At 42.0% G+C, this 144,179-nt stretch overlaps 1 protein-coding gene across 4 annotated transcripts; it reads left to right on the forward strand.

Annotated features, from left to right (window-relative positions):
• Positions 1-23,011: 23,011 nt before the first annotated feature.
• On the forward strand, positions 23,012-106,895 carry pcdh17 (protocadherin 17). 4 transcript variants are annotated; one of them, XM_079555652.1, is made up of 5 exons: positions 23,012-23,702; positions 24,437-27,219; positions 54,481-54,539; positions 56,574-56,746; positions 104,318-106,895. In XM_079555652.1, the coding sequence occupies exons 2-5, from the start codon at positions 24,724-24,726 to the stop codon at positions 105,004-105,006; spliced, it is 3,417 nt and encodes a 1,138-aa protein (XP_079411778.1). In that variant the 5' UTR covers positions 23,012-23,702; positions 24,437-24,723; the 3' UTR covers positions 105,007-106,895. The 4 variants fall into 4 exon arrangements, with proteins under 4 accessions (XP_079411778.1, XP_079411779.1, XP_079411780.1 ...); XM_079555653.1 differs by having other exon boundaries at positions 56,577-56,746; XM_079555654.1 differs by having other exon boundaries at positions 24,437-27,009.
• The last annotated feature ends 37,284 nt before the right edge of the window (positions 106,896-144,179 follow it).

Here is a 144,179-nt window from a genome sequence, read left to right on the forward strand (position 1 = left end):
TTAAACTTTGTCTTACACTACCCTCATACATTGGACTAAATTCAGTTTGGTACAATGTAATCTGCTTTGTAACAATCTGTAATGACTTGTGCCTATGTAGTACATAGACAATGGAATGATGTGTATTAGTACTTTGGAGGTACCTTTTGACATAAAACCCCTAGCTTAAGATTAAGGTTAGGGTCCTATGTCTTGTTACATTATGTACCTCCAAACTACAAATACATATTATTCCACTGTGTATGTAACACATAGGTACAAGTTATTTCGCACTGTTACACAGCACATTACACTGTACCAAATTTGGCAAGTACAATGTATCAAGGGAAGTGTAAAATAAAGTGTTATCTAATTGACTCATAACTTAAAAATCATAACAACGCTGCCCAAGAAGTGACTTCCTGTTTCCATCAAGCACACCAAAATAAAAGCACCATCTTATTCATTAGTTCAGCATTTCATTAGTTCTGTCTTTCTACCAAACTATTAACAGACAAAACAATTAAAATGTGTGTATTTAATTACATTCTTGTAATGTTGCAAGTACCATGCTTTTATTTTTGGCGTGGATCGAAACAGGAAGTCACTTCTTATCCACAGAGTCAATTCTGTTTTCTGAACTTGGTGTTGTATTTTGTTATATTCATACATGCTTTAATACCCGTTATTCCACCATTTTATTCCGCTTATTCAGGTCCAGGTTGCGGAGGCTTCTCTGGGGAACCCCAAAGTGTTTCCAGACCGACCAAGAGTCCTCCCGATGGGACACACCCAAAACGCCCCTATGGAAGGATCCAGGAGACATTCAAAACACGCCCAAACCACCTCCACTGGCTTCTCTTGACATGCAGGAGTAGCAACTTGACTTCGAGCCTCCCTCTAGGGACGTGCCCATCGGGGGGTGTCTTCTCCTTTGGGTCATGATCGACAGTTCATGGCCATAGGTGAGAGTAGGATTTCGGTAAGTCAGCATCTCAAGAACGCTATACTAACCATCAGAGACAGCAGAAGCCATTTCTGGAAGTTAGTTTTATGTTTTATTTTTCAGAGATTAGATACTTTTGTGCTTGTCTCCTTTGTCTGGTTATGCTCACTGGCATATTTGAAGCAGATGATTGTTAAGATGGATTTGTGACTTTCTAGGGCAAAGCTTGTTAGTGCCCTGAGCCATTATACACAACACAAAGCACAGAAAGATCTTTTTAAGGAACACTTTTGTATTTTAATGAATACCTGCGCCTGAATCCATAATTGAGAGACATGGTGAAAACACGGCCAAATTCTGTAAGAAAAAAACTGAAGTTAAAAAGGCACGAGGAGAGGACAGAGATGAGAGGAGAGATAGATGGAGAGATTAAATTAGGCTTTGTAGAGGCTGCCACTAGATGGTGGTAATGTGTTTAGCTCACTACTGTGTTGCAGCATGTTCATGTTGTTTTTTTCTTGCCATTATATGCATGAATTAAACATTCATCCTTTTACAGTGTGTCTAACCCACGCAAATGCATATTAGACTAGCTAGTTATAGAGTGTGGAAGAACAAACAAAATCAATGCTTCACCACATGTTATTGAGATTACTTCTACTACTACCACAAGTGCTGTTACGGCTGCTACTACTAATAACAATAAATCACTATTATTACTACAAATTATTAATTGGTCACTTAATTCACATTCCATTAATTCTGCAGATGTATAAATAGTTTTCTTGTCTACCTGCCAAATAAATATTATACTATGCTATAATTTTGCACCGAGCATCTCTCCTGATTCGGTCAATGTTTTGTTCTGCACTGTCCCTGTTTACTAAAAGCATACCATACCACACTGATACTGAATGTACTTGTTTGCTTGTTTTTCTTCTTTACAGTGCAAGGCTGTTGTTTTTCCCACTGGGGTGAATCGTTTTCAAGTGCACGGTGGGAGAGTGGTTAGCATTAGAAAGGTAGTGATGAATTCAAACCTGTATGTGCTCACTCCAGCCTCCTCCACATCATCCAAAAGGAACATTTCTAACTTTGAATCACCCCCAGTTGTCTGTATATCAAATATGTTTGTCAGCCCCTACATCCTCTGCATCTGGCCATGAAACGCCGCCACCATAGGACCTACAGCTGGTACGCTTCAAACTAATTCATAGAAACAATGCATAATTCAATGGAGATTTCAGAAGATCGACACAGCCGCTGTATTGAATAGCAATCTTTGGCTAGATTTACCGGATATACATATATATACAAGTCTAATCCGCCAAAAAAACCTCACTTTTCTTTCCAATCGAGGTCACACTACATATCACAGGTATACATGGTGTTATAAGCTACACCTGTAGATCTGCATGTCTCCCGCTGCTGTGTACATGTAGCAATAAAGAACACAGGCCAGGTATGCACACACTTCAATGACTCCCAACGCACAAAGCCTCAGAAGCAGAAGCAGCAGCAGCAGCAACTAGCAGGTGCCAGAATGGAGTCAGGTGCTGCGCGATACACATCTGAGCCCTATAGGGACCAGGTTGGAGTCTTTGTTTTGCCGTCTTCCCTCTTTGATATCACCTGCTGGGAAGGTGCGGGGGGGGGGAGGGCAGGAGTTTGCAAGTGGAAGATGAATGAAAGGAGAGGGGAGAAAGAAAAAAAAAGAAAAAACTGCGGGAGTGAATCAAGAGGGAACGGAGAGGAGCTGAGGGTGTGCGGTGGGTGAGCTGCGTGTGGGGAGTGTTGGAAGGGTTTACCTACCTGTTTAGCTTCGGTTGACACGGGTCGCACCCCGAGAGGCTGGGTTGTTAGAGAGGGGGGAAATATGGACCGCATCTGAGTGTGATATGAAGATTGATTAATGCCAGAGTGAAAACACCGTTAACACAGGTGAAAATACATACTAACACTACAGTAGATAGATTTTATTGCAATGAATGTGCTGTTTTACAATTATGTTCTAGCACTGTGAAGCGCTTTGTGACTCTGTGTCTGTGAAAGGCGCTATACAAATAAAGTTTACTTATCATCACAAGGAAACACTTCCCCTAAAAGGGACCTTTCTAGCTGGTTTTCCCTTCTATGTACCACAAATATTTGAGTGAATTATATTTTTTACCAGGATTTTTTTTGACAGATTATTAGGAGTGTAAAACATTCTATATTAACAGTATTTTTTAATTAAATGACTTGGTTGAAAAGTGTAATATTGTCAACCCCTCTGTCCCCTCTCCTGCTTGTTGATGAGACAACATTTCACCGCAAGCATTTTCCTACCTCAGGCTTGACAGATTAACCATAACATTCCCCGAAAAAATATGAACAGTGGTGTTTCATACAGTCAGAATCCCTCTTTGGACTTGCTTTATAGAAGAACTAAGTAACTTGTTTACCTTAATGAACCTTTCCGTAGACCGTCTAGAGCACATATGTCAAAGTCAAGGCCCGCGGGCCAAATCCGGCCCGCGAGAGGGTTTTTTCTGGCCCCTGGGATTATATAATTTTATTATTAGAACTGGCCCGCAGGTCACTGCACGCCAGCAGCATCCAGGTACTTTACACGCACCAACGCACTACATTTCCCACAATGCAACGGTGGCGCTCCGAGCGGGAGGCCACTTCCTTTCATTATTCATCAGCGGGCATTAGCATCACTTCAAAAGTCAACGTTCAGATAGTCTACCCTTAAAAATGGCAAAACGGAAGGTGGACACTGAGAACTGGACTTTTCTGTGTGACATCACGACTCATCTGAATAGTAGTATATTTTTAGGTTTTCAGTCTGTTTAATGGGGATCACTAGACTATATGCGGTCATTAAATTTTTTTCAATGAACATTCGATCAGTCCGGCCCTCGGCTTGTTCCTAAATTTTTCATTTGGCCCCCCATCCATTTGACTTTGACACCCCTGGTCTAGAGGTAGTGCAAGTGTTAATGGGATGATTGCGGGGTCTTTCATCTCCCCCCTGGTGTCTCTGTCCAGAAAACCACACTTTCAACTTTCCCTGTTTCCGGGTCGGATGCCCCAATACACACTAATAGAATCACAAAGAAGAAGCTAACAGACTAGGGCAAAGCTAACTGTGGGCTAGCGCCATTTTAGCATTATTTACAGCTGAAAAAAAAAAAATCTCTCTAATCGGGTTGTGGGACAATATCCTCTCCCTTTGTCTTTTCCATCACCGTAGTATTTACTCTTATGGACAACTCATGAGTAAAAAAAAACATGCTATGACACCTGCAGTGGTGCTTGTGGCCTCTAGGGGTGTGAGTTACTTAGTTCTTAAATCCATCTATTGAAAAAATGTTTACACACTAACTACTCAATATGCTGTAGGCCTATTTCAAGATAAAACAATACAAATAATATAAAAAAAAAAAAAACACTTTAGATTATTATGTCTTGTTTCATGAGCATTGTTAGAGCATGTGCGCCTTATTTATAGCCCTGGTATGAGAGCAGATGACAGTATGAGGGATGAACGGCTCATATCACATGTATCCAGTGGAGTCTCCACAGTGACCTTCAGAGCTCCTGTCCCCTGACATGTGATCCTGTTGATTTGTGTGTATTAGATGTCTTCACTCTCATCACTTCATTTATTGTATTGCTCTTAGGCTTCATCATAATCACGTGTCAACAAATTACGGCACCCTTGATTTTAAAGCATTTATTGCTGATGTTAAGCCCCGGGGGCAAGGGATTGTGCTCATGGAATCTCTTGGTGTCCGGATGAGGAATTGCTGCTTTTTACTTCTTCATGAAAATTTCGCTCACGGGTCCACACAGGATGGTGCATGCAGGGCAGCTATTTCTTCCATGTTTTTCATTGTTTTGGGCACTTGAGGAGATTACAGAACAATCCAATTTTGTTGCATTTTTGTTGAGACAATCACATAGACAATAATCAGGCCACGCACTGTGAATTATAAATTCGTCATCGGAAGCAAATCATCTTTACAAATGTGTTTATTTGGAACACGGTAAGTAGATATCTTTTTCTATCCTGTAAAACTGAATGTGATGATTGATTGATGAATTATTATTAATAGACTTCTCCCTGATTCCCCCTGAGAGTGCGGTGTGGTGCCACCCAAACCCACTCTTATGCAGGTTTTGATGATACAATCCCAAGCTCTATTTCTTGTAAAATGGAAACTGCTCTCAGAATGTATCTTCTGACCTCTGACGGGTGACTTCAGGGGACTATCGTCTGCTGTCTCTCTGTGCGTCCCGCCCTCCATGGCTGCACAATCTGACTGCTGCCCGTTCCCCTCCCGGCAGAAGCATATCTGGATGGCGGACTGACTGCGGACCAGATGGACCCCGACGTGGATGTCTTGATCAAGCGGAGCGTTTTCCGACCACCCGCCCTGCCTGACATAAGCCGTGTGCGGGTAAGAGCATTAGGAGGCAGGGGGTCCGTCGGGACTATGGAGACACTTCAGAGTAATAAACTCATCAGGAGAGCGACAGATACACCTGTTCACTACGGGGGTGACGGACACGTAGGGCACTGAGAGAAAGAAGGGAAGCGGTTGGAGGCTATAGTGGCGCAGGCATGGAAGATGGAGATGAGAGTGATAAAGTGGAATCGGTTCAGATGCTGAGAGTCGAAATGGCTTCAGATTAGACACGCTGCGGCCTAGTTGAGTCCAAGTCCCGGTAGAGCCCAATGAGAGATCTACGGTTCAGTTCTTCAAAACGCTCAGATCTGTGACAAGCTGAAGAAGCAACAATGCCTCTGAACCAGGAGACATTTGGGTTATGGGGGAGTTTTACCAAAAAGTGGTTTTAGTCGCTTGAGGTGAAAAAATATGCATACGCTGGTGACAATCTAAGATTATGAATTATAAATAAAATACATTTAAACATTACAAAATTATTGAATTGTCTCATGCTTTACGGCACTGTGGCGCAGCGGTCAGCGCTCCTGCCTCACAGCTCGAAGGTCCCGGGTTCGATTCCCACCTGGACGGGGCCTTTCTGTGTGGAGTTTGCATTGTAGGTTAGTGGTAAAAACATGTGCAATAGGTTAATCCTCCAGCTAGGTGTTTCTGACCACCACCCTGGCTCCACATCATGGAGATGGGTCCCCGGGTGCCACATGCTGGACAGGCCCAGCAACACTGAGGATAGGGGAAGTGCAGAGAAAAAAAATATCTACAGAGATTAATAAAGTATAACTTCATTTAACTTAACTTAAAGCAATACTAAGTAACTTGTTTACCTTAATAAATCATTTCCGTAGTCCCTCTGGGGGTAATACAAGTGTTAATGAGATGATCTCCCCCCTTTCATGTATCTGGCCTGAAAACCACAATTGCAACTTGACTGCCACCGGGTCGGAGTCACCAATACACACTAATGGAATCACGAAGAAGAAGCTAACAGGCTAACAGGCAAAGCTAACTGCGGACTAGTGCCACAGTATTTACAGCCAAGTTTGAGTGAAAAAAAAATATATCTTCATTGTGTAATTGGATGTACAATATCCCTCTCTCCCTTTGTCTTCTCTGTCAGCGTAGTATTTACTCTCACGGAGGGTTAGGGTTAATAAGTAAAAAAAAAAAAACATGCTATGACACCTGCAGTGGTGCTTATGGCCTTTAGGGGCATGCACTACTTGGTACTGCCTTAACTTAACATTGATTTTGTGGTCAAAGCATAGCTGAACCATTTGTCCATTCATTCACACATCGGCACCCATTTAAATAACTGAGTGGGATGAGCAACTTGCCGAGGACACAATGTTTAGTTTTAGTTTAATTTATTTTGTTGTGAACAATAATTAAAGTGTATAAACACTTGACACAATTGACAATTGACAAACGGAAAAAAATAACGCAGTATTGTTCAAAAAGGAGTGGGAGAAGTTTAAAACGTATTAAATGTACTGGCCAAACTAAACCAAGGACTTGTTTTTCTCATCAACACTTTGATATAATTTAATTGTACTGAAGTTGAGTTTGGCATTATGCTTTGCTGGTGTTGTTTGATGATTCAGATAATACAATTTTGATGATGCAAGTGTTTCCGTCTTAGTGTTGTTTCCGTTGGACCGCTGGGGGCGCACTATAAAAGAGCCCAGTTTCACATTGCTCCCTCACTGGCCTTGTGTCAACGTCTGCATCCATTTACTTGAGGTCCATCCTCCATCTTGGCCTGGACGAGAGTGTTTCCCTGCTTTAGTGTTGCTGTGGGCCCCTTCTTTGCTGAAGCATCGCAGTAGATTGGGTTTGCAGTTCCCCAATGCTCCAGTGAGTGGATGGGTCTACTCGCGCCTCCCCCTGAAAACGTTACGCGAGGGGTAGCTCTAAAAGGTGTGTTTCCTAAGCGCGGTCTGACAGGGACTGTGTAACTTATAACAATCCATTCGTTTTCATAGGTTTCACGGTCCAGCTAACTTGGCACCAGCGCTGCCCATCGCTGTCTTATCTTTTCCTTTTCTTTTTTCTCCGAATCTGAGGTGTGTCTGTCCGGGAATTGGTCCAACAGTTGGCGAGGACTGACAGAAACTTGTTGGACTCTCTTTGCTCTGTTAAACCTGTAATCTATGGACTGAACCCACATCCTACTGTACAGCCAAGGTGGGTGAGGTGTCTTGCCCAAGAGCAGAATGACAGTCAGCACCAGCACCGACCTTTGGATCCGAGTCGAAACTCTATATGTGATTAACCAGTTTCACTTCCTAGACAGCAACGATTAAACTGAAATGAGAGAAGGACATGTACAAAAAGTCGAATGACAAATATAGCCTCTGTCCTGGGTCACCTATTTCAAAATTAGTTGGTAATTTTGAGTCATTCTAATGTGGCTTTTCATCTTAGTGAATCTCCAGAAATAATGCACTGACCCATATGATTGTACTTCCTCTGTAGAAGATCACTTTGACCCATTTTGTAGCAAAGTAGTCCACGTTCTTATTTCTGCCTTTTATTTAAACCCAGGGCAAAAATACAGGTGCATGCGTACAGTGCGGACAGATGGAACAGAGAGAGGAGTCTGGCCATATGTTATTTCTATTCTAAGCTAAAAAGCACTAATGTGTAGATGAAAAGATGTATAGAAAATGTGAATTGGTTTGAGCGAGTACTTCATGAAAATGAGAAGAGAGTTGTTTGAAATATTTCTGTTCTGTGACATGTTCTCATTTGTGTAAAGACGTCACAGATAGGCATTCAACGCATATGCCACAGTGCAATACTCAAACTTATATTTAGTAATTTATAGGCCAGTTTTACCATATAAAAGTATATGTATAAATATGGTCATTTTCACTTATATGATTTTTTACTGGCAAAAAAGCAGAAACCATTTTTATTACAAATTCTTAATTATGGTCTTCAACTGACCTAAAAAACACAATTTACTCAGTTTATAGCATCTATATGGAGGAACTAGACCTCTGTGAAACCCATTTTTAGCAATAGGCTTCATTCTATTGGTTATCATAGGCTTCAGGGACTGGACGGTTTCAGCAATTGTTCAGATGAGTTGTAACATGACCTGGACACATCTGCTGAGGAACTGCAATTTTATTTAACTTTATTTAGCTGACAAGAGATCCAGCCCATATAACATTATCCTTGTTTGTAGCGAGCATCGTAGGAGGGTGATAAGGCTGAGGAAGGCAGATCTTCAAAATGTATAATCATCTGAATCAAGTTGGAAGCATCTGACAAGTTGGAAGTGTACTGAATATATTGTCTTTACTTTGTAGCACTTTGGTCAACCTGATTGTTTTACAGTTAAATAATGTTGCAGTTTCTCTCTAGTCCACGTGTTTTCATATTAACTGACCTGAACCATTGCTGAAACCGCCGAGTCCTTGATTAGGTCAACTGAAGACCATAATAAAGAATTTGTAATATAAAATGGATTCTTAAATTTTTGATAATAAAAAATCATGTAAGTGAAAATGACCATATTTATGCATATACTTGAACATGGCAAAACGTACACTGCAGTGGGTGGCCCCTAAATGTAAAAAAAAAATGTTCTACCCCAAAAGGAACACGGATCCACATAGGGAGGTGTCTATTTGTTTTTGTTTTTTTTTAAACATTATTTGAGCCACCCAAGTGTAGTAGTTTTAGTAGTGGTAGTGTTTTTGAGTAACTTTTTGAGATAACTTAAATAATACCTGAAATAATACATCCTGGAATAGTTTCATATTGCATTGTTAATTTTGTTCTTGTGTATTATTTTGAACTATTATTTATTGACATTTGTCCATAGGTTTATGCCAGTGAACTTCATTATCAAAACATATATCCGACTTATTGAACCAACATGCTGCTATACACTTTGGAGCACCATCCAAGCATTGGCAACGCTTCATCTTAAATTTGATGTTGCGTTCATGAGATGGCGTGGAAGCAAACCGAGCACAACCGTGCCGCCTAATGCTCACAGTCATTGTGTGAGGTACATATGGAATACATCATGTCTATACTGTTGGGCTATGGCAGCCATATGTTACTCTTGATTGAGATTCATAGTTGAAATATCCGGTTTGCTGTTTCGCCTCCCCTGCGTATTGTTCACAGTGTGAGCAGATCAAGGCTCGTCCACGTGGGCCTAAGTACTGTCACAAAGCCGTGCATTTGTAAGAGCAAACATGGAGGCAAGTGAAGGCTTCATTGCTCTCATTTATGTTCCATTGAAGGACGGGGTATTCATGTGGCAAGGACACACTCCAGCTCTGCAGGTGAATAACGGTACCTAAAATCCATCACAATGCACATTTACAGACAGCTTCCCTATGAGAGGTTTGCCTGAATAAGATAAGCAAAAGGACGATACGTGTCTACTACAAATACAAAACACCAAGAAAGCCTCTTGAGTGGACTCAGGGAAAAAAAACTGTAATTGTGTATTTATCTTGTAACTGTTGACTGTTCTATTGGTACACTTTAGATACAGTGGCTATAGTGTGTCCTTGGTGAGGAAAGGACTTTATTTGGATTTCGCCTTTCACAGACATGGTTACAAAGCACTTCACATGGGACAATATACATCCACGCCATACTCGGAGGTGGTAAGCTACCTTATAGGTAGACTGACGGAAACGAGGCAGCCATTCTGCCCCCTCCTACCACCACCAATTTGAAGTGGACATTTAGAAACATGTGGTGAGCATAAGCCTTTTCATTAATCCACACTTTGAACCCGTATAAATACATTGCCTTGTGATCCATGTTGCTAAATTACCCTGAGAACTATGATCAAAAAGTCAGTTCTGTACAGATGAAAAACATCCTGAATTTCGGGATGGACAGTAGCAGATTGTTAAGTCCGTCTCATGATTGATTTCTGAACTGCTCTTTTGTTTGATCGAATAACTTTGCCGTGATATTGTGCTTTAGTGGTTAACTGATGAATTGATACCGACTGTAAAAAAAAAATTAAAAAAAATCTTGAACTAAGCAGCCAAGCAAAAACAAACACGACAACGTTAGCTCCTTGTTGGCAGGTAACGCTGTGTGCTAGTTTAGTTTAAACCGTGAACATAGTAAATCTTTGCATCAATATAAATCAGAATCCCTTTGAACAGCAGCAGCATAGACGGCACATACAGTAGCAGTTTTCCTTTGAATCCCACATCAAAATACACAAAGACAAAAGCCAACGTTTCATGCTTTTTCCTTGAGATACTTTTCTCTTATGTCAGTCCAAATTGTTCCATGCAACAAAAACACCTCGAACCTTCTGTAACGCAACAACTTCCTACACATTTCACAGCCATTGATTCAGAAAATGAAAGAGAGAAAACAGAAGATCTAGAGCATGGAAACTTGAAAGTCAGATTCACCTAAAACTGTGAAATCTGGTACATACGGCAATATTTCTAGTATGTGGCTTTATTCTCAGACCAAGATACAACTTAATGAGTAGTAGCACAAGTTAACTGAAGGAAAAACAAACACAAACCAGTGACCAGGACCAAACCTAATCTAGATCTACAGGTTATCAATTTGATAGATTTGAAAGACGTAAACCAGAAAGAAGCACAAAACCAGGACCAAATAAACCAAACTAGAACCGAACAGGTCTAAACCAGACTGAACCATGTTCACGGCTTGACCACAACTTTAACACGGACAAAATGGCCACAATTATGAACTAAAGTTGCACCTGAAAAAGCACATATGCCACCATCAGTCGCACGCTTAACACATTGCTATCAATGTGTATTTATTTAGTATGACTTAATTGCTGCTAAATTGATGTTTATGAGTTGACTACTTTGTGCAGGGGGATGCTGATTTAATAACAACTCATTTTCTAATAAGTCATAAGTGTTAATGAAACACCATCGCCTGCGAATTGTTTCCCTCTCCTTTTCGTCTCTGCAAGCTTTAGTCGGTCTAATAAACTCCTGGGTTTGTGGCTTAATAAGTGTAAACAAAGACCCAGCAGAGAAACTGGGAGAACCACAGTATATACACCAGTGGCTGCACTTTCCAACTCATCGTTAAATCTGAAGAAGAGCATTTGATAATGAAAAAAAAAAAGGGGAAAAAAAGTCAAACACTGCACTTCTTTTTTGTGTTAAACTAGTTGGAGCCGCAGAGAACAGATGGGTGACGGGCACAGTTAATGTAATTGCTGCTGATCAAGCCCTGGTGTTATGTATGTTGCTGCATCATCTGATGTTAATATTCAAAGTACTATCTTGACCCAAAAAGTGCGAGCGAAATCTCATTGTGGGCCTTTGCGGTACAGAGAGGGAGAGAGAGCACTTGAGGATAACCCTGAAAAGACACTGAAAGCAAGATTATGCACACAATAATGTCCTGTCCAAGCCTGGATGCATGTACAGGGTTTATTAACAATGTTCCTGGCGCAGTCCTTGGCCAGCGGTTCTCAAGTTGTAGTGCTTGGGCATCTTCAGGTGGGATTCAGGGTCATTTGCAATATTCCATTTTAGACATAATTCAGTCCAATTTAGAGCTTTCTAACGGCAGCATTTAAAATTTCACACGAAACCTTCTATCTGTGTTTGATTGCCTGCATCCATCACTGTATTGTCCCCAGTTTCTGTAAATAGAATTAATTTGTTGCACAATGATGATAAACGATCTTATTTCTGAGTCCAGAGCTGGATTAACAGGTAATTGTCGACATTGCTCTCGGTCTCACTCAGCTCTGACCTAAATAAAGATAAGCAGCCACTGCCTCACGACTTGAGCGCAAATGGACTCAGGGACAAAACCCTATCTTATTGACAATCTTTTAATATCAGAGAAAGCCAGGGATAATCCATAATCTCCATTCTTCAAAAAGACAATGAACTGAACTTGAGCCACTGGGCCTTGTGACAACTTCATCCAAACCAGCCATCACGTTATCACATTACTGTATGATCATTCATTTGGAGTTTCATTTTCCAACTTTTTCTTGTATCTGTGTTAAAACAAAACGTGAACAACCTTGGCCATGCACTAACTTTTTTTTTTTTTACAGTGGGAATTGGGACTTGGCTACTGCCAACCAAATGCAACTTGGCATCATGCAACCTTGTTTGTATTATTACTGCCTGTTGCCAACTGCCCAGTTTATTATTCATTTCTAAACTAGTCTGTTCATATCTAGTGATAGGTGGATGGTAGTAAGAGCCTGTTCTTTTGGCAACTTTATTATTATTATTTTTTACAGTAAGTATTCATATTATATGTTTCAGATTCAGAATACAATGACACAAAGGAAGGACAAACTGTGAGACTGCCTATCCAGCTGGTCTAAAGGAAATTCATTTTAGTGAGGCATTGTACCAAATGTTAAACTTTCGGATTTGGGATATATATTGTTAATTGCTCATTTTTGTGCTGAATTCTTGTTGTTTTACAGTCCTCATATCACTGTGAATCACCTACAGTAAATATGGGGTAGGCGCTCATAAGTTTTCTTCCTTTTAAGCATCCATATAAAAGTAAAATTTGCCCAAATAAACTAAACTGTTGTATTCCTTGTCTTGAGTGAAGCAGACCTTAGATTAGAAAACCTTTATATGTCCAACAGTGGAGAAATTGCATTAAGCAGTGAGCATTAAGTATAAGCTCTGTATGAAAAGTCAAATTCAAGATACATATTCAAGTAAATAAACATCCTGATCCAAAAAATACAATAATAATAACTATACTACGTATGAGAATGTGTATATGTACTGTACATCAACAGCAAAAGAAAATCTGAGGCAACCTGCATAAACATAGTAACCTGCATACTGTAGTATACATGAGACTATATAATAATTCAGTCCGATGAAATTAAAACAAAAACAACTTATGTTTAAGTAAACCATCGTTTCGCTCCCCATCGAGAGGGCTTCCTCATGGCAGTTGTTGGTGATGGCCGCCAGATATACAGTACTTATGCCGGTAGTGCTAAACCATGTCCGGGGCATCATCCGCACAGCTCTGTTCCAGGTGAGTTGCAGTTGGGGGGTCCTAAGCTACACCAGAACCTCTGCTTTATGTGACTCTTGCTTTCATTGTGTGAAAAGTCGGGAGACGGAGAGTGACGAGTTCCTTCGAGTGATCACAGGCAGCAGCAGCCGTGGCAGTAAGTGGGCTTTCACTGCACAGAAAATCCTGCAAAATCTCATAAACAAAACTGCTTTCTCCACTCTCTCCAGACCGCGACGAGAGAGAGAGAGACAGGCACAGATTTAGAGCGCATCATGAAGGAATTTATGTGGGAGAAACATGTAAGTCTGGTGAAAGAGGGGACAGTTTGCTCAAGGAATATGCTCTAAGTGTAAAAGGGAGATTTTCTTTGGTTATTTTGTTTTGCTGGAAAAGCTTCATGGTTAAATTTTCCAAAACTCCCCCAGAGAGGAGCATGGTTTGCAAGAAAATGATATATTATTGTAAACATCCTTTTCTCAGAAGTGACTTTACAAGAGTAGTACTTTTGGACCATTTAACATTATGCATATGAGAACGTGCTCGTGTGATTGACAGTGTTCTAGCAGTGTAGCCACATTTCCATCAGTGAATGTGACTCAGGAATAAATGAACAATGCACTCGGTATGCAAATTTATATTGCCAAATTATCATTGATGACAAATACAACATGATGTAATATGAAGCGTAGGCGTAAATTTAACCTGGGAGAACAATTTCAGCATTACCGACCTCCAGCCACTGATCCTGTCTGCGAAGGTCATATGCACGTTCACGTCAGCCTATCAGCACAGAGCCACACCTTCGTAGCAGCCAATCATCACCCTCGGTTCTGCTTTTAAGCCTCCAGCATTCATGGTTTGTTCACTTCCCAGCTGTGCTGTGACCTACCTCCACCTCCGCCTCTTCCATCTACGGCTCTCCCTGCTGCATCCTTGTCTGGTCTCCCCCACCACCAGTGTCCCGGCTCTGGGGGAAAACATCTCCAACTCTAGCCTGCCCATTTAGGGCCATGCCGCCCTTACTCTGCCTGATCCTGTCAGACCTCAGAAGCAAAGCAGGGAAGGGCCTGGCTGGTTCTTGGATGGGAGACTGTTTGGGAAAACCAGGATGCCTGGGTTAATGTAGTTAGTGAGTGAGTGGTGGTTGGAGGGGCCGATAGCTCAGACTGGTTACCTCGCTTCTGTCAGTTTATCCCAGGGCAGCTGTGGCTGCAACAGTAGCTTACCACCACCGAGTATGGTGTGAAATAATAATGACTACAACAGCTTGAGAGAAACCAAGAGAAACTTGATATTACAGGTCTGTGAAGTGCAAAACAAGTGTAAGGCAATGTTATTATTATCCATACTAAATTGAATTCATATATCTGATGTCTGGCTGCCGGGGTCTGATCACCAAAAATATACATATGTCAATACACCTTTCTAATCATCACTTTTGTCTGTTTGAGTCTATCCAGGTTGAAACATCATTAATTTATTTGAGTTTTATTTAACCTTTGTGGAAGTTGTTGTTCTTTCTCATATCGTGTCCTTCATTGCGCCACATAAACAAAGAAAAGCAAATCGGAGTGTCCAGAAATGTAAATATCTTTGTAAATATCATTAAACACTATTTATTTTTCTGAACCTTTTCTTTCTCTGAATATTTTACATCAGGACAAATGCCAAAATGCCGTCTCCTGTTTCCACCTGAAATAAAAGCCATTGCCATCTTTGTGGACTGGGAAAGAGGGTTTTTTATAGCGTTCACCAATTCCAAAAATGCTTTTCCCCGGGGCCAGTTAATTGGTCTAATGAAGAAAGCCGCTAATGCTCTTCTTTATACCAGGCAGCGCTGTGACATTTTAGTTTTGAAGGCACGAAATTTTGAAATGCATTGTGGGGGAAAAAACAACCAAAAAACAGTTGTTAAGGGATTTAAAAGGAAATAATGCTGACACGAGACACCATACTAACAACTGTAGCGTTGCCTAGAGCTGTTTATGCACTTGTCTTTTATCAGTGCAGGATTCTTTAGCGGGAATGTAGCGTCCCCTCCCAAATTTAAAACGCATAAACAAAACAAGTTTCACCATTAAATAGGTTCCAAAGAAGTTTTTTACTCGCTCTGAATATGGAATGAGGCCCGTCTCCGCCATCATGGGAGACATTTATTGAAAATGTTTTTGAGAGGCAATAACTAAAACGTCTGACATTTCTTGTGAGTCATATTTATTAAAAACATTTGCCAAGTTGTTTTAAATCCTTCAAGGCGATTCCTTTTTGGCAAACAAATCTATTTATCACTGTGAGAAGTCATGTGTACAAGTTAATGCGGCATTTATTATTGGTGTAAATTAAAATGTGACGGAGTTCTGACGTGAGGACTAATGTTTCTGAAATGTTTGGAAAGGACTGGTTGTTTCAAAGCAACATTACGGTGCTGTTTACTAATAATTTACACATAATCTTCAAAATGGCCATTACGAATATTTTGTTTTATGAAATCAAGGTGCAGCCAAAGTGCTTTGCAAGTTGTAACATAATTACATAAGTCAGATAGAGGGTCTGTTATGAGCTGCCGCCGATATGCACAACCTGCTCCTGGGCATAGGCGAACCAGGCAGCCACCTCGGGCACCAATTTGCACGTCATTATTTTTGACCCCTATGTGGTCCATGTGCAAGGTTGCCGTCCAGCTTTGAAACAGAAGGTGATATAGACTTGTGGTCTTTTGTATCGGAAACTAGAGATTTCCAGCTTTCAGAGAAGCCCTCCTCTAATAAACTTGATTTCACATGTGATCCAATTCAAAAACTACTACTAATAAAATAAAACTTGACTTTTCCATCTCCAACGTGTGTCGAAATTGTGGAATAATGAATTGCAGCCAAGAAACGAATGGGAAACCCCAGTCTTGCCCGGGCACCAACTGATTTAGGGCCAGCCCTGACAACCAGATCCACATGCCTTTGGAAGTGGAAAAAAAAAAACAAAGCAATTGGATAAAAACATGCAAATCCCCCACAAACCGGCCCCGTCAGTCCTGTATTGAACCCTGGACCTTTTGCTGTGAGGTAAGAGTCTTAATCACTGCAACATCAGCTGGCACCTAAAGACAAATCAGGACAACAGAAGCTCAGCGACCAACCAGTACTGAAAAAAATACAAACGCTCCATGTCCCATTTTCTAGTTTGTATTACCATTGTGTAATGTGATAGGCTACACCAATCAATCAGCCAAATTATATCTGATCACAAGTGCTTTGCAGAGACATTCACCCCCACCAACATCGCCGTCTAAATGTTGGCATCAAAAATAAAAGTGACAAACGAATATTAAAGGAATAGGCCACCGTTTTTACATACTGAGATATGTTCTTACCTTAGCTTTGACAAGTTCTTTAGGACCTGTCTGATCTTCACCCGTGCCTTCAGTCACGTAAACACAGCGCAGACTGCGTTAGCATTTAGCCTCTCCCCCTCTCCTCTATAGCTCCAAAACAGGTCAAGATAGAAGCTACCAAGCTCTTCCACGTTTTCCCTGTTTAAATATTGTTACGTGAAGTGTTACACTACAAAGTATAATTACACAAAATTAAACAATGTGGATTTTCTAAGCGGATAAAAGGGGGGACTATATCGTAAGGCGTAATAATACCAGGAGTAATTTGGCATCCGCACAGTAAAGTGAAGATAACTGCGCAGCAAAGTGAAGATTACTGCGCGGATTTCGAACTACTCCTGGTATTATTGCGCCTTACAATATAGTTCCCTCTTTTATCCGCTTAGAAAATCCACATTGTTTAATTTTGTGTAATTATACTTTGTAGCGTAACACTTCACGTAGCCATAATTAAATAGGGAAAACGTGGAAGAGCTTGGTAGCTTCTATCTTGACCAGTTTTGGAGCTATAGAGGAGAGGGGGAGAGGCTAAATGCTAACGCCGTCTGCGCTGTGTTTACGTGATTGAAGGCACGGGGGAAGACCAGACAGGTCCTAAAGAACTCGTCAAAGCTAAGGTAAGAACATATCTCAGTATGTAAAAACGGTGGCCTATTCCTTTAAGGTGGCCAGGTTGAAAAAATACAATGATCAATAATGGCCTCATTTTGGTTTCTCAAGGCAACCACAATGATCTCCTTCCCATGTACTTCATTCATTTCTTTCTGATGGGCCACACAGAGGCGGGCACGTCCAACCAGAACATCCCATAGACGCTCTATAGACGACCCGTGTTGAGTGGGAATATCACAATATCAAACTCAGCTCCATAACATCCGTCTTATTCACGAGAACACTTGGAGGCTGGACTTGCTTGAAGCATCATTTATAGGTGGTAAAACTTGTTCGCAGTGCGGAGATGATCTAAACACAACAGCAGAGAGGTGGCGTCACATTCCCCAAAGACAATGACTCATAATCCAAATTCAAGAGATATTTTTGGATTCTTTTCAGACTATTTCTGTATAAATCATATTCTTTTTCACACCAGAAACTACGTTCAATAAGTAGCTCCATTAGGCTAACTCAGGGCTCAAACATGCTCAGATTTAAGCCTCCATGCTCAGGTGACACCCAGGACAGTGATGTGACATTTCCCTTCATCAGTTATCAGCATCTTGACATTAGTACATCAAAGCTCCTGTTTAATAATGAGCTAACTACGCTGCTCCTGCATCGGCCGCTGTCAGGAGGAAAGGTCAGGGAGGAAAAGTCAAAGACGTGGAGACCCGTGTTTATCCAGAACAAAGTTGAAATTGCAGCTAAAAACCAAGGGCGTTTTGAAACATTGTGATGACATTAACTCCATGAAATGTGTCAGCTTACATCCTGCTGATTGTAACGCGCTATTTCTCTTTGAGTCATGATCTATAAGAGAATCCTAGAGTGTTCGTAGTGAGAAGACTGACTTTGATGTTGGCTTTGCATATTCATCTTTTGAGCCTCCAGGGATGGAGCGAGGTGATGTGAATGACATGTTGTCTATATATCACGTTCTCTGCATGCTAATAGTATAATGTATTTACTGTTATGAATTGAAAGCAAACATGCATAATCTATCCATCCTTGAGATTGAGATGAACACAGGCAGATTCTAGCATAATAAGGGACCTTGTGCAATGTGCTGTTTGGGAGCTCTATTTGTCATGATGTGATGGAAGGATTTACTGGAAATGAACTGCATGATCATATTTTAATTGTCTATTTTTTTTATTTATTTTTTAGGATCCATCCATCCATCCGGGGGCAGCAGTCTCAGCAGAGATGCCCAAACTTCCCGGGGTCTTCCACGAGGCCTTGTCCCACTAGGACATGCCTGGAACACCTCCCGTGGGAGGCGACCAGGGGGCATCCGGAACAGATGCCCGAGCCACCTCAGCTGGCTCCTTTTGAGATGAAGGAGCAGCGACTCCGAGCTCCTACCGGGTAACTGAGCTCCTCACCCGATCTCGAAGGGTGCGCCCAGCCACCCTATGAAGGAAACTAATTTCGGCCGCTTGTATTCGCGATCTTGTCCTTTCGGTCATTACCCAAATCTCATGACCATAGGTGAGGGTGGGAACGTAGATCGGTCGGTAAATCGAGAGCTTTGCCCCCCGACTCAGCTCCCTCTTCACCACGACAGACCGATACAGCGACCGCATCACTGCTGACGCCGCACCGATCCGTCTATCGATCTCACGCTCCATCCGTCCCTCACTCGTGGACTTGGATTCCCCACCGACTCGTAGAGGGTAAGCCACCTTTTTCCGGTGGAGAACCATGGCCTCAGATTGTGCTGATCCTCATCCCGGCCGCTACACACCAGAGCGTACTGAAGGTCCTGATTTGTTGAAGCCAACAGAACAACATCATCTGCAAACAGCAGAGATGAGATCCTGAGGCTCCCAAACCGGACACCCTCCGGCCCCTGGCTGCGCCTAGAAATTCTGTCCATAAAGGTCATGTACAGAACCGGTAACAAAGGGCAGCCCTGGCGGAGACCAACACGCACCGGGAACAGGTCTGACTTACTGCCGGCAATGCGAACCAAGCTCCTGCTGCGGTCATACAGGGACAGCCCTTAACAGAGGGCCCCGGACCCCATACTCCCGGAGTACCCCCCACAGGGCACCACAAGGGACACGGTCGAACGCTTTCTCCAGATCCACGAAACACATGTGGACTGGTTGGTCGAACTCCCACGAACCCTCAAGTAATAATAAAATAACTAATAAAAAGACATTCAGTTGAAAATTGGCTAAAGTGTTTCCCCATATGCTCTAGTTTCCACTATCTTAAACCAAAAACATGTATAAGGCAAGGCAAGGCAACTTTATTTATATGGCACATTTCATGTACTTGACAACTCAATGTGCCTCACAGTAACACCAAACAGAGCAAAAATAGAATAAAAAGCATTAAAAACACAATAAAAAGCATTAAAAACACAATGAAAATCAAGAAAACAAATCATTAGTTACAATTACATTAACATTTCAATCTCCATAGGCAGCAGTAAAAAGGTGTCCTTTCAGCCTGGACTTAAGAATGCTCAAGGTTGAGGCCTGTCTCAGATCCTCATTGAGGCTGTTCCAGACTTTTGCTGCATAAACCTGAAATGCAGCCTGACCATGTTTGTTATTGACTGTATAATATGGATTCTGCTCACAACATTTAATCATTTAATGTTTTTCTTCTTTATTTCGTTTTGAATCAGATGCCCGAGCCACCTCAGCTGGCTCCTTTCGCTGTGAAGGAGCAGTGACTCCACTGGGTAGCTGTGTGTTGTTGTGTGTCCATAAGGGTCATAAGATTAGACCTTATGGACACAGAACATTCCAGGACGGTGACGTCGCCTGGTACAGCACAACCGGGTCCCCACCCTGGAGCCAGGCCTGAGCGTCTGGTGGTCGGGCCTCTGCCCACAGGGCCCGGCCGGGCACAGCCCGAAAAGGACGACGTGGGCCCGCCCTCCTGTGGACCCACCACCCGCAGAGGGATCCGTAGAGGTCGGGTGCAGAGAGGACCGGGTGGCAGTCAAAGGCAGGGACCTTGACGACCTGGTCCACGTGCGCAGCTTCTGGCTTACGGGACATGGAACGTCACCTCCACGCACAGCTTGGGTTCTGGATCTCATCTCCTATTTTGTTTGTTTTTGATCAAATTTGTTTTCCACATTTGTGGTGCATGTCACTAAAACTGCATGAATGCTTTAAAAGTACATATGATTTCAACTTAAGACATAAGCTTTGCTCTTTCTTGTTCCCTTTGCCTTTCATTCTTTTATAGTGTTTGTTTGTCTAAGTTGAATGTCAATGCACACCAAAGAAAAAGAATGCTGTGTGGCCATTTGAAGTTTGATAAAACAGAATTCCAAGCATCACAAGAATCAAGATTGCACAGAAATGGCTATTATTGCATTCAGCTGACATTCAAAATGAATGTGCATGAGTTTTGTGACATTCTTCTACTTGAAATACTTGAAAGACTAAACATTGGTATTTAAACTAATATATAATTTCAAATAATAAACACTCATTTAAACACCTTTGTGTGCATAATATATATATATATATATATATATATATATATATATATATATATATATATATATATATATATATATATCTGTCATTGAAAAAACTCAAAGAATGCTTGCAAATTTCTCTTTACATAGCAGTGTTTTTCATTAACAGGTCTATTTCAGTGACACGGAAATATAAAGTCACTAGTTCTATATCAAATTTGTACAACTTTGGAATCACAAGTGCCATCTGTAGAGTACAGATACAGATCCCAAACTATTCTGACAATAATTAAAAACGGAGATTTCTGGTTTTGCAAATGAACTCTTCATATACAGTCGTATACAGTACACCATTTGGAATTTCTCACATTTCTGCCTAAATTGGTCACTAAATGTGGCTTGATCTTCATCAAAATCACAGAAATGATTAAACAGTGTCTCTTTAAACTAATACCACCCAAACATTTACATTTTATCATATTTTTATTGGCCATAACATGTAAACATTCACAGGAGAGCGTGGAATAAGTAAGTACACCGCCTGAGTCTCACTGAACTGCAGCAGTTTGGTAAAGAGGAATGATCCAAGATTCATCGTGATCGTTGTGAGCATCTAATCTGCAACGACAGAAAAGCTGTTATTCCTACAAAAGAAGGATCAGCCAGCTATTTAATACAGGGGATCACTCACTTATTCACATGCTGTTGCAATGTCTCAGGCCTTTCTTAAAAAAACAAAAAATCTATTATTATTCTATCCAGTTGTTCAGGCCCTGAGGCAACAAAACAGCCTCACACCATGATTCTCCTGCTCCATTCTTCACAGTGAGCATAGGGTTTTGATGTTGGTGTGCTGTTCCATGTTTCCTCCACACATGACGTTGTCTGTTCCTCCCACAAAATTCAACTTTGGGTTCATCAGTCCACAGTATATTTTTCCAGTAGTGCTATGGAGCATCCAAGTGCTTTTTCGCAAACCAAAGTTGAATAGTTTGGGAGGAACACACAGCGTCATGTGTGGAGGAAAAATGTAACGGCACATTAACAGCTTTACACTATCCCCACTTTGAAGTCTGTTGCAGGAGAATCATTGTGTGGGGCTGTTTTGTTGCTTCAGGACCTGGACATTAAATAGCTGGCTGACTCATCTTTTGCAGCAATATCTGCTTTTCTGTTGTTGCAGATTAGACGTTCAGAACGATCAGGATGAATCTTGGACCATTCGTCTTTACAAAACTGTTGCAGTTCAGTGAGATTCAGGCGGTGTACTTACTTATTCCTCCCTCTCCTTTGAATGTTTGCATGTTGTGGCCAATAAAAACATGATCAAATGTAAATGTTTGAGGTGTGGTGTTAGTTCAGGCAGACACTGTTTACTCATCCTTATGATTTTGATCAAGATCAGACCACATTTAGTGACCAATATAGGCAGGAATGTGAGAATTTCCAAACGGTGTACTTATTTTTTTCTTCCCACTGTATATATATATTATATACATGTACAGATATATACACGCACACACGCACACGCACACACACACGAGCACGCACGCACGCACGCACGCACACACACACACACACACACGCACACACACACACACACACACACACACACACACACACACACACACACACACACACACACACACTTTTATTGAAGTACATGGCCTATGTTTCATGAAAAGACAAAGTCAAGTAAGAAAATGGTTTTACTACAATCAAGAAAATCTATAATAATTAATAAAAAAGCACTTTCAATTTACATTGATTGTTGCAGCCATACCCAGGTGGGTAAAATAGATGACAAAGAAACTTTGGCTTTTGTAAAAATAACAATTTCCTCCGTCTCCCTGTCTTCTTGATGGATTATTTAGCCGAATTTTAAGCCTTTTGTGCCGGGCTTCCTCTGTTATAAACCGTGTCCAACGCACGATTTCCTTTATTGTAAACAACACAGACGTGCGTGATATTTGAAAAAATACAGATGCGCTACCGGTGAACTGGGGGCCACCAATCATTTGTAGTCTGTACCCAGAGCGCGTTTTGAATCCCTCCTTCTCATCCCACCTCTTCAAATCTATTGGCTGCCGGAGGAGCAGCGACAATGTTTAATGCACCATGCGGTGTCCGGAGTTCAGTCAGTGAGAGGAAGCGCTCCGTGTGCTTAGGGCTACTTTGCGTGTTGGAAATACCGAATACCCAAACTGTGCGTATTTATTCTCGCGTTATCCTTGACACCTTCAAACGGACTCGTAGCTGGACACAGACTCGTTGATGGTCACATTTTCCGCTTTTAACGCTCTTACGCTCTGTGCATGGACTTTGAAGGAAGAGGACAGTGGACAAGGACAAAATGCCACTCCGCTGGATCCTGTCTGTCTCCGCTGTTACGCACGCGTAAAAAAGCGTTGACTGCTATTTACCACTTTAGTTTGGATTAACCTTGTCTGGATTTTCACGCCTTTTTTCTTCTTCACGTCATATTCTCCGTGAACAATTTCCTTTCTGAACAGCGGTGAGTCACTGCAGGCTCAAGGCAAGCCGCTGCATCCTAATCAGACAGCGGAGAGGACTTCAGCTCATTGACATTACAGTCATACTTTTCGGGACCACTTTTTTCCCTTTCTCGCCGCGCTGCACCGTAGCCTTTCTGAGCCGTGGGAGGCTTGTGGCTTCCCCCCCCCCGTTCACCTGCGGAGAGGGATACGGGTGGTACCTCCATATAAAGTGTTTACAGGAGATGAAACTCCGCTTGAATCCACACCGGTGCTGACTGACAGCGGACACGGGTTTTCGCCACCGTTTGATGCGGTAAGTTGCATTGTTTAGCGCTTAGATTTTTCTTATTTGTGTCATTTTTTTTTTTAACAATCTTTCCAGTTTCTCATGCGTGCGGATGCAACAGCTTTTCCCCAACCGCCGCTGAATCTCACAGTGAGAGACAGAAAGGAAGGCAGAGGGGAGAATTACACGGCTGTGCTGAGATGTTGGCAGCTCATTTTCTGGATTTTTATAAGACTCATTTTAAAAAATCCGGATTATGCGGATTTGTTAATGCGTGTAAGAAGCTCATTTTATACACAGTTATTCAAATATCCAGCACAATAGGCCACCTTCTCGCGCTCTGCTGCCGTATTATTAAACTTCCCTCGTTCAAGTTGCAGTCAGCATCATGTGTGATCCGATCGTTATCCCACTCGGGTCAGGTCATTTGTGGCACTATATACGCCCGAGCAGGAAAAAAAAAAAATCAAAGTGCATTTTAGTCCTGTGTTTATCATAATGCACGTTGTAAGGCGAGTAATTATTTCCCCAATGCACCAGGCAGCGCGCAGTGTCTTCCCAAGGTTAACTAATTGACAAGCTCCCCCCCATAATTGTGGAGATGAATTACACATGAGCCGTGTATCATTTGGGCTCAGCGGTAGATCTGGTTTCTCGCTGGCAGAATGGCTAATATTGCAGATTTTTTTTATATTTGAACAAGTAAATGGCATACATTGATTAAACACAATCCTTTCCCTCCTGTGCTCTCCCCCCTGTAGGTGGTGTGAGTGAACGTTGACAATGACTATTCTGTTTGGAGACGGGATCGCGATTATTGCTCAGATGAGTCGGAGCTCTCTGCTGAATATAAATTAGGTCTTCAGCACCACAGATCGCTGGAAGAGCGAGGCGCAGCAAATACAATCCACAACGACAAATGCCAAGGCCCCGGATAATGAACAGAACTATACATATGAACTTGAGTTACGCAAAATTTGCAGGAGACATCAACAGGTCAAGCCACCAGTAAGCACAAACGGACAGTGAGAGCTTTTATAGTGTGGGGATGTATCTTTCTATTTTCTTTTTCCTCCTCCTGTGGGCTCAAGCCCTGACTTTAAAAAACTTGAATTACTCGGTCCCAGAAGAGCAGGGACCGGGAACGGTGATCGGGAACATTGCCAAAGATGCCAGGCTGGGACTGGAGCAGACGGGGCAGGGAGGACAGGGGAAGAAAGCCAACTTCAGAGTGCTGGAGAACTCTGCGCCTCATCTCATCGACGTGGACCCTCAGAGTGGACTGCTCTACACAAAGCAACGTATCGACAGAGAAACCTTGTGCAAGAGGAATCCCAAGTGCCAGCTGTCTATGGAGGTGTTCGCCAACGACAAGGAGATCTGCATGATCAAAATAGACATCCAGGACATCAACGACAACTCTCCTACTTTTCCTTCGGATCAGATTGATATTGACATTTCTGAAAACGCTGTGCCGGGGACGCGCTTTCCTCTGACCAGTGCGCACGACCCAGATGCTGGTGAGAACGGGCTGAAAACCTATCAAATAACGCGTGATGACTACAATCTCTTCTCCTTGGAGGTAAAATCCCGCGGGGACGGCACTAAATTTCCTGAATTAGTAATTCAAAGGCCACTAGACCGAGAGGAACGGAGCCATCACACGCTTATTTTGTCGGCTACGGATGGCGGGGAGTATCCCAGATCAGGTACCATGCAGATAAATGTGAAAGTGATTGACTCCAATGATAACAGCCCTGTGTTTGACCAGCCTTCATATGTGGTAGAGATCCCAGAAAATTCGACCCCTGGTAAAGTGCTGATTGATTTAAACGCTACCGACCCCGATGAGGGCAATAATGGACAAGTGGTGTATTCTTTTAGTGGCTATGCCCCAGAGAGGATCCGAGAGCTGTTCTCCATAGATTCCAGGACAGGAGTCATAAAGATACAGGGAGAGATTGACTTCGAAGAGAGTCCAGTTATTGAAATTGATGTCCAGGCAAAAGACCTTGGTCCCAATCCAATTCCGGGCCATTGTAAAGTCACCGTGAAAGTGCTGGACAGGAATGATAACTGGCCGTCTATAGGCTTTGTGTCCGTGCGGCAGGGGGCCATCAGCGAGGCAGCTCCTCCGGGTACCGTCATTGCACTGGTGAGAGTCACGGATAAAGATTCAGGCAGGAACGGGCAGCTCCAGTGTCGAGTGCTTGGCAATGTTCCCTTTAAGCTGGAAGAAAACTATGATAACTTCTACACAGTGGTGACAGACAGACCTTTGGACAGAGAGATGCAGGATGAATACAATGTAACGATTGTTGCGAAAGACAATGGCCTCCCTCCTCTGAACTCAACCAAATCTTTCACAGTAAAGATCTTAGATGAAAATGACAATGTCCCACGCTTCACAAAGTCCGTTTATCTTCTGCAAATCCCGGAGAACAACATCCCCGGAGAGTTCCTTGGTTCTGTTCTGGCCCATGACCCGGATTTAGGACAAAATGGGACTGTTTACTACAGTATTGTAAACTCTAATGTTAGTGGTGGAGATGTTAACACTTACGTCAACGTGAACGCTGCCAATGGGGCTATATACGCTGTAAGATCCTTCAACTATGAACAAATAAAATATTTTGATTTTAAGGTCCTTGCTAAAGATGCAGGGTCCCCACATCTCGAGAGCAACACTACAGTACGTATTAGTGTTTTGGATGTGAATGACAACATACCAGTCATCGTCCTGCCTGTGCTTTTGAATGATACAGCGGAGATCCACGTCCCTCGCAACGTCGGCGTTGGCTACATTGTCACTACAGTCAAAGCGGTGGATAATGACTATGGGGAGAGTGGGAGACTCACATATGAGATTTCGGATGGTAATGAGGAAAGTCTTTTTGAGATGGACCCAGTGACGGGGGAAGTGCGGACAGCCCACCCATTCTGGGAGGATGTTAGCCCAAATGTGGAGCTAATCATCCGCGTGTCGGACCATGGCAGGCCAACCCTCACTGCTGCTGCGCGGCTAATCATCAAAGCCTCCAATGGACCCCTCTCTGGTGGGGCACCACATGTTACGGACAGACAGAACTGGGACATGTCGTTGCCTCTAATTGTTACTCTCAGCATCATTTCTATAATGCTTTTAGCAGCAATGGTGACTATTGCAATCAAATGTAAGCGGGAGAATAAAGAAATTCGAACTTATAATTGTCGAATAGCAGAGTACTCACATCCTCAGCTGGGGAAGGGCAAGAAAAAGAAGATTAACAAGAACGACATCATGCTGGTGCAGAGCGAGGTGGAGGAGCGCGATGCCATGAATGTGATGAATGTGGTAAGCAGTCCTTCCTTGGCCACCTCTCCCATGTACTTTGACTACCAGACACGCCTGCCACTGAGCTCACCAAGGTCAGAGGTCATGTACCTCAAACCCACTGCCAATAACCTCAGCGTGCCCCAAGGCCACGTGGGATGCCACACCAGCTTCACAAGCCCAGTCACCAGCACAACAGACACACCTACTAACCGCATGTCTATCATACAGGTAAGAGAAATTGCACTCTTCTCCACTCTTCACTGTTTTCCCCATCACCACAAAGCCTATTTGGTCTACCTGCTGCATGTTGTGTGAAAAAAAGGAGAGAGGCAGGGAAATATATAAGGGCAGGCAGAAGCCCAGAGGCGCGGAGGCAGGGAGAGAGGAGATGGTGGTGGGAGGAGGGCATTAGAAGGATTAAACAGTCATTCTGGTTCGCTCTGACAGCCACACACAACAGTTGTGCACAAAATATGTCATGGGCCTTTTGTAATCACTTCTCCTGTCAAATTTTTCATTAGTCACTTCCTCATTTGAGATTTTTTTTTAGATAATCTTTTTGATACTGTAAGCTGGGCATTATGGCCTCAATAGGGGTTTATTTTGTTATACAAACTCTGAATAAACTGTCCCCCTATCGCGTCAAATTTCAGCTGACGCTATTTAGACTTACTATTTTCATGACCACAGCTAAATAATTATTTATTATGAACAGATGACGCACACTTCATCTGTTATTGTCCTAAAAATAGCATTGTAAAATCCATTGTAGTTGATCATTGAGGTGGGTATTCTTGCCTCATCTGTGTGTCGTTTCCACTTTTGTTCACTGCCACTCTATGTTCTGCCTCTATACTCGTGATAATGTGTTATGTTGTGCATGGAGTCTAAACTCTACGTCATTTTCATTAGTAACTTTAGATGTTTTCATATTGATGCCATCGAGTGTGAGAAAGGATATGGATCCTTTTGCCACTCGTTATTTTAAGTACGCTGCAGCCTATTTACATCCAAGCTCAGTGCAATGCATTCTGATAGTTTTTTGCCAAGAAGCTAACATTATGTCTGATTCTGAATGTTAGCAATGCCTTTCTTGTATCTTTGTTCGCATGTAAACAATGCAATGTAAAGATACACAGAGACACTGCACTTGAGCATGGCCTTTCTTATCTACAGCACATTTATGCCTGCTGCCTGCCCCCCAGCTTCCATGCCAGTGTTAATAAGATCATATGTTGCAGTCTGTAGCAGTAACTTTACCGTTGCGTTGTCCTAAATAAACCCTCCTTAATAATGGCTTTAATCCCCCGAGATTAGCAAGATTGTTCTTATTTTCGTGGCTACTTTGGACGTCTTTATTGGTGGGACTTTGGTGTGTAAGCCTGCTAACGTGATAACTTCTCTGTGTCTTTGGCCCTAAGCTCATTAAAAGTCTTGTGTCAGACGAGGATTAGAGCTTGCTTTTTAGACAGTGCTATGCGGCTGCACAGATACGAGACATTTACACCGACTCTATCTGTGTTTATGTTCTGGCCCCTAAACTTGAGTGGTTTTCCTCTTTAACAAAGGCCCTCGCTTTTACTCAAGCAGGGGCAGGATTTATCACAGCGATGCAAAATAACTGTAGCTGTTGTACGCCTTTGATAGCACTGGCTGGTTTTATTGTTGCGGCTCATCTGGTTCAGACCTGGTTTAGTCTTAAATGATTTAGTCCTGGTAGTTTAGTGACTGTTTGGCTGGTTCTGTTCTGAGTTTATCATAGTGTAGCCCCTGTCGTTTTGTGTGTGGCATTGATTGATAGAGATATGAATGATAATAGACGAGGTTTACACTTGTTTGTACACAGTTTAGTCTTTGTTAAGTGTGGGGTATAATTTTTCAAACCCACCTTTGATTCTAAGGGAAGACTCTGGCTTCTTTACTACGTCAAATCAAAATCAATCAATCAAAATTGTATAGTGGTTACAGAATGCAATTGTCAACAGAATCCTAATAAGTAGCTACTACTTTTGCTGAAAATATAAATCCAGACCATTTTATCAAAAGGTAGTGGGTAGTAGTTTTAGTATCGATTCTTCTTGACAACTCTAGATGTGTAAATGGCTGTTTTCGAATGGACACACTTTTGAGTTGGACATACAGTACAATTACAGTAGTCTTCCGCTGTTCAGGAAGCTCTGTACAGTCATTCCTCGCCCCCAGCATTTTCACTGCAGGCCTTGTGACGATGACCATGATGAAGGATGACATGTTCCCACCAGGGGAGGCAGGCCGCTGTCTGTTGTTCCCACTTTCAGTCTCAGCCGCTGCCTTTGTGGAGAGCCAGCTGCAGAGGGCGAAGGTCAACGCAGAGACCGTTAGGCCTTGCTCATCACAGGGACACACTAATTGCTGGTGCGCCGTGCAACCTGTTTCCCCGCTTCAAGGAAATATGTGACTGTCTTTTTGTTTTTTTGTGACTGTTTATGTGGTCAAGATGTTGATAAGGAAAGTAAGGCTGTAAAAGCTATAGTTCTAGAGAGTCTTAATATTACGGAGATGCCACAGGAAAGCAAACTGCATATGATATTTTTTCAATGCTGAATACTCTAGGAACATACCTAAATGCTGTAATGGCAGGCTTTGCTCATAGTGAACGGTCCAACTGAAATGTGGCTGTAAACACTATTGCAGCAGCACCCTGGACAGTTCTTTTGGCTTGAAGCTCCAGAGTAATGATGAATAGCACTACGTAATGCAGTCGCGTGCTAATTGTGTCCACTTCCGTTTCAGTCTGCCCGAACAGACACATTCCTCGCGTCTTGTTTACATGCTAGTCCCCGGATGCGTCAGGCGTGCCGGGTGCTCTATTGTATTATTCAACGCAAACCTGTGTACAGGGAGCTGGCCAGAGGCATTAGGTTTCCTCAGGAGCTGTACCGACGCGTATCACTTTTCCTCTCGATTCCATGCTGTCTTTCCTATGGCGTGGACAGTAAGTAACCCGAGTCCGAAGTGAGTGGCTATGGGAAAAATGTCAGGAAACAAAGACAGAATTCCCCTCCCATCGATCCCAAGGCCTCTGAGCCCATCTGTCACCGCGGTTGCCAGAAGAGAAGGTTAAATAGGAAAAATAAATACAGCGATGGATAAAGCAGGGAGTGTATGGCCTGTCTATATACAGTCAGTCTCACAAGGGCACCTTAAGCCATGGCTTCCAACAATGGCAATCCCTCAAATGGCCTGCGTGTGCAGTAATTGTGAGGTCACGGCAGTGCTGCTGTCTGTTTACAAGTGACACATGTCAGAGCGAGTAAAAAAAAAAAAGAAGTGCATCATTTGAGGTTATAGTGACAAGGCAAAGGAAGATGAAAGAGTAATTACAAATCCAATATGTGTACCACGCACGAAAGTAGTAAAAAGGCCTACATCAAGGTACTGGTCTTATTCTGGTCAGAGGAGTCCTTGCATGCTGAAGGTCTCTCCCTTATGCCGTGGGCTGTCTTGTCAAATAAACCATATGGGTTAATGAATCCTAAAAATAAAAATAAAAAAAAAGACTAACTAATTGACATCATATCAATTTTGTAGTGCTAAGATAAATACAATATCATAGCCAAAAAGCTGTTTATTCAAGTGTTTTTTGGTCCATTATTACAATTACTACCGCCATTACTATGTTTACTAAGCTTGCTATTATAAACAAATCAGTAACACCAGAGATCTATGTTTTAATGTGAAGGATTATCCTGTATTTCTAGCTGACTTGCTTCTTCGTAACATTTTTTGTTTTTGCACCTGTTTTGACTATGCTGGACTTGGGCAAACACTGTAAAGCCCTTGTACAAACAATAAGGCACCCACTCTACCTCACTGTGAATTCTTGATAGCACTTGGACAATAGAAACTTTCGCTAAGCCACAACACAGTCAACTCCGGCGACTGTACTTCTGGTGGGAACATGCTTTTAGTTGTGCTGTCCTCAACCGCACCTACTCCGAGCACATAGCAGGCTGCAAACTTCAGCTTCGCCCCACACTGCTGCTGCTCCTAATGATGTTTAATAGTGGTATACACTGCCAGACAGGCAGGAACTCCTTGTCGAGGGAGAGAGTGGAGGAGTGAAAGAGGAGGGAGAATAATGTGTGTAGGTCTGGTGGCCTTATCATTGTCTCTACAGTGCCAGCCAGGAGCCCGGTGCAGGGCCACATTTCATTTGTACAGAGAGAATTCCCAGGATAAGGATGGATGATACGTAATGATATCTAATTCTGCTTAAGGCGTTGAAGGGAATTACTTAGTGAGGAATCAAGGTTAAAACCAATCTGCTGCAGAATTCCTCCCTTGAAGCAAGACAGGATTTCAGTAATTCGCTTGCCCACACTTCAGACAATGCGTTTTTATTGTCTGGTCCCACATTGTACTATACCCTGAGCAGCTGCGCCAAACCTGCCTCACAAGTTAAGTCTTTGAAGCTGCCCTCATTGTAATCAGGCATCCACTTTTATGCCATTACTGTACAGCAGGCTATATTTTAGTGTCTTGATTTGTTTAGCTAGGTCACGTTATTTGAGCTTTTGTAAAATCTGTAATGAAAGGATTCAGGTGGAGAGCGTGGCCGTGGCAAGGAGTATAAGGTGACTATTAAAGCTCCCCATAGGGGGCGCCTTTCTGCCTTTTTTATGGTGTGGCTGTGACATGAAAAAGGAGAGCGGGTGCAGACTTCACATGCTTTCAAAGAAGTGAAAAAGAAACAAAGCAGCATTAGTATGAAATAAAACAAAGCATAATCCAAGAGAGCTATTACTTAGTGCTGCCTAACACCGCTAATATGGATGTGGCTAAAAATGAAGTAAATAAAACATGAACTGTTATGTACAATAGATGAGAAAACATGTGTGTTTTATTCAAATGGAAGCAAATTGAGGAAAATCATGACTAAAACTAGGCTTTTGCTCAATTTTCCCATGCGTTTTTGCATTTGGCTAATTCAGACAACGGTTTTTGAAATCAAGTGACCATAAACCCTTTAAGTGCTATGGCATGTCTGTGAATACTTTATTGCCTTTAAACTATAGACGACTGCGGTACCCAGGAGTACTTTGATTTGTTGAGGTATACGAGAGCATTACCGTGCCTACGATGCGGCTCCAGCAGATGTTTAGAATAGGCGCTTCCAGGAAAGGCTGTACTCTGCATATTTAAGGGCGATTGTGTATGTATATGTGTGTGTATGCGTGTGTCTGTGTGTGCTTGCGTGTGTGTGGGCGTGAAGTCATTGTGTATTCCACTCGTGTGATTTAAGCCTTTAGCTGGCAGCCTCCGTGACAGAGCCCCTCTCTTTATGAGCATGACAATCTTGCATTTGTCCGAACCTTGAAACACCCTTCCTCCATAAACACTCGCATGCACACGCTCAAGCTGTAGCTAGACCCGCGTTTCTTGTTTTCTTGAAGGATTCTGACAGAAGAAGAAGAAGAAGAAGTCTTATCAAAGCCACTGCATTATTGTTCTGAAATGGCTGCCATTCTTGACTGGCCACTGAGGCAATGAATAGGAAAGTGCTCCTTTTATGTCACTCCTTTCTCTTCGGTTGACAGTTGTTTCTGAGGAGTTTCCCATGGTAAAGCTAGAAGCGCGAAGGGTACTTGCATACAAACTGGAAGCATGTATATTGTCATTTTAGGGCTGATCAAAGAGACACTTTTCGGCTACTCTCAAGTCTCACAAAAAGTAAACTTGAATACTGTTCTCTCTTCAGCCAATTCATAACAATATACATAAAGCCAAGAGATCTCTTTGTGATGAGCAGCACAATATCATTCAGTTGGAAAAGTAAGAATTCATCGCTGAAACCTCGTCAACCAAAAGCGCATTTTCTTGTTTTATTGTCTCTTGACTGAATTGCCAGGGGTCTGCACAGATATTCACAAAAAAAATAATAATGTCAGTTTCAAAGCAGTTCACGCTTTGTCAGTTAAGATAACTAAAGTCTCTTACTGCACATTTGTAGAATCTTTTATCCCCATCATGACCCAGACTTCTTTTTTTTCCCTCTTGTGTGTTCAACTGCCGCGCTCGGCCTTTGGGGCATGTTTTCATTTATTTTCAAACAAACCCGCTGTTTCTGTACATTACGCCACACATGATTTATTAATAGCCACTTATTATCCTTCTCCCCCCCCCCTCAAGTTCCTATCATAAAGACAAGTTGGAGACGACACTTAGTTGTTGCTGCTGCGGGGGTAAAGCTCACTCAATTAACATGTCTTTATCTGAGCAAGACGAAGACTTCTTGACACTTAGCGCTCATTTATTGGGTGCCGTCGGAAAAATAAATGCATTTACGCAAAATAGGAACGCGTATCCGGGAGAACAACCAGCAGCTCAAAACATAAAAACAGCAGCTAGATCTTCCTGCCTCGTTCATTAATAAGTCATAGGGTTTAACAAATCAGAGGAAAGCGGAAGATGTCGCGATAAACATCTGAGGCCTGCCTACATATTTATGAACAAGGGCAGGACAAGGACAAGGGGAGAAGTACAAGATGCAATGTTAACTGGTGCGGTTTCAGAGATTTGCAACCTGCAAGCTAAATATACTCATAAAGGTTGAGCGTGCAAAATGGTGTAAAACAAGGATCTTTAACCTTAGTTATCCAATAAGCTATTAAGTAAACAGATTTGAGAATATTGTACTAACTGTATGGGACCTTGACACCGTTAGCCAACACAATTCGACACAAAACAACGGGATTTGTTTAGTTTCCTCTCAATAATTTACTACATTGACAAAAATGCTTGCAGAAAATGCACCTGTAAATTTCAGCTGATGTAGAAATGACGACCCGACTTTGGGGAGCTACTTTGTGAGGGCTGCCGAGCTATTTCCGCGCGCCGTTCCTCTGCTCTAAAGCTTTTACCATGGTTCTCTACACCAAATGTTGATTTATGCATCAAAATGTGAAATTGGTTTAACATCCCAGATTTGCACAATTAATAGTTCATATTATGAGTACACAGAACACTTTTCTGAGATTTGAGGCGGCAAAGGAGAATGTTTTATTCAGTGCTTCTGAAAAACCCAAGTAACCCTGATAAATAATTGAATATGGATGTAGCCCCCTGACTATGCGTATCAGTGAACACATTTAGCCCCACCGCAAACAGCCGTGCGGACATACTGTGCATGTGTACATTGTCCATTCATGCCCTGATTCGATTAAGCTAACTGCCTCCTTAAACTGGTGGGTAAGAATTTGGATTTATTTGTCAGCGCAGGAAAACAGACAGGATGTGAGAGCGCAAGCTGACCCCTGCGACAGTCGAGATTGGCCGGAAACATTAGGCCAATTTGCCGGGTTCAGCTGGAGACATGGCATTGGAGATGTCGTGGGCTTGATAATAAGACTTTGTTTGTCACTGTTGTGTTGTGTTTGTCCGTTGGGGTAAGCAGAGACTCCCCTGGCTCGCATTTAGACACTGTTCAAAGCCAGATCTAAATTTTTCATGTTCGTGTCGAGTGCTGTTGTGAAGATTGGGTTACTTTAAAGGGATGAATGACATTTTAAGTGGTTACAGCTCCAGTCCGATTTTCGCATCCGATTTCCGGGTGACAGAGCTGTTTCCCTGACCCTCAGGAGATTGCCGGCACTGTTTTCATCTGTCATGTGCGAGTGTTCGGTTGGGGCCTCGCTCACATGTACCTGCTGTACCTCCCGCTGCGCTCTGAAGCCGCACTCGCGCTGCTGCCTTTAGATTGGACTGGGCTCTCCTGTGGGGTCGCCGGCCCCCTCTGGGCTCTTAGCTCCCTCTTGGGGTCCGCAGACTTAACACTTTGCTCAGCGGGGGACTGTCGATGGGATAGAGACCGCTGACCTCTCTGTAATGTGCACTGAGATGTACAGAGCGAGCGGCGCAGTATTTCTTTGAACTGCAGCAGCTGGGTCTTCTTGCTGTAAATCAAACACGTTCAAAGTCAAACAAAGTGGAACTGGCTCTGTTGTGCCTTGGCTCCAGTCCAACACCAGAGAGCCTTTATTTCTGCCACATCTTCAACAGTGCCCCGGGGCTCGTGTTACAGAAACAACTCACAGCGCGAAGAATGAGTTATGCCCGTCGCTTTCCACCTTCTATCTCATTAGAGCAGAGCAATGATTTACTCCTCTCCGCTCCTGTACTTGTCCTTGCCTTGTACATTTCAGCACTTCTTCAGCCTCATCTGTAATGTGATTAATTGGTCTCGGGGACAAACCACCATTTACTCTAATTTCACCAAACTACATGTCACAACACGCCGCCTCCCCTCTGTTTACCGTGCTGAGCGCGCTACAGTTGCCCGACGTGGAAACTACAATTTGCATTGCAATTCAGGCATGATTATTCCGCAGAGTGTGTAATCCTGCCCCTGTCTGTTTTCACGCTTTTGCATATAATAAGTGTGTGTTTGAGAGGGCTGAACACTCGATAAGGACACTGTAGCTTGATGTTGCTTGTATCTATAGCACAGTTTGAAATCGGATTCTTGTGTTTGCAGAACTCGGTGAGTCTACCCGGGATTGACAGCCTTTTTGTTTTTGCGGCATCTCGTCCACGCACTCGCTCTCAGATGTTACTGGCTAAACAAAACAAAGAAGGGGGCAGTGTTGGAAATATGATATCCGGCCAGAGTCGTGCTTTTGCCTAATTGATGCCCACGGATGGTCTCATGCTGTGTTCATGTCATCAATTGGTTGAAATCTTGACCTTTCAGATCAATGTTAGCTTTCTCGGTTTTCACATGCTCTCTCTGTGGTGTATTTCATTATCTCTTCCTTTGAAGAAAAGAAAACAATGTAAGGAGGAGTACAACTCTGGCCTTTCTTAGACCTTGACTCTTGTAAAGACGTTCTTCTCCTTTCTCCCCATGCACGTCATCCCACATGAGCATAGCAATTCCTCATGTCCGTGACAACCCGAGCCTAAATTCATAATGATGAGATTATCTTGTCAACAGTAGCGAGTGTATATGTCTGCCGTATTGATCGGGCATTGTCCTAATAAATGAAGTAGCACGATGGGCGCGTTCGGTTCAATGATAACTCCAAACACATCTAGCTATTTATGCCACTCTCTCTCGCTCAATGCTGCCGACATGATGAAATGAATCGCGCGTATGCATTCCCCTCTCCTATTTCCTCGCGGGGTGAGGTTGAAGGGCGCCTTTCCACCACTCTGCAACACACCTCCCTCCCCTTTCCCTGTCTTCCAATCTTGTTTCTGGGCACGTCTTGTTGGAGGTCACGTTGACATGCCGAGTGGATGTAGTCCCAGGTGGAGCGGGGAGAGAGTCGGGTGCTGCCGGGGGACGAACCAATCCCACTTGGTGCGGTAGGGATAGTGGAGGGTACGATTACTTTATCCTCTGTAGTGACCCTCATACTCATAATGTCTTTAAGCAACTCTGGCTTGTGTCCATGTTGCCTTTATAACATGGACACAAGGGGCGACATTGGCGCAGATGGTAGAGCAGCTCGTCTCATGATCGCAAGATTTGGGGTTTGAATCCCGCCTCCTGAAGGTGCACACTGTCGTTGTGTTCTTGGGCAAGACACTTCACCCACTTTGTCTCCAGTGTCTGCGTACATTGGTGTGTGGATGAGAGTGTGAATGGGTGAGTGGATCTTTGCTGTAAAGTGCTTTGAGTGCCTAATGTAGGTGGAAAAGCGCCAGATAAGTTGAAACCATTTACCATTTATAGAGACACAGGTTTAAAAATGTATTGCATAAAGTTGTTATATTAGGTGTTTTAAGCAGTTCTAAGCAACTTGTTTACCTTAATAAATCCTTTCCGTAGTCCCTCTGGGGGTAATACAAGTGTTAATGGGATGACTGTGTCTCTCTGGCCAGAAAACCACAATTGCAAGTCGCTGCCTCCGGGTTGAAGCCACCAATACACACTACTGGAATCACGAAGAAGAAAAGCTAACAGGCTAATGGGAAAAAGCTAACTGCGGGCTAGTGCCACTTAAGCAGTATTTACAGTCAAGTTTGAATTTAAGAAAATATCTTCATTGTGTAACTGGATGTACAATATCCCTCTCTCCCTTTGTCTTTTATGTCAGCGTAGGATTTATTCTCATAGACAACTAATGAGTAAAAAACACAACATGCGACGACACCTGCAGTGGCGCTTATGGCCATAGGGGCATGAGTTACTTAGTACTGCTTTAATATCCAAGCCAATGAACTCTTTGTCAGTCCGAGGCCTTCCTAATTCACAGTGGGTTCCATTCATTTATGTATTTACTATTATGATGTTTCTTGATGATGACTGTTACAAGTCAATATCTAAATCATTGTACATTAGGGAGCATATGGTTGGCCGTGGCAACCACAAACGGACATGCCAATATGAGAGATTTACAGCCCATTGGTCAATATTCTCAATCAGTGCTTTGGGTGAGACATTTTGGGTTTCAGGGAAGCGTTAAAGATCATTTCCAGACACGCGCTCGAAAAAAATAATGTAACATCTGCCTCTTTGCAACTTTTATGTCTGATGGTTTTTCACATTCAAAAGCACAAGGTCTGTGATTCATTACAAAGACAAACACAACACATCTTGAGCATAAGCGCAGTACTATTCTGGGATCCAGCCAAACCTTGCCTTTTGCTTTATAGCCTTTACTGCAACCTCCTCTGTGTCCCTGTGTCTGTGGTGAAAGAAAGCTGTTTTATTTTTCCGCTGTTTTGTACATATTGGTCCGCTAATGTTACTTGGCTCCTGGGGAACAGTAAAAAAAGGTAAGAAGCAGCTCTTGGAGAGTGTAGAATGGGCTGAGCGTTTGAGTGGGAGTTTATGGAAGAGAGGAGAAGGTCAGTAGGTTTAGTGCTGGAGATTACGTGCGATAGTTTCTGCTGCGCGGCCGTCCTGATTAATGCTAAAGCTGGCCTGACAGATTCTTAATGCACGATAGATGCACTTAAAAGAGACGTGAAGGAGCAGACGGCCAACACTTTGACAAGGGGCATTACTCTAAAGCCTTTCATGTCAATCTTTATTTTTTTTTGTCTTCTTTAAACAATTGCTAGACACACTGCTGTTTTTTTTCCTTCTTTTTTTATACTCAGGATATGGCGATCATAGTCAATCGAGTTAAATAAAAGATCATTCTTGAAGGTTTCACTCAGCAGCCTAATACGACACTTACGTAAGCCCATCCCCCTCCCTACCGCCGCACCCACTGACCCACCACATGTACAGTAGAGGGGGTCACCTTGAGAGGAAACCAGACATCTGCTGTGTACAGGGGGGACCCAGGTGGCTCTGCAGGCTCAACATGTGCGTCTCGGTGTCCATTGATATTCTATGCATCACGTTGTTTAGATCTGGCCTTGCTGCAGCTCTGGGCTTAAGGGAAATAATTCCAAAACCCTTTCATCCACGCTACGCCTCTTGTACCCGTTCACTGAAACGGAATAATTTTGTTCTTTTTAAGTTTGAGTTCAGCTTGTTGCAAGGCCAACATTTTGCGCTCCGCCGAGTTCGGAATACAGTTTATTTTATTTGTCATATCCGATACAGACGGGCTAAAAAGGACGTAATGATGTTCCTTGTGTGGTAAACGGTGTCAGATTCGAAACAGGTTGAGTTTGTTTCCTGTTCAAGAACGCAAACATTTATGAGTTATTCAGAATGTTTCTATGTGCACTGATTGACGCCTTAATTTGTGAATGATCTAGATTATGTTTTGGTTTTGTTTTGTATCCTCAACTTCCCTTTCAATCGAGTGTAAACAGGAAACGGCTTTAAGCAAATCTTTTTTTTCTTGCTTGCTTTATCGGGCTTTGCTTCCATCCCCACTGTGATTCAAATGTTGATATTCTGTCTCATTTTTAATTTTAGATGTTCTTCCTGACATAATTCTCCTCATTTATATAGGCCTGGGACTGGCACAAAATCTGCACAATAAGCTCAATCAGTAGTGTTCAATCAAAAGTACCAAACATGACAAAGTTAGTCTGAGGAAGAGAGGGAGGGAGGTAGAATGGAAGGAAGGGACGGAGCGAGGAAGGAAGGGAGGGAGTGAGAGGGATGGAATAGTGGAATGGAAGGAAGGAAGGACTTTACTTGTGTATAGTCTTAAGTTAAAAAAGTATTGATTGTTTGTGTATTAGTAGTGTAGAAAAAGTAAAAGTAAATTTGGACCACAATCTACTCCAGTACACTGACTTGTGACTCCATGCACGCCGGGTCCATAAGCCCACATTACGTCACGGTGTGAACTTCTCTCTGTAAAGCTCTTCCTCCTCTCGAGTTTCTGCTTCATACGGTCTGATTCTTTTTCCTCGCTTTGACATGATTTTTTTATGCTGTGCTTTTGGCTTGCTTGGGGCTGGCACAAAGACCACACTCCCTTGTGTCTAATCGCACTCCCTTGATGCAACAGCCTGTATGTAAGCCTGCGCCGTGTTAACATTCTACAATTTCTTATTGTTGCATCAGGCACCAGAAGTCTGTGTTTCTAGGCATATCGCGTTCCTTGTTGAGAGTATTATTGTAGAGTACGCTATAGCTGTAGACGTACTGTTCAGGCTGAGTTTGCTCCGTAATAATGAGTGGTACACAAGGCCAGTGCTGACTCGCTGTTGTAACTATTGATAATCAAGTGGCTAATGATCAGCAGTACATCACCATTACACGCTGCACACTTTGTCTTTTTTTTTTTCCTCACTTAAAGCCTACCGGACTCGGCACTTTCTTTTGATCAACTCCCGTCTTTTCATTCACTTTTAAACGACTTCCAGCGGAAACAGCAGCTGGCTACATGTTTGCGCACATAGATCTCAGGCAAAAATAACAAAAACAGCAATCGCAGAAGTGACGGCAGACTGCTGTGCCGGAGGTTTTTGCCCCGTTGAAGGAAAAACCCAGAGCCAAAAGCGACATTTATCATTTACCCCTGGGGCTGAACTGCCACACATGTGCAGTGTTGATAGGGCTCAGTCTAGTAGTGCTGCTGCCATGCCATTTCCTTTGTTTCTGTGATGAGGTTTTTTTTCTCTCTCTCTCTCCTTTTTGTCCTCTTAGTTAGAGGCTCAAAATGTTGTTGTCTAAACAGTTATTGCTGAGCAGCTGGATGTGTAATGCTAGTTTGGTATTGGCAGTGGGATGGGCAATCAGCCGTGGCAAATTATGTGTGAAGGGACTTGAGAAATAGTATGTATTTTGTAGCAGATGTTGGAAAAAAAAAAGTAAATGTGTTATTTAGCCCTGTGGACTTTTGCATCACAGCTGAACTTTGGACCCAGCTACAAGTCCTCTGCGTCCGAGAATGCCACTTTCCACTTTAATTTTGCACAGATAATGCATGTTGCTGTCGGTGTAAAGCTGGATTCACACAAACTGGACGCACTGACGCTGTTTGGGAGGGGGGGGGGGCAACACGAGGCTTATCACGGGACTCCTAGGGCGGCGACAGGGAGACGCCGATTTGACAAGCGCAATCGGCTGAAACTGGCTTCACTGACCTCCACAGACCGCGACAGTGCTGTCACACACGCGTCCCGACATCTGCCCAAACCTGCCCGACCACTCTCGACTGGCGATTAGAAGCATAAAAAACAAATGCATACAGGCACTTGATATGAATTCAAATCAGTCAATTGAAAACTATCTTCTCGGATTCAGTAAATCTAAATGTCTGCATGAAAGACAAAATGCAAAGATGTATAATTCAGTATTGAAACACATTTGTTTTAACAACAATTTATTTGCAAAAAGAAAACAACATGTGTTGAATGTTGTAATAGTTTAGACCCTGCTGTCTTAGGCCATTGCTGTGGTCCCTCCATATCGCCGCAAGTCTCCCATTGAAATGCATTGGACTTTAGACACGTGAAAAACAACTTTACAGCCTGGTCCCTAATTTTCTTACTTTTTACAGCTAAATATTCCTCCTGTGATAACGCTGGGTTAGCTACAATTAAGGAGACCAGGCTGTTTTTTATCGAAATCTCGGAATAATGAGGGCCGGACTGTTAGCATTGGAGCAGCGCGAACTACACGTCGCGCAAGGGCCGAGTCTACAGTGAAGATCCCGCCCTTATGTCCTTTTTAGACACAGTCAGAGCTGGGGAGTCTGTAAACCTGCCATGATTTCCCCCTCGAGCACGGTCATTGTGGCAGTGTGAGCAGACGACGTCTATGCTTTTTAACAGTCTATGTCTTAGACTCCCTTTTTCCACATTTGAACTCAACCACTGGTTCCCCTTTAATCTGGACTGACAGTAATAAATATATAAAGTACTTTGACACACTCTACTCTGCCTGTTGTGTTTACAAAGATGCATGCTGTTTAACAATGCTTGGTTCGCTGTGTGATTTTTACACCTGAGCATGTGGACTTCTGATGTTGCACAGCCCCCAGGTGCGACAACAGCCCATAATAATGACCCAGTGCAAAACATATGCAGAATCTCACAATCGGGAGCGCACAGGTGTGTTTTGTTGCACCGTTCTCAACACAAAGCAAGTGTATATATTTAGTCCTCAAACCTAGTGACTGTAGACGAGAAAGATTGAACAACATTTATGTTTTGTCATACTGCACAAAATCAGCTTAACATTACACAAATTATTTTCAATTGATTGTCTTTTGCGCGGATTGAACCCACCAAGAAAAATGTTGTTGTTGAAGCAAAGCTCTTCTGTTTACTAAAATGGTAGGTGTATTCGCTGAATGTGAAATCGCACCCCTTTGATGTGGATTGTTTGTATTTTTCTCAGGACAAAAGTAACATGACGTGCGGGCAAGAAAGCATTTAGACTAATTTCCGCTTGTCTTTCTATCGGAAGCGTACAAGGTTGAGTTTGGAGGCTACAAGCAAATGTATTCTACAACAACTAAAGAACGATTTGCATTTCACTATATGCAAATATGTTCCAACTAGATGCTCCTTTTTTGAACAAGAGATGATTGGTGAGAACAAACCACGCTCCTTTCGAAGTGCAAGCAAGCTATTAATATTACCTTTATGCATTACTGCCTTACATTATAGTCATACTCTCACGGGACAGCTAGTAACAGTGCTACCAGAACAGCACCTCAATTAGTTATGGGAATTGGCAGAGGTATAAGAACTATAATCCACATTATGTCACTAGCTATTTTGTAAAATCTCAGACTTCCGTTTGACTGAGAGTTTTGTTTCATTTTTCATGTGTTTATTTGAGCAGGGTTTTATTTTTCTAATTTTGTTCAATTTTAACCTTGTTTTGGTCCTGATTAGAATTTTTTGAAGGCCTGTTTTGACAGTTGAAAAAAACATCAATGGCAGACACGGTGTTGAAATGTTTTTGAATTATTATTATTATTATTATTATATTAATATTGTGCAGCCCAGCCCCGAAAGAGGAAAAAGCAAGTTATTGAGGAAAAAATTGGAAAAGTTACCAGTAATTGACCTAATTCAATCAGTCATCTCTTAATAGTTCTATGGTATTTTCACTTATTACTACTATCATTAAAGTGATGGTCTGGAAGTCTGCATGTTTTACAAATGTTAGAAAATGTGCCAAATCAACCACCTGGTATTGCATTTTGATGTTAAGTAAGAGATAATATGTATTTATATTTTTTTTGTAAGGTCCACCCTTCCTGGATCTCAGCAACTAATCAGAGTCTAGCATCCTCCCATGTTGACCAATGAGACGAGCTTTTCCTGTGAACCAGCCTGTCAGATCCAATCAGGAGGGAGGGGGAGGAGCTTGATCATATACTTTTGAAAATGATGTTACTGCTCTCCTCATTTTGCAAACTAATAAGGGCTTTCTGGTTAAAGAGGGGAGGAATTTGATTGTTTACTTTTAAATTTTACTCTATCTCTCCTCACTTTGAAAAACTTACAGACTATCACTTTAATGAGAGAGTGACAAACATTGGCATAAACCTACACTGATACAAACATTCCTTTTCGTTTCTAGCGTTTACTGTCATTTCACCTATTTTCATTTGTCCATTTACATTTAACTCCAGTGGGGAAGAGCCTGTATTTATATTATATACTATTAAAATGCCCCACAGCCGTTTGTATATGAATATGCATTGTCCAGGCACAGCGTGAAGCAGCATATTGCAGAGTCACCTGCTGGGGCACTGATAATGGCCACTGATGTCCCGTATTTAGACAGGGACTGTTTATTTTTGACTAATAGAGATTAATCTGGCTTTTAATGAATCAATTACACGCTGTGGTTTTTAAAAGCAGGCTCTGGTCATGTATATTTTTGTCCTCAATAAACAGATTATTATTTGTTTTATTACTGTACGCTTGTTAGGGCTGTACAGTCTCCCGTGTTTTATTTGCGGAGGGTTTAGTGCAGGATTTTTCATGTGTCATAAAATGGAAGGGATCAGAGTCTTTCAATAGAACTTATCTGTGCGGGAGGCTTCTATAGTTCCAGGATGGAACACTTTGTTGTGTATGTTTTGATGCTTTTGTGATCTATTGTGTTGAGACAGACGTAGCAATCGGTACAGTGTATGGCGTTATAACACTGTCAACCATTATCTGTCCGGGAGCTTTCTGTTGGAAATGGTATTCTCAACTGTATGTTCCTTTTTGATCGTTGCATTAGGAAATATCATAATTTCGCATATTTATAATTCATGTTTTGGCTTTATCGTTGCATCAACATACTTACTAAGCCAACTGAATAAAAAAAAATAAAAAAACTTTTACTTTTTTGAACGGAGGGACTACTCTTTGCCTCAACTTGCAGTAATTCATAGCTTTGGACCAATTATCTTTATGGAGGAGACCGCCGCGTTTCTCCCTTTTATTTTTCAAAAAGCTATTAAACGTCTGCCTACAGTTTTATTGACAATTCTGTTCCTGCAAACAAGTCAGCTGCAAAGAGAGAGCATGAGAAAATGAAGAGGGAAAAAAAATACTATGCCTTAGTCCAATGTGACCAAAGTAGTAATTTGTCGACAAAAAAGTAAATTATATTCATGTGACCTAGGGCCCCTCCGTGGTATGAATAGTAATAAGTGGCAGTGGCTAGAGTTCAGACTGTAGCTGCTTTGAAGTTCATTTTCTCTCCCTTTATTTCTGTGGATGAAGATAAAGCAGCTTTAGCCCTGACCTGCGTGCCCTCATGTTGGTCCGCTCCCCTGTGGCTTGACTCGCTAAACAAGAGAGCAACATGTTCGAATGTGGGCTTTTAATTAATTTTTATTTTTTTGGATGATATAAGTGAAGAAAAAGTGCCTGCAAAAATCCACGCGTTTACAGAGGTCACCACAGGCTACCATTGTCACTGCGACGGGCCTAATTGTGTGGTCAGCCAAGATAATGGGCAATTACGAATATTGTGTCTTCGCTGAAAAGAAGTAAATTTACAAGAGAAAGGTCGTGTTGTTTAGAGACTCAAAACACTCTCTTAAGTGCAGCTTAGCCCAGTTTTTAATGAAGAAAAATCCGATTCCTCATCAAAAAATCATGAGCTCTAAATGGGGAATCCAGTAAATAATGAATTAGTAAACCCTGATTAACATAAGTATATTAAGAGAAAAATCACTTTTTAAATCAATATTTCATGCAGATTCAATCTCGAAAAAATCGCCACTTGTTTGCCATGATTCAGAATGAGTCACTGTCCATTGGCCCAGTTAGACACAATACACTGTAAATGAGGTCATTGTATGATCATTTCTGTTGTTTTCTCCCTTACTTGTTGCTGTTCGTATTTGCTATAGAGCTAACCTCAGCAATTTAGGATTAGCCTGAGACTAGGTGAGTTTTTCTTTTTTTCGAATTACACAAACTCAGTGATCGTGAGACCCTAGTCTAGTTTCTCTTTCACATTTGACTCACTACTTTTTACTTATGCTTGAGTAAAAAGCATTCTTGAAGCAGAACTAAGTAACTTGTTTACCTTAATAAATCCTTTCCTTGGTCCCTCTGGGGGTAATACAAGTGTTCATGGGATGACTGGAGGGTCTTTCATCTCCCCCTGGTGTCTCTGGCCTGAAAACTATGCTTGGAACTTTCCCTGCTCCGACCCGGAGGCGCAATACACACTAATGGAATCACAAAGAAGAACCTAACAGGCCAACGGGCAAAGCTAACTGCGGGCTAGCGCCACTTTAGCAGTGTTTACAGCCAAGTTTGAGTGACAAAAAAGATCACAATTGTGTAATTGGGTTTCGGCACAATGTACAATATCCCTCTCTCCCTTTGTCTTTTCTGTCAGCGTAGTATTTACTCTCACGGACAATTAATCACCCCCCCCCCCCAAAAAAAAACAAAAAAATGCTTTGACTCCTACAGTGGCACTTATGGCCTCTAGGGGCATGAGTTACTTAGTTCTGCTTTAAGCAACGTTACTCTTACTTGAGTAAATATTGTAACAACTCTACCCACCTCTGAAGAAAGTTACTGCGAGGAGTAGCCAGGTTCACAAAGAAATAAACATTATTCCCTTTTATGTACTGTATTTCTGGTTTGTCTGCTGCTACACGGATCGTTGTAAAGTAACATCATTACAAAGTTAGGCGAGACGTAAATTCGCCCATGTCACATTCATTTTTCAAAGGGTTTTTTGTAATTTCGCCGATGCCAATACTGGACAGAGAAACAACGCCGGAAACCAAATCGTAGTAACATAATTCTCCTTTTGATTACTGGGAGCAATCACAAAAGACACATCCTCTGCCTTCTGACAATGCATTCATCCCATGTTCTTTGATAACATGAAGCACAATATTTCGCGACTAGCGAGAGACCTCTCCGCGTGTACATCGTCCTGCTATTCATCGCTTTGAATTGAGTGTTCCTTTTAAAATAAACCGTTGATGGTAACTTGCAGGCTCTATCTAGAATAGCGAGGGCTTCAATAAAAGTCCACTCCACGTCGCAGAGCGTAGGCATATGAATAAGGGATTTAAAAGTGCATCACACACAACCACACCAGATTACTAGGAATTCACTTTGTATTGAATCTCGGTTTTGTGCCGCTTCCCATTCGTGCCACACTTTTAATCATTAAGTGGCGTCTGGAATGGCGACTGAAGTGTCCATCAGTTTAATAAGATGTACCGTCTTTTTTCACCATTTACTGGCATGGGTCGTTTTTTTTTTTTTTTTTCTTCTTGTTTTTTTTACGACTTCAATTCTATTTGGGCCCAGACTTCTCTTAGGTGATTTGTAAGATAGTGCAAGGATATTTAGCAGGCAGTGGGTCGTTCACTTAAGCCGTTTGATTGATTGGCCCGTTATCTGCAGGAAGATGTATAGGAGTGGCTAATTCGATTTGATCACTTACAATTGCTCCACGGCCACCAAGTAATCAATGGAGTCTCATTAAAGTCCCGTTACCCCCAACCTCAGCGCCCATCCCTGCTTTTGGACTTCCTTATCACCTTACTTTTCCTCCTCCCCATGCCCAGACTTCCCTGCTTCGTCTAGTTCACCTTCACTGGCGATTTCAGCCAAACACTTTTAAGCAAGTGTTCTGAGAGCTATTGATCCGTTTTATAAAACACAGCCGAATTTAATCTGTCCTGTGCTTATTAGATGCATTGGGGAGGTAACATTTATGCGTGTAAAAGGGTGCACCGTGGTGGAAGCGATTCAAGGTTACCCTATTCTCACATGAGACATAAAAGAACAAAATACAGAGTGAGGTCTCAGTGTGAAATGCAGCTAAATCAAAGTAGAATTGTTCGCTCTCCTTTTTCTCAGCTAATTGGATGCGGGTGCATTTCTTAGGCTCTCGAACAGCAGTCTCTCCTTCTAGTGTTCAGATGGATTGGACAACATTTGCACAGGACTGTTGTTAATACGATTATGTTTTAAGATTTCCCCCCAAATAGTACCAAGTTTCCCTGGTTTGACATTTCTTCGGATGTTAAAGGAATAGACCACCGTTTTTCCATACTGAGATATGTTCTTACCTGAGCTTAGACGAGTTGATGTGTACCTGTCTGGTCTTTTTGCGTGCACGTGGAGGAGCGTGGTAGCTTCCTACTTCACCCCTGTTTGGAGCTATAGGAATACATAGGGAGAGGCCAAATGCTAACAACATCGTTGGTCGTTTTACGTGACTGAGGGCACACACAAAGACCAGACAGGTACGTATCAACTCGTCTAAGCTCAGGTAAGAACATATCTCAGTGTGGATAAACGGTGGCCTGTTCCTTCAAGAATCGATCCTTAGGCTCAGGAAATAACACATGAAGGGATAAAACGTCTCTTACCATTGCCATGCAAACATAATTAAGCAACGAGTGAATCAGAAGGCATGTATGTAGTGTAGTATTATAGACAACATTGGATTGCCAAAGATTTTCTTCCTGAGATTTGACTATTTCAGACTTACGCAACAGTTCAGTAATCTCAAAAGAAAAAAAAGAAAAAGTTGATGTACCACATCCATTCTGAACACCTGTGTCTTCTTTTCAGACAAGGTTACGCTGTTTTTTTTTTTTTTCCGCTTCTCTCTTTGAAGTTTCCTGTGCTAGCATCCTGTTTGTTTTGGGGTGAGACAGTAGAGGACAAACACATGTATCATATCTCGTCGACTGGCTGAGGGGCGGTCGAACATCCCCCTCTCTCCCCCCCCTTACACCCCCCCCCCCAGCTCCTGTGAATAAAGCCGAGCTGTCCAGCCGACCATGTGTGAAAGAGAAACTGCACTCTGTCCTCATTCTCCACCTGTACCTCAGACATCAAAGACAAGTGCGCACAACAGTTACAAAAACACACATATACGCCCCCCCCCCCCACACCTTTTAAAAGCATCTTTGCCACGCAGAAGTCTAACGGCGCTCCAGTGTGCCGCTACCATTCGTCTCAATTGGCCCGGTGACTGCTCAGTCCGTCTTAAGGCCTCAATGGGAATACTGAATTGAGTGCAGATTTTTGCACTTGGCTTCACTGTAGTCTCCATCTCTCTGACCCCCGCGACCTTGGGGCACTCTCCGTGTACAACACGGTGATACAAAACTGCTCAACAACGCGTCATTGTAGGGGGGGATATGTGTAGCGCTAAATAAAAGTAACCTTGTCTGACATTCGCATGTAAGAGCATCAAACTGGACAGCACTTACTTCACAGAGCTACTAAAACTGAAATCTTTCTTTGTCAGTGGCATACAGTTGGTCTTTTACTAAGTGAAGTTGCTGACCTACTGTATGCCGAGTGAACATTTGGATTAGGGCTGCACAATATACTTCAAAAAATACTGCATTGCGATATTAGGTGATGATTAGGTGATATCGGACTGAGATCGACACATCTTTTTACAAAGCCAAAAAAAGAGCAATGAACAGAACTTATACATGTGGAAATTTTGTTTTAGTTAAACATTTACTAACTTCAATTGTATTCTTGTTTTGGTCCTGATGTAGTGTTTCTTTAAGTCTTCTTTTGACACAATATGCTGAAAAACTAGTTACTGATGATCTGTGTAGAATGGGCCATATCGTGTTGAAATGGTTTAGTGAAAAATCGCAATGATACTGTTGTCGCATTATTGCACAGATGTATCGCATATCGTGAGTTACTTCAATATCGTTCAACCCTAATTTGAAGAGAGTCTGTGATAGGAATGTATGAATTGCATTGTTTCCAACTATTAGTCTTGTATGTAAAATGAGTGAGAAACCTTGTTTTTTCGAATGACCGTATTTTCCGGCCTATAAGTCGCTTCAGAGTATAAGTCGCACCAGCCAAAAATTGACGAATGAAGAAAAAACAACAGACTGAATAGGCGTACACTATGCTAAATCATTGATGATTAGCTACAGCATAAACAGCAAACTAAGTAGGTGTCTGGTATGTTAATGTCATATAAACCGTTCAGATAACCAAATTTGTGGCCATATTGCCTTTGCCATGCCCGATCCCGTCAGACCTTGGAAGCTAAGCAGGGAAGGGCCTGGCAGGACTTGGATGTGAGACCGTTTGGGAACACCAGGAAGCCCAGCGAATGTAATGTTTGTGTGAGTGAGTGGTTGGTTGTGGTCGGAGGGGCCGATGGCACACCCAGGGCAGCTGTGGCTACAATAGTAGCTTACCACCACCGAGTATGGAGTGAACAAATAGTGCAATGTAAAGCGTCTTTGAGTGTCCAGAAAAGCGCTATATAAAAACAATGCATTATTATTTACTGTTATAGCATAAAGAACAAACTCCCGATCTCGCTCCAAATCACTAAATCCATTGAAATCTTCATCCTCGGCGTCACTTCTGAACAATCGCCTTGGCAACTACCTGGGCACGGAGGCGTAACTGCACCGTTGACAAGCCTCTCCCGGTGGCACGTTTTTCAACGGAACATACGTTGTCCTATTGGCCACCGGCATAGTGTGCTCCCCCTGAGGCCCATAGTTGCAAAAAGAGAAGATGAATGAAAGGAGATTTTAAATGGCCAATGCACAAACATAAATCCATACCCGCATTTCAACCAATTCATAGAATAAAACCTTATTGTTGAAAATTACATAAAAACGTGCATCTTTACTGTGAAGAGGCAGCAAATAACCATGGCTTTCCCGCAGAGACTTTTTGATTGAGTTGAAAACAATCTTGCGTATAGGGAATATATGTGTAAAAATGGCTCAATACTACCGTCAATGCTGTACAACTTATCTCTGCTCCCAATTGAGACAACTGAAATGCAAACACGGAACTTGCAGTTCTCAATAACACTTAATAAAATTATCCAGCGTCTAATGCAGTCTGTAATTATGGTAAAACTATCTGGTCAGTATTTATCATTGCCCCTTATATTATCTCGTATTCATTGTGGTCGTATGGATTGGGTGTGCACAATGAGAGCTGCTCTGGCCTTTATCGACCCATTAATTGGAAAGTGGCCCGTTGTAGTAAAAGGCTGGGCCAGTATAAACAGACAGGAAGAGATGGAGGCTTAAGATCAGACTGGAGACTCTAATTGGCAGGAAACAAGGGTCTATACGCTGAGGTAATGTGCTTTTTATGGCCATGTAGCGTGTGTCCATGGGCAGGCATGGAAAAATGTAGCTCATATGTATATTTATCTTCATTTCGGTTAGGGAACATTTACTATATGGTGCTTTTATGCATATTGGTACGAAAAGTCACTCAGTCATTCATAATTGCAAAAAAGTAGCATCTCTCAAGGTGATATTTCAGTGATTGCGCACTTCCTTGTGCTCCAGTTCTAATGTTGCGCTTTACTACTGTATATGCACCAGTATCGGATATTGCCTACAAATATCCGATACTGAACCGATACCAGTTTTGGCTCTCAATGCCTTAAAAACACAACTTTTACCACCTAAATCTAATATGAATATGGGCATGCTGTATGTCAATGTAAAGCAAGAAGATCCTGTAGAAAACGGAAATTTTTGCGTTCAGCAATAGGATGCTAAAGCTAGCGGTAGCATGCTAATGCTAACAAAAACTAATCAAGGCTGGGTCAGAATTGATGCCATGATAGAAATACCTAAATTAGGCTAATACAAAAAAATAACCACCGCTGAAGTCAAGTGTTTGGATTTTAGTTTAAGAAATAACTGATCTAACATATTTGTAATGATCAGATCACTTCATGTGAGTTATCTATGTTAATGTAACCTAAAGCCTGTCATATACTCAAGGATAATTAGTCTAGAAAAATCATCCTTGTTAAATATTTATCCAAGAGTTTATCAATAGATATAATTGAACTGATCTGTAGCATCTTGACAATAAAATATGACTTTATTTACAATGGAAAAGAGTCGACACAAGAACGACACTTTTAAGAAAGTCTCTTGGCATCGGTAAGTATCGGATATCGGCAGATACTCAAACCACCAGTCGGTATCGGTAGCATCTCTAGTACTGTACATATGCTCATTGGCCTGAATATCAGTATGATAACTTTGCTGATGTGTTACATGACCATATAGCTATATTTGACTGCTTTTATGTTTTACTTTTCTCTTTTGCCTTTTTGTCATCCGAAGTTTTCACTGCAATCAATCTACTCTCGATTATAAAGCAAGGGGTAGGCAATGTCTGGCCTGTAAGGTGATGTTGAGAAATACCATTGCTCACAACACAAGGCTTTTTTTTTTTTCTTTTTTTTTTTAAAGGAATTGGCAATGTAGCTTGATCGCTATAGAGAGATGATCCACAAACCACTTTATCAAGGCAGGTGCTAAATAGCAGATGCAAGCTGAAAAATAAAATAATCTATTTTGTTGCCATGTTGCACTTAATTTACACTTTTAATGTTTCCTGTATTACAGTTTTAGGGCTCCAAATCTGACATGCAAACGAGAGAGTGCTACGTGAGTAAAAAATGCATAAATGACTCTGCTGCTAATTCACTTTTGCACACGGTACTCGCTTTGCACGTGAAGGTTTGGTCCCTCATCCTTCGATAAGCCAAAAACAGAAGTCCTGTGACTGTCCAAACTTGCAAAAATTCAGAGATTTGTTATTATATTTCAAAGCTTCTGTCTGTATATGTGTGTTAGATGGACTGCTACAGAGTTTCTAACACAAGTGAGAACATTTTTTTTTTTTTTTTTTTTGCCATTTTCAGCATGAATAAAAAGCAGGTATGCTAAAGCGTTTCAGTCCTTGCCAGGACAGCGTTGAACTGATTGAAAAACTATGGCCCTGGTCAGAGCAGCACAGAAGGGGCACATCAATATAAAGATTTCCATCTCTCATCTCTTTAAAAAAAAACGAAAAAAAAAAAAAAAACTTCGGCCTTTTATTTTGTCAATGCCAAACAGTTCCGAACATCCATTCTTCCTCTGCTTCTATGGTCAAATTCCTACCTTTGATACATTCTGTGGGAGTTTTCTTTTTAATCTTACTGAAGGCTGCGGCAAATAGAGCATTGGGGGCCGGAAAAAGGTGCTGGCCAAAAGCACGGAAGGTCAACATACTGAGGTGGCCTGTCCGACCTTCACGCACCCGCCTTTTTTCAAACTGAGCTACTGCGGCGCGCGGATGACATTGAAATACTGTATCGACTCCGAGTCACGCTGTGCATGTGAAAAAGGCCCAGCGCTGGGAGACATTAGTCACTAAACATGACATTTCGCCGCTATCAATTCTAGAGCCCGAGTTGTGCGCTACATAAGGTAATTATTTGTGTTACCATGATGAATACCTCGTCCACGCCATGAAAGCAATTTCTCTAGAAGGGATTTGTTTCCATCCATCTTAGAATCTACTGCAGCACATGGCTCTAATAGCAGCAGCCCGTTCTGATGCATTCGATATTTCCCATTACGGTTGTGCATTTGACTTGCTCCGGCACTTTTTAGCAATCAGGAAGCTATCAGCAAGTGCAGAGGGTTCCAAACTTTTCACATCAAGCCCCAAGTAAATATTTGCCTTTGCAAGTACCAACTTGAATAAACTAGCCCAAGCATTGCTAAGAGGAAAACAGGGCTTCACTAGAACGGAACTCCAGTGAACTAAGAGGAAATTAGCCAGCCCTGAACCAGAATTTAACCAATGCTTTATACGAACGAAACCAGGTCTTAACAAGGACCAAATCTAAACTAAACAAGGACTTGGCCAGGACTATACCAGAACTACACCAAAACTAAACCATGACTAAATGCTCGACAATAACTTCAATCCTGCATATCCGGAAATTTGCATAGTCAAAAACTTCAATATATAACGTGCCTATTGTGGTTAGCGTAAGCCTATACAACTTTACAACACCTAGAAGATAACATTTTTCCTTTAGGATCTTCTACCCATCGCTTATCTGTTATATGACACATTTTTATTTCCCTCTCCGCCTGTGCATTTGACTTGCTTCTGCACTTTTTAGCACTCAGGCAAACGCGGGAGGTGACACTGTGTTTCTCTAAATGCCAGAAAGCACTTTGGGATCTTTGGTGACCTTTTGTTGCAATGAATGTGATTAAAAAGAAAAAAAAAACAAAAAAAAAAACCTTCATATGTGGTGCGTGGCTATAATCAACAAGAAACTGAGTTAGAGAGAAACTTTCTTTTTTTTCTTTTTTTTTGCCTCCCAGGGCCCAAGTGATTGATCCAGTCTGTAATGCTCCGCTGTGGTGGCTGCTTATGGGCAGGAGGAGCGTTTGTGCTTTAAAGGTTGAACAGCAGTTTGCCATTACATAATGTGTTGTCAGAGGGATGTACAGCACACTGTTTACGTGTCTGGCTCTGTCTCCGGTCTTGTTTGAGGCTCACATGCACTACACAGAAATCCATAGTAGAGTATCAATAATTTGAGACTGTTGTGCTGAAGCCCATTTAATGGAAGGAATTATTTGTTGGGTTTATTACTTTTGAATTCTGAATCAATTCTATAGATACAATGATAAAGTTAATTATGTCCAAACACCAAATCTATAAGAGTTATTATAGTCCTGCCTATGGGGCGCCTACTATTGGCTTTCAAAACAAATAAATATCTACCGTTGCCTTGTCAACAGTATTCCAATTTATATCTTTCAATAGATAATAACCTATAGCTAGGACTGGGCAATAAGCTGATAACTGAGTCTGGATCTACTTTTTGTTAAAGAGACTAGATGCAAGCTGGCCATGTTATACTCACTACTGCCACTTCAGGTCTTACGCGTAACTGCGTTTCTATATTAAGGACCCGAATTAACAACTTTTGTGACAGTTAGAGGCAGTTGTGGTGACCAGGTCTGGGCTGGACTCTGTATAGTCCCTTTAAATACAAACACTTATCGCTACTCTCTCCTTTGTTTGGTCTGCCTCTGTCATGCTCTGCTTGAGTGACACACTGATGAACTAATCACACTGTGTGAGTGTGAACCTTTCGAAGAAGCAGATAGCTTGAGGTCCCTCTTCAAGGCAATACAAAGAGAGGTACAGACAATATAAAAAGACTAAATACATTTTTAAACTGTAGGAAAATCATGATTTTTTTTTTTTTGCACCACTACCACTGTTTCATTTCCTAAATTAAAGCATTATTTTTATACTGTGTTGTTGATTTCTCATGTTTCGTGTGTGGTAGGAGGACCTGTGCATTTTGCTCCTTGCTCTTTGATTCAACACTTTGAGCAATTTGCTAATTATGTCCACATGTTCTATAGTATTGTATTTTAGTAGCATAATCCTAATTAATTGTTGCACAACCAACTCTGTACTTTGAAGATGTTTCGCTTGTCCCTGATTTACATTAGTGTAAATAACCTCTTCTAATCAAAGCGGCTGTGCCTCTACAGCTTGTTCCTCTGATACGTTAATAGTAAGCCTCACGTCTCACCGCTCAGCTCCTAATTAACTGCATTTTGTGGTGGGGAAAAAAAAAAAGAAAAAAAAAGGATATATATAGAAAAGAAGAGCTCATTATTTTTTGTTTTGCCCTCTCCATCCATTCAGCAGCACTTGATTTTGTGTCTGTACATAATTAATCATATGTCACCACCAGGAGATCCAGTTTCTCAGCAGGACGGGCTTCCTTTGAGCAGACTACTTACTTATTTTCCGTTCTCTCCTCCTCCACAGACGGACAATTTCCCCTCTGAGCCTAATTATATGGGCAGCAGACAACAGTTTGTACAAAGGTAAGAGGGATCTATAACCATCACAACACCTCACTTTTTTTGTGTGTTTTTCCCTACCTACAGTAAACTCCCTGTGCTCTCCTCGAACAGCACGAACTGAACCGCTTTTAATTGAGTGAATCGGGAGCAAAAGAATATCAAGAGCACGCGTTTTATTTACTTAGCGAGGTTAGCTCATTATACGCAAATGACAATGCATGCAACGTGTGCGATACAATAATGCAATCCTTTTATACTGTGTACAGGTACTTTCACTTAATTGCAGTCATTAGGACAGAACAGTGAAGGCGCTCTGAACTAGAGATGCACCGATCCAGCCTTTTTTGATACCGATACCGATACTGGGGTTTTAGTATCTGCCGATATCCGATATTTACCGATACCAAGAGACTTTCTTAAAAATTGGTTTCTCTGAGTGGAAAATTGAATTGACTCTTTTCTCCAATTTAAAAGGGGCTAGATGCAAGTTAGTCATTTTATACACACTACTGCCACCTCTGGTCTTATGCGTAACTGCACCTTCTATATTAAGCTCGTGCATGACGGCACTTCGGACCCGAATTAACACCTTTTTGAGTGACAGTGCAGGATTTTAGAGGCAGTTGTGGTGAACAGGTCTGAGCTCATTCTACACATTGAGACATGGCTGGAACATGTAGGGGGATGAAAATACTTCATTTTTAAACTCTGTATAGTCCTTTTAAGATCAAAAAGAGTCATGTTTAATTTGTCATGATGTTACAGATGAATTATCAATTATATCTATTGATAAACTAATGGACGGACATTAAACAAGGATCACTGGACTTTTCTACACTAATTATCCTTCTTAATATGAACAACTCACATGAAGTGATCTGATCATTACAAATATGGTAGATCAGTTATTTCTTTAACTAAAATACAAACACTTGGCTTCAGCAGTGGTTATTTTATTTTATTAGGCTTTTTTAGGTATTTCTGTCCCAGCCCCTGCTAGCTTTAGCATGCTATTGCTAGCGCGACATTTTGCGCGGCGATCAAAAATACATTTGCAGAGGTTAAAACTACATCAGCGATTTGAATTTGAGAGCTAAACCTGGTACGTCGGTTCATTATCGGATATTTGTAGCCGATGCACGATATTGTATTTTTTTCCAGTATCGACTCCGATTCCAGTATCGGATTGGTGCATCCCTACTCTGAACCCTGCTACTGTGGCTCTTTGGCCCGATGCTTTTCCCGGTGCTCTATACTTTTGTCAGTGCTTGGGATATGCACAAAATCACTCAGCCCACTTCGAAAACTACTCTGGTTTCAAAAGTAAAAATGCTTTTCATACATTTCTTTTCTCATAGATCAATAATACATATTCACAGTGTAAGAGAATGTCGGAAGCCGTAAAGCACACATTTTTGATTACAGTGTGTATCTATAGCTTTAGAAACCAAAGGTATTTCAAGTGTTTTCAAAGTGCATTTTCTTCCAATTACCGTGATTGTGCTGGCTGGTAGTACCCACATAAGTGATTAGCCTCTGCCGTGCCTTTACCTTCTGAAGTCTTACCAAAAGTATACTGGAAAGACTGTAATACTGTAGACGTGTCGTTCAAGTCAGCTTTCAAATTACAGTCCGAAACAAATTTATCTTGAATTGTAGATTTGCATTTTTAGTTTCGTGTAACAGACCGTGAAACTATTACAGCCAACTCCGTAAACTGTTCTTTAATGGAGAAAAACCTGTGTTTAAAGAGGCTTTTTCTTCTATTTAAATTGGTCACCACTGTAAGTCTATTGTCAACATTAGTTTAAATAACGGCTTTTTGTCTCAGCACTCAGCGACAGAGCAGGCCCCCAGGTGCATTATTTTATTACATCCTAAATAATCTCATTCTAATTGTTCTTGTTTTATTCAAGCATTTGGAGATGTTCATGAATGTTTCATTTTGTCTCCGAAGGCGAGGAAGGCTTTTAGAATTCTCAGCAGTCGACGCTACTAATGCTCTTTTCCTTTTCCGTTTTTTTGTTGTTTTCTCTCTCTCTTCTGTTTGTCTAGTAGTTCGACATTTAAAGACCCGGAGCGCGCCAGCCTCAGAGACAGTGGCCATGGCGACAGCGACCAGGCGGACAGCGACCAGGACACCAACAAAGGGTCCTGCTGCGATATGTCAGCAAAGGAGGCACTCAAGCTCAAGTCCACGGGTGTTAAGCCCCCGCCTCAGGAGCAAGGTGAGCCCTGAATGTGTCTACAAAGTGACTGTGTGATGAATGAGGGATGTCTCGCGCACAAAACGCCGGCTCCGGAAAGAATAGCGGGCCATTGGCACCCGGAGCGCTTCTTGTCAATCACATATGGTTGGAATTGAGGTTTGTCCCAGTCCCAGTGCATTGTATGTTTAACTTCATCACCTCTGCCACTGTCAACGCTTAATGCCAGTGAATCCTTGAGCAAGACTCTTGACCCTTCTTGTCACTTTTCATTGACAGTTTGATTCTCTGCTGACTCACTGCGGAAAAGAAAAGTCTTGATGTTGTGGTCTCGACTTGGGTTGAGATGGCAAGTTGTGTCGTAGCAGAAGTTTCTAAAGTCATCGACTGGGCTGGGTTGTCGCATTCTTTCTCCTTTCACCCCTTTCTGCAATGTTAGACTCCTTCATGACTGGGAGCTTATACAAACACATCAAAAACCATGCAAATTCATCACAGAGGAGGACTTGAACCCGGGACCTTGCCTTGAGGCGCCAGCGCTAACCATCCCCACCACCGCCGCGGCTGCCTGTAATTTGCCTGCGTGATGAAGAAGTGACGCCTTGCAAGCAAAGCGCCCAGACCAAAATGAGCAGCACTTCATTTCCCTTGTGCCGCAGTTATTTGTATAGCGCTCCTGACTTGCATGAGCGCTCCCAATCTAAACCGGTTCCGACTTTGTTCTGTCTTACTTTGTTCCCCTCGTCGTTTATTGGCTGGCGTGTGTGTGTGTGTGTGTGTGTTTTTTTTTTTAGGTGTGAGGGGAGCGCCTAGTCTACACACGTCCGCGGTTTATCAAAGCAGACAGGCCCATTATGTTTTCATAAACCCAACTACTTCAGCTTCTCCTTTTAGTCCCCCTCTCCTGAGCAGCCATCTCTGAAACTTTGATTACGGGACATGGAAAATAACTTAGTGAGCGGCAGGCGATGTAACTCGGTAGCATCGGTGATTAAATATGAATAATTATCCCAGCCGCTACGGGCCAGGCAGATTACACGCGACATGTGTAGAACAATAACTCCCCAGATGTGAATTCTTGCAGTCCCTTTCCGCCTCTGCCATCCAACATCGTTAGTTCAAGGTCAAGAAGCACGCCGCGGAGGCGTTGTATTAGGGTGTATCAAGGCAAATGAGAGACACTTTGGTACATTTTACACCCCAGCTTAACCATTCATGTCTTGTACCCGGCGTGGGCCATTACCTGCTTGGCAAAACGGATATTCACTCAGGACTACAAAAATACGCCCCAGTGTCCATGTTCCTCTATGGGGGAAAGCAACTCGGTGGTTGCATCCAGAAATGGCATACTACACAAAGCGTAGATTCTGTTTAATGGTGCTATTAATCCAGATAACAGAAGGCCTGTTTTGCTTTGAACACAAGGACAATGACGTTCCGTGCTGCAATATGCATGTCTCGCTAAGTAGCATTGCTTCCCCCTTTTCACTGGGTTTGAGGATGAGAAAAAGCCATGCACGTTGGCAAGAGAAATTGGTCAATTAAAAAGCCCCATATGTTTCTCATTTTGGAAATGTTCCTATTTAATTGTCCATGAGAGACCTGCACAATCAGATTTATGAACGCGACACACATGACGGGAGGAAGCAGCCGAGGAGTCTGGTGCACAACCCTAAATTTGGAAATGGGTTGAAGAAGGTTTCTTTCTACTGCCATTTTTCAGGTTGTGTGTCAGAGATATTTAACGATTTCATTGCAGTATTCAAGCCCGTTTTGATGGCGAAGCATGACTGAATAAGCCTAAAATATGTCATTGTTTCGCTGCCCTAGGAGTAGCCCACGTAATGCCCATAGATGCTGAGATGCATTCAAGATCTGAAATCCGAGTCTAAATTAGGGCTGCAGCTGTACTTCTGCCCGTCAATAGGAGGGTGTTGTTAGCCCGGTCCACTACAGCTCAGCGCTGCCTCCCCTCTGCCCACCTCTGTGTGTGTTTCCTTTCGATCATTATCCCTTTGATGCTTCGGAGCGCGAGACGGTGACCGCGCCCGGGAACGCCAGGCTTTGGAAGTAAAACGGTTGTAACCTGCCAGTGTGCGTTTGTCACTCTTCGCTGCCCCCGCGCTTAGTCTCACTCCCCCATAGCCACAGACTGCAACTTTTTTCTTCCTCTCGTGGTCGTTTTGAAGGGGTGTGGGGCATTGGGGGGGTGGAATCGATTGATGTAAGATTAGACAGTTAACTGGCTGCAGCTGCCTGTGTTTAGCCAATAACACCGGGTCCTGGCTCAGCGCTGAGAGGGGAGGGGCCGGTGTGTGAGAGCAGCCAGGAGGAGGCAGGTGTAGCCAAAACTTCAGAGCATCTTTATTAAATGGATAATAGAAGCAAACAGCCTCTCTTAGTATTTACTGCAGATGAAACTGTTATTGATCGTGACTATACAGAGAGGCTGACCTTTAATGCCCCTTCTATTTTAAATAAAGCGCGCATGGCTTAAAAGAGACACAACAAATGAACAAGCACACTTTTTAAATATATCAGTGCAAAATATATTCATCGACTTGTTTTTTCTAGCACTAGAATATTTGTATAGACGAGCTTCTTGTTTAAAGCCATATAGGGTACTTTAAAGCTGCATTATGCAACTTTTTAGGTGGGGAAAAAAAGTTAATACTTGTGCGTATTTGACCTCGTAGTTACCCAACGGCTGCACGGGTGGTCAGCATGGTCTCGCAGACGGTCCAGAAGCAATTGTTTGGGAGGTTTTCACTGTTGATGGACCCTCTCACCAGAAAAAACAAGACAAAACAAGTGAGCATTGTTGAGATCACCGTGATTGAAAGTAAAGACGCCATGCTGACCACTCACACAGCCGCTGGGTCACTATAAGGTCAAATACGCACAAATATCAACTTTATTTTTCAGCATAAGAAGTCGCGTAATGCACCTTTAATGTGCTCCTAGCTATCAGCAAGAGAGGACGATGCACCTTTGGCAGTGGAGGATTCGAAACAGATTGTAGAGGATCTCGTGTAGAAAGTGCGCAATCAAAGCAAAGAAAGAAACATCTCCATGGAGACAAGCTGGTGACATCCTGTTCGGGGTCAGATCAGAGGTGGGCCTACTCACAGTGAAGGTGCATTGGTGTTTCTCACCAATAAAAGCACCTGGAATTACGCTGATGCTTGTAGTTTGGTGATTGGTTGAAATGTCCCGCAAGCATGAAAGCTTACACTTTCGGAAAATAACGAACACAAATTCTCGACGTTGTGCCTGTAGTGTGGTGTCCTAATGCAGGTATCGCCCTCGTGTATTTTGAGTTCACGCTCAAATGCATGAAGGCACCTATTTATACAGTGCGATATTATCAGACAGAAAAGTGGAAATGTGAGCGTATCATTAGTCACTGCCCTAGGATTGTTTTTGCAGCGTTTCCTCTCACTTTACTGCATATCTGTTCGACAGCGCTGCTCCCATCCCACAGTTCTCCTTGACACCCGATTTTAAAAAATGATAGCTAGGGTTTTTGAAGAGGAGTTGTGTGAGGTATTATGCAGCTCTAGGGTCTATTAGGGACACGAGGCATGATGTTTCAGAAGGAATTTGCACGCATATATTTAGCTCTGTTAACATGCACTCAAATGCGGCTGCAACTGTCAGGATTGCTCAGTTTAGTGTGTGTTTCTGAATAACGAGCCGGCGAACTAAAGCTCCCGGAGTCTCAAACAAAACAACGGCTAACAACCACAAAGACAGAACAAGTATTTACTTCCTTCATCTTTCAAAAAAGTGTTTTTTCTCATAGTGTTAGTCATAGCGGTGATAGTTCTATTAACAGCAGTAATAGCAGAAGCAGGATTTGTAAAACTTAGGTAGCAGCTGAATTTCGTTTCATGTTTAACAGTACATTATTGAAATTTTACCAGTTGGCCAGTGAAGTGCTAACTAATTTTCTTAATAATTTCACTAAATTGTTTCCCTAAAGCAGCCCTTGCGATTGCAGAACAAGTCATGCATCTATATTTGAAGAGGCACCGGAGTAGCACTAGACTTTGGCATGACTCTCGCCTCCCTATTTAGTAACCCAACAAAAGTTACTGTAAATTCATCCTGTCTTGGCCAATGACTGCTCTGTTCACAGCCGCCAGAGTCCATTGCGGAGACTGTCAGAGCAAACCTGGTCTTTCTGTCAGGCGCTTTGAACCGCTGCAGGGCTGGGATCCTCATTAGAAGAGCTGTGCGAGAGAAAGCACTGGTTATCTTCTAAGTGTAATGTGTATTTAAACTGGCATTTGCTAAGGAACTACTCCGCGAGCCGCTGTCTCTGTTACACCAGCCCGTCTGGCTGGCTGCGGTGGGCCTGTGTGCGAACGCTTCTGGGGGAAGTCCTGACTGGTATCGGCGGAAGGTAATGCACTCACTTCAAACAATGTGAACCAGCCTTTGAGCCTGTAGTTACAGTCCAAATCAATGCCTAACCCCCCCTTTCTAGTCCGGCGTCTTTGTAGTCATTAGGTTGTGGCTTATGGATTGGATCTCTCTCTGTAGACTTAATCTTTATGTATGCTTTATCATTTTTCTCTCTCTTTTTTTTTTTTTTTACTTTTTGCGTACTGTGTGCCAAGCTGCCAGAGGAGTGCAGAGTAGTCAGAAGCAGGAGAAGTAAAAGTTGCCATTTTGTCATTGTTTTTTTAGTTATCTTTGCTAAAATAAATAATATTCAAGGAACACACTGCAAGTACTCAATAATACCACTGCAATAGGCTTAGCTGTTTCATAGCAGTTTAATTCAATTGTGCCATGCTGATAATATAGATACAGACGGCGTCTCTGGAATCGCCCATATATGGTCATGTTTGAAAACAGTTAAGGGGGAAAACAATTTGGAGAAAAATCTGAACTTTTTGTAATTATTCAAAAACTACTTTAACAAATGCAGAAGTATTGATATAGTTTTCTACCCAATAAAGATACAAAGACATGGAGAGGAGCAAAGTGGTTCAACAGCCCATAAATACATAAATAACGGAGAATGCTAACAGAATGCTTCATTTTAGCATCGTGCTAATGCTAACGCTAGCCACGACGGCCGTTTTTACACTCCTACTCAACAATCTGCTGTGAAAAAATATCCATATGGACCCGATTTAGACTTGACTTTATTTGGATGTGATATATAAGTTCATATTCCACCAGAAAATGGCTAAAAAGAGTGGAATATTGTGTTACCCAAAAGATTCTGTATCTACACCACCACACCATAACAAACAGAGGGAAATTGTGCTCGATTTTTCAGCCGGCCCTTGTGCCACCCCGTACTTAAAACCAAAATCACACGTCACCTCACGTTTGTGTTGCTGCGAAACAGCCTGGCACATGTGACTCGTCTTGTTTTGACGTGACAATCTCCCTCTATACAGATTTGTTGCCAAATGTTCAATAAACAATCACAACTAATCTACTTTCCTCATCTCTGGCTTCATCCCTCCGCCTCATATCAGCCGGACAGCTCCACACCAAGCCTTCGAATTGATTAATTAGCTCCTCAAAATCGGTGGCAACATATTAATTAAACATAAGTATATCAAATTTGTTTTTTTTGTTTTGTTTTTTTGCCAGTTTTGAACGGCTGATTAATACACGCTTCACAATGCCTTCGAGCAGAGAGAGTGGACAGACAGGCAACCCTGCACACGCAAAGAGATGTCCCTTAGAGATGATGTATGAGAAAATGGCTTGGAGTGAGAGGCGAGGCGGGGGAGGACTGTTACAGTGTCGCCTGTACGAGCTGACCCGTTCTAATTAGCTACAATGGGAGTGTAATTAACAACCAGGGCTCGCTTTAAAGGGGGAGAGGGAGTTTGACGGGCGGGAGAGAGAGAGGGAGGGAGGGCAGTGATACTACAAGGACGTGGCTGCGGTGAGTGGAGACAGCGTGAGTTGTGTGCCTGTGTGACACCGGCAGCAGCAGAGGACAGTAAAAATGGACTGTTATTTGCGGTACCGTGATATAAAAATCCCACATCGCCACCACTCCTCCACAATGTCCTCCAGTGTGTGGAGAAAAAACCCCAAAAAAAACCCACAAACCTAAATATATGAGGTTTTCCCGGAGAGCCAACACAGAAATGCATCTCGAGATCAAAAGATTGCATCACCCTTTTTATTTTTATTTTTTTACTACATAATGCTTAGTGAGAGGGCTCTTTGAACATCACTGCTCAAGCGCTTACATTTTTTATACGAATACATATTTCTCTTGTAGTTTTCAGCAAATGCAAACTGTTTTCTGTTGCCTACACAGTGTGCAGGGATATTAATCTTAGTCTTGCAGATAATTTAACCAGGATGCCCTTCAGAGGCAATTGATTTATTTATAGGGCTTGGCACTGCATTTGTCATAAAGGACTGCACCCGGTTTTTAACTTGTATAGTGAAAAAAAGATTTTGTGGGAAAAAAGTGACTGGTGCAGAATATTATAGTGATTGTAAACCTAATCCTAGTGTCTGACCAAATGAACCTTGAAAGTTATACTAGCAACAAGTAGACATAATGGACGTTAACCCTTTATAGGGCAAGTGACTATTTTTTGTAATTTCCGCACACTTTACATATGGCCTCCCTGCTGTACATCAGCAAGGTAAAGAAGCATGTAGTCCTCACTCAGCCAATCAGAAGAGATCACCCTACATCACAGATCCCACCACTGTGGCATTTGACTGGCAGAGACCGGCGTAAGGCTAAATGTATGGTACATTTCTGTACATAACTTGAAAACTAACCTTGGTAAGCTGATGAGACTCACATATTTCATTGGTGAATTATTGTGCTAAGTGATGATATATGTGTTGGTTTTTTAGAAATACGTGAAATCCCAGCATGTAAAAGGCAGGCACCATATTTGATCATACGCCCTGTTCATTTAAACCTAAAGTTAATTTGTTTTGTCCATATTTGGACTTGCCCGTCGTACCTATTATTTATACTTACAGTAGTTTTATGACAAAAGACCCAATACACCCTTGGACTATATTTTTATGTTGTCAAAGGTTATTTTTTTAATACATTTGTATTTTTAAACATTTTAGTATGAATGGATAGAGTATGAATGGGTGAGTGGATCCTTGCTGTAAAGCGCTTTGAGTGCCTACTGTAGGTGGAAAAGTGCTATATAAGTTGAGACCATTTACCATTTACCATTTTGTATTTGTACACAAATTAAAACAAGATTAGAGGTGACTGACCCTTCCCACTGCACATAAAGCACAATCACATTACAAAAGCTCTTGCCAGGTGTGATAATTTCAACATCAGTATCACAAAACACAACGTCTCCTGAATACCAGCACCCCCCCGAGACCTGAAAGTACTTTTTGTATTATTTTATATACATACCTTTGTAATTTTTTCAAGGTCAAGGAACCAAATATGGTAACTTTTGACATGACAAATATTGAAAAATGTTAAAACGGAACTAAACTTATGTTATGTGCCCTAAAAAGGGTTAAGCTTAGGGCATTAGCATTTGTAAACATTACTCTGCTGCTATTGCCCCTTAAGAGGTGTGATATGTGCATGGAAAACTCCCATGCGAAGAATTTAGATGTTAAATGCTCGGAGTTTAATTTGATACTCCAATGGTCACGCTTTAAATACGACTTCCTTGTTCATAGTCAACCGTGTTCATTGAGATCCAATTTGAGTTCAATTTGATCCATTCATAACCACATGGACGCTTTCCAGTCAGTTTTTCAAAATTATATTGCAAAAGCACAGCACAATTTACATTCAAGTGCGCAGTAATATCCTCGCCCCATATTTAGAGCATTCATGGCTGCTTATAAATATGCGCGTTATCCCAGAAGAACCTCATTATACCTGTCAACATACATTCTAAACATACCAAGCGCAATAACTTTTCTTGTATTCCAAAATATAACTAGTTTTCTAATTAGTTTCTTCTCAAAGACTTTCATATTTGTCCTGCTATAATTGTATCAGGGTTTACACAGTTAATTCTCTGAAATAACAGGCAATGAAGACTTGATAGTTTCCCATTCTTCTGCGCTGAGACACGCAGAGACCAAACACACTAAATATTCATGCGCTAATCCATCTTAAATATTCACATTCGTATTTTCCCTCGTGGCATGTTTAATCTTAAGCGTGCTTTCTTTCGGCAATCCGAGAATTTTCTCCCCCCCCCCCACACCGCAATTAATTTTAACCCACGAGTGAGCCTTTGACATCACAAATTCCAATTCCAAGAGTAATTGACTGGTCAGAGGCTGGATCAGATGCCCTTTTCACACTTGTATCCATGGCAACCTCTATCTCACAAACGGCGGCCTTCAATAAACCTTTATCTGCTTGTTGGGAAAGGGCATCTATTCAGCGCCATTCATATTTCATGGACATGTAACAGCTGACGTTTTCATAGGCTGGGTTTTTTTCTGTACTTGCACCTTCGTCTGTGCCGTCTCGTGGCCTCGATGGTGGATCCAATGTTTTTAATAATAGGAGGAGCGTTTGAACATACAGGCTTCACGGTTAGGCATAAAAGTCCATGTTGTTCTACACTAAAGGCATCATAGTTTTATACCCACAAGCGGCTCTTTTACCCTCGGCTCACTGACTATCCAGTGCAAGATGATCCGGTAAAGCCATGGTTCTAATCTACTTCTAGTTTAGGACAGGTTTAATCCGAGTTCATTCGCCAAAAAAAAAGCCTACTAATTCAAATCCCTTGTGTCTCTTCACATGTAATAGGGTACTGGCTATTTGGATTCAAAGGGTTGCAGAAGTTGTGAGAATATTCAGTGCTGTTTGTCTCCTTCCCAAGAGCTTAAATTGAACGCTCCCCGACTGCTAAAGCTGCCACTGTTTTGCATTGGAATAACAAGACTACTTCATGTGCATCACAACCCATACGTTCACAATAGGGGTCAAATTCGAAACTGAAGTGAGTTTCCTATTTCATGTAGATAGACTTGGTCTATATCTAAAATAGTAAATTATAGGGGTGTGCAAAAACAACTCCATCCTAACTTTCCCCTTGATCTAACCTTATGGCCAATGATACCATATTTCTGATCTCCAGATCCCAAATCAGAAGGTGCTGCCATTACTTTAATTATTCTGCAAGTCCCTCCCACTCCACTGAACTTTCTCTTGCTCACGTCAAAACGTGTGCCAATTTGTAATTCACTGAAACTGAAATAAATAAATACTTGAACCCTTGAAGTTCTTTTTTTGGGGCTGTTTTCTTCAAATAGAAGCTCGCTAAATAATTGTCTGAAATGCATTATGATTATTTTTCTGGAGAGAGACAACTCTCTTGTTTTCTTTCTGGCAGCACACAAATACGGAAAAAAAGAAATGCAAAGCCCTCGTTATATCCGACAAAGAAAGAAACAAAGACGCAGTTCTGCCAGAATTTTAAAAGCCAAGAAACAAATGAACAAGGAAGCTGAGGGAAGATCTTTAGAGATTTGAGTCTTCTAGAGCCCATTCAAATGTGAACTGAGCATATGTTGCCGATGCAGACCAAGATTAGCCAGCCACAGACTTCTGTAGATGGGCTGGCTGCCATTTTGCCGAAAAGAAAACAATGAATAGCGGTTATACGGTAGTCGTTGCGCTAACAATCCAAAACATTTAGGAACGTATTAAAATGTCCACCTGGGTAAAAGGGTAAGAGCAGCATCAGATTTCCCCAAACTCCATATACTGCACAAGTGATTGATAGCAGCTACAAATATCACGCAATAATCCTGCATTGATTCGCCGCGCGATTCACTCGAATGCTTGACAAATGCCATTTTCAACCCATTAATTATCACAACCTTTAGACAACACTGAGCATGTGACTTTCCCACAGAACGCGCAGCGCAAGACTAATAGGCAATAAAGTGCGATTTCTCACATCACATTATTGAACTAACCGGCGCGGGGGTTTACAAACAAAAAACATCTGCCAAATCCGAAAGGCATTTGGTGTGGGGCGCCGCAATCAGTCATTCTACCAGTGCGGTCGAAACAGGAGACATATGGAGGAGATGTGCAGTGGCTGGATCTCCCTGCGACTGCTTAAACCTGATTAATAGAGGTTAGCGCAGTGTCTAAACCCCTTGTTCCAGCGTGGAGACATGAACATGCGTCACTCGAGCGAACTCCCCGGGAACAGCGCGAGCCCAGTCTTAATATTCGGCTAAGCCCCTCGGTGCACACCTCCTCACAGCCTGTTTGTTTGTTGTTTAGGCCAATGTCTGAAAATATCTTTGTTTTTCACTTGTTGCTCATTATCTTGTTGGTAACACTTGTTCTTGGATCTTCAACGTATTGCATGAAATTTGGAGTTGCACAGGTTTGCTTAACTCCCAGTAAAGTGTGTGTGTGAGTGTGTGAATGTTGAAAGCCGAGTGTACACTGAACGATCACTCGTCGTGGGGAAAATCATAGGTCACAGGTCGTACAGTGAGACCAAAGACGAACTATGCGACCGACGTCAGGCAGTGTCTGATATTTTGGAATGGTAAATGGTCTCAACTTGTTTCAAAAGACTCGCAGAGACAGACAAGGCATTAAGAAAGTTTTATTGAATGAATGCAAATCGATACGAACGATAGGCGCTGCACGGTGTTGATGAACGTTAGCCCCTGGACACTAGTGGTGGTAGAAGGAGACCCGGGGTGACCAGTCGATGACGAGCAGAGTCGGGTGAAGCCAGGCGGTGAATGGGGTGGAGGAGGGTCATAGCACGGCTGGGAAACTCTGAGTGATTGACCTGGGGGGGTTAAGAAGGAGAACCGGTGCGAAGAGTGGCTGGAGCAGGGACGAGCGCTGCGGTGATTTGGCTGGACGTGAAGGGTGTGGCTTGAGCTCGGTCTGTGATTGGATGATTGAAGAGCGCTGCCGTTGATGAGGCGACGAATGAATGAATGGTGTGTCTTGCAGGTTTAATTCATATAGCTTCATATAGCACTTGTCTTCCTTCATTAGGACTAAAGCGTTTTACAGCAAGGACCCAGTCACCCATTCACACTCTCATTCATACGCCAATAAATGAGATGGAAGGCTAGTTTCAGAGTGAGCCATCCCCTCGCTGCAAATGAGAAATTTGTCAAGCGCCTCGTCAACACCGCACCGCCAGAGTCACAAGCAACAGTCATGAGCGGGTCCGACTCTGCATTTTCCAGGACTTTCCCTACACTTGGAAATAAACACTGCCAGCATTACCCCGGATAAACACTCGCCTCCTGTAGCCTGATATTCATGATGATAAACTTTGGTCGTAGCTACGATTCTCTCTTTGAACCATCGCACAGTGGAGACGAGTGCAGCTCACGATCTGAAAATCCTAAAAACGCAAAAAAAAAAAAAATGGCACAGTGTCGACATGAATCTCAATGGGACTTTCCCGGTAAAGTGAAGGGAAAAAAGTTAAAGTGATTATACTGTATGTGTATTGATCAAATTTCGCACTACTTGGTTCATACAAGATCCTTTACGTCCCCACATCAATGCACCCTTGAGCCTATAGGATGATTTGAGCTTGGAGATTGAAACGAACCACATCAGAAGCGGCAGCAGTGGCCAAATGCTCTTGTTCCTTTTAACTGTTGGTGCGCGCCTTTGGACAGAAACCATTTGTCTTTGAGGCTTTCATCTTCCCATGCGCCTCATTCAACTCCTCCTGCTCTGCTCAGCTCTCCATCATGATTCATGGTCGCTTTTTTTTTTTTCTTCTTTTTTTTTTTTTTTTCGATTATCCATTCTGGTAGTGGGTGTGGAAATGAGAAGAAGCAGCAATCTGGCCTTCTCCAACAGGCATTGCTCATACGTCCAATCAGATAGGTCTGTGTCTGTCTTAGCGGTTCGCGTCAGGCGCTACTGTTGGTGGGGTGTTTTTTGTTCACCCCATTCTTAGCCGGATCTAGGCGTATCGCGCTGCAGTGAGGCGATTTGCGGCTAAGCTAGTGGAATCCGTCAGAGAGCCGAAAATCTTAAGGGGTGATGGGGAGGAGTAAAAATCACAGTCTTTAGCTTCCTCCTTCCTCTCATTATGGGAGATTTAAAGGGATTAGGCTTATTTTCCTTAAGACTCAAAAGTTTTATTAAATTCTATTGAGTGGAGGGTGGTGTCCATTCTTGTGTCCTTCAAGTGGTTGTAGGGGGATGGACAAATCATGGTTATTAAAGGGTGAGGGTAGAAATACTGTTGATAATGTTTGGTGAATTTGTGGCCCTAAATAGTCCATGTGGGCGGGATGAATGTGTGTGGATTGTTTGTTCGACCGCTTTATTTGAAAGTTATCCTTTCCCGACAAACTTTACAGCAAATACTCTACTGCCATTACTTCTTCCACTAAGGCTATTACTTTAGCTCCGACTGCAGTATACTACTCACTTCCCCTCTCTCGTTTCAAGAGACACAAATATTTAACTTGATGACTTACTGTTTCGGCAGTAATTTCAGAGAAACGAAAAGAGTTTCTCGTTGTAAATTTCCTTGAGGAACAAATTGATTGCTTTTTACGTATATTTTTTGCAGGCCTACTGGACAGTTTTTTACCCTCTCAGTGTGGCAGCTCACCCCTGTTCCTTATTCTGCCAGTGAAGCCTATCTTCTCTCATATGGCAACACACAGCAGTGGGGACGATTGATGAGAATACCCCACTCCTAGCTCCCCCGCCATAAATCTCTGACATTATCCCTTCGGTCGGGCTAGCCGCACTGAATAATTATTAAGGCATGTTTATGGAAGCAACGAGTAAAAATACGTCTTACTTCTCTTCAAGCACCATTACAACCACTCATCACGGTGTTATTGGGCTGCTCCTTGGTCCTGGTGGGGAGAGCTTTTGCGATGCACTCAAGCAACAAGAGCATGTGGCCTTCAAATGCATTCATAACTAACTGATGTTCTACAGTTGACCCGCGCTATCAGAGAAACATCTTTCTACATAATATATTGTGAGATCTTTTTTAAACCGGGTCATTTATGCAGTGTGCTACAATTCAATGTGCCTTCATGTTTTCCTTACATAGTTGAAGGCCAAAGGATTGTTGCTTGATACGATCTCATAGCTGTTTTGTGGCACTGAGTTTACTAAACCGACATATGAGGGGAAAAATGCAATATCCTATAACGGTCTTTAATAATGTGATGTCATTATTGTCATTACATGTAACAAAATTCACAAGTTGTTTTTTCCAGGATCCGACCGATATGGATTTTTGTGGGCCGATAGACGATACATAGGCTTGAAGTAATTTATTAAGTATTTAAATGTATCAGTAACATTTATCATTATAAATAGAAATATATATCTAACAGATCTTGACCAATGTGGGTTTTTCTAAGACCGATGCTGATATGCACTGCTGATATTTCTGTTCAATATTATTTAAAAAATGTCTCGTCTGTAATCCTTTGTATGAAAGTAGGCACTTCAGAAAGATCTCCTTTTTCTCTTATGGTTCTGAAATTATAAGAAAAAGTCTACAACATAAAATACATGAAATAGGTGCACAAACTTGTGACCGATTTTCGCCGCGATGTTATTCCGCTCCCTTCAGGCCTAGGAAGTTGTAGGATATTGAAAATACACAAATATTGGCCCGATATATCGGCTAACCACACTTTTACCACGTGGTTATAATGTACATGTAAATCTTTTGCGATATGGGTCACCTAATATGCCCAACTCACTGTGATACAAACTTTATCCGCCATAATGCTGAGGTAACCTTTTGCTCCCTGGGCACCAAACAGCTGGAAAAAAAAAGTAGAATAAATAATCCATCAAAACAATGTTAGTCTCCACCTACACATAAGAAGCTAAAAGGCACCTCTTCTGTCAAGCAGTGGATGAAAAATGGCCCATAACCAAATGTCAGTGTATTAGTCTCGGGCTTTAAGAGCAGGTGTGTGCAACCTCACAGAAGGAATACAAAACATTAAAGCAGAGATAGCGTTCTCTGGCGCACAGTGGGATGAATTGAACAGAGACACATTGTCTTCCTGGTAAGCAACAGCTGTCATAAATGGTTCAGTTGTTATTGCAGTTCTTTTGTTCGGCGTACATCACTGCTTTGATTGCATTGCAGTCACAGCGGACAATAGGAGTTTTTTTTTCTTTTTGGCGGTTCTCTGTGAGCCTCACCTATAGATTTGAATATGGCTTTAATGCCTCATTTGTGCGTAATAAGGCTCGGAGAGAAAACAAGAGAGAGAGAGGGGGGGGGGGAGAGTCCGTCCAGGCAGTTTGATGAGTTTGCATATTTCATGTTTACATTTTACACACTGACTTTGCTTGCAGTAAACACAGTAGTAACCCACATTATAGAGAAACGAGGCTTGCACCGGCGTGACGGGGAGTAACTGGAAGAAAAGCAAAACCTGCCAAACCTGTTCTGCTCCGTAACGCTTTCTTTGCATATTCCCTGTCAAGGAAGCGGTGGGAGAGAGGGAAAAAAAAGTCAGAAAAGGGTATTTATTTACTTCAACTGTTAAAAGGCGGTACTCCCTGTTGTTCTCGACACGCGTAAACGGCTTTGCGGATATGTATGCGGGCACTCCAGATGAACCTCATGAGTGCAGCCTTTCCTGGGGATCTAAAACATAGCAGTAAAATTAACCTTTTGGCAGCGGTGCGATTCACGGTGGAGGTACATTCATAATGCATGCTTGTTGTTGTTGTTTTGCACATTGGTATAAGCAGAAGCAAGGAATAAAGAATGCCAGACTTATTTTCCTCAGAAATTGCTCCCGTTTTTTTTAACGGCACTGGGGAAATGTATCACAAGTAGAGGCAGCCACCCAGGGGCCAGTTTCGAACACGTGAATTAGTTTGGGACTACCTAGCCGCCGGAGAGTTAGCCTATTATGCATGTTTTAGTAGGGCTGCTCGATTATTTTAGTCATAATTGAAATCACGATTATTTGTTGCCTTCTAAAAAAAAAGTATATCTTTATTTTGTTCATTTATTAAACAAAAAAACAATGCTGAATGTTTTCTGTTTTCTGAACAGTCATAAAAGTAGAACTGATTTCAGGTATGCCTTGATTGAGGTGAGGTCTCTGTTTCACACCTGCCCCCTGCTGGCCAGCCCTCGCACCTGCGCAAGTAAACTGAGCAGCGCGGCCTAATGACATCATCACACAGCGCTGTTTGTTTTCATGTCAGGCAAACGCATGAGCCATGGCACGCGCAAATGCGAAGGGAAAATAATCCCAGCGGCGTGAAATAATGCAAGTTTGGATGGACAAGTGGGAGGGCATGCTTAATAATCTTTTTTTCTATATACATTTTTTTATTTGTCCTTTATTTATCCAGGATAAAACTCATTGAGATAGAAAAAAATAAAAAAAATTGGAAGTGGTGTATGTAGTCAAGATTGTCGTCTACTGTGTTGTGTGCTGTTTTGTAATCCTTTTTTGGTGTTAGTTTGTCAAATGTATTGTAACTCTTGAAATTGTTACGTATTGTTTGTTTGTCATTGTCTTTTTGAATAATAACAAGCTATTTTTGTAATCGTTTAGTGTAATAATCCAAATCGAATTTCGATTAATTGCACAGCCCTATGTTTTAGGTCAAAGGGAGAGGCTGGATTTCTACATGAAAGCTATAACAGCTGATTGACGCTATTACTACTGTCAATGGAGATGTGTGACAGAAATGCTGCGAAGGAAAAGGAGATAAGAAAAAAAGAAAGAGGCAAGCGACTGGAGTTGCATTTATTACAATGAGAAAATCGCACATTTGTATTCACGTCTTCAAAAACCAAAAAGCGGTTGCAATGATGAGACATCTTGAGCGGGATTGTTCGCTTAACTCTGCCCGAGACGTTTGCGCGTGTGCCACTGTAAACCCTTCGTGACTCCGTAGTATTTGCCGAGCTAGAATTAGGCAGCGCAAACGGATGCAGGGATATTTTGAGATTAAAACGCAGGTGTGAGATCAATGCTTTCTAAATTCTCTGAGCACTCGACTCGGCTCTGTAGTCTTGTACGTCTGCCCTACACAGACGGGAAAATCTTCTGAGCATTTCGGAGCTGATTTGCACTGCACTGGAGTGGCCGCTTTTGTCTTCTGTCCTCGTGCATTGTGTAAGATGCACATTAGAAAATGGTGATTGTACTGCCTGCAGCCATTAAGATCAGAATGACTACTGTAATGAATAAGTTGAATGAGCTGGTTGAGTTTCAGGACATGCAATAGGCCCAAAGTTGTCAAAAGAGAGAAGGAAAAATACATTTCAAAAAGCTAATATCATACACAGATGTCAGATTAAACCAAATATTATAGATATTCTTGTCATCAGTCACTTTACAGTTCAATATTTATACAGCATGCATGTAAACTGCCATGCGCTGACTGAATCTTATCATTTTTTTTTACAAATGAAAATGCCGTTTCACAATGAATTACACGGTATTTTTGGACGCAGTAGCAGAATCGCTGTCATGCTCTCAGCTTCTTTCTATATTTCATCCAAAACATCCCTCCTCCTGCCCTCAAGATCCTTTCGTGTCTCGATTGTTGCCGCCTCCCTGTAGCGTGTCCGTGCCAGCGCTGCTCCAGCCTGCGCTCGCAGTGGGTGCGGCGTGTCGTCCTGCGCGGCGGTGGGGCGGACACTACAGAGCAGATTATAATGATACAGAACATTGTCGGGGCTGGACTCGGGCCACCTCTCGGCCATCTGTGCTCCGTCCACTGACTCATACAGTATGTGCCATTTGGGCTCCTTCTCGTGGACCTGTTTATCAACACACGCGGCTCTAGACATTTGCAATATGTCCCAGGAAGACATTCAGTTCGTGCTGTTCTGCAAATGTATACTGAGAGTGACCTCTTAAGCATTATCTCATCATTATATTCCAAAAGATTGTGTTGCATTTTTTTGTCCATAAAAAATCTGCTCTTGTAGATCTGAACCATTGATTCAGTTACACAGGCAAATAGCTTTTGGTTTATCATAGAGAGGGCTTGTTCAAGTCGTCATCTGTACTGATTGTTTTGAGTTGTAGAGAGCTGGGCAAATGACTTTAACAACCGTTCTCTACAATGGAAAACATCTGTATGACACAAACATGCTTTTGGTTTACTTGAAAATTAACATATAAAGAAAGTGTTTTATATACAAATGCAATTGGTTAAATTAGAGATGCACCCATCCGATAATGATATCGGATATCAGAGCCGATACTGGAAAAAACACGATATTGAGTATCGGCTACAAATATTATATACTGTTACTGAACCGATACCAGTTTTGGCTCTCAACGCCTTAAAAAACATAACTTTTACCACCTTAATCTAAGTGAATATGCTGTATATCATTTTAAAGCAAAGAATTCAATGGGGAATTAAATCTGTAAATGTATTTTTGATTCCCGCGCAAAATTCTGCGGTTAGCAATAGCATGCTAGAACTAGCGGGAGCATGCTAATGCTAATGAAAACTTATCAAGGCTGGGTCAGAAACTATGTTAGAAATATAAAGTGGCTTAATAAAATAAATAACCCCTGCTGAAGCCAAGTGTGTGTATTTTAGTTTAATAAATAACTGATCTAACGTGTTTGTAATGATCAGATCACTGTATGTGAGTTGTTTATATTAATGTAACCTAAAGCCTGTCATATACCCAAGGACAAGAAAAGTCATCCTTTTTACATGTTTACCAAGAGTTCATCAATAGATATAATTGATTATTGATCTGTAACAATGACATGGCAATAAAATATGACTTTATTCTTTTATCTTACAATGCAGAAAAGAGGCAATTAATTTTCCACTCAAAGAATGCCACTTTTAAGAAAGTCTCTTGATATCGGTAAATATCGGATATCGGCAGTTACTCAAATCCCAGTATCGGTATCGGTAGCAAAACAGCTGGATCGGTGCATCTCTAGCTTAAATCAGTCATTATGGCTGTATTCAGCATATTGGATTACTATTATTGTATACACTACTGTAAGTCAGACCCAAGCATGGACAAGTGAAGCATTTGCCAGGAATCGCTGCGGCTTCTGGTGTAAAATGAATATAGATTTCAATAGTATTTGCCTCTTGTTTTGAACAGTGTGCTGACAAAGCTTTTTCATCAGCAGTAATAATGCTTTTTTATTTATATTCATTTTTACTTTAATTCTGCACACAAACCAGTGTATAATTGCACCACTCATCTAATTGAAAGAAGATTTATTATAATGGGGCAGACTGCTCAAAAATACAGTATCTATTGTCCCTCTGTAATTACTGCATTTAGTTGTGTGTTTATTAGTGTCAGTGTTAAACTTGCAGATGATGCATAGTCATTTTTCACTTTGGCTCCCAATTACAACGAGGCAACTGGCCCTTTTTAAGCCGAAACAAAATAGGAAATACAATCTTCTTGCTAGCATTTTATAATTTGCATCCTTGACACAGTTTATTCACTGTACTGGACATTCAGAGATTATTTATTACACCATTTCTAGTCCCAAATGATCACATCAATTTTCTCAGGCAGTTCCAAACACTCCAAATGACTCCTGTTTTAGCCCCTGCCACTAAAGCCATGTCTGATGAAAAATGGAAAATCGCAATTGACAGTGAATTGAATCCAACTTGGTTAGGATACTGTCCAAGCAATTGCCCTTTTTTTCTTTTTTTTTTTTTTTTTTAGTCCAAACTGCTTCCCTTTGCGGATATGAATGTGAATTTGTGGCACCCTGGGGCACTGTTTCCCTGTGTTGGACCGCATCAGGAAGCACAGAGATGAATGGGGCTGTCCTGTCCGAGGCATCACGACGTTGAGCCGCAACTAGCGATGTCCTCTCATCCGCAGCCTGCAGCGCTAAAGATAATAGAGCCAGTTGAAGAAAGGCGGAATCGCAGTAAAACAAAAAGCTTTTAACTGTGAGAGCTGATAGGTTAATAGGGATTGTCATAGTGGAAGGAAAGCACCAGAAGTAATGGGGATAGGGGTGGTGTGGCTTAACTGAGATGTTCAAGGAGTGTGAAAGATTTGGGGCAAGAATGATGCACTATGGGTCTGGGCTGCACAACCTCATGCTGCGCGAACGTACCAAAGAAAATTCCTAGTTGTGAACCTGTTCACTAACAATAAATACAGACGGCATTTCTGGAATAGCCCATATATGGTCATGTTTGAAAACAGTTAAGGGGGAAAACAATTTGGAGAAAAATCTAAACTTTCTCTAATTATTCAAAAACTACTTGAACAAATGTTGAATTTTGAATTTAGTTTTCTTCTAAATAAAGATACAAAGACATGGAGACTAGCAAAGTGGTTCAACAGCCCATAAATACATAAATAACGGAGAATGCTAACATGATGCTACAGGTTAGCGTCGTGCTAATGCTAACTTTAACTGGCGGTAGCTACGACTGCAGTTTTTTCGCTTCTACTAAACAATCTGCTGTGGAAAAATATCCATATGGACCCGATTTAGACTTGACTTTTTTCAATTGTGATAAATAAATTCATATTCCAACAGAAAATTGTGTTTCCCTAAAGATTCTGTTTTCCCCCTCGGCGATGCCACACCCCTTTCTAGGACGCAATGCCGTTTGTATCTATGGCTATAAAACCTATTCTTATTCTGAGATTCCAAATCAGTATCAATTCTGAATAAAGACACTTGTAATTTGTTTTAGCTCAGGGTTTTGTTGAGAATGAAAATCAAGTAAGCGCACACTGCCATAGAACGTGTGCAGGTGATGTCACAGCATAGCAACAGCATGGCAACAGAAGCCAAATGTGCAGCAAATCTACATTGCCATTGACACTGTCTGACACTGAACTGCTCGGAACAGAAATGGTCACGCCCTCCATACGTCTTAAAAGTAAAGGAAATGTTATTGATTGTGAGACATGCCCAAAAGCCTGGCGTCTCACTGCACCGAAGACCAGCTCTAAATGCCGTCGCTCCACAAAAAAACATTTCTTGATAGATCAAGGAAAGAAATGTGGAAACAGCTGGATGCACACTAAAGTGATAAGGGCGAATAGAGTCGAGGTGGAGGGATGGATAGAGTGACGGATAAAGCGGGGCGGGCCAGCGGGCAGCCTCCGTGGGGGTCTGGCTTTAGAAGCGTGGTGCCTGGGCCCCCCACGGTCCCTCTAAGCCACCAGTTCAAATTCAAAAGAAATGATGTCAAGCTAAACACCAAAGACATGCCTGTGCAGTTGCATGTGGCATCGCACCAAATTACATTAGGCTGACCCTATAGCTGCGGAGGAGATAGAACAAGCTGTACTCCTATATATAGCTCTTTGTGGTGTCTTATTATGGCCATATCAAAACGCTGTGTAACATGGTTGCTTCTGCTCTATTGCCTCTTCACTCTGACAGAGATTGAGAGGGTTGATGTGTCTTGCCTCGCTTCTTGACGACTGTGCGAGTATACGGCGACTTGAGAGTGTTTTTTTTTTTTTTTTTCTCGATAACCCCAGTTTGTTACTTTTTGATCCTGCTAAATTAAGATAAGGGGCTCGGTTAATTAAACTGTCACATGGCAATACCTTGAGGAATTACGAGGCCAACACAGTTTTAATTGGGTAGCTGCTATTGTGGCGACGGATGTCTGGTTTCTCCACGGTATAGCAGAGGGGGGGGGGAATGGGAACTTGACAACTTAAAGATGTAGGCTGGGCTAATGATGATTGTTGTGTTTTTATGCAAAATCCGCGGCGGAGGGGTGGTGAGCGCTCAAATCATCCAAGGAGCTGTGTTATTTGGGGCCCTTTCAAGGCCGGTTATGTTGCCCCAGATTGAGTCTGAAGGAGTGTTATGGGGCCTTCCTCCCGTGGACACAGCACCTACAGGAGATGCCAGAAGGTGCTGGTGCTCCTGTGACCGGGCAAAAGATATGAGGAAGAAGATGGATAGATTTCTGGAGGAAGATCAAGTATAACTTTTGTAATTTCTCCATCTGTATGTAATTTCTCCATCTGTGAGATCAATAAAGTATCATCTTATCTTATCTTTTATGAATGCAATAACAAGGTACAGGTTGTTGTTGTTGTGATTTGATCCCAGCAGATGCAGTGGTTAGGTGTAAGTTGTCTAGAAATTACCTCAAGAATAAATGTGTTCCTCTAATAGCTCCCCATGTTATTTTTATTGCACTGCAGCAGTGAATTAGTTACCAGGCTGGCCCCCAAAGCCCAGTGGACAATGTCAGCAAGCTTAAGATGCATCTGTAATTACCAGCAGCCAATTAACAGCTGACCTCACCGTCCCACCTCAAACCACAGCAAAGATCTATTATGGAGATTTAACAGGCTGCTGTGTAAACAACTGTGTGTGACGGATCTTTGTGAAGTACTTATGGTGTTTACCCGTTCTCCCTGGGTTTGCAGTCTGTATTTACATTCAGAGCGCGGCCGGCTAAGGGAGCACGGTCAGGTGGACGAGTCTTTTAAGAAATGTGGATCAAAATGATATGAGCGTGGCTAATCTCTTGTGAAAGGTGTAGTTCATTTACACTCTTGACTCAGGGTGCACGGGGTGGTTGAGCATTGAATTTCTCGGGCCAATTCTCAATGTGATGAAAAAATAGAAGCAACGCACATCAGAAGTACTCTCAGAGGTGCAGAGTTGAGGAAAGTCTTCATGAATGAAAAAAAAAAACAGCATCGCACACTCGAGTAGCCGATGTCCAATTTTTAATCTGGATGCTTACGTTTCGGCATAGCCTTCATCAGATCATTCTTTTTTCATCTTAAGAGTGGTTCAGCATTGAATTTCTCAGGCCTATTCTCAATGTGACGCATTGCCCTACAACTTTCATATGTTTGGTGAACTTGTAAATCCAGTAAACGTTACAACAAATGTCTTAATGTCCCCGTGACAACTCTGTCCAGTATGTACCATGCCTAAAGGCCATAGTCACCCAAAGCCACCTTCAACAACTTTTGCATTTCTTGCATTTGCTTTTTGCAGCATTTGTAGGATTAAAAGAAACATGAAGGATTATCATATTGTGTAGAACACTTTCTGGTGACGCTTGTGCATCATTCGCCAAGATGATATGAACTAAATGAATAAAAACCTATAGCATCAGGACACCGCTCAACACCGATTTAGACTCTTTGAAAGCATTTGATAAAACTGGCAGTGAGCTGTTATTCTTCTACAAATTGTTCTTTTTGCTGTTTACTCTGGGATAAAGGCTATTTACCATCCACTGGAAGAAAATAAATAGCTTCAAAACCTCTATTGGTTTATAATATGCGATGTGCCACTGTGTCCAGAACTCTTAGCTGTTTTGATGACACAATCCCAAGCTCTATGTGGGCTAAGTCAGCCACCCCTGTACTAATGCCTTTGCTATTGTCAGTTATTGTGGCATCCTTGACAGCCTGATGCCCATCCTCCTCTGGCGTGTCACATACAGCGGTCCATCTGTCCCTGAAGAAGACAGAATCTGCGTGATGAAGTCAAGTTGATTTAAAGTGGGCTCCGTGGCAGAGGTCCCCCCACACCCTCCTCAGCAGCTCCCAAGAGGGGATCAGGGCGGATGAAGTTTTGAGCCCTGGGATAATCTAGTTCCCCAGATTGTGATAATGCTGCTCAGGAGGTGTGAGTGCAGGAGAGCGGTCTGCCACGTTGGCACTCAAAGGCTAACAATAGTGACAATAGTGGAGGGAATGAATGAAGTACATGCTGTATGATTGACAATACTTTTGCTTTTGCTGTCTCCAGGCAACCACATTACAATTCTAGACATATCCAACAGCAGGTGCTTTTTTTCAGCTGAGAAATTATAATTGACTTTGTTGATTATTAAATTAATATACAGTACATTCTCACCTGACAGAGACATCGTGCCAGTTAAATCAAAGATGTATTTAATTTTCTGCAGCTGGTTAGTGAAGAAATGATGTGAAACATCACTGCAGTATTTGCATGTAGCCTATGTTGTATGAAGCACGCTCATGCCACATTCATTTTCAGTGATTTCATTTGCAAAATGCCTGTGGGCTAAGGCTTTGGTGAATCTCATTTAAGTTTTGAGTTGCATTGCCGGTCATGCTCTCCTGCCACCCTGATCCGTGTCTGGTGCTGCTGTCCAGCTGTTTCATCAGCACGACAAGTCGTACAGGAAACTCCCTCATTGTTCACTGACCAATCACAAACACACCAGAATGCTGTCAACCAGCATTTTCCACCCAGTGGTTTACATTTGTGTGCACCTGTGGTTGGGCCCAGAGGGCAGAGACTGCAGCAGCGTCAGGGGGCACAGAGGGGAGAGGGCAGTGGGGCGGAAAGGCAGTCAGGGACAGGATTAGGTTGTCTTTCTCTGTGTCTGTTGTGGAGATTAAAGGCAAGAGATTCCTGGCGACTTTTTTCCTCATTTTCATGTGTTTTTCTACAAACGCATCAGAGGACAGCTGAGCCTTAGCAGCGGGATTTGCATTTTAGTAATTTACATGAAGTCATTGGAGCTCGAGGCATGCAGCGTACGGTCATGTGAGCATGCACGCTGTGGCTCAGCCAAACCAGTCAAAATATATTTACTGATAATCCAAGGGGAGTGAGAAATATTTAGGATTATTGTTGTAAATAGCTGAAACTATATAGAGGGTTCTTGAGGACAACAAATGCAGAAATTTAAATACATTCTCCTTTGCAGATTGAGTTCATGTGTCGCCACACATGTCTGCTAATTTGCTAAGAAAATAAAACACTTGTTTTGACCATCTTCAGACATGTCTGGAAAGCTGCTCTCTCTGAATACTTCTGCTGCAGCCACCTGGACCGCTAACGCTGCACTGCTCCAAATTCTCTGTAATACTTGAAATTACACTGAGTGCTGAGCGGCTAACAGCATGTTGTACCACAGTATCATGGTGGACCAGACAGAGGAGTCTTCTGAATGGTTCTCTGCAGTGCAGTGCTGTGCGGCCTCTCTCTGAATCTTATCAGTGCACTGTTTGTGGGTGTGAGAGCGTGTGTCCGGCCCTCTGGAGTCCATTAATCCCAAATCTAACAGACTTACTGCAGAGGCAGGCTTTGATGTGAGCTCAATCCCTCTCTGGAATATTGGATGCAGCTCCATATTACTCGCCTCTCCATTCTTTCGTCAGGACTGCATTGTTTTGTTTTCCTGCCTCGTGAGTCTGGGATTTTGCAGCGGGACAGGTGGCTGTGCTGTTATGAGTCTGTTTACAGCTCAGGTGTGTTTTTGCCTGTTCCTCTGATCTGTAATTTTACATCTCTGAGCTCTTTTAATCCCATTCTTATCTGGTGTAAGCCTTCTAATCTTTGACCCTAATCTTAAACCACCGCATAGCATCGTAGTGGACAAACTTGTTTTTCTCACCTCTGATTTGTACATCGAAAGAGCTCAAACCATGTTGCGTTTGGGTGTCATTTCCCATGAGGGATTTAGTGTTTAGTATTTCCCTGTTTATTTGTGCTTCATCACTGCAGGCTGGGCGTGAACCAGGCTTATTTAAACAGTTGCACCCATGACCCATTCTTCGGAGTGAAGCAGATGGAGAAGCAAAGAAAGTATAAATGAGAGGGTAAGATGGAAAACGCATTTCTATTTGAAATGATTATCCCCCCTGATGGGCAGACTAATAGAGCGTTATTGCATTTCCGTCAGATTCTTTTAATCTAATCACCCCCTTATAAACAGATGAGCCGGGAGTGTATGTTTATCCATACAGAGACGCAAGCAACCAGTGTCTAGACAGCAAACACCAATTTGGCTCGGGCGCGAAGGAACATCAATGCTAAAGCAATGCTGCTGAAACACGAGGCCTGATGGGCCCGGCGTGTGGAGGAGATTGCAGTGACAGGCAGATAGGAGTCTAAAGGAAGGCAGAGGAGCAGATGAGGAGCGGACGCTGGCAGGGCGCAGCGTGGCTAATACGTCCAGAGAGGTTCAGTTAGCTCGGTAAACGTATCAGACCCTGGGGCGGAGAGAGCGAAAACCGTTGACTAACCCTACCTCTCTCCACCTTTTCACTTAGCCTCCACTCCACAGCAGCCAATATCCTGAGGGGAGCTCTACAGCTGCTCATCGGCACAATTGATCAAATGCCTACATGTTAAAGTGCACACGTTTCGTGTTGCTGAATTAGAATCTCGAGTGTGTGCATGTGTCAGTGGGGGATTTAAAGCACGGTGCAGAAGGCATGTCTTCACACCTCCATTTTAGTTTGGCACATGTATAACACTGTTTGCAGGCAGAAAGGGCAAATCTATTTGTTGTTAAGTAGGACGTTATCTCTGTTTTAAGCACGTACACGTTCCTTGTTATTCCCTCTACGTTTTCCTATTTACATAATTTCTATTCCTTTGTGTCCCTATAGCAGATTTACTGTGAGTTGTTGAGTGTAAAGACTTGCAGATGCCTAAAGTACATGTTTACACATTGCCAATTCACCCACATGGAAACAAAAATAGAATTGAAGTCATCTATTCTTCCAGAAATTAATATTGGCCTTTGGGTCGCAAAAAACGCAACTGGATTTTGACTCTTGGATTCTTGGACATGCAAAAACATGCCATTACCATAGTTACTCTTGTTCAGTAAATCTCTACATCAACGGCGCAATGCAACGCGTGTCTTTCTTTGGGGGGCATCAATCTATGTTTTATTATAACTGACAATCATAACAAGACCCCAACTCTTTGGAGGCATCACAAGCGCAAAAAAACCATTTATTTATTGTCAAATGTAATTCCAGAACATAGATTATATAAGCCGGAGTGAGTTGTAAGATTGTTTGAGCGCACAGGCGGGTGTAATAACAGGAACAGGCTCCAAACTCTCTCTTTTACCCCTCTCCCCGTCTCTATTGCATTCATGTAAGACAAGAACAATACACCGCAGGATCTCGGTGGTTTTATGAGAGGAGCACTGGATTCGGCTGCAATTCTCCCCAAACAAAAATAGACTCCACGCTACACTGCACCAATCTGAGGAATGTGGGCAAGAAAAAGGACTAATTGTGACTTTGCTGTCAGATCTGGCGGTTTAATATGAAGCTCAAAAGCTACTGTATAATGGATTTGAAATGTCGCTGCAGGGGTCTTTTTTCTTACCTGAAGCTAGTCCACATAAAGTTTATTTTAGTTGTTCATTCTGACAGTAGTAGTGTTGATTGTAGTTTTGTATATAGGCTTAATAGTAAAAAAAATAGTGAAGGGAGAAGTTGTTAATATAAGTTATGTCAATATGATGAGTACATTATTCTTAAATTGGGTTGTCACTGTGTTCTGTTTAGTCAGTCCTACATCATACGGTATGGACAAATATAGTGTCTTAAAGGGGCTAGATGCAAGTTCGCCATTTTATACTCATTGCTGCCACCTCAGGTCACATGTGTAACTGCACCATCTATATTACGCTCATGCATAATGGCAATTCAGACCCGAAGTAACACGTTTTTGAGTGACAGTTGTGGTGAACAGGTCTGGGCTCATTCTACACATTAGGAATATAATTTTAACATTTTTAAACTCCGTATAGTCCCTTTAATTGAACTTAATGTAATATTATGGAACATCAGCAGTGGTTTGAATGATTATGCCGGCAGTCTTAACCTCTGAACCCCCGCCTGAAGCACATTCTTTCCAGTTTGGCTCTACCCAAATGTAAAGAGCTGGGTGTAATGCCTCATATGAAAGCCAAGGCCTAAGCTCTTTTCCTGTTTTTTTGTCATTTTCGTCATGTTTTTGTCCCGTCTTTGTTGCATTTCTGTCATGGTTTTGTGGCGGCTGTTTGTCACGTTTTCATCACAGTTCTCAGTTATCACAGAACAATGAAAATGTAACAAAAAGTGGCAAAACCCCTACAAAAACATGATAAAAACGCCACAAAAACAACTTAAACTTGACCACGAAAACAAGAAAGGAAGAAGCTTAGATTAGTATTAAAGCCTTAGCTTTCAAATGAGGCGTTACACTGGCCTAATAGGCTGTAAGCTCTCAGGTCAATGTGCTGACCTGGAGAAAGTCTTTCACATTTCGAGTTTGACTGCAGTGCGATTCATCAGTCCTCATCTTCGAATTACCGCAAAACTCAAATAGGTGTAAATTCATTTTGTTTCGCCGTCTCACCTCCCTGACATTTTCTTGTTTCATAATCGTCCCCCATCAATCAACGTCGAGGAGCTTGTAGATTAAGATCAGCAGCCGCAGCGCTCAGGAAATCTTATGTTCTACTGTACGTTGTCGCCGCTGTATTAGTGTTATTCGTATTGAGACAGAGAATCCGCCGCTCTTCCCCCCTTAATCCAGCTCAAGCGCTGCACACCGCCGTGATTACTTCCACAAAGACATGACACCCTGAGTCTTCAAATCCCTTTGTTCAAAACAGAAAGTGATTTCATTTCAGTGTGACAGCCCCGTTGTGTGTAGTTATATCCTGTTATTGTATAGATTATCTCACTAAAGCAACAACAACAATCATAAAAATAGTTATAACGCTGTGATGTTTTTTTATATCTCTGGTGTAGGGCTAGGTCGGGGTTTTTTAGAATGCCAAATCCAATCCGTTTTTTTTTTTCTTCTTCTTTTTATGAAGAGATTTTTCACATGTGGTGTTGAAATCACATCATTAGAGAGAAGGAAATGTAAAAATATGAGAGAAAGCGGCGCTTCAAAAGACAACCCCTTTGTGATTTAACAACAAAAGGATCCTCTCCCTTCGTCTTTAATGGGCTGCTTTATAACAGTTTCTTACACTCCGTTAGAGACGGGGTTTTTGGTAATGAGCGGGTTTCTCTTTGGCTTAATTTTTTAATCCCTCAACCCCCGTTCTTTTTGTATTGTATCTCATTGACTTCTGAGGTGTCTTTGAACGGGTCACTTTTCCATTACTGTCCCTCGGTGCACGTAAGAAATCTCTAATTGTGACATGTGCTGTCAAAATGGCAATGTGTGTGTTTCATTTAGAACAAATAAATCTATGAGAACACGTAAAGGCACACAGTGTAGGATTTTACCAATAATAAAATTGAAACACCAGCATTTATTTTATGACAGAGATTTTCGTCATTGAAAGATGCCTCATAAATCTACAAAGAAACGTGTGCTTTTGCCATGAGCGGCTCACCTCTCCTAAGACATGACTGTAACTTTACCGGGAGGGGACACGTCTCCAGCTCGTCTCCATGGAGATGTCGACTAAAGTCAGCAGAATTGGAGATTAAACAGGTTAGATCCTCAGCCGAATCCATTCTTTGATGACCCACTGCAGTAAGAGCATGTTCTGTGTCGAGCTGGTCATTAGGAGCATATTTTGTACTGATGGCAACAGCATAATCCAAAATGTTACACAGTGTGCCTTTAAATGAGTAAACTGATGAATGTTGTTTTTTACCTCTTGGATGGAAGAGGATGGAAACAACACAAGGAGAAGGATCTGTTTAGGTCAATTGTTGTATCAGTACTAAGTAACTCATGCCCCTAGAGGCCATAAGCGCCACTGCAGGTGTCGTAGCATGTTGCGTTTTTTTTTTTTTTTTTTTCATTAATTGTCCGTTAGTGTAAATACGCTGACAGAAAAGACAAAGGGAGAGAGGGATATCATATATCCAATTACACAATGGATTTTTTTTTTTTCACTCAAACCTGGATGTACTGTTTAAAGTGGCCGCTAGCCTGCAGCGAGCCTTGCCCGTTAGCCTGTTAGCTTCTTCTTCGTGATTCTACTAGCATGTATTGGTCGTCCCGGTCCTTTTGTTGCAATTGTGGTTTTCTGGCCAGAGACGTCAGGGGGAGATGAAAGACCCTCCAATCATCCCATTAACACTTGTATTAACCCCCCGAGGGACTACGGAAAGGATTTATTAAGGTATACAAGTTACTTAGTATTGCTTTAAAATGAGGCGATACTCTGGCCTATAGGCTGTAAGCTCTAGTCAAGAAGCATTTAGATTCAGGTAAGGCCAAACTGGAGAAAATGCGCTCGGTTAAGAAGTTAAACTATGAAATGTCTCCTTTTTTTTTGGGGATAAAATAAATAATGAAACTTTTAGCATAGCGTTTATAAAGCTAAAACTGCTAAGATCCATTCATTACATACGATTTCTCTGTTTACTATTGTTTGCACATTATCCTGTTCTTCGCTCATTGCACATTTTGCCTGACTATTTGCACCCCCCCGAGTGTTCTTGAGAGCTGACGAAGTGAATTTCTCCATCGTGTGTGTCAGTTATTGTTCATCATTCATCCTCATCATTAACATGAACATCTTTCTTTATTGTTTTATAGCTCATATGTTTAGTACGGATGTCTATGTTCATGAGAATTGATCGCATTCAACCCTGAACAGTTGCCTTCTTTTGCATTGTACTCGGTGGTGTCTCCTTCCACGGCTGTCTGACGTCTGGAGTGGAGTAGATTCGCTCCATTAGTTTGCAGAATGAGGCTGATGAACTGTTCTGGTCGCGGGCCCTGTCTGTGGCCCACACTGAGACCGCCGTGCCATAAGTCTCTTCTCAAACAGCCTTCTCTCCCAACATGCTGCGCTTGTTTGCCGTGTGCTCGTGGGAGCGTTGACAAATCAAAACGGCCCATTTCATTCACTACAAAACATGTCTATTTTACCACACAGCGAGCAGCCCAAAAAAAAAAACAAAAAAAAGAAGTGCCCCTTTCTTCAGCGTCTCCAAAAAGAATAAGGAGAAAATGCATACACACCAAGCCTATTTGATGTTGTTTAAGTGTGCACGCTGCGACGCACTTTAGCTAGACTTAGATCACAAACTGCCACAAACTAAGGCTAAAAGGAAGAGGGGGAAAAAAAAATAGGCAAAAATTTGCAAGGCAGGCTAGAAGCGTCCCCCGTCATTGTGCAATCCCTCATGTCCTAATTACAGAGGCTTAGAGGAGACGCAGGATTAGCCACCGATTCACCACACTTCTCGCCTCATCTTCTAATAAGTCTGCTTTTTGTCTTCTTGTCACTCTTCATGCCACAAGCACTTTTTTTTTTTTTTTTTTTTTTTTTAGGTAAGCGTTCCACAGACTGATGAGCTGTTCTTGTGCCATTTTGACCGACCGTACAGACCAGCGCTAAGAACTGGTGTGAGAGAAATGTTTTTAAATCGTACCCAAGGCAGAAATTCACAAATTGACAGATAGGAAAGCAGCAAAATATACAGTACACAAGTACTACTATTTCATCTATGTTATGCAACACCCGTTAGGCATAGAAAAATATGGCCACTGACCAGTCAAGTGAAAACTTTAGCGCTCTAGCTCCAACTGATGAAAAAAAAAAAACATGTTTTGGCTGGAAGTGTGTCAGAATGTGTGGTGTTTGAGCTTTTACTTTCAACAGATGATCATTATGGTTTCTTTTTCATTGTGGTTTATACGACATGGATTCGTTTCTGTAGTCTTCCTCAGTAATGGTGAAGATTGTGTTGTGAAATTGCTAAGAATCATGGATTTAGTTCATGATGGACAAAATGTTCTTAAGCCATCGTCTGTACTGGGATGTTTTTAGCCTTGTACAGATTACTTCCTGCGACTTCTTACATATGTCCATGATGGAAAACGTCTGTTCCACCGAGAGCCTACACAAAACATCTGTAATTATATAAGGATGGAGATTTTAAAAAAGCAATATTCATCAGTCGTGACAATCTTGCCTTTTCTGTAGCTCTCGTCTATAGATGTTGCTTAAAAGGGCTAAATGCATCTTGGTCACTTTATACTCCCTACTGCCACCTCAGGTCTTATGCGTAACTGCAGCTTTTCTATTAAGCTCAGGCATTACAGCACTTTGGACCCGAAATAACAACTTTTTGAGTGACAGTTCAGGATTTTAGAGGCAGTAGTGGTGAATAGGTCTCATTCTACACCTTAAAGGGGGCCTATTATGCAAAATCGACTTTTTCAAGCTTTACATCATGTTATTAAGTCATTCCCTCATTAAAACCATGCCTGAAGTGTTGCCTTGGCACATTCACGTATTTTCGAGTAATCTGTAAAAACTCTGATGGCGGCCATTTTAGGGATAAAACGCCTGATTCCTTCAGGAAACGCCCTCGACCTCCAGGATACGCCTCCGACCTTTCGTCACCAGCCGAGTATCCAACCACTGCTCCTCAGCAGAACCCCCTCCCCGCAGTGTCCAGCCCTAAGATGTAAACAGAGTCATCATGGAGGTTTAGCTTCATGTGTTGTGAACCGGAGCCACAGCAGACTTTTACAAAGACACACATCAGTGTTTCTGTTACCGAAACACCCAGGATTAAAACCGGTGACAAGAACGCTTATTTCAGTGTCTGGTTCTGCGCTGGGCCTTGATGATGCACAGAGCCTCCGGAGAAAGCTAATGCTAAGCTAAACCTCGAGTCATCACGTGAAAACGAGAAATATGCACACATAAAGTCAATAAAACCACCACACACATAAAGAACCGTTTAACAATGATCACACACGGAGCCAGGCTTGTTGATTTGGAAGTTTATTGCTCACATTTCATTTACAATGGGTCATAGCCGAGTGGTTTTCTCCCGGAGCTAACAAGCTAGCCGCGATAAGCTAACGGGAAAATTCACTGAATACAAGCATATTATGCATTGAAAACGTCACTAAAACAGGCAACTGCTTGAAGCAGCCTTTATGATGATCACACACGGAGCCTGGCTTGTTGATTTCGTAGTTTATTGCTCACATTTCATCTACAGTGAGTCGTAGCCGAGTGGTTTCTCCCGGAGCTAAGGCACTATTAGCCGCGACAAGCTAACAACCTTCACCTTCACAACATTCATTGAAAACAGGCAGCATATTATGCACAAATAACGTCAATAAAGCAGCAACTACTCGAAGCAGCCTTTACGATGATCACACAATGAGCCTGGCTTTACACATGTGTGGTTTATTACAGACTTTTCATCAACAATGAGCTGTAGTCGATTATAACAAGCTAACGGGTAACCTCGAAAAAACATTGTCCACCTGCACAGATAATGTCCGTCTTTGAATGGTATGGGCTCCTGCAGATCCTGGTGTCGTCCATGGGGGTATAGTTAGAGATCCATAGGGCATGGCAGATGCAAAGAGAAGCCTCCAAACAGCAGTTATTTTTCAGGCAAGAGCCCCTTCCAAGCGTCCGGTGTGGAAGGTTCGTCTCCAAATAATATCCTGTGTGGCCATTGTTCACAAAGTGATAGACAGTAGGTCCTTTCCAACAATAAAAATTAAAATGCACCGATCGTAGTTTCAATACTGTACGCAGACAACGAGCGCAGTGTTGTTGTGATGCCACAGACAGCGGGTGGAGGGGGCGTGTCGGAAAGGGTCAGAGGTTCTTAAAGAGACAGGGGCCTATTTCAAGTCATTTGCTAACGCCATTTTGAAAGAGCAATTTTATACAAGGCAGTTATTCTAATTTACTGCATTGACAGACCAACAGAAGGTTTCGTCATCATTGTAGTGTGATATAGACTGGTGCTATGTGGCTGAAAAAAGCATAATACCCCCTCTTTAAGACATTACTGGAACATGTCGGGCAGGTATCTCCATCCAGTAGCTCGGGAGCAACCAGTAGCTCGCCAAGCCTCTCCAGGTAGCTCGCCAAAGACTTTCTACATCTCTACCCGCTTCATAACTCAAATTTTAGATGCATTTTCAAGTTTGTTCTGAACATGCTGACCACAATCTGTGAACAGTTGGTTCAATATAGTGAAGTATAAGGACTAAACTCAGCTCATACCATCTTGGCAAGTAATTCTTCTGGGTGAACTCCACCTAAGTTGCGTTTTTCACGGGTGTTTTTGAACACAACTCTCCGATGTTCATATTGTGTAAAAGTAGCTTGTGTAGTAAAAAAGGTTGGAGACCCCTGATGTAGGGGGAGGAAAATACATCATTTTAACATTTTAAATCTCGGAATAGTCCTGATTTTGCGTCAAATTTGTGTTCGGCCCCGACTTATTTTCAAAGATAGCCACTACTCACATGTCTAAAAATACCCTATAAACAGGTGCAACAACATACAACAGCATCTTGTCTTATCATAAATAATAAAACTTATCTTTTGATCAATAAAGAAAGTTAAAGAAGCAGTGACTCGATAAGCCTTACCCTGCGCCCGAGCAAGTGTTTCCGCTACATGTTGTATTAGTATGAAGGTTCAGATGATACTGTACTTTTGATCCCCTTGTCACTTCTAATTACATGTATGCCTCAGTTAGACTGTGTCATTATCATTAACAACTGACATGCTCCTAATAAAGGAGCTAATGAAGCTGACGATATTTCTCATAGCTTTATCTCATTCTATGTTTTAATTATACTTAGTGCAGAATTAGCCCTGCCATCTGTCTCGGGGCTTAAGGATTTAACTTGTGATAATTGGCTGAGTCATCATTTTAACTTTACGATGATTTTTTAATGGCATGTACCCGTTTTCGCTAATGAACTCGAAATAGAAATAGTATTACGACTAGTAGTGGTGATTGAAGTAGCCGTTGCGATTGAAAAAGTTGTTGTACAGCTCAAGCAGCATTATTGGGCAGTTGCAATTTACTTGAGCTTCAGTTCTGTTTCCCAAAAGCTTCTGAATAGATAAAATCTGTTGCAGAGGTGGAGTGCGGTCACCCGTCACACATGCTGGTTAGTTGTAAACACGTTTTTTTTTTTTTTTTTTTTACCTGTAGTAAGCGCTTTCTGGCCTTGGACACTTTCCCATGACTGTTCATTACTCCCGAACGATACCTGCTTCGGTCGGATTTGCTCTGGTAGACAGATAACGGCGAGAACGAAGCAGAGTGAGATAGTGTTTTTGTCACGTGGAGCGTTCAAGGCTCTGCTCTTGACGAATAATTAAAACTCAGTGAAGCTCTCCTTTGATAATGAAGAATACAGCAGGCTGCACAGCTGTCAATGACACCCTGAACATCTGAGCAGTGAGCACGTTGAAGAGAGGAACACGCGCCACAGTGTTTAAATTTTTGGGAATTACTTTTTTTTCTCGAATTGTCACGCATGTTTTGTAATTATTTTTGCTTTTCATTTTTGTTTTGTATTTTTCTGAGATGACTGTAAAGGCAGTGCTAACTGAAGCCACAACTGTATAGCCATATTACAATTGAGCATGGGGCATAGTTCTATTTAGAGGTTCGGCGATATATTAGGCCGATATATCAGGCCGATATTTGGGGACTTTAGCAATATTGTCTATCGGCCGATCTAGCGGCGAAATGACAGAGACTTCCCATTTTCTGCATTGGAAAGAGCGAAGTTAGGGCTTTAAAACAAGTCCTTCCACAACCTCGGCCTCAGGGGAACAGTGAAACATCACAATGGATATTGATTATCTACAAGTTTGACTAAAGTTAGCTAGTTTCACTAAATCTCAGTCAATATTAACATGCTCCATGTTGTTTTGAAGAGCAGAACATGGAGAATTCAATCGCTTAGTTTTAAATACAATTTCACAATTGTATTTTTGATCACCGCACAAAATGCAGCGGCTAGAAACAGGATGCTAATGCTAACGGCAGCTAATCAAAGCTGGGACAGAAACTATGATTGGATCAACTAAAATAATAATTGGAGTGGGCAAGTATTATGTTTTTTACAAGATAGACCAGACATTTGGACAAATCAGCCAAAAATATCAGCCAAGCATATCGGCATCGGCCAGTAAGAATCCCCCAAAATCGGCAGCCTTAGAAAAACCCATATCGGTCGACCTCTAGTTCTATTCATAGTTATTTTGTTGGGATAATGCATGGCAGCCCTGTTTCAATATTACGTTTAAGATTATGTTGTCCTGTTTCAGCGTAAATACTCTAATTTCTGTTTGTTGCACTAACATGCTTTTTCCCTCATCCTATTTCCACACTGTTACTGTTTTCTAAAGTGAAGTGCTGCCATGTGTTCTGCTTTCATCATGATCTACAATGCAAATCCTGCGATGCCTAAACGTATTTACCCCCCACATTTGCACGAGTTGCCCCGTGTTTACCCCCGTCGCCCCACTTCCCGCTCCCCCTGCTTGCTCATCATCGATCGGGCTTTGTGTGTGTGTTTGTTTTGTTTGAAAAATAAGCTTAGTCTCTCTTCCCTCCTCACCTTCTCTTGGGCCTTATCCCTACCGCTATCTTCTATGCATAAATACTCTCCACTCCGCGGGGTCTTTCTTGGAACGACTTAGCCAGCATTAGTTGATAGAAGGAGTTGATTTTTTATTTTATTTTTTCTGCCAAGGAAACGCCTCGAGTAAAGTTGCTGTTTGATGGTGAGATATATGTCCTTGATCCAGTCTCGGTTTCGCTAGCCACTGGGCACCCCCACCGCCGCCGCTGCCTGCTATGCATCAGTATTCTCCGGCCTCCCACAGCGATAAAAGCTATTACACCGGAGAACGAGAGAGCGATCGTGGTATTGTGCTAAGCCACCCACAGAAGCAAAACAATGCCGCCTTATTCCCTTGACCACAAACAGGCCCAGAATTAATTGTTCCGTTAACTAACCATTTAGTTTTCAACAGTGAGCGGATTTGAATGCGGTGGAATAACAAAGACGCCATATGGACACGTGCGTAGCTTTTTTTTAGAAAGAGCTTTAATAATACATTTCTCACCGGGGTTCTCTGTATTACCATAACACAACTTCACCACTTCTGTATCTATTTAATTGTAAGCACCTCTGAAGCAGTTGTATGATGGTGTAGTAGTATGCACTGGCTTGTACTTGAGTCAAGAGAAGGATTGACAGCAGTAGAATAAATTGTTGCTTTTATGGAACTAATAATACTTAGAATTAGAAGTGTGGCTTTAGAAGTAGCTGTAGAAGTGGACATAATGGTGTTGTGCAATAAGTATTAACCTCCTTAACCAAGCACATTTTCTCCACTTTTGCAATAATTTTGTGTTTTTTAAGCACTTTGGTCCTCCTGGTGTTATATGGCTATATATTCATATATAGCACGTTGATTAATTGATTGATCACTTTGACAAATCTAAAAGCTTCTTGACTGGAGAGTTCGCAGCCTATACATGCATTTCCAATGACATCACACATAGTTCCGGACGCTATTTTGAATACCGAAGTAGCATTTTGCTGTACTATAACATGTAACAATATCGCTTCTCACCATGAAAATGAAAGACGATTGATTGACAGTGGCATTTTTGTGTGCTCGTAATCATTGCAAAAGAAGATAACTGTTAAAACACAGCCCCAGAGACGCACGTTTATGTGATATATCCAGCAAATGTGGCACAGATGTAGCAGTGCTGTCGGTCGAGCTACAGCAGGATTTACTAAAGATCTGCTTCAGTCCTCAGACTAAATTAACACATCAAAGAAGAAACAGAAAACCTTTCTCTGTGATTTTTACAGTTTGTCATGTCAACAGAGTCTCAGTCTGAGTCAGTGTTTAAGCTGCTCAAGACGTTAGCATGCTACCGGTTAGGAACTGTCAACCAACTGTCAATGGCTTCAACACGATAAACACATTTGTGGCTCACATCTATGAACACTGAGGAAATACCACAGTAAGACCTCTGTCACATGTTGTATCCAAGGCTAGATGTTTGGAGTGTGGTTCAGGGCTTTCTCTTGGAGAGGTCAGAGCTGAGCTGTTGAAGAAGAAGAAGAAGAAGATCTTTATTTATATAGCGCCTTTCACAGACATATAGTCACAAAGCGCTTTACATGAGACAATTGTACATTCACTCCATACTCAGTGGTGGAAAGCTACGTTTGTAGCTTCAGTTTCCCCTGGGGGAGACTGTCAGAGGCGCTTTCGCGACTACACACGTCTGCGCCAACAGACCCTCTGACCACCACCATACATTCACTCACACACACATCATTCATCCTGGCCTATTGTGCATGTTTTTAGTGGTAGGGGAAACCGGAGTGCCCGGAGGAAACCTACGCAGACACGGGGAGAACATGCAAACTCCACACAGAAAGGCCCGTCCCTGGTGGGAATCGAACCCAGACCTTCTAGCTGTGAAGCGAGAGCACTAACCGCTGCGCTGGCGGCACGGTAGCGCACAGTAGCTAAATACTAACCGGTAGCATGCTAACGTCTAGCAGCTTAAACACTGACTCACTGGTTTCTTCACATAAACATGCATCTCTGGGGCCGTGTTTTTACTGTTTTTTTTTCTTGAGCAATGATTGCGAGTAAATAAAAATGCCAATGTCAATCAGTTGTTTTTCATTTATATTCTGAGTAGAGATTATGCTACATGTTGTAGTACTGCATAATTATACTTCAGTATTCAAAATGGCCACAAAAACAAAAGTCACATGACTGAAAGGCATGTATTGGTCAGTGTAGCGTCTCATTTGAAAGCTAAGACCTACAGAACTGATATTAGAACTGTCTTTTTTAATGCTTTTTAGTTTAGTTTCATCCTCGTTTTTGTTGCTGTATTTTTGCTTCTTTTTTTTCGAGAAACTTTTAGATTTGGGTAAAGCCAAAATTGAGAAAATGTGCTTGGTTCAAGTGGAGGTTAAGAGGTTAATAGATGTGTGAAAGAACATACACTTTATGTTGCAAAGCGAATGGCAATGCTGGAAACTGCATGGTTGTTGCAGTTGGGGCAGCAGCCGGAGTGGTGGTATAGAAACAGGTCGTCGGTATTTCTTACCATCATAAAAGTGGTTAGGCATTGTTTGGGATGATAGTTGCTTCAGTTGCAACAACAAAGGCACCATATGGACACGGTGGGATGTCAGACATTCTTTAATAATAAACCTCTCTCTTTGGGCTGCTCTTCATTACCATATGAAAGACTTAAAGGACTCTCTTGTTGATCTTTGCAAACCCGACTGATGCGTACTTTAAGGAATGGAGGCGGTGCCGTGGCAGAAATAAAAGGGGAAAAAAACAAACCTCACAACAGCAGTTTTGCGGGGAAAGCTGTGTACTGCAATCACACAGTGAAGTGTTGACTAAACACTGTTGCCAACTGCAGGGAGCGGGTTGCATTCCCAGCACTGTTCTCATTTAGAATCATAACAATATCTGATGCAATAGCACACTGCAGTAATGGAGCTCATCTGAAAGGCGTAGTGAGAGCAGAAAGCAGCAACAAGTTGGGTAAATAAGACTTTAGTTAATCACTTTGAGGGCTAAACACAGAGATTCAAAGGTAACTACTGAAAACTGACTGATCTTCATATTTTTACAAAGGAAAACAGGGTAAAAGCTTGCAGGGTAAAAGCTTATTTGTGTTCATACTTTGGGCAACAGTGGCTTAGCAGCAGCTCAACTTACAGTGTAATGAGAACGTTGGCGGTTCGAGTCTCTCCCACGGTGCAGACTGTTGTAGTTTCCTTGAGCAAGACACTTTAACCATGTTGTCTGTGAATAGTAGTGTGTAATATTCTATTCTGCACTCATCAGTGACTGACTATAGCGTTTGTACATTAACAGCACTCATTATGGGCCTTGCATTATGTTAAATACTTTTACTTCATATTTTGAAGTAGCAGTTACTCGCATGTACTTTAAAGTAGTACCCCCTGTGATCATTAGATAAACTTCATAGTGCATGAATATAACTGAAATGTTGTTTTTAATTAAATCCATTTCTAATTTTCCACACAAACTGCACTGGCAAGGAAACCGTCTCTCCTCGTATTTACCAAACATTAGCCCGCCGCCTCAGCGGAGACTCTCTCGCGTGTCGCTGCACAGTTCAAATATTTAGATGCCCTGATTGGCTGCGAGACGAGGGGGGGTTATCACAGTTGAGCTCCGAGGAGATTGAAAACACAATGAATAATAGGCAAGATATACAACCACACAGAAAAGACACAGATGCACACTTTAAGGGACGCAGTGCAGTGCGGTGACATGCGGCGGGCTCCTCTGTTGAACAGGTGCATCATAGTCCAGTGCAGATGCTCCCTGTGATTGGTCAGCTGCCTGTCCTCCTGTCTGCAGTGGGTCGGCCTGTTTCAGCACAGTGTAGCAGTGATCTCTATATCACTGCCACAAAATGTTTCATCCACACACACATCAACATAGATTGTTGGTGCCCGTTCTCTTTAATAAAATGTTATCTTCTTTCAAGACTATTGTTTATAATATATGACCAGACTATATCTCAGCTGCTTTGCACCTTAGCTGGACTAGAAAATCTCATATTTGCTATTCATCTTTATAGGGGCAAATTATTCATCAGTCAGTATGCCCTGATCCAGTCCAATGCAGCAGCACTGCAGACTCCAGAGCAGTGCTAACCACTCTGCTGAGGCACACTAGACCATATGAGACAAATACACAATGAGTCTAAGCTACACTATGGCACATTTTATTTATGGACAGCTTGTGTTAATTATTGTGTTCTCTCATGATAACACTTAATGCATAAGTGCGAGTTTTACACCTTTTCAGAGTGATGAACTCATGGCTTGTTACTTCCTGGTTCTCACAGTAGTTTTACACTAGCGCCTTTCCCCTCCTTCCTGGAGAAACGCACAGTGTGACAGAGGTACATTAATCACAGCGGGCCGGGGGAGTGGGGGCGGAGCCGTAGAGGAGCGAGCAGGTGGAACCAGGGGGCACGCCTCCGCTCGTACAAAAGAGTTGTTTAGGGAAATCACACAGGGCTATATAATACACCTCCGAAACACAAACAAAAGCTGTCTTTGTAGCTTCATGTGGGCACACTGAAAAAAAGGTGCAAATAAATCATCCACTTGAATTAGGGCGTGCAGAAAGGTTTGTCAGTGCTAGAAATGAGGTGTGGCCATGCCTAACAATTCAGATTTAAATTTCTCATTCTGTTTATTCCCACTAGAGCAGGACATAAGTGATGAGGCTATAGGAGCATATGATGTAGATTTCCCACATTGAATAGATGTGACCTAATACTTTTGGTTCTTTTCTGGCCAAATAACACAATGTAAACGCAGGACCACTGGTTAGCTAATGATGCAGGCCCATGCGCATCCATGCTCTGTTGTTTGAACCAGCCAGGACACAGTACGCCCCTGTAAATGACTAATTATCTCAAAAGATTATTTCAGGACAGAACACATTGGGCATTTGTCTAAATTAGCCACAGATTACATGTATACATTTGACATCATTTTCTTTCATGCTTTATCTGTGTATGGGTCACAAATCTATGCCACTTTAAATGGACATAAAAGAGAGAAAAAAAAAAAATATATATATATATATAGTAGCGTCATATTTGGATGAGTAATCAGTCTTTGTATTGTCTCCATCCCTCGGCGCTTTGGTTTTAAAGGCTCTGCTCTAAAAGGTCATTATCAAGAAGTGCTCACTTATCTTTTTATTCCGCTACATTTGCGACGCTCACTTTAATGTGCAGGGGCTTGAGATTTTAAGACAAAGCAACCAATTTGAAAACAGGTTTGGAAGTGATTTAAGAATTTCATATTTTTCAAGTTTGCGCACATCGGCCTCAACTCTTTCTTTCTTTTTGTTTTAATCAGAAGGGCTTACAACTCCGCCCAATTAATAGTGTATAAAATCACTGCGGATTTTGCTGTAGGATATCTGTGAGTGGCTTTTAACTTCTCTCTATATGCTCTTAGCAGTAAAGATAACTGGCAGACCCGTGCTCGCGCTATCTAATTTACTGTTACCCCGATCGCTGAATTCTGCCCTAAAGCAAGGCAATTAACCCTGTCAGAGGAGGTAAGATAGCGCTGGCACTCAAATACAGCCAGTTCAGTACAAAAGAGAGGACTTAATTAAAGTTTTTTTACTACCAATATTTCAAGTGAGGCGTAATAAAAATCTGATTCCGATTGTAGAGATTCAGGTCATGCATCGACAATAGAGATGTGCTGATGCTCAGATTCAGCCCCCGACCTCTGGCTCCACAAATGAAAGCCTTGTCTCTTCTTGTTTTTTTCTGATAGGTTGTTTTGGTCTCATCTCGCACTAGGGCCACTGCATATATTTGGACAAAAGCCTATTTTCACCTCGACGGTGCAGGGCATGCGATTCCTTTCTCTTTGTCGGCAGAACCATAGTTTGGACGAGCAGTTTGTGACCTCTTTCGAGCAATCTCCGTCACTTCTTTAAACACGATTTTTCATTTTTTGTCTTGGAGAGAACAAGATGCCTCCAATTGAACCCAGTAATCAAGGCGATTTGAATGCTTGTTGTGTCAGTAAATGTAAAATCCGCTCACCACCAGCCATGGAGGGAATTTGTTTGTGAAGGCTCAGTCGTCCAGGTTGAGTTGAGTTGGGCGTGTTTCTTCAGAAGTGTATTCTTTGCTCCTGGGGTCTAAGGATGAATGTATAGAAGGATTGAAATAGTTTCCCAAACAATAGCCTTCCGGTCAGGTTAATCGCACTGACAACTAGAGGCCGATATATAGTGGCCGGCTGATATATTTTGGGATTTAACAGTATCGGCTGTCGGCCGATCTTGCACCGAAAAACGCTGATATTTCCGGGACTAAAAATGATAGAGACTTCAAGTTTTTTGCATTGGAAAAGTCAGGGCTTTAAAACAAGTCTTCCCACAACTCCCTAGGCTTCAGGGGGGTGAGAAACATCGCAATGAAAATTGGTTAGCTTCAAGTTTGTCAAACACAAGTTTCACTAAACCTCTGTCACATGCTGCATGTCATTTTGAAGTGGAGAATCTCGAGAATTAAATCGCTGAGTTACTTTTAACCTCCACAATTGTATTTTTGATCGCGGCGCAAAATGCCGCGACTAGTCACAATATGCTAATGCTAACAACGCTAATCAAAGCTGGGACAGAAACTATGATTGGATCACCTAAAGTAATAAAATAAAATCAGCCAGTGCTGGAGCGGCCAAGTCTTTGTTTTGACAGGATTATAGACTAGACATCTGCAAAAATATTGTCCGAACATATTGGCATCGGCCAATTGACATCCCAAAATATCGGCATCGGCCTTAGAATCGATCCGCCTCTACTGACAACTTTCTCAACCTAATCCGAAACTGTACATCTGGAAGAGCCTAACTTTTGTGCATTTATTCTAAGCAAGCAATACAATTCATTTTTTCTATACCGCCTTGATATATTAATATGGCGGCTCTTTACAAAATGACACCATGCATGATAAATCGCTAACAGCAGGACTGTGGAAACTTTGCTGTTATCTCATCCTTTTCAGCCCCCTCTAATGGCATCCTTCAAATAAAAAAAGAAAAGCAGAAATTTATCAGTCTAATTCATCTCGGACCGCACACTGAGCTGCCATGACATGCCTGCACATTAGCATCGCATCACAGCGAAGAAGGAGGGAAACTTAGATCATCTCTATCTCGCCAAATCATGAGTATAAAATCTGTCCTTGGTGGGGAGGATAGTGTTGCCAATTTGCTCACTGGCTCCTGCTTCTACTTCTGGGTGGTGAGGCAGAGATAGCTACGGGACGGGGTGTAATGCTGGATGAATGTCACCCCTGCTCTCGCGTGTCGTATTGTTCGCCGTAGATATGAGGGAATTGCCAGAAGGTCCGGCGTGTGCACAGTCTGGGCATAAATAATCTATCAGAGGTTTTCCACCATCTAAATAGAGGGAAATATGTCGGCATGGATTATTTATGCGCTAATATGAGCGCGGCGAATGGACAATCGCCTACAAGAGCATGAAGACGCTGTAAAGGCCCGTTTCATAGTGCACGCCTGGAATCTAATGCATGTGAGCTAATTGGTGTGAGGAAGAGGAGTGAGATGCAATGGCTGTTAAAACATGGATGCCTTATATGCTAAAACTGGATCATGTAACATAGCAATAACACAGAAATGTCACCTTTATACAGGTGAAACTCTGAAAATGTAAACGAGGAAATGAATGTCAGTGGTGTTCCCATCAGTGCAGTCACCTCCTTTTGTGACGCCCCCTCACAAGTGGCAGAGGTGAATGGCTCCGCCACTCGGAAAATAATGTGCAGCCCCATATCTCACTTTGCATGCAATGACTCTATCATATATGAGTTTCACAGTTTAAAGCAGTACTTAGTAACTTATTTATCTTTATTAAATCCTTTTCGTAGTAACTCTGGGGGTAATACAAGTGTTAATGGGATGATCGGGGGGGGGGGGGGGGGGGGGGTCTTTCATCTCCCTCTGGTGTATCTGGCCAGAAAACCAAACTTGCAGCTTTCCCTGCTCTGACCCAGAGGCCCGAATACACACTGAAGGAATCACGAAGAAGCTAACAGGCTAACGGGCGACGCTAACAGCCAAGTTTGAGTGAAGAAAATTATCTCCATTGTGTAATATCGCGATGTCGTCACATCCGTTGGCCGTGGTAGGCATTCTACGTTTTCATATTTGATAACAATTTTATTCAAATTCTATGATCGGCAAAAAGCAATGTCCATAAACAGGGCATTGCTGCTCTTGCGCTGTAACAGATCTAGCATTTTATAAAACCGAGTTAGAGACCTGGATGCATCAGCTGTTGCCTACCATTCACCAAAACATTCGGCGAAAATTGCGGAAGTAAGCAATAACAGCGATCGCTCGTATTGGATGTACAATATCCCTCTCTCCCTTTGTCTTTCCTGTCAGTGTAGTATTTACTCTCAAGGACGATTAATGAGTAAAAAAAAGCATGCTACGACACCTGCAGTGGCGCTTATGGCCTCTAGGGGCACGATTTACTTAGTACTGCTTTAGGTTGATTAACAGAAATGAATGCACTTTTTGACGATATTCCAATTTTCCAAGTTTCACCTTTATATATTTGACAGTCTCTCCAAATTGGTTGATCGTCACAGGGCTCAGATCACGGTTTTATCATCATATCGAGAGAAGAGGAGTAACGCACACTAAAAGCGGTAACCGAGGTGCAGATCTTGAGGGAAAATCATCACACACAAAAAAAAACAGCATCGCACACTCAAATCCACTTTTGACATCTGCTATGAGTGTGCGATGCTGTTTTTTTTATTTTTTTATCATCATATTGACCAGCTTCTAAGTGAATGGTTTCCTGCCGGTTGCTGGCTGGTAGCACAAGGTCAGCATCACTCAAGGCTCATAGTTGCCTGATTTCACACTGGGAATTTTTTGGCAGTTAGATTTTTTTTTCTCTTTCTTTAAAAAAAAAAATCTTAATATTTTTGAACAGCACAGTAGGGGGTGAAGAGCGTGGAGAAGAGACGCTGGGCCAGAACTCTAGGGCCAGAAAAGTGGTCTATGGACTAACCGGCCGCTCCATGTTTCTCCTCATATCGGTGGTTGTTTCTCAGTGTGCTCTTAGCTCTCTGACTTGGTCTCTGTCCCCCCAAGCACTGGTCAACATATGCGGCTCTGACAGATTTAGTGATTATGTGTTATGCAGACAATGTTGTTGTTGCACAGAAACTGTTTCTTTACCCATGTTTCTACTACTCCCCGTGCCCATGTTGATTGAGTCCTCGTGTACTCTTTGCCTCAGTCGCTCCACTCTTCCCTCCCACACGGGTCGATCTGTCGCTTCGCTGATGGATTTTGTGATCTCATAGGCAGTTTGCGATGCACAATGTTTGATCCTGGAATCATTGACCAGAACCTTGTTGACATGTTGTTTATATCTTCTCTTCCTCAACTCAACCCCGTGGACGCACTTTAAAATGCTCTTTTATATTTTCCCTTGGATGGATTCTCTCACCCGTGCGCCCATTTAAATGTAGTCCATCTCCAAAAGTGGACTCCATTCGTTCACCTTATATCATCTTCAGTTGGCCGCCTCGCCCTCAACGGGAAAAAAAATGCCACCGCTGCCTTCCGCCACCGCTGCTGCTCGGCTTCTTCAAACATTTGCGAAGTGTTAAGCTCCTCTCCGCAGCTTAGGAGGGCGGTCTCGCTGGAATGCAAGGGCTGCTGACCCGCAAGACAGTCCAAAGACGACAGGCTGACCGAGTGCACTCGAGCGCTTCCACTCTGCCTTGCTCATTCGCATCAGTGCAGGATTGTATTAGGCCCCGGAGTTTGTGGTCTTTAAAGGCAGCAGCACTCCAGAGAAAGGCATCCAGTAATGGAAATGATAGGCTCGTGTTACAAGCTCTCCACGTGGCGGCAGGCGCGGAGGCAGCGATAGTGTCTGTCTGCGCACATTCATTTGACAATTAGAGTTGGCATGCAGATGTGGGTTTAAGATGGGCGCTGTTGTCAAATTGTTTACATGAAGGTGAAATTATATGTAAAAGTATGGATCAAGTAAAGTGATTATGTTATCGTCGCGAACTTATGAAGAAGTTCATCATCATTTTCTTTGAGTATACACTGCTTTTAAGTAGGACATGTGTTCAGAAAAGAGGTTTGGTTACTAACACCGAGCTGTGATTATCCCGAAGCATTAGAAGGAGAAAAAAGATCTCCCTTTGGCTGAATATTTCAATAAATTCAAGAAACTTTTACACACCATGCATTCTCACTCGCAATGTGGCCAAGTCCTTTCCTTTGTAAAATGGGTGAACCCGGGCCGAAATTCAGCCCCCACCGTGGGTCGCGGGCCGCATATATTGTAAAGGACTGTGGGCTCATAAATAACGGCTTACACGTATTGTGCTTCATCAACCTGTGTCACATGTTTCTACATGAAGTGCTACATGAAGTCATTATTTACTCACACCACATTCGATGGCAGTAAGTTACTATTGTAGCCACAGCCGCCTGGGGCTGACTGACCATTTACCACATGGCTACAATATGCTGTTTATATCCTGACCTCTTATTATGTCAGTGCCCTCTGCTGGACATGTGTGGAACTCTTTCCTTTTTTCAATTTAAGCTGCCCCCTAGTGGCTGGAGTGAGCAAACTGGTTATTTGTTTAAAAATCCATAACTCCGCACATGAATGGGCTAGACTTACTTTTTTTTTCCATGCTCAGTAATTCACGCTCCTCAAAGGGCCACATTAAATCATCTTGCGGACCTCATGTGACCTTGACACATGTGCCATAAGGTTATAATTGGTCTGACTGTTATGCTCAGCATTTGTTCTCACAGTGAATATAAATAAGGATGTAAAAAGTTTTTCATGCATCACTTTTTAAAGGCGCTCAATTTTCCAGTCATTTACAGCATTGGCACAAATTATCTTGACAATTTCAACGTATTTTCCAAGACGTCTTTGCAAATAGATTTGGATTTGCTATTATACACCCAACTCCTCAGTGAGGTGACCTAACCCTCACCCGATCAACTAAGATTTCTGCCTCTGACGCGCCGGTGAAGGTGAAGGAGCTGAGGTGAAGAGTTGTATCGATTGTCCTGCGTTGTGCATTTAATTGCCCGTCTCACATGCACAGGATGTGATTAAAGCACGCACACGTATGTAAGCTTCTTTGATTTCTACAGACCTTGCCATTCATTCACTTGCGAACGCTGACGGATGCATATTTTGTTGAGTTAAAGGACGCCTGCTTTACTCGCCATTGCCCTGTGTGCTTCATATTTGAACATTACAGAAACTTCACTGGGAGCCATTTGTTTTGTTGCTTTGCAGAAATCCTGCAATGTGGCTCTGAAAATCAGGATGGTAGTCTGGCAGCACAAATGGAGAAGATGCATGATGTATCTTTAAACCAATATGCAAAGCAGTCTGCGCTGGGGCAGCCATTTGTTCAGAAGCTTCGGCAAAAGCAGCATTTTGTAAATTTACTGCAGGCAGAGATGAAGTGTTGATGTGTTATTGCTTTCCTAAAATTTGTTTAACCTGTGCCTTGTCGAGTAATCTCACTTTAGCAAATAGGATGATTGGTAGTGGTGTCCTGAGATAGCTGCATGAGCAAATAGGAGTGCATTTGGAATGAGGTTGTCGCACATGGTTTAAATTTTTGAATTTTATTTCATGTGAAGAGTTCAGGGGTGGGTTATACAGAAGTTCATCAGCATTGAAGATGAGTTGCACACTTGTGTGACATCCTGATATGATTCCGCACAGTTACTGGATTTCTCGAGGCCAATAAAAGTATTCTATTTGTGGGACAGCAGATGCTAACTTTTGCTTTATTTTTCCTTTCACACCCAAGAGGGGAAAAATGTGCTTCTCTTTTTCTAATGTTTTTATCAAGTCCTGGATCAGTTCATCGTTCCCATAATCAGCCAGTGTGCTTTCCACTGAATAGATGAAAGATATGAGCACACTCACACAAACCCACACGTGTGTGCGCCAGCAGCAGCAACAGCAAGACTACAAATAAACAGGCACATACGCACACAAGAAGCACAAGCCATTTGGCACAGCTCGCACGTCTGGGGAGGGCTTCAAAGCCCACTGACATGAATTTATGATAACGCCACTATGCCTTTGCCAAACCTCAACTGTTGTTGTTTTTCTCTCTCTCCCTCCCGTCCTTCTGTATGCGCTGCCATCCTCCTGATCAGAGCTTTGGAAAGTGCTAGCAGGTGTCCCCAGTCCCTCAGAAAGGTGTCTGTGTGCATGTGCATACATTTGTGTGTGTTCACAACAGGATATCCTCATTTTGCTGTGTTTCCACATGTATGATTAGCTCTGGCTCCTGTGGCCTCTCGGCGGATCAAAACTCTTTGTAAAGTTTATTTTGTAATGAGCCTGTGATAACACTTCCCCCTCACAGCGTGGTGTGGCTGTGTTGTATACTCTCTCCTAATGGTCTCTTCTCTTTGTTCCTGCAGATGAGGACTGTGTGAACTGCACAGATGAGTGCCGCGTTCTGGGGCACTCGGACCGCTGCTGGATGCCCAAGTTCCCGTCCGGAGGAAACCAGGCAGAGGGCGTGGACTACAGAAACAACATGTTTGTTCCAGCGGGGATGGAGACAGTTCCTGAAACCGAGAATTATGAGTCCGTCAATCTCAATGGCAAAAAGACTTTCTGCACTTTTGGTAAAGAGCGACGGGACCACACCATACTGGTGGCTAATGTGAAGCCCTATTTAAAGGCCAAACGTGCCCTGAGCCCCCTGCTCCAGGAGGGGCCCTCTGCCTCCAACAGCCCCACTAAAGGCTGCTCCACAATGTCATCTTGTGCCACAGTCAAGAGCCCTGCAGACGGAGCTGAGGGAAGACCCCCGCCTGCTACCTGCTCTGGCCACTATGGACCTCCTGACGGACAGTACCTTTCACCCACCAAACAGAGAGAGGGGGTGTACCCGCCACTGCCAGCCGACCCAGTCGCCAAGGTGCTGGCGGAGGCGCGCTCCAGGATCAGCCAAGAGGCAGCGGGGCAGATGGAGACTGTGCTGGAGCAGGGGGAGCCCGATATGAGCCGTGATGGGATGGACACTGACCTGGTGGTGCGGGACATCGACAAACTTTTACAGGACTGCAGAGGAAGTGAAGCCACAGGGACTCTCAGGAAGTGACCCCTGGACTTAAACTAAACACTGAGACAGAGGCAGGAATAGTCCTATTCCACAAACTCTGAAGCCAAAACTGTCACCAAAACAAATCACACACGCTCCCACTGGAGGAGCTCTTTTTACTGTATTTGTTGTTAAAACTGTGGACACCGAATGAACAATGGGAACATTTATAATGTCAACAACTTGACACCGCTTTCAGTGCTCCTATCCTACCACAATATAGGACTGAGCAACAAACGTGTGATTTCCTGCTGAATTTATAGACTCTTTTTGTTCTTTAACTAATGGCAGAGGCTTATGCCTCTGGCTCCTCTATTATCTAAGTGCCCACCAGCTCATAAGTGTGTTGTTCATGGTCCCTTGTGAAATCCTACAGAAGTGTGTGTAGGTGGAGTTCTGTTATGTTTAATGGCCATAGACAGTGAAAAGGACTTTTATGGTCAGACATGACAATCGATGTGAAAAAAGAGACAATTCAAATATTTGGACAGTGAAGACAAAGGTACACAGCCTTTTGTTTTCTGACTTGTGGATGTGTTGATGGCTCTTATGGGACAGAGGGTAATCAGACTGGTCTTGCTGATGGTTCTGGACCTAGAGGAGACTGGAGACTTGTAACAGTAACATATCTCACCTTCATTCGTAGCCACATGTGTAAGCTGTGTCTGTCCACGCCTCTATTTAAACACTCATGTAGTGACACTAATGTGACACACTAACACTGACATCTGTGTATGTCTGCGTCCGTCATCAGCTTAAACTCCTGTGTACAGTGAGCTCATGTGTGACGCTGCCTGCAGGCACTCGCATACTGTATAAAGGGACATATTTCCTCGACTGTGAAAAAATGCTATCTATACAATGTTATAGATGAGTTATATGTATCAATCCATGTATAGTGTCCAAATATTAACACAATATTTATACGTTTTATAAGAAAAAGATGTGAGGAATCTCAGCAAAAAAGTGTCCTCAAGAAAATTTTGAAAGCGGCATACTAACTTATTGATCTGCAAAGGGCACTGCCATTGTTTCAAGTACAAATATCCAAAAACATGCATAAACAAGAAAATGTCCCTTCACATTATCACTATACATAATATCATTATATGTGTAAATGTATCCAATTTAGATGTGTTTACATGAAATTGACATATTTTTATTGATTTTACTGCAATTTCTGTGCATTTGAGCCAAATTGTTATGTGTACAAAAGCTATATTGTGTATTTTATTAAATTAATATATAGTTGTGTTGCAATATACATGGGCTTAAATTGTATTTGGCAAAAGTTGCCTTAGTAGCTGTCGAACTCTGTGAGTTTGCTTTAGTTTGGGTTTTCATTGGTGTACTTCTATTCTGCATCATTGCAGGCTGGCTTCAGTGCTTTGGGATGTCGCCTCTTTTTACCTTGAGGTCCAGCTGGATTCAACATAATAACTGTTAAGAAATAAGTGAGCCAGCTGAAAAATTCAATTCAAATCAACTACAAAAAGCAACAACCGCAACGACAGTTTCGAAATTTGTACTAAGCAGATTTTTACAGGGCAGCTATTTCCTTTAAAAAAAAACACAAAAAAAACAAGTATGCGTAATTTGTGTTAATTTTGCTTTTTATTTTTTGTTTCCAAAAAAGAAACCTGCCATATGGGAAGTGGAGTGGTTTCCTTGGTGATCATCAAACTGCCTTACTGTCTCTGCGGAGAGCTTGTTGTTGTTTCTGTGGAGCTTGTGACTGCTTCTGAAGCCCTGGTCCTCCCGAATGTGCTTTTTTTCTAATACGGACCAAAAGCGGTTCTGTCTCCAGCAGTCTGTGTCCTTTCTGTATGTTCTCCTTCAAAAATATCATACGTTGCAGTAAAAAAAAAAAAAAAAACGGAAGAAAAAAATACCCTAATTATTTATTTCCTTTGGATTTGATGTTTAGCTGTTTAGGAACATGTTTTATTATAACAGCAAGTGTCTTCACAGTCAGGCTTTCTAAAGTAAATATGACAGTTTATTTTTGAAAATCTTGGCACATTTCGGCCACTAACTGCTTTTTTCTAAGACTCTGGTGGTAAATTAGGCAGAAAAGTAGGTGATTAGCTATATGTTTGAAAAATGTGACCACAATCACACAAACTATGTATCCATTAGAGGGAGCAGTGACCTAAGATTCTGTGGAACATTCACTTCTATTTGTTTTTATTTCTATACATTTCACACCGAGCGCTCACCTCGTCACCATCTCCCAAAAGTGGAAGCATTTGGGTTTTGCAACGTTGTGGGAGTCATGCATTCCTTTTGTCATTTATTTACCAAAGCAAGCTGGCAAGGATTTCACCGAGGAGAATCTTTAAGCTATTTCCGTGTAGCATTTGCTCTTTTTCGCCGCCACCTCTGTGAAAATATACAGATAAATCAAGCGCGCTCGGAAGTCGCATCACGCAAATGGAGCATATACTGCTAAAATGCGCGGCTCAAAGTCGGCACCGCGGCTGTGATCCCAACAAAACGCGCGCGCACCTCTACAGACAGGCACTTAAGCGTCTCACTGCCTCTCATACAAATGCATCGCTCCTTAAAGGTAATGGCTTAAGAAGAAAAAAATGCGTGCAGAACATTTCCCGGATAGATGTGACACTTCTCCCTGCACTCGTGTGCTCCTTACTGCTACTTTTTGTTTTGTTTTATCTCATTGTGCACTAAATTCAAGCTGCACAAAATGTCTTCTTGCAAACAGGCAGCATGCTACTCCTATATACCTTGTTTTGTCCTTTTTATCCTTTTGCATCTTGGAAAAAACTATAGTTCTAAAAGCATTTCACACATAGGGCATTCGTCAATTGTTATTACAAATTGTCAAAAGTCCAAATTTGCGATGCGTATTCCTTCCTTGGGCTTTTATTTGGAATGATAGAGCCTAGGGTTGTCCACTGAATTCATCTTGGCACTTTATAACTGTCCTGTCCCTCTAATGGCATCTTCCTTGGTCCAGCACACTGTCTGCCTGCGAAACGTTTGGGCAGGAAATGAACTGGCTCCGACGGAAGGTATTCTCTGTACAAAGCCATGGCCCCTCACTCTCTCAGGCTATTTGCTGTGTAATCGAGCACACGCTGCCGCTACGATCACAACATACGATAGGAGTTTGAGCCAACGCAAGGTCTCCCATTAATATCTAATTATACTACACTGGCAGCAGTGCATTACTCAACAAGGGAGTGGAGTTTTATGCCCCACTCTGTACTATTGGTACGTGTCGGCTGTGTTCATGTGACATTATGTGATGGAGGGCAGCTGTAGCTTTGACCTGTTAGTTCTTCAACTGTGGTACATGTATTTTTTTTTTTATTATTGTTACTGGATGCTCTTCCTGGCCTAACCATTCTCACAGACAGAGCAGTATAAACAAGTAACTCTGATTAGCTGGTGAGTGACCCAGGGTTTCCCGGTGTTAGCTGCCCGACCCACCCAAACGTCTTTCTGACGTACGGCGGAATCATAATTCCCAATATATTTGGCTAAATTGTAGAGTGTGCCTCTCATGATGCAGGCTCGCCCCCTCATCTCTCTCTCACTGAAAGAGCAACTCTGATCGCCTTAAATATGAGGTTTTGTTGCATGAAATTGGGATTTTTATGAGGTATTAAGCTACAAATAGTCCCCACAAAGAGCATGTTTTACATCGAAAATAGCACTTACTAAGAAGAAAAACAGCTGAAACGGCTCAAAAGCCATGGTCCTGGCAACCCGTATGCGGCACACTTTGTTCCTGTTATAGCCATCCTCATTGTTGTAGTAAAATTTGAAAATGTTATTCATTTTTTCTTCTGATAATAGCTACAACATTCAAGCTGAAAATCCCACATGAGTGAACCCTCTTAGTCTCAAGTTCAATTGTTCATAACAGTTGATAAAAGCCCATTTAGGAACAAGTTCTGCAAATTATAGCAATACTAAGTAACTTGTTTACCTTAATAAATCATTTCCGTAGTCCCTCTGTGGGTAATACAAGTGTTAATGGGATGATTGGAGGGTATTTCATCTCCCCCCGGTGTCGCTGGCCAGAAAACCACAATTGCAACTTGACTGCCACCAGATCGGAGCCACCAATACACACTAATGGAATCACGATGAAGAAGCTAACAGGCAAACGGGCAACGCTAACTGCGGGCTAGCGCCACTTTTAGCAGTATTTACAGCCAAGTTTAAGTGAAAAAAGTATTTCCATTGTGTAATTGGATCCCTCTCTCCCTTTGTCTTTTCTGTCAGTGTAATATTTTCTCTCACGGACAATTATTATGTAAAAAATCACGACTTGCTACAACACCTGCAGTTCCACTTATGTCGTCTAGGGGCATGAGTTAGCACTCGGATGCGTAGGTCAAGCTTCTGTCTGTCTATAGTTTTTTTGTCCCTATCGACTAAACCAAAAAAAAGTATGGGTTTCAATCCCATTATGAACATGTGCCACGGTTTGAGAACAACTGCTAAACGTTTTTTGAATTTTCATTATTTTTATGGCAGTCCCTATTTGATTCTATTTTCGTTTTTTTTTTTTTTTTTAATCACCGGAGACCCACAGAGAGGCCCACAGAATTGACATCACATGAACACAACCTATTACCAAGCGATAAGGGCCTTGTACAGTGTGGCTAACTGCTTTCTGATTCACAGTGAAGCAGTGATGCACATAGACAGCCACAACTAGCTTTTTAGAGAGAAAAAAAAAGGAAAAAAAAAAAAAAAAACTCACACAGTAGCGACATGCTGTTTTGGTTCTGGGGAAAAATAGCACCAAATGTCTGTCAGTGACGTCTCTCCCTCACCCCGCCAAAAGCCCCCGCTGGGAAGCACGGGCTCCACGCTGCAACGGGCAACTCACGCCATCAGAGGCATTCATTTGTATGGATTCTTTCAACTGCTATTGTCTAAAGGCTGTGTTCATTGTGATTTATCTGAGTAAAAAAAAAAGAGAAAATATCAAATAAAAAAAGCAATTACTAATAACTGTTTGCTCTGGTTCTTGTGTGAGTTGCTTTAAGAAATGGGTAGTCATGGCTTTCATTTCTCCTCTTCCCGCGAGATAACCTTGCAATAGGCTCTGCGGGGAGAGCACAAGGGTCAATTGTTTTTAGAGTTTCTGGTAGATTTTCACTGCCGACTCACCAGAAAACCTACAAAACATTTGTTTCTGGAGTGTTGTTGAAGTATCTGTGATTGAAAGACACATGCAATAAGTAAAGTCCCAGATCTTCAGCCCTGTCACACCTGTGGAGGAACTGAACGTCCAGCTGTGCCAAAGGCTCTCCAAGCGCGCTCTGCGCTATTACGCATCGCAGAACTATACACTCGAGTACAGATACTTCAAAATAATATTACTTGAGTAAAAGTACAAATTGTGATAAAACTCAAATAACAATTAAAAATACAAATAAATGGATCCCAGAAAAAATTGTTATTGCTGAGGTCAATACATAAATGCATAAGTAGTAGATAGTAAGAAATGTATAAATAAATAAATCAAATCAAATACATAAACCCCTTTCTTTTTTCTTCCCTTTCGCTATATTTTATAAAAAAATTTCTACGGAAATCCTGCTTTAGTCTATACAAATCACAGGCATCAGAAGAAATGTTCTACAGCAGTTTATTTCAGATTGTTTATAATATAATGATGATAATTATTAACAAATACTACTGGATATGACGTAGCTGACCCTTCAGCCAATCAGAGGCGCAGGCTAACCTGCCCAAACGCCCTCGAGCTGATACACGTGTTTTCATTGGACGGAGCGCGTGTCCGTCAAATCTAGTTCAAAAACTCGCGAGTTAAACACAGCTGTAATGTTTTATATGTTTTATCTTTAAATGACGAAACTGCGGAGAAATGAACGACTTCAGTGTCATCATGTTCTCAAGAGGAACTCAGAAAGAGACGCAGGACTCTGTGGAGAACAGCAGCGGAGCCGAGGCCCGACTTTATCGGGATGACGAGATGTGTTTCCCCGCATCATACGCACTAGAACCCGGCGCGGATCCGAGGCTCACAGCGGTCACCGGACAACCGGACGTACTGGTGACACAGAGTCGGACAACATGAGGACGTTTGAGGACAGAGATGGAAGTGGACAGGATAGATATGGAGTTGGCAGTGACGCATATGGAGGAGAAGAAGGACTCACGAACACATCAATGGTAAGTTGTGCTTTGGTGTCGCTGTTGTTGTGAGTAAAATGGCGATAACCTCGCCTACACATATAATATAATAAAGTATGAGAGTGGTGAATAGTTGCCGCTGCTGCGGTTGGGGAGGTGTGATGTGTAATAGCGCAGAGCGCGCTTGGAGAGCCTTTGGCACAGCTGGACGTTCAGTTCCTCCACAGGTGTGGCGGGGGTGAAGATCTGGGACTGCTTTACTTATTGCATGTGGGGCTAATTTTGCAAGTTTGTGATTTATTTCTTTGCGTTTGAGTTCTGGAATTGTCATCGCAAGTGGTCAAAAACACTACGTAAAATAAAGTTGTTTCTGAATTGGGTTAAATGTAATGTACATACCCTCAATGGTAGCTTGGGGGGGCTGTTTTAGCAAACGTCTTATATGGTCGTAATTCAGGGATAAGACAAACGACCACTTGTGTTGTATGGATTTGGAGGACTTGTTGGTACAGTCATTGGGTCACAAAAAGTTTAATTGTGCACAAAATTCAAGATTTTGTTTTGGGATTTTTTTCCGCAAAAAAAGGTTCCATAATGCACCTTTAAAAGTATATTCAAGAAAAAAAAACATATACACATATAGCCTATATGACTTTGATGAATGGCATAATGCAAAGAGGTATATAAACAAAGACAAGGCAAAAGCATGGAGACTATGTGGTTTGCGTTCTTACTTCCCATCAAGAAGGTCCCAGGTTCAATTCCTGGGTCTGTGTCTCTCCTTGTCTTGGATGAATATAGGTCTAAATGGAAATGTGCAGCACTATGAACTGTCAGGACACAAACAGACAGATAGCCATAATTTTATGCCTGATCAGGGCACACTGTGGTCATTACCGATACCCATAATTTGGATTGCATAGTTATTCGATGCCAGATTGTTCTCCCTCCCCCATATGATGCTTTTGAATTAACTTTTACGGCCTTCTTAGTGTTTTCCAATACAAAATGTCAGGCCATAAAAGCTCCATGATTGGCCATTCTGTGTACATCAATAGGTATTTCCATGACATGCCGTTTGCGATTGTGGTGTCTATTTGAGACTTCATGAAGCCATCTGCATAGTGCGGCTTTTAAATCGACTTTGGTAATTTGCCAAACTGCAGCTCCTCAAAAGCACCCATCACTGAAAGCCACATTGTAATTGGAAGAGAAAGGAACACTGCGCAGCTGATTTATTGAAAGTATTTTGATGGAGAGCCACGTCAATAGCGTTTGTCATCTTGAAAATACTTGTGGCGTCTGAAAATTAATGAAATGAAAACAGCTTTGCTCTTAAAAACGGCAAAAGGCGCTCAAAAATATTCAGGCGGAATCACTCTCTCGGTTATTTATTTGAGGAGGGCTCTGTCAAATTAATTTTGACCACTGAGGGAATTTTCCACCCCATACTGATTTTGCAGAACATTTATATTCAGTGCAGCCTTTTCTGTTTGTATCCATCTAGTTCGCCTGGAGGCAGATATTAATTAAAAAGATATCAGAGGTAGCCTTTAAAAACAGCAAGTCTGGAGCTGCAGCAGATAGACGTGGCGCAGTCTCATTTGGTTCAGTGCAAAAAGGATTTTCTAAACCTAAAGTTTACTTTCTGACAAATATGAAATGTGTCCTCACAAACTTAAAGGAGTGAGAAAGGGCTTGAAGAAAAAATAGATTAAGATGAATAATTTGAGGGTGAAATATTTATGATAGCATTGAATTAAACTGAACTGTAAGACGTGGACGTCACGCCTCACTGTACTATTCCCTTCATTTTCCAAATGAATGTTGGTAACACTATACTGTGCAGCAACTTGAAGTGTAATTATGGACACAGGACACATACCTGTCATCCTACTATATTCCATGATTAATCATAGCCCTAACTCAATATAAATTACAGATAAAATGCTAATCTTAGTAATATTATGGAAAGAGTGCTGTAAAATGCATTTAACCCTGTGTCCCAGTTACCTCGCTATTTCCATCCTATCACCATGTTATTACTAAGTAAAGTGTGACCAGAATTTCAAAATGGTTTGTGGAAATGCGCAGTGGCATTATGTGATGCATTAAGGTGCACATATACTTTACCAGAAACAAATATATATATATATATTATTTATATATATAACATACTTAAAGAGATTTTTCACTCTCAGAAAAAAGAGGTTATAACCAGTAGTTAACCCAACTCACTTTTTCCATGTGTGAAGAAAATGTTTTTTTTATCATCAAGGTATTAGACAAACAAACAAGAGCATTACATATTTTGATGTGTGTGTAAATATTCTCTAAGAAGTAATCCCATAACATTGTTTTATGTTCATACTGTTTGAAACAATTAAATGATGCTGCCATTAAAAAAAAAAACAGAACCTGATGAATGTCATGGCTTGGTTTATTATACAGTGAGAACCAGATGTTTACATACACTTCATAAAAAGACACACATTAGCATTTTTTTTCTCATTGTCAGACATGAAAGCAGAATTAACTTTTATTTTTTCAAGTCAAGTAGAATTTTAACAATTATTTCTATTTGTCAAATTCCACAAATATGGAAGATATCATTTTATTCATATTTTTGTGTTTTCTTTTTACAAAACCAAAAGTTTACATTTCATTAATATTTGGTAGCATTGCCTTTAAACTGCATATTTTGGGTCAAACTGTTTGGATTTCCTTCTACAAGCTTCTCACAATAGTTGGCAGGAGTTTTGGTCCATTCCTCCAAACAGAACTGGTGTTACTGAGACACATTTGTTGGCCACCTTGTGTGCAGGTGGCTTTTCAGCTCAGTCCATACATTTTCAACTGGACTGAGATCAGGACTTTGTGATGACCACTTCAAAGCATTGACTGTGTTAACCTAAAGCCACTTTGTAACAAGTATTGGTCATTTGATGTGAGTCATTGTCCATTTGGAAGACCCATCTGCGCCCAAGCTTTCATTTCCTGGCTGATGTCTTGAGATGCTGCTCCAATATTTCCACATGGTGTTTTTTCTTCACGATGTCGTCTATTTTGTGAAGTGCACTCGTCTCTCCCCTAGCAAAACAACCCCACAGCATGATGCTGCCACCCTCGTATTTCATGGTTGGGATGGTGTTCTCAGGCTGCAAGATTCCCCCTTTCCTCCAAACGTGGCAATGGTCATTATGGCCAATTTTTTCTTTTTTTTAATCCACAGGATATGTCTCCAAATATTCAAAAAACTCTTTATCCTTTTTTTTATTTGCAAACTCCAAACCTGTCTTTTTCATCTTTCTTTTGGAGCAAGAGCTTCTTCCTGACAGAGTTCCCTCTCAGCCCATGTCGGTACAGTACTTGTTTCACTCTGGATAATGACAAATTCTTACCAGGTTCACATTCATCTAAGGGACACAGAACCCGCCTTCTTTCTGATCTAATGTCATTTCCATCATTGTTTCAAGCAATGTCTTGGCACCTTCAAGTGTCTTGAAATTGCACCGTGCCAAAGGATCAACTAGACTTGTGTTTCCAAGGTCATGAGATCATCATCTGGGCTTTCCCAAATTGTTTAAAGGTATAGTAATCTTAGTGTATGTAAACTTCTGACTTTGTAAATAGCAATAAAAAACTGTGTAGAAAATTCTGTCTCTCATTCTTCTGGAAATTCGACAAATAGAAATATTTTTTAACATTCTAACTGACCAAAGAAAAATATAAGTTAATTTTGGTTTCATGTCAGACAGTGAGAAAAAAATGCAAAGCTGAACACATTAGGCCTATTTTAACCAAGGTTTTATCTGAATCTTACCGAGGACAGATAGCTGGTGGGATTGCATGTACAAGACAGCAAAAACCTTTTTCTTATTGTTCCACTTTCAAGTATGCTTTTAAAACCTCTCTCAACACCTCTAAATGAAATGTAAACCATAGGCCAATCTTCATGAAGCGCGTCAAAGCTTCATGCCTCCAGGCGATGGAAATGTGTACCTTTTCTCTGTCTGACATGGAGAATAATGATTAAAAACACTCACAGACACTATAATGTGGTATCTTCATCAACATCAAATACTTGATTTCACTGTTCTCTTAAGCTGTTTAGTCTTAAGGCTAATGAGTCTGAGATTTGAGAGCAACAGAAGATAAATCAGATTTCTGCATTTTAATCAGGCCTCCTGATCTAAATAACTGCTAATGGGATTTAATCAAGTGCGCCTCAGTATTGAACCGAGTAAAAGGCCAAATGGAGAGGAGATACTTTCCACTGGAGGAGAAAGGATTGATCATAATACACTGTTAAAGAACAAAAGCCTGTCCTTCATTTATGCCCGCAGCTTCGCTGGACGGCAAATTGAAGTGTCTGGGTCATTGTGTATAGATGCAAATAGTATATTTTGAAAAAGACTCTCCTCTGTGGGTCTGTTTTGCAATTATGAATTCAAATTGAATTGTTTGGTTTAGACGGAGAAGCGAGGAAATTACAAACATACATTGTCTACGTACAGTGTGAATGATGCTGATTTAGTTGCCATGGACAACCTCTCTCCTTCAGTGAGGAAGACAATTACCTCAAAGATGAAACAGAGGAAAACAATTGTGATTCTGTCGTAAGGAGCAGAAATAATGTGGATATACAAGATAATAGTTACAGAAGGTTGATTTAACAAGGAACCATTACAGAAAGGCCATTTGAGGATCACATTTTGAAAAGGTGACGTCTTTCTTGCGCATAAGAAATGTCCTAATTTCTTAATCCAATGGGGAAAATTCAGAGAGAATCTTGAAATTACATCCATGGCTTGAGTGAAACAGTGAAGAGATGATATTCACTGATTAAAACAACTGTTACAATTACCGGAACAATACGGTACACCTTGACTAGTTTTTATATTACAGTAATATTACCTCTGCCCCACTGGGATGAAACTATCGTTAGATGCTTTCCAAATGCAAAAACACAAAACACGTATTGTTTTTGTTTTTAAAGTGAGTTCCCAGCCGGAAACAACTGTTGCTAATAAGCTAGCTTTGCTTTGCTAAATAGTTTAGCTCAACATAACTTATTCTCATAACTGCTGCTCCTCCTTTAGGAAAAGCACTTCGAAAGGAAGTCCACTTTGGCCCTGTCCCAATACCCACACTGCGCCCTACGCTCCTCTACAGAGTGTGCACTTGTTTGAAGTGAGGTTAAGGGTTCGAGTGCGCAGGTTTCAAGCGTGCAAACATTGCAGAATTGGGACAATGCGGCTTATGTCATTTTCAGACCTAAACTTAATAAAGTTGAAGGTAATTTCCTATTCGTAGAATAGACAGTCCATAAATACCTGTGCGCAAAACATCGTATTGCTCAGATATTTTATATTATCCAAGTAACGTAGCAAACCTTGATTGCATTTACACATATTATACAGCATAAGAGAAGTTGAAATATTTAATTAAAAGTAGTTTTTTTCGGCATAAGATCCGCGGATGCAACCATTTTCCCACCTTTTTGGTCTATACCGCAAAGAATTATGGGCAATATGCTGTGTGGATCAGGGGCGCAAAGGGGGCGGGGCGAAAGACCACTCTAGAGAATTGGGACACCCTACGCACTCGCACTCATCATCGGGAACGTGAGGGTGAAAGTGCGAGTATTGGGACCGGGCCTTAGTTTTGAACACGACACCTTAAACTGGACAGAACCAGCTCTTCTGAATGAAACTAACGGGACTAAGGTGAATGTACACTTAGATATAATGACTCTTTTTTTCACGCAATAGCCAACTATTACCACTATTAAGACTTCAGATGGATTATTCACATCGCACATTTCAAACACAAGATTTTAGCACATTTACAGAAAAAAATTGCAACTTTTCACACGTTTATCATCTGAATTAGCATAATAATTACACAGTCACCAATTAATGGAATAATTAAACTCAAATATTTGTTGAACTTCTGACTGCACTCAGAAGCGTCTCCTCCTGCATTTCTACTGCAGTCTCTTCAGCACGTCAAGTGCTTTTCACCTGGAGCTGAACAGAAAGAGGCACAATGATGGCTCTGGATAGCTCTGTCAGAAGGAGCCAGCTCCTATCAGGGAAGGGAGAAGAAAAAAAAGCCCAGATGAAAAGGTCAATAAGCAACACGGGAAGCTTAATATGAAGTAGATATATGAATACCCTGACACGGATTAGTGCCCAGAGCTAAATGTAGGGACTGACACTGACCAATCAATTCAGAAATATCGCATATCTGGTGGATATAACACACACAGGAGCACTGAGAAGCTTTCTCCAAATGCCGCCAGGACTATCCAACTGATCCTGCTCTTATATGCTGTTTGCTTTTCCCAATTAGCTATACGCACACAGCAGGAGGTCTTTTCAGATGCAGTGTGTATACAAAGCCGATGCCAGGTTATGGGTTTCTAATTAATACTAACGGCACATGCATTTATTTAATCACTCTAAATGCCAAGTCGTCTTCAATCAGCCGCACTTTCACTCTCCCTTAGTGCAAATGTTCTATTTTATGGACGTGGGAAGGAACGCGCAGCAAGCGAAAGTCATAAAGTATTTTCTGTATGTATTTTCTGTATGCACTCACTTCTACGCCATAGAAATGAGTGCAATTAGCCACAAAATGTCATAGAAATTGGAAGATCTTTGTGAAAATGTCAGCATTGCAGGCAACGTGTGTCCTGATGTGCACAAGTCACTTATTGTCGAGAGAAAAGGAAAATTACGTATGTTTCCCCACATGAAAAAACAAAATACTTCACGTACAAAAGTATGTTTCAAGGATATAACTTTGTGTGGTTAAAAACTCAAACTAATGGATTTAGCCTGCCTTAAATTAATGTGCTGACTTTTGTTGCTGTCGAGAACAAATCAAAGCGATGCAGGATCAAGGTCCCAGTTTGATTCCTTCGTCCGGCATGGGGCCTTTCTGTGAAGAGCTTGCATGTTTCCTTCTGGGGCCAGAAATAGTCTAAAAAGATTCAGAATTGTACAGGAACTTCTTGGTGTGATAAGGTTCAAATATATAATGCAGCAACTCTGATTCAGCGTAATGAATATGCTTCCTTGATAGGTCTAATCCACTTCACCTTGAAATCTAGCGTCTCATCTCAAGTAGCTGTTGAGTTTGACTTTGACAACTTTCCATAGAGGCCATATAAGCAAACGGATGAGCCCGCTGAAAGAGTAGACAGATATAGCTAATGTGTTGTACGATATCAACAGGATGCGATTTGGACTGAGTGTCAGTGGAACAGGAAGGTCAATATTAAGCGTAACCCAATCTGACCTCTGGGACGCTCACTGCTTGGTTTGAGAGCTGGACTCCTTTGGCAGAGCAGCAGCACCTTCATATAATATCAATTAACTGAGGCATCATTAAGAGAGCGCTGGCAATGTCATCTGGCTTTTGGCATATATGAGAGTGCATTTCAAGGGTGCAGACAAATAAAATAAATATCACTTGGTTGACTTGGAGAGCATATAGGTTACACATATTCAAACAACACCATGTTCTTGATCTGGGTCAGGTTCCTTTAGTTATTTCATAAACTGTGCAATGAACAATTATAATATACAAAGTAGAACCTTGCAAATGGCAATACTCAACAGAAATGCCTTACTATCTCTGTACTACCTGCCCTAAAAGTTAATAGCATTTATTATACAGTAAAATAAAAAGTGCAGAGTACTGTAAATGTCAATGACTATTTTCAAATTTATTTTTCATGTACTACCACAAACCTGCTTAATCCAATGATTTATTTTGTGAAAACACCGGCACCACATTTAGCAATTACGTTTGCTGCATGATAAAGTCCATGATAAGAAAATGCATTAGTGGGACAGATAATTAAATTTGCTTAATACCTTGTGCTCTTTATCTGGCATATAGACTTTTCCTGGATAAAACTGGAACAGGGTAAATTCTAAATTCATCTACTCACAATGAAGTGCTTCCATATATTTGCAGGATATTAGAGGTTAAAGACATTACTGCAATGTTATAGCAAATACATGCTACACAAGGTTAGTAATCAAGCTGTTGGCAAAGGTTCAATCTCTGTTTCAGTTGACAACCTGTATTTCATGGACTCTACATCTACAGGTACTTACTACTTTGTACTAGCTTTCAACCGTTGCCCATATACATTTGAAATGGAATGTTCATTATAGATCATTCAAAAGACCAATTAGACAAGATCTCCTCCATTTTAACAACATAGTTGCTGGCATTGTCAATCCTCAAACCAAACAAGAACAAAAGTATTTCATCATATTAATAGACTCTGACACAATGGTGTATTGCAACATTTCCCAAATGTATAAGTTGTTTGCATTTTACTGCTAAAATAACATTTAAAAAAAAAGCAAAAATACTGGTATAGTTTAGTAAATAAAAGTACATTTCCTTATAAATCATGTTTTTCCAGGTTTTGGTGCCTCAGAGGGGCAATAAGGTTTGTCTATGAAAGTATATTGGGAAAAAAAAAGGATTTTAAAAGGAAATACACCTATTTTATTAGCCCTGCACCTCACTTAATTTGCAAATCCAAAAGAGTGAAAAGGGGGCCCTGGTGCAACTGGAGGGCTTTCAGCTCCTCCGCGTGGACAAGGACCAGAGGCTCTCCAGCAAGCAAAAGGCGGTGGAGTTTGTTTCTACATCAACAGCAGCTGGTGTTCTGATGTGTTCTCCCAACACTGCTCTCCTGCTCTGGAATATCTCTTCATTAACTGTAAGCCATTTTATTCACCGCGTGAAATCATTTCATTCATTCTGGTAGCTGCTTACCGCGGCCGTGCATGCGTGCTCAGCGCACGCTCACAGACCAAGATACTACATGTGAAGCGGACTATCCCAAACTCTCTTGTTATCGTGCTTGATGACTTTAACAAGTGGACCCTGAGCCAGGAATTACCCTGTACAGACAGTTTATTAAATGCCCTACCAGAGAGGAAAACACATTGGATCACTGTTACACTACAGGAAACTACGCGTACCACGCTGTCCCCCGTGCTGCCCTCGGACTTTCAGATTGTTTCACCTAATCCAAAACCTGTAATGAGCACAATTAAGAAGTTCACCACTGAGGCTGTGGAGGAGCTGCGCTCATGTTTGGAGACAACAGATTGGGAAGCATTAAAGGCTGGTACTAACAACCGTAATGTACGGATTTATACATTCACTTCAGTGAGGAATGCATCACTACAACACGCGCCAGAGTTGCTACAACAATGACAAGCCCTTGTTCACACCCAGACTCCGACAGCTGCAGGATGAGAAGGAGGCCACGCGCAGGAGTGGGGACAGGAACCGCCACAGAGAGGCAAGATACCACTTTAGCAGGGAAGTGGGGAAAGCTAAATCTGTGTATTTGAACCGTCACCAGCAGTAATTCAGTTCAAACGACTCTGGAACAGTATGGCGAGGCCTTAGGGCCATTAGTAACTACAAGCACAAGGCCCCCCGGCTCTGAACGGCCTGTCCCTCCCCAAGAGCCTGAATAAACATTACTGCCATCACAAATGCCCATAAGCCTTTCACATCTCTGTAGACACTCCAACTGCCCCTGCTCCCCCATCATCACTTCAACCATCAGCAACCACAGTATCCGCTCCGCCCCACTCACTGCTGAGGCCATTTCATCAAAGGCCACCACTGACCCCCCTTGGTCCCATGCCCTCTCCCATCTATATGAAGGATCCGCAGAAGGCCCCTGGGCCAGATGATGTCTCCGTCTACACCCTGAGATAATGACTACAGGCCGGTGGCGCTGACGTCTGTGGTCATGAAGTCTTCTGAGCGCTTGGTCCTGCCACATCTCAAGGACATCACCGCCCCCCTCCTGGACCTGCTGCAATTCGCCAACAGGTCTGTAGACGACGCAGTCAATCCGGCCCTCCACTTCACCCTGGAGCACCTGGACTCCTCAGGAACCTACACCAGGATCCTGTTCATGGACATCAGCTCTGCCTTCAACACCATCCTCCCTGGACTGCTAAGCTCTACCAGCTCAGTGTGCCCGACTCTCTCTGGAGATAGATTGTCTCAGACACTGGTACTACAAACACTGGAAGTCCTCAGGGCTGTGTTCTTTCCCTCTGGCTCTTTTTCCTGCACACCTGCACCTCCAGTCACCAGTCCGTAAAACTGAACACCCTCATCGAGCTCATCTTGGACGGTGATGAGTCCACCTACAGGAGAGAGGTGGACCGGCTGGCGTCCTGGTGCAGCCACAACAACCTGGAGCTGAACGCCCAGAAGACAGTGGAGATGATTGTGGACTTCAGGGAAGACACAGACCCACCGTCTCCCTCCTGACAGACTCTCCCACCACCATCTCCATCGTGGACTCCTTCCATTATCTGGTCACCACCATCACCCAGAACCTCAAATGGGCGTCAACCATCAGCTCCCTCATCAAGAAAGCCCAGCAGGGGATGTTCTTACGGCGGCAGCTGAGCTCCCATCTCTCCGAGACCTGCTCAACCCAGGATCTGGAGGCGTGTGGGTTGGATCACAGCTGATCCTTCTCACCCTGGACATGGACAATTCACCCCTCTCCCCGCAGGCAGGAGGCTATGGTCTATACAGACCCATACCTCCCACCACACAAACAGAGTGCCATCAGATTCATGAAGAACAAACAAGACCCAATAACTTAGTTGCGGACTCATGGATGTAATCTGCTCTGTTGCACTGTGTGTTGTGTCCACACTTTGATCCGCTGCTATCACTTTATGCACCTGCACATCTGTAAATACAATCCTGCTTATGTTCTATGTCAAATTGTAAAATGCAAAAAACTATTCTGATTCTGATTTAAACTGATTATTTGTTTTGAAGTGTCTTGACATTTAAATATCTTCTTAAAATGCACTTGTTCACTTGGGCCTTTGACACAGCCTGAAATTTTGTATAACTTTTGGATAACTTGCATTGAGGAAAATGGAGAGGAAGCAGCTAGACAGATTGGTCTTGACAATGTTTCTTTGGATGACTTTTTAGTTTTGTTGACAGAGAACTGCTGCTCACTGTAAGTCTTCTGACCACAGTGGAAATCCGGGAGACTTGTTCAAAGAGTCAGTCTCCGTCAAAGCTTTTTGTGGTATTAGCCGAAACAATAGCATCTGGCATCATCACAGGGATAACAATGCTTGTGTCTCTTCTGCAGTGATTTACAATTATTATTATTATTGTTGTGTATATAGTGTTAGCATAATAGATGAAATGTTTACCCACGCCAAATTAATTGTTGATTAGGTTGTGCTCAGCCGGCATGGAACTTTTAGCTTTAGCTTATACATCCGTCTCAGCCCGCTCCTCGATGTTGACTCGTGAATGCTCTGATCAAATGGGAATCAGCGAGGGAAATACAAACAAAGACATGCTAAATAACCCAGGTGACAGACAGCGGCCCCTCTCCTCGGCTAATGGCTAGTGCAAATAGAAAAAGCCTTGAGGGATTTAAGGGGCCAAGGCTGACAGTTAAAGCGGCCCAGAGCTCACTTAAAACAAAGTGAGGATATGATGCATCCGCTCTGTCTAAAAGTCGAGACGGGAGGACCGTGTGTAAATAACAAGCGCTCCCCAGAGGAACAAGAGACTTACCACAAAAACTCGCAGGTTTGGCAGCTTGAATTCGCCGAATGCTACGTGACATTTACTTACCTGGCCCTGGCTGTGAGGAAATTAGGAATCGCTGTTTGATGTATGGTTTTCACCCGTTCATTTTAACCTTTCATTTTGTCTTGTAATGCATTAAAGTCGTCTCCCTTGACCCTGGTGTGATCTCAATATTACACTTGACCTCTTTCTCCCTTTCATCTCTCTGCTGCCTCCTATTTTATGTTTAATATTGCTCTGTATATAATGTTAACTTTACTTTATTTGCACCAATGGTGTGAGAATAACCCAATTTAAATGACCTGTGTGGACTTTACATGTAATAGAATTGACAATAAAGCTAAACAAACGGAACGATTTGTTTGTACAGGTCAACTATTGAGCTGCCTTTAACACATCGAAATGTATTAATTGACCTTTTAAACATGATAAAAAGGGGAAAAACAAACCCCAAACCGATATAAAAGACAAAAACTGTTGACAAAAAGCGGAAATTAAATCTAAATCCAAGGTAAAACCAAATTGAAAAGAGATTTACACCTTTCTCATCGCAGCTGCAGAGTAAATGAAATTGGATTTTGAAAGCTCTCTAAAGATACACCTGGCACCTGGAAACATAATTCTGTAATTTGACTTTGTTTGATAAGTGCCTTCATTAAGACAAAACAAAACAAAAGCCTGGGGTAGATTAAGAAGAAAGAGGGCAATTTCACACACATACAAAACAAGCTTGTGATTTTGACCTTCCAAAACAGACGGAGAGACTTATGGTGAGCATTAAACATGTATTTATGAGCATGACATCTAAACAAGAGAGTGAAGAGGGAGCTGAGTCGGGGGCAAAGCTCTCGATTTACCGATCGATCTACGTTCCCACCCTCACCTATAGTCATGAAATTTGGGTGATGACTGAAATGACAAGATCGCAAATACAGGCGGCCGAAATGAGTTTCCTTCGCAGGGTGGCTCGGGCATCTGTTACGGATGCCTCCTGGCCGCCTCCCTCGGGTGGTGTGCCAGGCATGTCCTATTGGGACGAGGCCTCGTTGAAGACCCAGGACATACTGGAGGGACTATGTCTCCGAGCTGGCCTGGTGTCGCCTCGGGGTCCCCCCAGAACACCTGGAGGAGGTGTTCGTGGATCGGGGAGTCTGGGCATCTTTGTTCAGACTGCTGCCTCCGAGACCCAGCCCCGGATAAAGTGGAAGAAAATGGATGGATGGATGGATGGATGGATGGATGGATGGATGGATGGATGGATGGACATCTAAACATCCTAAAATGCCTACAGTTTATAATTGAGCTGGTGGGGAAATTCTATGATGATAACTATTGTATTTGTCAAAATGTATTTTTTTTTTAAATATATTATTTATAAATATTGCTGTTATTACAGGACCTAGCCATATGAAACAAACACGTCACAAAATCTTTTCAGTCAGAAAAAGTGTTTTTTATAAAGGCGTCCAAAAGTGGTGACAATATTCAGAAGTATATGAGTGGTGGAGGTCTGTAAAACGGACTTTAAAGTCAAAAGATTAATATGACAAACGCGGGGACCTAATCACAAATAATGATCAACGTTTTTTGATTTCCATTTTGGAGATGGTGAATGGTCTTATATAGCGCTTTACAACAAGGGACCACTCACCCACTCACAGATACTGGAGGCAAGGTAGGTGAAGTGTCTTGCCCAAGGACACAACAACAGTGCATGTTGTGCAAGAGCCAGGATTTGATCCCCCACCCTTCCGATCATGAGATGACTCGCTCTACAATCTGTGCTAGTGTCGCCCCGAGATGTCTTTGGAAAACCCATGAACGAGTGTTTAAGGCTATTGTTGTGCAATCATACAACATGTCATTATTTCGATAGTATTTAATTAAAAACATTCATCAACACTTTGCAAATGTCTTTTTTTCGTAGTCCCTTTTTGCTTGTTGATGCCAACAGCGACTGCAACGCCGGTTCATTCTGTGTCTGTGAGATCCAACTAGCCTTAGGAAATGTACAAAAAGACAGCACTCCCTTTCCACTTATATGCTTATGTTCTTATCGTCTCCTACATCCCCCCTCCACGTCTCTGTTACCTTAATGGAAAGGATAAGATACCCTTCTTATGTTACGTTTGCGATGCACCGCTCTTTATTGGCCCCCCTGTGAGTCTGCTGTCGCCTGCGCACACTGACGGATGTCTCGGTGTTAATAACTACATGAGTTGTGCATCATGTGCTCATCTCACGGCCCACTGCACTCCTGAACCTGAGACGCTTTTTTCTAAAGTGCCAGTTCAATGTCAGTGCGGCCATGACGGAACCTCTGCTCCACGTACTTGGTTAGGATTTTTTTTTTCTCTGTGAAGACCTCTGAAGATGCATTATAGTAATAGAATTTGTCAGCAATTGTTCATTTGATACTGCTTTTAAGGTGGCGAGTAAGATATACCGTACCCGAGTAAGTGTACAGTAGATGTTGTATGATACTATAAATATCTATATATTTTGGGTAAACACATCTTTCCTTATTAGCACAGTATTCAGTAGTTTAAGCATCATTTATTTAGGGGTTCTATTAACTTTTGAAAATGATATTTTAATTAAGTAAGTGCTTTATAGACGGATTTCAATGCTGACAAACATTAGACACGTGACTGATGTGCGTGCGCAAACAAGGTGCAGGAACCTGGTGCTTACAATAACACGTATCAGTGATTGATTTTAGATATCAGTTGTTTACATGGGTTACACTCGAATAATGGCAATAAATGAACTGCTGTTAAGGCTCAAAATTGTTTAAAGATCGTAGAGCTGTCACTTGAGGACGCAGTGTTTATTTAAGGAAACTCACTTTAAGGTGAACATTTAAGATCTATTATTATGCAGGCCAACGTTATCTATGTAGATGTACTTCTTAAATACTCCAATGAACGTTAGTTTGGAGTGGTGCAGTCATGTAGGGCTTGCACCACTAAACTAAGGTAAATCTAAAGACCAACGCAGCCATATCAACACACACTGGAGCGCAGTGTGTCACGGCACTTAGAAGGCTTTTCTCAAACCATGCAGCGCTTTAAACATGTGCTTTATCCATTTATCATAAATGAAATAAGACACGCAGGTCATTGATTCAAGAGAGAGTGAAAATGTGGCTGACATTGTGTGTGTTAATAGTGCGTTGGCGACAGACAGTTTCTCTACTCTACAGAAGCAGGATCATGACAATAGTTTCTCTTTATAAGCTCCTCCTCTCGTCTTGGACCAGGTCTATGCGCGCGTATGCACCTAATTTAATATGCATACATCACATCAAATGTGTCTATTTGTCATCAGCATGTTTATTTAGGTCGGGAAACAGGAGCACCAGGAAAAAACCTGGCTGGCTGCCTTCAGTGATCCTCTAAAACGGTGCAGCGCCTCCTGGGTTTGTCACTGTTTCAGAGCGTGGTGTCCTGCACTGGTCAGCTCCTCATCCTTCCTCTTCCTCTAGTAGCTCCCTCCACTCCACAATAGTCTTTCACCATCTTCTGGGAAGAGCTTTGCAGTTAATCTGTTGTTTTTTCTGTCCATTAACCAGAACAATAGTAGGGACAGAAGGCATGTGTGAGTCCCTTTTTGTGACGCCTCCACTGTGCTGCAGGTGTGAGGTGCTCTCGGTGCCTCTTCTTTCAGATGTGTCTTTGTATTTTACTACATTTTAACTTATTTTTGTGAAGATGTGAGGTCTGTGTGATCAATTCGAACACTTCAAAGACAATAGTAGTGATTTATCGTGGAGAATGATTATGTAGGCGCTTAACAGTGAATAAACAAGTTTGACAGTAAAATTGTTTGTGGCTTCGTCCCTAAGCAATGTCTTGCAGGAAAAAGGAAACTGAAAAAGTCTCTTTGCCGCTTAAGTAAAGTGTGATTTGATTTATGTTTTTAATCACATTCAACCTTATGTAATTAATCTGAAATAATCAGAAAAAGTTCCGGCCCTAATACTTTCACATAATTACCTAAAACATGCTCTTTATCAGGTCTGTGTATCACCTCTAGACATTTCCTAAAAGGCCAGATGGCTGGGGCCGATGCACATGAACCGTGAAATTTCCAAAGGTTGAGTTGGTTCCACGGGTGGCAAAGCTGCATCTGGCACACAGCATTGAGGCCCGCATGATACTGACATGACTCCAGTCCTGATGGCATCACAATGTCCGCTCCTGTCTGTCAGGGTCATGGAAACAAACAGGAACACATCGTCGTACAGGTATGCTGTTGTTGTTTTTCGGTGTTCTGGTTCAGAGCTGTTTACCGCAGTAGTCTGCATTAGTAATGTTAACTGTTTTCTTTAAAAAAATAAATTTAAAAAAGCCATTTATTTTCACAATATTTTTCATCTGTTTATTCTTATTATTTTGACACACTCACACCTTTCTCCTCACAGATGCTACTTCCAGGATGCAGAACAACTCAAAGCTTCAGACCTAATAGGTGACATATTACAGGTTAAGTGTTTATTCCTTCTGTGTGACTTAGCCAATATATGCAGTTTATGCACCGATAACATGTTACTTTGAATAATTTTATGCAATGGAGAAACATCTTTATTTGGTAAAGAAACAGTTGTGGGTGTTTCTACTGCAGGCAACAATTATAAATGCACTATTGTGCCTTGAAAATCATAAGGTTAGTGATGTGTTAACATAGATTTTCTTTTTTTTCCATTAAACTTCCCTCTTGTGCTTGCATCTTCTGCACCAACTTATACGAACTGGGACGACACACCTGGGACGCCATCTTTGCGAAGCCGTCCTGACTGTAGGGGGTGCAAGCTGTCCCTACTGTCTTGCAAATTCAAGTAAGCAGCCGACAAAATATGTCACTTCACTATCACATGACGCTGCTGATGAAGAAATATTGTTAACATACACAAAAGTGATGTCGACGACCCAATTCTGATTCTTTTTTTTTTTTCCCTATGCAAGTGCCCTGTATCTGATCTTTTCTTGACAGTCTGAACAACACAGATTCGATCTTTTCAAATGCGACCCAGGCCACTTGGATATGTGGTTCCAAATCTGATACATATCTGATCTTTTGCAATGCGACTTCAGTCTGAACGTCTTTCTTTCTGTACAGATGCCATTCATTCTGTGTTGACCTCTTAAAGCAGTACTAAGTAACTTGTTTACCTTAATAAATCCTTTCCGTAGTTCCTCTGGGGGTTATACAAGTGTTAATGAGATGATTGGTGGGTCTTTCATCTTTCAGAAAACCACAATTTCAACTTCGCTGCCCACGGGTCGGAACCACCAATACACACTAATGGAATCGAAGAAGATGCTAACAGGCTAGCGGGCAAAGCTAACTGCGGGCTAGCACCACTTAAACCGTATTTACAGCTACGTTTGAATGAAAATAATTATCTCCATTCTGTAATTGGATGAACAATATTCTTCTCTCCCTTTGTCTTTTCTGTCAGTGTAGTATTTACTCTAGTAGTAGTTACTTATATTATTATTCGTACTGCTTTAACCACCCGCCTAAACCGAGAATGTTGTCTCCATTTCAATTTTACCCAAAGCTTCTCCACTGGAGAGCAACAGAGTAACGCCTCAATGAAAGAAAAACGATTGTTACTTATTTTGTCACGTTGCTGTGGTTTTGTCACTTTTTGCTGCGTTTTTGTAGTTTTTTTCATGGCTTGTTTGACATGTTTTCGCCCCATTTGATGTTTTTTTTTGTAAATGTTTTGTTGCGTTTTCATCTCAGTTTTTGTCGCTCTTTTGTCACTTTTCTATTTTGTTATTGTCATATTTCCAGCTCATCTTTGTGAGGATTTTGTCGCTTGCTTTACTCTCAAGAAGCTTTCAGTCAATGTCAAACTGGACAAAATCAGGTCGGTTTAGGTGGGGGTTAAGAGATTAAAGCTGCTCACCTTTCCCTCTCCACCGCCGTTTTAAAATGACGAGATGGCTCTCACATCGGAGCTAGCTGAGCCCGTGGATTATTCTCATGAAGGACCGAGAGAGGAAAGAGAGAGGAGAGAAAAAGGCGCGGTGCAGGAGTTACGAGGTTACGATCACACGGACCGGGCAGCGCGTGGAAAAACATAGGCTGCGACGCAAACTTCTAACTATTGTCCCGTTCACCCACTGTTTCTTAAACATTACCTTAAAACTGAGCAAATGCAAATAATAAGCTCCGATTAACATTTGTATTAGTGTGATGAGAGCCTTGGTATTGAGGAGCAGATGACGCTCGGAATAAGTCGCTCTCCTCTCAGACTTTACGCACGAGTTTTAACGAGTTTGTGTTCCGTGACTCTGTTCAGATCATTTTTAGTTTAGATCCATTTATCCTGCAATAGTAATAGTAATATGCAGTGTGTATATAGGCTATGTAAATGTCTTTAAAAAAAATGCTTATAATGAGAAATGGACGATATTATCGTCCATCACGATGGTTCAACGGCCAATTAAGGGAACATCGCCCAACCCTAATTGGAGTCGCATTGGTGTTCACACAGGAGGTCACATACAGGTCGCATTTGAGAGTAATATGAACATGTAGCCTAGGATACAAGGACATGTAACCATCAGCAGCATTGAACAAATCCAAACAAATCTCTTGAATAGACGATGCGCTGATGATTGAAGTCACAGCATGGCAACAAAAGCCACATATTAGGGTTTTACAGACTTGTGATTTGCTTTTTATTTACTTTGATTCAGTTCTGACCATTATGAAACATGTATAGAATGAAAAAGATGCAAGTTTATCTTCTCAATCTTCAAATGGTCCTATAACATAACATATCAGGATCTTTCAGGATCAACTTTCGCGAACCATTTTCTGCGATCACCCCAAATAACCCTTGACGTTTTGGGCTAAACCCGGTATCCCCCTGCTTTACACAGGTTTTATTTAGCACCTGTATTGCGGGAGTGCTTGGACTGTTTGGCTCCGCTCCGTACGCGCCGCTGCCAGAGTGAGAGGAAAAACAGGACTTCTCCTTGGAGAGCACCGAGCCCTCAGCAGACACACAGCGCCTGCTTGTTGTCACACATACTCTCGCGGGCCAGGATATGTAGACCAGCCAGAACAAAGCACAGCACTCAGCACCCGCCGCTAAAAAGCCCTTTCATAAATACTGCACGGTGACGCTTTGTCTCCCTGAACCTGGCCCTGCTTACAAGACATCCGCGCCCTGGCATTGTGCTTCAGCCGGAGTACCGCAGCATCCGCCCTGACAGCCCCCATATATTCTGATGCATCGCCGTTAATGTTTAAATGCTTTTATGGCCGTGCCGATAAAAACACAATAATGTACTTCCCCGCACGAGAAAGAGATCGGAAGGAAAATATTGGCGGTATGAAGTGTCAAAGAAGAAGCCAAAAATAGTGGTGGGAGTGATTTTAATTTCCATCCGCTGTAGGAGAGAATGTTTTATATTGGAGTATAAGCTTGGGTATTTGGTAGTTCTGATATTAGACATTAGACACACACAAAATCAATATTAGTAACACAGTTTGGCAATTTTTGCTATGCACATAAAGGGAAGCAACACAAAACAATATGCTAAATATGGACTGATGCATAAAAGGAGGGCTTAAAATAATCTGAACTAACCTAGGGTAAAAATGAGTAGAGAATTATTTAAGTAAGTAAGTAAAAAGCTTCTGTCAGTACTGAGTAAATGTTTGAGCTTAAAAGTCTGATTTATGTTTCAGTGTTGACATACATTATGAGAAACTAAATACGGAATAATGTGAAAATCATAATATTCCAAAGAAAATTACAGAAAAATATGCAAAAAATATATTTTTTTCGATGATGAATGAACACAAACTACATTGATTTTTTATGTTAAATGGTCTAAAAGCGCTTTTACCCATTGGAACCACTCACCCAGTCACACTCTCATTCATAAACCAAAGTATGCAGACACTGGAGGTAAGGCTGATTTTGGGCCAGATCTTGTGCTTGGTGCAAGGCAAACTCTAACTCGATGGCTATCTTCTGAGTGGTGCGGCTGATGCGCTGTGTGCCTGCGCCATTTGCTAGAGGGCATTGCTTATAAAAAGAGAAGAAGTCAACTGAGGCGTAGTTTATTTCAAGCAGCACAGAGTGGTCTCCGATGGCAGCCTCACACTCATTTCCTCGTTTACATTGCGCTGCCTTGTGTTCTCCCTTAAGTATGGGTGTAACAATGCACCTTGGCACTGCGGTGCAAAAATTACGTGGCGGTGCAACTTTTTGTCCAGTCATGTGTGCATGCACGCACCTAAACACAGAGTACATGTGTGTCATCATCACTTACCGTTGAACTGAAGGCTGTAGCCTCTCCACACCTGTACTGTTACATCCTCCAAAAACACATGAAAGCTTTGTAAAGGTTTCTCCGAGTCCTGCAGACGACCAGACTGCGGCAACAAATGCGTAAGATCCAATCTCTCAAAGGCTTTGTTTCCAAAAAGTCCAAGTGTCATGTTGTCCAGGAACAGCCCAAACATGAGCCTCACATCAAATGCGCTGCTGTGAGTGTTTTAGCTGCAGTGTATGACAAGCGAAACGGAAACTTATCACTTACAGTGCACATGGCCTGCACTGCGCTGCTATTTTCTTTTCTTTTTTTACTGTTGCACAAAACTTTATTAACCCCATCGTGAGCTAAACAATGTTTGTGTCCCGAGGGAAAGACATGTCGCCTACAGCCGGTCCCGCCGTGGCGCAGATTGGCCCTCACTCGGGTGTAATCGCGACTAAAACAAAAGCACACCCCTCCACCCCCCCACAACACCCTTTCCCTTGCCCCTTCCCGGCCGTGGAGTCTGATTGGAGGAAAAAGGATGCTGTACATGACAACGCCATTGGCCATGGGTGTTTCACCCCACGCACTTCCCACTTAAAAGTGTCTAGGAGCTGCAAGATCTGAAAGTGCGCTCCTAATAAACACAAAATGTTACGCTATACTTTGTGCTTAGAAACACAAGATCGGGCCCGTAATGTCTTATCCAAGGACACAACGACAATCAAACTCCCGACCTTCTGATCATGACGACCTGCTCTACTCTCTGCACCACTGTCGCCTCAACATGTTGGCATAAAACTTTTTTACTCAATTATGAGTACAGATACTTCAGACAAAACTACTCTAAATACATGTACCTGAGTCGATGTAACTGAGTACTACCCGCCTCTGGGCTAAACCAGGGCCAAATCAGCACTGATGATTGTGTGTATTTTCAAAATATTCTAATTTTATAATATTTTTAATTTGGGGGTTTTACAAGCTGAGCCATAATCATCAAAATTAAAACAAATAAAGGCTATACATATCTCACTTTGCATGCAATGAGTCTATTAGTTCCACAGTTTGAATAACAGAAATGAATGCACTTTTTAACGATTCAATGTGTAAATCCTCAATCATTGTTATAGTAATTATAAATATGATCCTAATGCCCTGAGGATAAAAACAAACCCAAAAACTCATGCACTTACTAATAGCTATAGAAACACTCAATTATGGCCTGGTGTCTCTAATTGGACAGAAAGCTTGGTACAACTTGCCTCAGACTTTCACCATAAGTGTTTTACTAAAAAATATACTTCAATCTTTGAACACATTTGTACATGTAATCCAAGTTACTAAAGTATGGAAAAGTTCATTACTAGCCAACACTATGAGTTGCATTTGCATAGAGAAAAAGTTAGAACATGATTGAGCGTATAGCCGCGCCAAACTGGGTACAATCTGACATCACTCGAGGAAGTGCAGCATATCCAGAGAATATTTATCGAGTTTGCACAGCTGACAGTGGGAGAGCTTTGCATATACAGTATAGGGCAGAGGCAGAGATGATGTGCCGCTAAGCTCTTTAAGGTCACAGCGCCTTCAAATAGCAGGTGAATCACTGGGTGCACACCTCTGATTAAAAACTTTAATCTCTCGACAGGAGACATGTCTGTTTGAAAAGGAGTAATTCTTGTTAAAAGAGAGGGAAAATATACTTCTGACAGTTATATGTTGGGTTTAGGTATGTTTTTTTTTTTTCTTTTCCTCCGATGTGATTCCTGACACTTGTTTACCGGTGAGTTCAAAGCAGTCCGCCTTACAAGAGCTGCTTATTTGGGTGAAATGTAAGACCCTGTAAAAAGTGGTATTTGCATAAAGCTTTGATTTAACACAGATGAGTGCACAGGAGAAAGCAGCCGCCGCTTTGTTGAGATTAGAGGAGTTTATTTGTCACATTAGTCAGTATTACCTGTGTTGGTGTCACCAGCAGGAAGTGCGGGCAGACTGGGTGAGGCGAGAAGAAAGCAGAATGAGCGAAAACACTGTTGGAAAACGTGTAAATGAAGACCAAAGAACTGTCTGTCTCCAATCATGGAATCTGCAAATCACAAACCGGATTGTTCTTTTTTTCATTATATTTCAAATTCAGAAATAGACTTAGCAAAGGATGCAACTATTTACATTAACATGTTTCAATTTCTTGCAAAAATGATCAATTCTGAAGCTTTATGCTCTCCCTTTGCCGACATAGGTTTTCTCTGGGTCCGGTTTCTGAATATTAGTGTGACTGCAGGACACACTGGAACCCCTGCACCGCCCGGAGTCGCATGTTTACATGCATGAGACTCATATTCAATATCCCGGTCCACAAACACTTACATCCCTGACCAAGAAAGGACTTCTCTTTCTCCGCAAACGGAGAAAAGCTGTAACGTCCCGGCCCCATCATGTGCACCTTCTCCCGAGGGACAAAAGCGAGTGCCCATCATTGTGTGGTATGGTGCCAGCAAGAGAGCGCAGAACATCAAGGTGTCCCCTCTCCCTACCGATCAGGACACATAGGTGTCTTTCCACATGCAGGCACATATCAGCTGAATGGCTGTTTCACCCACTTTGTCGAGCTTTTCCATAACAAAGGCCAGGGCCAAACTGGTCTGGCCAGGTATAGGTTTTTGGGACCGACCTCTGACTGTGGCCAAAGCTCGCTAGTCCTTGTCTGAAGTGACATGAACAGACTGCTGGACAGCCCTCACTACACAGGTCATGTGGATTTAGTATTTCACAACATCATACCGCTGTGCTAAAAGGGGATTTTGCCGATATTAGCATTTAGCCAGCTGGTGTTAGCATAACGTTTGCATGTAGCTTACCTTCATAGCTGTATTTAGCTGTTTCTTTTCTGTTTCATTACAGCTTGGCGCCTCTGAATGATTCAATAACTCCCACCAAAAGGCAGCATTTGTCCACATTTGTTCTCATCGTAGTTCACAAAACCTTAATGACGATCTGTACAGCGTGTTGGGGCACCGTCCACAACAAATGCATGTGTGTGTGCGGCGGAAACAGAAAGGTCTGCGGGGTAGTCGTGCACGTAGACCATGGCGTGCGGGTCGGGCTAAACAAAACCCTCAGAATCACACCCATCACGTAATGTCCGTCAGGGAGGAGACTGCGGCATCTACGGGCCAGGTCCAGCCAACTGAAGAATAGCCTCATCCAGGAAGCTTAACTCTCTCCGTTCCCTGACCTGCACTGAAAACCTGTGGTCCAGTTAAAGGAGACAACAAAGATCACACATTGAAACAGTGGATAGTATTTCCAATGTGTCATACAGGCAAGTTGGCAAAAGTATCATATTTTGAGAATCTGCCATAAAGTAAGGTAATAAATACCCAGCTATTGCCTTAGCACAAAACCTACTTATATTAATCTGTACCACAGAAAGAAGAAGCCATAGGCACTCATGATTCAGACGCTGCCTTTCATCTTCATTGGGCTGAAGCTGGAGTCGCGAAAGAAAGTCACAGCGAGAAACAACCTGCGGAAATGAAGAGAGGTGCATTCAAACGGCGCCTTATTGCCTCGTGATTCGCCTTCTCACCTGCGCCCACTGATAATAACTACCTTCGCCCGCTGAGAGCCACGGGAAAGAGGAAAGAGCTCCCCTCGCGCTCGCTTCCTCCATCCTGGGGGAGGCGGGGGGGCGGGGGGCTGGGTACTTTGGAGAGGGGAACAAGGCTCGGCCCAGTTGGACAGATCCTCTCCTACCCTCTGCGCGGGGCTGGAAGCGTGTCTACACTGACAGCTGGAGGTCTGTTGTGATGAAGGAGGGCTGCGGAGTTAGATAAACTGCCAACTGATGTCTGCTTTAGAGGGGAGCGGGATCTGTGATATGGGCACTCATGCAAACAGGGAGGGAAGTGGACCAAGAAGAGCCAAAGAAATCGAAAAGGGAGAGAAATTGTGTGGCTTAACGGTGCCGTCTGCATAATTCATGCAGAATTAGGTTTAAAGTTTGCGTCTGTTGATGCATTTTTTATATATATATTTTGTTTTTAAACAATGAGCAAAGTGAAGTGAAAGTTCAGGAAAGGATGATGAAAAAACATTGTATGATATTTTGACATTTTTCAATAACCACAAGGAAATAACATGATTTAAAGGAACATTATGTGTAAAAATGAGAGTCTATTTAGCTGCACATTTTCTCCAATTTAGCTTTACCCAAATGTAAAAGCTTCTTGACTGGAGTTTACAGAATATTGGCCAGAGTAAAGCATTCATTTGAAAGCTAAGACCTACAAAACTGATGGAAGACTTTTCCTTGTGTTGTTGCTACTTTTTTGTCATATTTTCGCTGCTTTCTTGTCACATTTGCCGCATTTTCATCTTCATTTACGTCTCGTTTTTGGCGCTATTTTAGGCTAGTTTTTTTTCCAGACGCTTTTAGATTTGGGTAAAGTCGAACTGAAGAAAAGAGGTTAATAAAATCAATAGGTAATTATGTTGTCTTGTCTTTACAGACAGGTTTTTCAAGTGCATGGCAAGCAGCGTTTCCAAATTAGACACTAAACAATACAATAATAAATACAGAAGTTTGCAGATTCGAAACAAAGACATAGTGAGAATAACAGAAAGGTTGACAAGTGATGACAGAAAGAAAGTCATAATCATAAACTATGAATAATATACTTGCTTGTAATTTAATTGCTGTTTCTGTTTTAACCGAGCGCAAACTAAATCATGTTATGGATGTATTTTGCTAGGTTTACAGTGACCTCGCATTTAATTAAAATCAAGGTTTAAACTTCTGCTCCTGTCGCACACCGGGGGTCATAGCGACGCACACACAGTTAATGAGGAATGATGTATTTCCAATCAGAATGTATTCTAAACCGATGCTGCGGCACGGGGCATGAGCGGATATTACTGAGTGGGTCAAAGTCATGCTGGTCTGTCAGTGCTATATTTTGGTCCCAACATGTCATCAAACGTATGTCATCCTCATCCTCTGGATCGTTCGGCTGCTGTGTGTGTGGGGGCCTGAATATTTCTGACAAGTGTTCAAAAAGTCCACCAAACTGCCACTGCGCCGCTTGTTATCTGCCCATCTGCTCCCCTTTGGTGTGTCCTCTCCTCCTCTTCAGATGGTCATCCTCACTCAGCCCACCAGTGCCTGTGGATTTCATATGGACTCCTTATGTGGGTTTATGGTATAATCGACATTCTATTACCAATTGTTTATTTGCCGGACCATACTTTTTTTTTTTATAAATCAGCACCTGGATTTAACTTAATACTATGATCTGGGATTGCTGCAGCATGTGCCCAAAGAATGAGATCAGCTGACGACCCGGACATTCCTGAATGCCCAGGACAGTCCATCAATGGATTTCTTCTTACCTGATGGCACAGGTGTGTTCCAAGTTGACAATGCCAGGATTCGTCGGGCTCACGTTGTGAAAGAATGGTCCAGGGAGCATGAGACATCGCACATGGATTAGCCGCTACCCACAGAGTCCAGATCTTAACCCCATTGAGAATCTTTGGGATATGCTGGAGAAGGCTTTGCGCTGTTGTCACACTCTCCTGTCATCAGTACCAGATCTTGGAGAAGCTTATTGAAACATTGCCACAGCAACTGTGCGCTGTAATCGAAGCTAAAGGCGGTCCAACAGAATATTACAGCTTGTGCTTTGACTGGTTTTTGTTTTTTTGGTCAGGTAGTGCAACAAAACAGCAGAACATTATGACAGACAGATACAACTAAGAAAAACAGATGTCACCATAACTGCATTGAATTTTCAGTTTGTGTTGTAAGACAAAGGAGATTTAAAATGGACATTTCTCAACATCACTGGTCATATAAAGTACTAGAAGCAATGTTACAATCATGAGTTAGTGGATTACCAAATTACTCCACAGCTCTTTAGTTACTATTTAAATATAACTCTCACGATGCCTGTTATACTGTAGAGCTGAAGGAAATGTCCTCAAATCACGTAAAGAAAACCGACGGGATTTGTTTTCAGTCACTAGATATTAAAGCAGAACTAAGTAACTCATGCCCCTAGAGGCCATAAGCGCCACTGCAGGTGTCGTAGCATGTTACGTTTTTTTACTTATTAATTGTCCGTGAGAGTAAATACTACACTGACGGAAAAGATAAAGGGAGAGAGGGACATTGTACATCCAATTACACAATGGAGATCATTTTTTTCACTCAAGCTTGGCTGTAAATACTGTTTAAGTGGTGCTAGCCTGCAGTTAGCTTTTCTCGTTAGCCTGTTAGCTTCTTTTTCGTGATTCCATTAGTGTGTGTTGGTGACCCCATGCAGGGAAAGTTGCAATTGTGGTTTTCTGGCCAGGGACACCAGGGGGAGATGAAAGACCCTCCAATCATCCCACCAACACTTGTATTACCCCCAGAGTGACAACGGAAAGGATTTATTAAGGTAAACAAGTTACAAGTTAGTACTGCTTTAACTGTCCACAAGTAACAACAGTGATTTGAGATGGACATCAGGTCCCATCTCCTGTTGGGCACAGAAAGTGGTTGATGTCATTTGATCAAAGAAATTAAGGATTAATTAAAGACAACAGAGCAATAATGGTAAGCTTGGGTAATAATGGTAATTTTGGGATAAAGCCTCTCTGAAAAGGGTCCCAAGGTTTTTCAGTTCTACCAATGCTTCTATGATTTAAATACTAGAATAAATAAATAAATAAAAATAAAGTGGTGTCGAATTGTCTAGATTAAGAAATGTCTACATGTCTCAATTACTTAACCCATCGATTTTAGTTTGTTTTCCACACAATTTTCCTGACAATTATATCCAAGTGTCGAGCTGTTTTCGGCACTGCTGACTCCATTTTGGCGCTGAATGTGGGCGTCCAGGGCAGAAATTATAAATGTTGTCGTTTCTAGAGCGTATATGTTGTTTTGGTTTATACAAGGAGGAACACTGGGGGCAAAACACAATCTTTGAATCCGTCCTCAGTCCAAATCGAGTTCCCCTTAGTGCCGCTAAAGTCCAATTTTCCTCTGGCCGGTGCTCACTGCTGTGCCAGTCATCACTTCAGGATTCTTACAGACAAAAGCTTTCCCTCCACTCGGCTTTTGTTTACCCCTCTTTTCATCAGGTCAATTGGGTAGCCGGGCTCCGCTGGGATAGTTTCATAAGAGCCCCCGTCTTTGGCTGAATGTTCTATTTGTTTGCTGTACACCCGGACCTCTACCTGCTGCTGTTGTTGATGTGTACGGGTATGGTCTGACACGACTCTGCGCCAACAAGGGTGAGGGAGAAGTTGAGCACCAAAACTTCCGCCGGTTCCGCAGGTTTTCGCTGCTTTTGATGAAAACCTGCTATTGACTCCTGCAACGTAGCCCGGTGGCTTTTGACTGGGGTTGTTATGGGGCCCAGTTGTATAGGGCAACTCACAATCATGCCTCTTTTTCCAAGGAATTTTGATACAACTATAAAAATGCAAAAATGCCAAACATGGGGCAAATAAGAATAAACTTTCAAAGATTGGTGACTCTCTGTGACTCACTTGTTTACCAAGTGCCAAAGGTAAACCTGAGAGTTTTTTAATCGTTATGTAGTACAATACATATTAGCTTATATGTACCTAATCTTCAGGGATTGTGACCTAGAGCCATGGTGGTCAGAGTTTGGAACCCTGCAAAGAGAGCGAAATATTTTCGAGGGTCGCCAGATCATTTGGCTTGAAAGAAAAATACGCATCACAAACTTTAGTAAGCGTTACTTATAAGCATTTGAGAAATAATTTTAATTCCCATTTTCAGAGGGGCAATCTTGTGTGTGCCAAGTTAAGCCAGCACATACATTTTTTTGAGAAGGTTAAGGTTGCATTGTGTTGAGCAAAAGTCATGCTAACATTTCATAGTGCCTGCATTGAACCATTATCCGATACAGTATTACAACCTGGCATTGGCAACCTACCAGTGAAGTTAAAATCACAAATTTGAAACTTAACAAAAAGAGCAGGGAAGATCATTGGGCTGCCTCTACCCTGTGCTCTGCAGATGCTTGAGGTGAGAGTCGTGAAACAGGGGCAGAAAATAACAGCTGACCCCACTCACATCCCGCATAAAGAGTTTGAGATAATGCCGTCAGGTCGGCGATACCGAGTCCCTATCGTTAAATCAAATAGATATAAACACTCCCACGTGATTGATTCCCACGTCCATCACTCTGCTAAACAAACTGAAACAAACTATTTTGGGTAGTGTAATATATAAATGGACATGTACTGTGCATTACAACTTTCTTTTTACTTTTTGCTGAAGGCTCTTGAGTCTGAGAGTACCTATGGTGCCTTAGACTGACCATTATGAACTGAATCTGGAATCTAGTACATTTGTGGTCATCTGTGGCTTTTGGTTTACATGAACTCTGCCACGGGTATGTATGGTTGTGTGTGGTTTGTGTTTTTATGTATATATTTTCGTTGTCTGTTATGTGTTTTTATGTTTGTACCTGCCTTGGTTGTCCTCAAGAAGTGCTGCAGATTCAATGTGTATGAACAGTGACTAAGCTTCCTGTGTTGTTTTGTGTCCAAACATACAGAATGGATCCAATATTACTTGTTGAATCAAATCTTCAATTGCATGAGGCACATAACAGCAGCTGCAACAACATCCTTTGTGGAAGTGAAATTGATAGATTTTTTTGATAGATTTTTTCAATTATTGCTGAAATCCATTACCCAGGCGGTAAATTAACACTAGAGTTAGAGTAGAACATCTATATTTGTTAGTATAATGGTTTCTTTGGCTATAGAATGGTATGCATATACATTTCAATTAATCACGTTCAAAGAGAGAAACGTAAATAGGGAGAAATACTAAGATGTCTTCATGCAACATGTTCAAAAACATGTGATTAAAACCTCAGTGTGAAACAAAAAGGTAACATCAAGCTTTGTCAAAAACTACAGTATCATAAGCCTATATCCAGCCTCTGACAAACACCTCCTCACAGTTAGGAGGGCCTACATGGCGTGCCCTTTTAGCCAGACTCCACTCAAACTCATTTAGCTGTCAGTCAATGCCTCAAGCCTCTACCCCATGGATGACAAAGAGACTCTAACCTCTATTCTCATGCAGGTATTGGCAGAACGACTTTGCGGCCCCATCAATCCCTGCGCCATCAGGCTGACAGAGCCATAATAACACAAATCGCTGCGACTTTCAAATGCAAAACGACTGTATGAACTCAAGTGTGGGCCAGGATAATCTAGGCTCAGCTGTTTTAATGTAAGGTAGAATTAAAAAAAACACAATGAACAATAAAACAATGAGTAATACAAGTCACATAAAAAATGAAGATGAAAAAAAAACTCACATTAAAGGTTAAAAAGCCGTTAAAAGAAAATGTTAAGGAGCGCTTTAAAGCGCTCAATCAGAAAAAGTAAATAGTAATGCTGTGCTTACATTAACCCATGCCTAACCTTTCAGATATTGCTCTGCACATAAGGTGATGTATCTATCGCTTTTCCGCCACACAAATCAGTTGCGGAGGATATTTTTACTTACATCAACAGCCTCAGCAGGCATTGGCAAAGCTGTGGTCTTGCAGTCTCCAAGGATTCGCACTCGCTCCCGCCCGCTATGGCCTCTCTATTGGAAACAGTGCTCCTCCGCAACTGACAGATCGGCGCCTTATAGCTCCGCCGCACTTTCATTCTCCCCACTGAGGCTGTGAAAGCTATTCGCTTCTCTGTTTGTAGTCCTTTCGGCGCTGGCAAATTTTCAGTCAGAACAACACTCGCCTAACCTTGAGGAGTCAACAGTTGCAGATTCCCAAAACTGTCAGAGCTTGTTTTGAAAATGGTTCGTTTTGTTTCACGCCTAAATGTCTAGTGATTTTTTTTATTTTTTTATTTGGCTTTTACCTGAAAAGCTGTTGCAGAGAACTCTTGGTAATACACTATGAATTATAGTTAAGCAATTGCATAACAATGCATGAGGAGGCACCTGTTTGGAGTTGGAGGAGTTCAGTGACATTACATTGCTTTATGTCTTTAATTGGAATATAAGGATAGCTCAAACATGTATTAGCAACTGCCTTCACTTTCCAGAAGTGTGTGACTGTATAGCATGGTGTGTCAGACACAGTGCATCTCTTATGGACACTGCAAATCCTGATGTTGCTTGTAAACAAATGTTTTTTTTTTTCCTTTGCATCCATCCATCCATCCAGTGTACCGTACTTCCCAAAGCAGTGTTCCTCCTTATGCAACTTTTCTTTAGGCTGGGGGTTACAGCTTTATCTAACTGAACGGACCATAAGAGGTATGTTTTGAGCCTTGTCCTAAATGTAGCGACTGTGTTTGCTTCTTTAACATGAGCTGGGAGTTTATTCCATAAAACTGGAGCTTGGTAGCTAAAGGCTCTACCTCCTACAGTGATTTCGGAGACTCGAGGAATCACTAGTAGCCTTGAGTTTTGAGAGTGGAGTGCTCTGGTTGGCTGATATGGAACGATAGCGTTTTGGAGATAGATCGGAGCCATAACCTTTATGACCTTAAATGAAAGGAGCAGGAGTTTAAATTTGATTCTAAACTCAACTGGAAGTCAGTGGAGAGACTATAGGCGTGAAGTGTTCTCTTCTTTTACCCCGCGTTAACAATATTGCAGCTGCATTTTGAACTAGTTTAAAACTTCTCAGGGAACTTTTAGGTCACGCTGCTAGCAGCGAGTTACAGTAGTCCAGCCTTGGTGAAACAAATGCATGAATAATTTTTTCTGCATCACTCTTAGGTAAGATGTTTCATATTATAGCAATGTTGCGCAGGTGAAAGAATGCTGTTTTACAGGCCTGGTTTAGTACACACTTTAAAAGAGAGGTCTTGGTCAAAAAGAACTCCAAGGTTTTTCATGTAGAGCTCGACAATACGCTAACATTACCCAGGGTGATGATCTGCTCAGACAGAGACTCTCTCAGTTGTTGAGGGCCTAGTATAATAACCTCGGTTTTATCAGGGTTAACAAGGAGGTCATCCAGGTCTTAATGGCTTTTACGCAGGAGCTGAGCCCATCTAATTATGTGGTAAATACAACTTACACTCACAGAATGAATTAAAACAACCTTAGAGAGGGACATTTCAAAATCCGCAAAATGTTCCCATAGTACTGTTGTTTTTCTATTACAATTATTTTTCCATTGCACTTTTATACAACTTTTTGATCCAGCACACTGGATTAGAGTTTGTAGATGTCTGGAACCTACTAAAAACTATCTTAGATAACATTTTAAAATTTGCATTGGTTGAACATTACAGTGACTGAGAATTCATTGCAGTTTATGACACACACATCACAATCTTCATTCTTATGTAGGGTATATGTATTTTTCCAAATAACGCTTATTATGAGTTAGATTATTTTTACTGTATACTGTCAATAAAGGGAAGAAAAAAAAGACTTTTCAGAGTGACTAGTTTTGACCCAGTTAGAGGAATAGGCCACCGTTTTTACATACTGAGATATGTTCTTACCTTAGCTTTGACGAGTTCTTTAGGACCTGTCTGGTCTTCAGCCGTGCCTTCAATCACGTAAACACAGCGCAGACGGCGTTAGCATTTAGCCTCTCCCTCTCTCCACTATAGCTCCAAAACAGGTCAAGATAGAAGCTACCAAGCTCTTCCACGTTTTCCCTATTTATATATGGTTACGTGAAGTGTTCCACTACAAAGTATGATTACCTAAAATTAAACAATTAAACAAATAAGCGATTTTATAAGCGGATAAAAGGGGGAACTATATTGTAAGGCGTAATAATACCAGGAGTAGTTCGAAATCCGCACAGTAATATCTTCACTTTACTGTGCGGATGCACTACTCCTGGTATTATTACACCTTACAATATAGCACGTAATCATATTTAAATAGGGACAACGTGGAAGAGCTTGGGTGAAGACCAGACAGGTCCTAAAGAACTCGTCAAAGCTAAGGTAAGAATATATCTCAGTATGTAAAAACGGTGGCCTACAGTCTCCCACTCCAATACATTCTCTTCAGTTTTCATGTCCACCATCTGCTGTGTCGCTTTCTCAGCCCATGGCCCATAGTTGCTGACAAGACACCGACGAAAACCAAAGTGGGTTCTTTTCTGGATTTGATGCTGCCTTGACCTTTCAAGATTTTAAACATTTCCCTTAAAGTAAGCCCGATGGTTATGCTCAGGGCTATGCTGCTTTGTGTCAGTAGTGGCAGCTATGTGAGCGCAAACCTCTCAATGGACTTTCACAGGCGCAAAAAAATGATTAATCTCTCTAAGCTTGGGCTCGGATGAGGACACATCAATTCAGCAACAATGCAACACCCAAATCCTCACATTCAAAAGAGTTCATCTCCCTTTGCTATTGAAGCCTGTGTGATACTTTTACTGCTCTGTCCCTTTCTTCCTCTGTGATAATGTACAGGACAAAGGTGGCCTATATAGCTACTTAACAGGATGTATGGGAGTTTCGCACAGGTCATATTAAAAGTATGGCAATAAAATAGACTAACCAGGCATCCCAGCGCTCTATGGAGTAATAGACATATATATATATACTATACGCACACTGCGAGACTCTGCACAATCTCATACAATGGTGTCAATTGTTACGAGGCCCTCCCGACCATAAAAAGGAGAATTGAGTGGGCTGGTTCTAATGTTATTGCATATTGAAGTCACTCTTTTGCAGCATGTTTGTTTGACAATTTCATCACCTTTTTTTTTTTTTTTACCATCTGTGGCACAATGGGCTTTTGTTTCAAGGGCAAAACAAGGTGCAAGTCACTGTTAGGAGCCCAGTTTTGCCGCCGCTTTTTTTTTTTAACCTACGTAACACGTGTTGAATGATAAAACATCTGGCCCTAATACTTAGATAATTGCTGTTGCTAAATACGGCCTAGACCTGGGCTGCCAGCTTGCACCAGCAGTGAGCTATCAGGGGAAAAGAGGTGTTTAAGGGAGGTGTGCCAAATGCGATTTCAGACTGAAATTCCCCAGGCCAACTGTTTGGATTTAAGTGCAGTGGCGGAGGTGGGGGAAGGCTTGTAATGAAAAAGACTACTGGATT

Source organism: Gobius niger (genome assembly GCF_951799975.1).
Source record: "Gobius niger genome assembly, chromosome: 4".
NCBI lineage: Eukaryota > Metazoa > Chordata > Actinopteri > Gobiiformes > Gobiidae > Gobius > Gobius niger.

What these genes read in the sequence shown, in the direction of transcription:
- pcdh17 (XM_079555652.1), top strand. Translation starts at nt 24,724, where the DNA reads ATGTATCTTTCTATTTTCTTTTTCCTCCTCCTGTGGGCTCAAGCCCTG. An exon ending in AGACAACAGTTTGTACAAAG is followed by an intron (nt 54,540 to 56,573) that starts GTAAGAGGGATC and finishes CTGTTTGTCTAG; the next exon opens with TAGTTCGACATTTAAAGACC. An exon ending in GCCCCCGCCTCAGGAGCAAG is followed by an intron (nt 56,747 to 104,317) that starts GTGAGCCCTGAA and finishes TTGTTCCTGCAG; the next exon opens with ATGAGGACTGTGTGAACTGC.